We start from the raw sequence: 144,179 nt of genomic DNA, 5'->3' as shown, positions 1-144,179 counted from the left end.
ACTACAGTAGTAATAGTAGCAGTAGTAGTGACTACAGTAGTAGTAGTAGTAGTAGTAGTGACTGCAGTAGTAATAGTAGTAGTAGTAACTACAGTAGTAATAGTAGTAGTGACTACAGTAGTAATAGTAGTAGTAGTGACTACAGTAGTAATAGTAATGGTAGTGACTACAGTAGTAATAGTAATAGTTGTAACTACAGTAGTAATAGTAGTAGTAGTAGTGACTACAGTAGTAATAGTAGTAGTAGTAACTACAGTAGTAATATTAGTAGTAGTAGTAGTGACTACAGTAGTAATGGTAGTAGTAGTAGTGACTACATTAGTAATAGTAGTAGTAGTAACTACAGTAGTAATAGTAGTAGTGACTACAGTAGTAATATTGATGGTAGTGACTACAGTAGTAATATTGATGGTTGTGACTACAGTAGTAATAGTAGTGACTAAATTAGTAATAGTAATAGTAATAGTAGTAGTAGTAGTGACTACAGTAGTAATAGTAGTAGTAGAAACTACAGTAGTAATAGTAGTAGTGACTACAGTAGTAATATTGATGGTAGTGACTACAGTAGTAATAGTAGTGACTACATTATAGTAGTAGTAGTAGTAGTAGTAGTAGTGACTACAGTAGTAATAGTAGTAGTAGTGACATCAGTAGCGATAGTAGTAGTAGTAGTGACTACAGTATGATTGGTGGTAGTGACTACAGTAGTAATAGTAATAACTACATTAGTAATAGTAATAGTAGTAACTACAGTAGTAATTGTAGTAGTAGTGACTACAGTAGTAATATTGATGGTAGTGACTACAGTAGTAATAGTAATAGTATTGACTGCGGTAGTAATAGTAGTGACTACAGTAGTAATAGTAATAGTAGTGACCACAGTAGTAATAGTAGTAATAGTGACTACAGTAGTAATTGTGACTACAGTAGTAATAGTAATGATAGTGACTACAGTAGTAGTAGTAGTAGTAGTAGTAGTAGTAGTAGTGACTACAATAGTAATATTAGTGGCTACATTAGTAATAGTAGTAGCTACAGTAGTAATAGTAGTAGTATTGACTACAGTAGTAATAGTAGTAGTAGTAGTAGTAGTAGTAGTAGTAGTAGTGACTACAGTAGTAATAGTAGTAACTACAGTAGTAATAGTAGTAGTATTGACTACAGTAGTAATAGTAGTAGTAGTAGTAGTAGTAGTAGTAGTAGTAGTGACTACAGGATTATTAGTAATGGTAGTGACTACAGTAGTAGTAGTAGTAGTAGTAGTAGTGACTACAGTAGTAATAGTAGTAGTATTGACTACAGTAGTAGTAGTAGTAGTAGTAGTAGTAGTAGTAGTAGTGACTACAGTAGTAATAGTAGTAGTAGTGACTACAGTAGTAATAGTAGTAGTAGTAGTGACTACATTAGTAATAGTAGTAGTAGTAACTACAGTAGTAATAGTAGTAGTGACTACAGTAGTAATATTGATGGTAGTGACTACAGTAGTAATAGTAATAGTAGTGACTACATTAGTAATAGTAATAGTAGTAGTAGTGACTGCAATAGTAATAGTAGTAGTAGTGACTACAGTAGTAATAATAGTAGTAGTGACTACATTAGTAATAGTAGTAGTAGTAACTACAGCAGTAATAGTAGTAGTGACTACAGTAGTAATATTGATGGTAGTGACTACAGTAGTAATATTGATGGTAGTGACTACAATAGTAATAGTAATAGTAGCGACTACATTAGTAATAGTAATAGTAGTAATAGTAGTAGTAGTAGTAGTAGTAGTGACCACAGTAGTAATAGTAATAGTAGTGACTACAGTAGTAATAGTAATAGTAGTAGTAGTGACTACAGTAGTAATAGTAGTAGTAGTGACTACAGTAGTAATAGTAGTAGTAGTAGTGACTACATTAGTAGTAGTAGTAGTAACTACAGTAGTAATAGTAGTAGTGACTACAGTAGTAATATTGATGGTAGTGACTACAGTAGTAATAGTAGTGACTACATTAGTAATAGTAATAGTAGTAATAGTAATAGTAGTAGTAGTAGTAGTGACTACAGTGGTAATAGTAGTAGTAGAAACTACAGTAGTAATAGTAGTAGTGACTACAGTAGTAATATTGATGGTAGTGACTACAGTAGTAATAGTAATAGTAGTGACTACATTAGTAATAGTAGTAGTAGTAGTAGTGACTACAGTAGTAGTAGTAGTAGTAGTAGTAGTAGTAGTAGTGACTACAGTATGATTGGTGGTAGTGACTACAGTAGTAATAGTAATAACTACATTAGTAATAGTAATAGTAGTAACTACAGTAGTAATTGTAGTAGTAGTGACTACAGTAGTAATATTGATGGTAGTGACTACAGTAGTAATAGTAATAGTAGTGACTGCGGTAGTAGTAGTAGTGACTACAGTAGTAATAGTAATAGTAGTGACTACAGTAGTAATTGTTGTAGTAGTGACTACAGTAGTAATATTGATGGTAGTGACTACAGTAGTAATAGTAATAGTGGTGACTACGGTAGTAGTAGTAGTGACTACAGTAGTAATAGTAATAGTAGTGACTACAGTAGCAATAGTAGTAATAGTGACTACAGTAGTAATGGTGACTACAGTAGTAATAGTAATGGTAGTGACTACAGTAGTAGTGGTAGTAGTAGTAGTGACTACAATAGTAATAGTAGTGGCTACAGTAGTAATAGTAGTAGCTACAGTAGTAATAGTAGTAGTATTGACTACAGTAGTAATAGTAGTAGTAGTAGTAGTGACTACAGTAGTAATAGTAGTTACTACAGTAGTAATAGTAGTAGTATTGACTACAGTAGTAGTAGTAGTAGTAGTAGTAGTAGTAGTAGTAGTAGTAGTGACTACAGGAGTATTAGTAACGGTAGTGACTACAGTAGTAATAGTAGTAATAAGACTACAGTAGTAATAGTAGTAGTAGTAACTACAGTAGTAATAGTAGTAGTGACTACAGTAGTAATATTGATGGTAGTGACTACAGTAGTAATAGTAATAGTAGTGACTACATTAGTAATAGTAGTAGTAGTAGTGACTAAAGTAGTAATAGTAGTAGTAGTAGTGACTACAGTAGTAATAGTAGTAGTAGTGACTACATTAGTAATAGTAGTAGTAGTAACTACAGTAGTAATAGTAGTAGTGACTACAGTAGTAATATTGATGGTAGTGACTACAGTAGTAATAGTAATAGTAGTGACTACATTAGTAATAGTAATAGTAGTAGTAGTAGTAGCAGTAGTGACTACAATGGTAATAGTAGTAGTAGTGACTACAGTAGTAATAATAGTAGTAGTGACTACAATAGTAGTAGTAGTAACTACAGTAGTAATAGTAGTAGTGACTACAGTAGTAATATTGATGGTAGTGACTACAGTAGTAATATTGATGGTAGTGACTACAGTAGTAATAGTAATAGTAGTGACTACATTTGTAGTAGTAGTAGTAGTAGTAGTAGTGACTACAGTAGTAATAGTAGCAGTAGTAGTGACTACAGTAGTAGTAGTAGTAGTGACTGCAGTAGTAATAGTAGTAGTAGTAACTACAGTAGTAATAGTAGTAGTGACTACAGTAGTAATAGTAGTAGTAGTGACTACAGTAGTAATAGTAATGGTAGTGACTACAGTAGTAATAGTAATAGTTGTAACTACAGTAGTAATAGTAGTAGTAGTAGTGACTACAGTAGTAATAGTAGTAGTAGTAACTACAGTAGTAATAGTAGTAGTAGTAGTAGTAGTGACTACAGTAGTAATGGTAGTAGTAGTAGTGACTACATTAGTAATAGTAGTAGTAGTAACTACAGTAGTAATAGTAGTAGTGACTACAGTAGTAATATTGATGGTAGTGACTACAGTAGTAATATTGATGGTTGTGACTACAGTAGTAATAGTAGTGACTAAATTAGTAATAGTAATAGTAATAGTAGTAGTAGTAGTGACTACAGTAGTAATAGTAGTAGTAGAAACTACAGTAGTAATAGTAGTAGTGACTACAGTAGTAATATTGATGGTAGTGACTACAGTAGTAATAGTAGTGACTACATTAGTAGTAGTAGTAGTAGTAGTAGTGACTACAGTAGTAATAGTAGTAGTAGTGACATCAGTAGCGATAGTAGTAGTAGTAGTGACTACAGTATGATTGGTGGTAGTGACTACAGTAGTAATAGTAATAACTACATTAGTAATAGTAATAGTAGTAACTACAGTAGTAATTGTAGTAGTAGTGACTACAGTAGTAATATTGATGGTAGTGACTACAGTAGTAATAGTAATAGTATTGACTGCGGTAGTAATAGTAGTGACTACAGTAGTAATAGTAATAGTAGTGACCACAGTAGTAATAGTAGTAATAGTGACTACAGTAGTAATTGTGACTACAGTAGTAATAGTAATGATAGTGACTACAGTAGTAGTAGTAGTAGTAGTAGTAGTAGTAGTAGTAGTGACTACAATAGTAATAGTAGTGGCTACAGTAGTAATAGTAGTAGTTGTGACTACAGTAGTAATAGTAGTAGTAGTGACTACAGTAGTAGTAGTAGTAGTAGTAGTAGTAGTAGTAGTGACTACAGTAGTGATAGTAGTAGTGGTGACTACAGTAGTAATAGTAATGGTAGTGACTACAGTAGTAGTAGTAGTAGTAGTAGTAGTAGTGACTACAGTAGTAATAGTAGTATTAGTGACTACAGTAGTAATAGTAGTAGTAGTGATTACAGTAGTGACAGTAGTAATAGTAGTAGTAGTTGTGACTACAGTAGTAATAGTAGCAGTAGTGACTACAGTAGTAATAGTAGTAGTAGTAGTAGTGACAACAGTAGTAGTAGTAGTAGTAGTAGTAGTAGTTGTAGCAGTAGTGACTACAGTAGTAATAGTAATAGCAGTGACTACAGTAGTAATAGTAGTGACTACAGTAGTAATAGTAATAGTTGTGACTACAGTAGTAATAGTAGCAGTAGTGACTACAGTAGTGATAGTGACTACAGTAGTAGTAGTAATAGTAGTGACTACAGTAGTAATAGTAGTAGTGGTGACTACAGCAGTAATAGTAATGGTAGTGACTACAGTAGTAATAGTAGTAGTAGTGACTACATTGGTAGTAGTAATAGTGACTACAGTAGTAATATTGATGGTAGTGACTACTAGAGTAATAGTAGTAGTAGTAGTAGTAGTAGTAGTAGTAGTGACTACAGTAGTAATAGTATTAGTAGTAACTACAGTAGTAATAGTAATAGTGACTACAGTAGTAATAGGTGTAGTTGTATTAGTAACTACAGTAGTAATAGTGGTAGTGGTGATTCCAGTAGTAATAGTAATGGTAGTGACTACAGTAGTAGTAGTAGTAGTAGTAGTAGTAGTAGTAGTAGTAGTAGTGACTACAGTAGTAATAGTAGTAGTAGAGTAGTAGTAGTAGTAGTAGTAGTAGTAGTAGTAGTAGTAGTAGTGACTACAGTAGTAATAGTAATGGTAGTGACTACAGTAGTAATAGTAGTAGTTGTGACTACAGTAGTAATAGTAGTAGTAGTGACTACAGTAGTAGTAGTAGTAGTAGTAGTAGTAGTAGTAGTAGTAGTAGTAGTAGTGACTACAGTATTGATAGTAGTAGTGGTGACTACAGTAATAATAGTAGTAGTTGTGACTACAGTAGTGATAGTAGTAGTAGTAGTAGTAGTAGTAGTGACTACAGTAGCAATAGTAGTAGTAGTGACTACAGTAGTAATAGTAATAGTGACTACAGTAGTAATAGGTGTAGTTGTATTAGTAACTACAGTAGTAATGGTGGTAGTGGTGATTCCAGTAGTAATAGTAATGGTAGTGACTACAGTAGTAGTAGTAGTAGTAGTAGTAGTAGTAGTAGTAGTAGTAGTAGTGACTACAGTAGTAATAGTAGTAGTAGTATTAGTAGTAGTAGTAGTAGTAGTAGTAGTAGTGACTACAGTAGTAATAGTAATGGTAGTGACTACAGTAGTAATAGTAGTAGTTGTGACTACAGTAGTAATAGTAGTAGTAGTGACTACAGTAGTAGTAGTAGTAGTAGTAGTAGTAGTAGTAGTAGTAGTAGTAGTAGTGACTACAGTAGTGATAGTAGTAGTGGTGACTACAGTAGTAATAGTAATGGTAGTGACTACAGTAGTAGTAGTAGTGACTACAGTATTAATATTAGTAGTAGTGACTACTGTAGTAATAGTAGTAGTAGTGATTACAGTAGTGATAGTAGTAATAGTAGTAGTAGTTGTGACTACAGTAGTAATAGTAGTAGTTGTGACTACAGTAGTGATAGTAGTAGTAGTAGTAGTAGTGACTACAATAGTAATAGTAGTTGCTACAGTAGTAATAGTAGTAGCTACAGTAGTAATAGTAGTAGTATTGACTACAGTAGTAATAGTAGTAGTAGTAGTAGTAGTAGTGACTACAGTAGTAATAGTAGTAACTACAGTAGTAATAGTAGTAGTATTGACTACAGTAGTAATAGTAGTTGTAGTAGTAGTAGTAGTAGTAGTAGTAGTAGTAGTAGTAGTGACTACAGGAGTATTAGTAATGGTAGTGACTACAGTAGTAGTAGTAGTAGTAGTAGTAGTAGCAGTAGTGACTACAGTAGTAATAGTAGTAGTATTGACTACAGTAGTAGTAGTAGTAGTAGTAGTAGTAGTAGTAGTAGTGACTACAGTAGTAATAGTAGTAGTAGTGACTACAGTAGTAATAGTAGTAGTAGTAGTGACTACATTAGTAATAGTAGTAGTAGTAGTAACTACAGTAGTAATAGTAGTAGTGACTACAGTAGTAATATTGATGGTAGTGACTACAGTAGTAATAGTAATAGTAGTGACTACATTAGTAATAGTAATAGTAGTAGTAGTGACTACAATAGTAATAGTAGTAGTAGTGACTACAGTAGTAATAATAGTAGTAGTGACTACATTAGTAATAGTAGTAGTAGTAACTACAGCAGTAATAGTAGTAGTGACTACAGTAGTAATATTGATGGTAGTGACTACAGTAGTAATATTGATGGTAGTGACTACAATAGTAATAGTAATAGTAGCGACTACATTAGTAATAGTAATAGTAGTAATAGTAGTAGTAGTAGTAGTAGTAGTAGTGACCCAGTAGTAATAGCCAGTAGTAGCGACTACAGTAGTAATAGTAATAGTAGTAGTAGTGACTACAGTAGTAATAGTAGTAGTAGTGACTACAGTAGTAATAGTAGTAGTAGTGACTACAGTAGTAGTAGTAGTAGTAGTGACTACAGTAGTAATAGTAGTAGTGACTACAGTAGTAATATTGATGGTAGTGACTACAGTAGTAATATTGATGGTAGTGACTACAGTAGTAATAGTAGTGACTACATTAGTAATAGTAGTAGTAGTAATAGTAATAGTAGTAGTAGTAGTAGTGACTACAGTGGTAATAGTAGTAGTAGAAACTACAGTAGTAATAGTAGTAGTGACTACAGTAGTAATATTGATGGTAGTGACTACAGTTGTAATAGTAATAGTAGTGACTACATTAGTAATAGTAGTAGTAGTAGTAGTGACTACAGTAGTAGTAGTAGTAATAGTAGTAGTAGTAGTAGTAGTAGTGACTACAGTATGATTGGTGGTAGTGACTACAGTAGTAATAGTAATAACTACATTAGTAATAGTAATAGTAGTAACTACAGTAGTAATTGTAGTAGTAGTGACTACAGTAGTAATATTGATGGTAGTGACTACAGTAGTAATAGTAATAGTAGTGACTGCGGTAGTAGTAGTAGTGACTACAGTAGTAATAGTAATAGTAGTGACTACAGTAGTAATTGTAGTAGTAGTGACTACAGTAGTAATATTGATGGTAGTGACTACAGTAGTAATAGTAATAGTAGTGACTACGGTAGTAGTAGTAGTAGTGACTACAGTAGTAGTAGTAACAGTAGTGACTACAGTAGCAACAGTAGTAATAGTGACTACAGTAGTAATAGTGACTACAGTAGTAATAGTAATGGTAGTGACTACAGTAGTAGTAGTAGTAGTAGTAGTAGTGACTACAATAGTAATAGTAGTGGCTACAGTAGTAATAGTAGTAGCTACAGTAGTAATAGTAGTAGTATTGACTACAGTAGTAATAGTAGTAGTAGTAGTAGTGACTACAGTAGTAATAGTAGTTACTACAGTAGTAATAGTAGTAGTATTGACTACAGTAGTAGTAGTAGTAGTAGTAGTAGTGACTACAGGAGTATTAGTAACGGTAGTGACTACAGTAGTAGTAGTTGTAGTAGTGACTACAGTAGTAATAGTAGTAGTGGTGACTACAGCAGTAATAGTAATGGTAGTGACTACAGTAGTAATAGTAGTAGTAGTGACTACATTGGTAGTAGTAATAGTGACTACAGTAGTAATATTGATGGTAGTGACTACTAGAGTAATAGTAGTAGTAGTAGTAGTAGTAGTAGTGACTACAGTAGTAATAGTAGTAGTAGTAGTAGTGACTACAGTAGTAATAGTAATAGTGACTACAGTAGTAATAGGTGTAGTTGTATTAGTAACTACAGTAGTAATAGTGGTAGTGGTGATTCCAGTAGTAATAGTAATGGTAGTGACTACAGTAGTAGTAGTAGTAGTAGTAGTAGTAGTAGTAGTAGTAGTAGTAGTAGTAGTGACTACAGTAGTAAGTAGTAGTAGTAGTAGTAGTAGTAGTAGTAGTAGTAGTAGTGACTACAGTAGTAATAGTAATGGTAGTGACTACAGTAGTAATAGTAGTAGTTGTGACTACAGTAGTAATAGTAGTAGTAGTGACTACAGTAGTAGTAGTAGTAGTAGTAGTAGTAGTAGTAGTAGTAGTGACTACAGTAGTGATAGTAGTAGTGGTGACTACAGTAGTAATAGTAGTAGTAGTGACTACAGTAGTGATAGTAGTAGTAGTAGTAGTAGTGACTACAGTAGTAATAGTAGTAGTAGTGACTACAGTAGTAATAGTAATAGTGACTACAGTAGTAATAGGTGTAGTTGTATTAGTAACTACAGTAGTAATGGTGGTAGTGGTGATTCCAGTAGTAATAGTAATGGTAGTGACTACAGTAGTAGTAGTAGTAGTAGTAGTAGTAGTAGTAGTAGTAGTAGTAGTAGTAGTGACTACAGTAGTAGTAGTAGTAGTAGTAGTAGTAGTAGTAGTAGTAGTAGTAGTAGTGACTACAGTAGTAATAGTAATGGTTGTGACTACAGTAGTAGTAGTAGTAGTAGTGACTACAGTAGTAGTAGTAGTAGTAGTAGTAGTAGTAGTAGTAGTAGTAGTAGTAGTAGTAGTGACTACAGTAGTGATAGTAGTAGTGGTGACTACAGTAGTAATAGTAGTAGTAGTGACTACAGTAGTGATAGTAGTAGTAGTGACTACAGTAGTAATAGTAGTAGTAGTGACTACAGTAGTAATAGTAGTAGTGGTGACTACAGTAGTAATAGTAGCAGTAGTGACTACAGTAGTAATAGTAGTGGTAGTGACTACAGTAGTAATAGTAGTAGTAGTGACTACAGTAGTAATACTAATTGTAGTGTTGTAAATTGTTGTGTTTTGCACATATTGACCATTATTTGGGGCCTTGAGGAAAACGATGGGCCGGTGTGTTTGAGATGCCCAGGCCCATTTCATGTCCCAGTCACTACCTGACAGACATCATGATGACACACTGAAATTAAACCAAACACACATCTGTTTCTGTCTCATCCACCAGGTGTTGGCTAACCACATGGCTAACAGCGGTAACCCCATGAACCCTGGTGGTAACCCCATGGGTCAGGGGGGTATGTCTGGGAACAACCAGGGGATGAACTCCCCCCAGTACCCGGGTCAGCAGCAGCAGTTCCCCAACAAGGCCCAGCAGAACCAGGCCTACATGCAGCAGGGGATGTACGGACGCCAGGGTTACCCCGGGGGAGGAGGAGGCTTCGGGGGGAAGTGAGTGTGGTCCCGGGGGGAGGAGGAGGCTTTGGGGTGGGGGGTGAGTTGTGGGCGGCAGGTAGCTTAGTGGTTAAGAGCGTTGTGCCAGTAACCGAAAGGTCGCTGGTTCTAATCCCCGAGCCAACTAGGTGAAAAATCTGTCGATGTGCCCTTGAGCAAGGCACTTAACCCTAATTGCTTCTGTAAATCGCTCTGGATAAGAGCGTCTGCTAAATGACTAAAATGTAAATGTAAAATGTCCCCGGGGGAGGACGAGGCTTCGGGGGGAAGTGAGTGTGATCCTGTCAGGCCAAATAGTGTCCGTTGCTATATCAACAGTGTGATGACCTAAAGATGGAGATCATTACAGCCTAAATGACGTTATTTTCATCATCACTATGCAAACAAGGCTGATTTCGGCGACAATTTCGCTGTTTAAACAAGTTTTGTTTAGCTTATAAAATGAAAACATGACTTCGAACTGCTTTTGGGTACCTTGTTAACATTACAACATTAAATCCATGTCTTCAACGTTGCTACGTTTCGGAAATGGCGAAAAAACGTGTAATCAGCTTGACACGTTAAAGTTACTTACCTTAGAGATCACAAAGTCAGCTTATTTCCACTCCATTCATATGCAAATCCGTTTGAGTCATACACTGGCTTGTCTGGCTGTCACGTTTTTTATTTTAACCTGCCCTTCCCTCATCTACACTGAAATAATATAATTTCAGTAGTCCTCTATTATGATGAATTGTTTTTATATCTCGCATAGCTCATTAGCACCCCCTTGTGGTTTAATATATATGTATCTATTGTAGGTCCTAGTATATAACAATAATGTGGAACTAATAAATACCATTAAAGGATTCCTTACAACTTAAAATAATGAACACCTTGTGAAACAGCTGTGAAAACCAACCTGGCAAAATATTTAAGATTTCAATACATAAACTTTGATATTTTTTGTTACAGTTGTGTCATTAATATATTTACAGATTTTTTGTTGTACACTCACATGGCAATCACAGACTAAAATACTGAATTCTGGTGTGTGGAATAGAGAGAGGTGGTGGTTGCTGTGTGGGTGGGAGGTTCTGCCTGCCACTTGTTCTCAACAGGCAGCCAGTCTCGGAAGGGGGACTTATAATAATATATAATAATAATATGCCATTTAGCAGACGCTTTTATCCAAGCGCCATGCTCTACCAATTGAGCTACAGAGGACTTGAAGAGGGAGAAATCCAGGCACCGCTGCTCTCTTTGTTCTGAGTGTTTGCAGCGCTAGTGTTTTTAGTTCATCTGTGTATCTCACATATTATGTGGCCCAGTATGATAGAACAAGAACACTTTCTTAGCCGATAATGACAACATGACAACAACAGTAGCTGTAGATGATGTAATGAAAAGTTGGAAGGTGGTTGGTAATGGAGGACATCAGGTGGTTTCCACGTCTGGGTGTTGGGCAGAACCCCTAGGTCCTGGAGAACAGGAGCAGAGTTAAAGGGAACAGGTCCGGGTGTTGGGCAGAACCCCTAGGTCCTGGAGAACAGGAGCAGAGTTAAAGGGAGCAGGTCCGGGTGTTGGGCAGAACCCCTAGGTCCTGGAGAACAGGAGCAGAGTTAAAGGGAACAGGTCCGGGTGTTGGGCAGAACCCCTAGGTCCTGGAGAACAGGAGCAGAGTTAAAGGGAACAGGTCTGGGTGTTGGGCAGAACCCCTAGGTCCTGGAGAACAGGAGCAGAGTTAAAGGGAGCAGGTCTGGGTGTTGGGCAGAACCCCTAGGTCCTGGAGAACAGGAGCAGAGTTAAAGGGAGCAGGTCTGGGTGTTGGGCAGAACCCCTAGGTCCTGGAGAACAGGAGCAGAGTTAAAGGGAGCAGGTCTGGGTGTTGGGCAGAACCCCTAGGTCCTGGAGAACAGGAGCAGAGTTAAAGGAAGCAGGTCTGGGTGTTGGGCAGAACCCCTAGGTCCTGGAGAACAGGAGCAGAGTTAAAGGAAGCAGGTCTGGGTGTTGGGCAGAACCCTAGGTCCTGGAGAACAGGAGCAGAGTTAAAGGGAGCAGGTCCGGGTGTTGGGCAGAACCCCTAGGTCCTGGAGAACAGGAGCAGAGCTAAAGGGAACAGGTCCGGGTGTTGGGCAGAACCCTAGGTCCTGGAGAACAGGAGCAGAGTTAAAGGGAACAGGTCTGGGTGTTGGGCAGAACCCCTAGGTCCTGGAGAACAGGAGCAGAGTTAAAGGGAGCAGGTCTGGGTGTTAGGGCAGAACCCTAGGTCCTGGAGAACAGGAGCAGAGTTAAAGGGAGCAGGTCTGGGTGTTGGGCAGAACCCCTAGGTCCTGGAGAACAGGAGCAGAGTTAAAGGGAGCAGGTCTGGGTGTTGGGCAGAACCCCTAGGTCCTGGAGAACAGGAGCAGAGTTAAAGGAAGCAGGTCTGGGTGTTGGGCAGAACCCCTAGGTCCTGGAGAACAGGAGCAGAGTTAAAGGGAGCAGGTCTGGGTGTTGGGCAGAACCCCTAGGTCCTGGAGAACAGGAGCAGAGCTAAAGGGAGCAGGTCCGGGTGTTGGGCAGAACCATAGGTCCTGGAGAACAGGAGCAGAGCTAAAGGAAGCAGGTCCGGGTGTTGGGCAGAACCCCTAGGTCCTGGAGAACAGGAGCAGAGCTAAAGGAAGCAGGTCCGGGTGTTGGGCAGAACCCCTAGGTCCTGGAGAACAGGAGCAGAGCTAAAGGAAGCAGGTCCGGGTGTTGGGCAGAACCCCTAGGTCCTGGAGAACAGGAGCAGAGTTAAAGGGAACAGGGGAGGAGACAGAGACGTAAACAAGCAAACACACAGGTTACACATTACTGGGAGAAAATGTGATGGATTAGGGCAGTGTTATAAATGGGAGATGTGTAGTTTTCTACACGTTTGGAAGGTATAGCCTACCTCAAGCTGGTCCCCCTCCGACTCAGAGCACAGAGAATCAGATCCGAACTCACTGGTTCTGGTAGATGGGATACCCTCTGGGGGGCTCGGACAGTCGATGGTCCTAAAGTCATTTGGAGAGGTAAATCGAAGAGGTACATTTTTTATAAGATCAGCATAACTACCATTTCTTGCGTTCTCAAATGTCAACCAAAGCGTAACATACTTTGTCTATTGGGCTTCACAGAAGTGTAGGGCGTCAGGGCTTTCAGTGGTCGACCGTCCAACTGCTCCAACTGGAGAATATTGTTGGCTTCCACCGAGGAAACCCTAGCAAGACAAAAGAGAAAAAATATCGGTCTTAGGGAAACTAAAACTAGCTTCAGGTTATTTTGTGTGGAAATAGTTATTATCTGAGATGTTTTATATTCACCTTAACAGACGGTGACCCCAGCTCCGGTAGCTCTACTTCTGTTTGTCCTGCGCCTTACATTTCACATTTTAGTCATTTAGCAGACGCTCTTATCCAGAGCGACTTACAGGAGCAATTAGGGTTAAGTGCCTTGCTCAAGGGCACATCGACAGATTTTTAGAACCAGCCACCTTTCGGTTACTGGCACAACGCTCTTAACCACTAAGCCACCTGCCTTGTCCAAGTTCAGTCTCACCTTGATTGATAACAGGAATAAATGCAATTAAATTTCATATTACAAATCTCTTGGAGGGCCAGAAAATAAATTAACAGCGGACACTTTTTTTTTTTTTTTACCCTCCACATCCTTCTCAGCCTGTGCCTGAAGGTGATCCTCAAAGGCGTTGTGATCGGGTTCGACAACTTCCACCGCATAAAAAAAAAATAACATTTTACATTTTACATTTACATTTTAGTCATTTAGCAGACGCTCTTATCCAGAGCGACTTACAGGAGCAATTAGGGTTAAGTGCCTTGCTCAAGGGCACATTTACGTCATTTAGCAGACGCTCTTATCCAGAGCGACTCACCAATTGGTGTGTTCACCCTATAGCCAGTGGGATGACCACTTTACAATTTTTTTTGGGGGGTAGAAGGATTACTTTATCCTATCCCAGGTATTCCTTAAAGAGGTGGGGTTTCAAATGTCACCGGAAGGTGGTGAGCGACTCCGCTGTGTGTGTGGGTGGGGGGGGTAGAAGGATTACTTTATCCTATCCCAGGTATTCCTTAAAGAGGTGGGGTTTCAAATGTCTCCGGAAGGTGGTGAGTGACTCCGCTGTGGGGTGGGTGGGGGGGGTAGAAGGATTACTTTATCCTATCCCAGGTATTCCTTAAAGAGGTGGGGTTTCAAATGTCTCCGGAAGGTGGTGAGCGACTCCGCTGTGTGTGGGGGGGGTAGAAGGATTGCTTTATCCTATCCCAGGTATTCCTTAAAGAGGTGGGGTTTCAAATGTCTCCGGAAGGTGGTGAGTGACTCCGCTGTCCTGGCGTCGTGAGGGAGCTTGTTCCACCATTGGGGTGCCAGAGCAGCGAACAGTTTTGACTGGGCTGAGCGGGAACTATGCTTCCGCAGAGGAAGGGAGCCAGCAGGCCAGAGGTGGATGAACGCAATGTCCTCGTTTGGGTGTAGGGACTGATCAGAGCCCGAAGGTACAGAGGTGCCGTTCCCCTCGCTGCTCCTAAGGCAAGCACCATGGTCTTGTAACGGATGCGAGCTTCAACTGGAAGCCAGTGGAGTGTGCGGAGGAGGGGGTGACGTGAGAGAACTTGGGAAGGTTGAACACCAGACGGGCTGCGGCATTCTGGATGAGTTGTAGGGGTTTAATGGCACATGCAGGGAGGCCAGCCAACAGCGAGTTGCAGTAATCCAGACGGGAGATGACAAGTGCCTGGATTAGGACCTGTGCCGCTTCCTGTGTAAGGCAGGTCGTACTCTCCGAATGTTGTAGAGCATGAACCTGCAGGGAGCGGGTCACCGCCTTGATGTTAGCGGAGAACGACAGGGTGTTGTCCAGGGTCACGCCAAGGCTCTTCGCACTCTGGGAGGAGGACACAACGGAGTTGTCCACCGTGATGGCGAGATCATGGAACGGGCAGTCCTTCCCCGGGAGGAAGAGCAGCTCCGTCTTGCCAGGGTTCAGCTTGAGGTGGTGATCCGTCATCCATACTGATATGTCTGCCAGACATGCAGAGATGCGATTCGCCACCTGGTTATCAGAAGGGGGAAAGGAGAAGATTAGTTGTGTATCGTCAGCGTAGCAATGATAGGAGAGGCCGTGTGAGGATATGACAGAGCCAAGTGACTTGGTGTATAGGGAGAAAAGGAGAGGGCCTAGAACTGAGCCCTGGGGGACACCAGTGGTGAGAGCACGTGGTGCGGAGACAGCTTCTCGCCACGCCACTTGGTAGGAGCGACCGGTCAGGTAGGACGCAATCCAGGAGTGAGCCGCGCCGGAGATGCCCAGCTCGGAGAGGGTGGAGAGGAGGATCTGATGGTTCACAGTATCAAAGGCAGCAGACAGGTCTAGAAGGACAAGAGCAGAGGAGAGAGAGTTAGCTTTAGCAGTGCGGAGAGTCTCCGTGACACAGAGAAGAGCAGTCTCAGTTGAATGACCAGTCCTGAAACCTGATTGGTTTGGATCAAGAAGGTCATTCTGAGAGAGATAGCAAGAGAGTTGGCTAAAGACGGCACGCTCAATAGTTTTGGAAAGAAAAGAAAGAAGGGATACTGGTCTGTAGTTGTTGACATCAGTGGGGTCGAGTGTTGGTTTTTTTGAGAAGGGGAGCAACTCTCGCTCTCTTGAAGACGGAAGGGACATGGCCAGCGGTCAAGGATGAGTTGATCAGCGAGGTGAGGTAGGGGAGAAGGTCACCGGAGATGGTCTGGAGAAGGGAGGAGGGGATGGGGTCAAGCGGGCAGGTTGTTGGGCGGCCTGCAGTCACAAGTCGCAGGATTTTATCTGGAGAGAGAGGGGAGAAAGAAGTCAAAGCATAGGGTAGGGCAGTGTGAGCAGGACCAGCAGTGTCATTAGACTTAACAAACGAGGATCGGATGTCGTCAACCTTCTTTTCAAAGTGGTTGACGGTCATCCACAGAGAGAGAGGAGGGGGGGATTCAGGAGGGAGGAAAATGTGGCAAAGAGCCTCCTAGGGTTAGAGGCAGATGCTTGGAATTTAGAGTGGTAGAAGGTGGCCTTAGCAGCAGAAACAGATGAAGAAAATGTAGAGAGGAGGGAGTGAAAAGATGCCAGGTCGGCAGGGAGTTTAGTTTTCTTCCATTTCCGCTCCGCTGCCCGGAGCTCTGTTCTGTGAGCTCGCAATGAGTCATCAAGCCACGGAGCTGGAGGGGAGGACCGAGCCGGCCGGGAGGATAGGGGACACAGAGAGTCAAAGGATGCAGAAAGGGAGGAGAGGAGGGTTGAGGAGGCAGAATCAGGAGATTGGAGGGAGAAGGATTGAGCAGAGGGAAGAGATGATAGGATGGAAGAGGAGAGAGTAGTGGGAGAGAGAGAGCGAAGGTTGCGGCGGCGCATTACCATCTGTGTAGGGGCAGAGTGAGTAGTGTGGGAGGAGAGCGAGAGAGAAAAGGAAACAAAGTAGTGGTCGGAGACATGGAGGGGAGTTGCAGTGAGATTAGTAGAGGAGCAGCATCTAGTGAAGATGAGGTCAAGCGTGTTGCCTGCCTTGTGAGTAGGGGGACGGTGAGAGGGTGAGGTCAAAAGAGGAGAGGAGTGGAAAGAAGGAGGCAGAGAGAAATGAGTCAAATGTGGACATAGGGAGGTTGAAATCCCCCAAAACTGTGAGGGGTGAGCCATCCTCAGGAAAGGAACTTATCAAGGCGTCAAGCTCATTGATGAACTCTCCAAGGGAACCTGGAGGGCGATAGATGACAAGGATATTAAGCTTAAATGGGCTAGTGACTGTGACAGCATGAAATTCAAATGAGGAGATAGACAGGTGGGTTAGGGGAAAAATTGAGAATGTCCACTTGGGAGAGATGAGGATTCCTGTGCCACCACCCCTCTGACCAGATGCTCTCGGGGTATGCGAGAACACATGGTCAGACGAGGAGAGAGCAGTAGGAGTAGCAGTGTTTTCAGTGGTGATCCATGTTTCCGTCAGCGCCAGGAAGTCGAGGGACTGGAGGTTGGCATAGGCTGGGATGAAGTCAGCTTTGTTGGCAGCAGAACGGCAGTTCCAGAGGCTGCCTGCGACCTGGAACTCCAGGTGTGGGGTGCGTGCAGGGACCGCCAGGTTAGAGAGGCAGCAGCCACGCGGTGTGGTGCGTTTGTGTAGCCTGTGCAGAGAGGAGAGAACAGGGATAGGCAGAGGCATAGTTGACAGGCTGTAGCAAATGGCTACAAAAATGCAGAGGAGATCGGAATGAAATGAGCTAAGCATCTGAGAGAGGAGAGAGCAGGGCCTCCCTCACCAAAACTTCTACCTCAGAAACTAAAATTGTTTCACTGAACCACCCGAACAAAAACTCTCCCAACTTCCACCTTTAGAAATCAGAATTGTTGTGAACCACAGCGGTTCAATGTTTAAAGGAATAGACTCAACCCACTTTATTCAGCTAGCTAACTATGACACCATAGCTAACTAGCATGCTAGCATCCAATAACAATATAACACGCAGTTTAGCACCAACACTTGGTCACAACAAACCACCAATAGTGTGTTAACTAGCTAACTAGCATGCTAGCATCCAGTAACACACAGTTTAGCACCAATACTTGGTCACAACAAACCACCAATAGTGTGATAACACACTAAACAGATCATTCGTGTCTGTGTCAAGTTCCTTTCATGACGCAGCAATGATTAAACGTTGGCTAGCTAGGACAAGTATATTGTATTTAGCTACTACAGTACAGTTAGCTGGTCGTGTTGGGTAGCTAGCAGTGGCCACTGTGTTGACTTTGTTTGAAGAACGGCTAGCTAAATAACACAAACCATTGGTGACAGAATATAACCTATAACATCCGTACCTTGTTCCAGCGTTCATGACCTCTGACCTCAGGAGAACCCGTGGGTGTTGAAGATGTCCGTCATCACCTTGGAGGTGGCCTCGGACAGTCTCGTCCTTGATGGGTATCATACAAAAAAACGAAAATCTATTCCGAGCAACCCTTTTTAATGGATTCCAGAAGGGAATTGAGAGTTAAGCACGTTCTCTTACTTGACTGACCTTAATGGGTATTGCCTCCACCCACTTGGTAAAGTGATCGGTCGCCGTCAGACACCAGCTGTTGCCATTCCTGGATTTCGGGAAGGGTCCGATGAGGTCCACCCGCTAACATTTAAAGTGTTGGAGAGAAGATTACTTTATTCTTACCCGTATCTGTGTCATACAGTATGCACATTTTCATATGTATAAGGATACTGAAAAAACACATTCTATAATATTGAACTCTGCTGTGGTCAAATAAAGCAACCGTTACAAAACACCTTATCAGGGCAGAATTTGAATTGGGACACTTTTACCGATCGTGTGCCATCAGGTGAAACATCTTTGATGGGCTTCAACTCCGGCGCCACAGTCTTCACCCTCTCAAACCTCTGGCAGGCGAGACAGGGTACTGACCTTTTTAAGCACAAAGTGACAAATTGAAACATTGTGTGCTCTCTGATATGCCATTTATTGAAATCATAATAATTTCTGATTATAATAGAATGTGATTGATAAACAAAAGGTTATTCAACTTGCCCAGCTGTCCACCTCCTTGACAATTCCCCGTCAGAAGAAGCGTAGGTTGATTTTGGCAATCGTGCGCTTCACTCCGAAATGGCCAGCATGCATCTCAGTCAGCACGGCCTCCTTCACCTCCTTAGTAAAAATCCTCCTCCTGTGCGGCTGGCCATCCTCCCCCCCGTAGGTACATGTGATTGCCTAACAAGTTGGAAGAGAAGAGTTGTTGAAATACTCAAGTCTTAAGTACATTTGCACTGCTGTCTTTCACTCTCTGTTTCTCTCTCTCCCTCTCTCACTTTAATCTTTTCTTTCTCACTTTCCTCCTATCTTCTCTGAATGTTGCGCCTCTTGTTGAGATCAGTGGTGCCTTCGTAGCACTTCGCCTGGTTTGAAAGGTACAATAAAACCTCCTCGAGGGATGCCATTGAAGTGAAAGCTACATAGAAACAGAAAGCTACAATAACATTTACAGTAGCTAGCTAGCTAACGTTAGCTAAATAAAACTGGCTAGCTAGCTGACTAGGCAGGCTGAGGTAACGTTATATAAGTAACGTTTGTTAGAAATTGCGTAATTCAAATCTGGTATTGGAATAAGAGAAAACATAATCAAGAGATATTCAATCCAAGCTTAATTTATTATATGCAAAATGTATGTATGATAAGTATGACGGTTCGTATACGGGCTCACTGAAATACCACGCAGGGCAGACAGAGAACTAATCCATTGTTCTGAGTTCTTCTTCAAATACTCTGACAGAGATAGTTCCCACTCTCTGCTGGCCAATCAGAGTAGAGACTGAGCGTGGTTTAGACTTACTCAGCCAATCCGTTGGCGCACCGGCTGGTCCCAGACTCTTGGCGCTCCACCTGTTGCCAGGCATACGTTTTTATCATAACAACCTGTGGAGTTAGCACCCAAAAGACACCATTCCACTGTACTGTGAGTACCTAGTTCAAGGACGGTTCACAGACAACGGTTCACAGACAACAAAGAGGCAGTGTTCGTATCTGTAAGAAATACAAGTCTTATCTGTCCTTCCCCCTAACGTTCCTCACATGAATCACAGCCTGTTATGTGAAACAATTTATATCAGTATAGTACAAACCTATGCTTATCATTAATGCATTCCTTCTAAGCTATTCATCACATACAGATCCAATTATGAGAAAATAGAACCCCACACGTTACAGTAGCTAGCAACGTCAATCTAAAAACAGCTTAAATGATTTATTCCTATTTAACAATATTTTCTTATATAAAGACAAATATATGGTAACGAAAGAGTGTTCTCTTTTCCCGTCTTTTCGGTCCTCTGAAGCAGCAGGTATTCAGCAGGTTGTCACCGTCTAAAACACGGTCCTTGGAGAGCAATTCTGAGGTAATACTTTTTTTGCGGGGACTGAGCGAGCTTCTTACGAGGTGAAATAGAACTGCCCGTGTCCTCCTTCCTTCGCTACGAGGTAAAATAGAGCCAAGCAACCAGCATAGCAACGGACGCTTTGGTTCATTGCGTAATCCGGTCAGAATGTTGCAAATTCTAGCAACAGCCCCTAGCAACAGAAGCTAGAACTCATCGAATCCCATTGTGACGCAGGAGATAGACACTATTTGGCCGGGGGACACTATTTGGCCGGGGGACACTATTTGGCCGGGGGACACTATTTGGTATGACAGGCCCCCCGGGGGAGGAGGAGGCTTCGGGGGAAGTGAGTGTGGCACCATAAATGGCACCATTTACTCTATATAGTGCACTACTTTTGGTCAAAAGGACAGGTGAGTTTGGAGAGTCAACCTGGTAGACAGGTAGAGTGTTGAGAGTCAACCTGGTAGACTGGTAGAGTACGAGTTGAGAGTCGACCTGGTAGACAGGTAGAGTGTAGAGAGTCAACCTGGTAGACAGGTAGAGTGTAGAGAGTCAACCTGGTAGACAGGTAGAGTGTTGAGAGTCAACCTGGTAGACTGGTAGAGTACGAGTTGAGAGTCGACCTGGTAGACAGGTAGAGTGTAGAGAGTCAACCTGGTAGACAGGTAGAGTGTTGAGAGTCAACCTGGTAGACAGGTAGAGTGTTGAGAGTCAACCTGGTAGACAGGTAGAGTGTTGAGAGTCAACCTGGTAGACAGGTAGAGTGTAGAGAGTCAACCTGGTAGACAGGTAGAGTGTGGAGAGTCAACCTGGTAGACAGGTAGAGTGTAGAGAGTCAACCTGGTAGACAGGTAGAGTGTAGAGAGTCAACCTGGTAGGCAGGTAGAGTGTGGAGAGTCAACCTGGTAGACAGGTAGAGTGTTGAGAGTCAACCTGGTAGACAGGTAGAGTGTTGAGAGTCAACCTGGTAGACAGGTAGAGTGTTGAGAGTCAACCTGGTAGACAGGTAGAGTGTTGAGAGTCAACCTGGTAGACAGGTAGAGTGTTGAGAGTCAACCTGGTAGACAGGTAGAGTGTAGAGAGGCGACCTGGTAGACAGGTAGAGTGTTGAGAGTCAACCTGGTAGACAGGTAGAGTGTTGAGAGTCAACCTGGTAGACAGGTAGAGGACGTGTTGAGAGTCAACCTGGTAGACAGGTAGAGTGTGGAGAGTCGACCTGGTAGACAGGTAGAGTGTGGAGAGTCAACCTGGTAGACAGGTAGAGTGTGGAGAGTCAACCTGGTAGACAGGCAAAGGGTGGAGAGTCAACCTGGTAGACAGGTAGAGTGTTGAGAGTCAACCTGGTAGACAGGTAGAGTGTGGAGAGTCAACCTGGTAGACAGGTAGAGTGTGGAGAGTCAACCTGGTAGACAGGTAGAGTGTGGAGAGTCAACCTGGTAGACAGGTAGAGTGTAGAGAGTCAACCTGGTAGACAGGTAGAGTGTGGAGAGTCAACCTGGTAGACAGGTAGAGTGTGGAGAGTCAACCTGGTAGACAGGTAGAGTGTGGAGAGTCAACCTGGTAGACAGGTAGAGAGTGTGGAGAGTCAACCTGGTAGACAGGTAGAGTTTGGAGAGTCAACCTGGTAGACAGGTAGAGTGTGGAGAGTCAACCTGGTAGACAGGTAGAGGACGTGTTGAGAGTCAACCTGGTAGACAGGTAGAGTGTGGAGAGTCAACCTGGTAGACAGGTAGAGTGTGGAGAGTCAACCTGGTAGACAGGTAGAGTGTGGAGAGTCAACCTGGTAGACAGGTAGAGTGTGGAGAGTCAACCTGGTAGACAGGTAGAGTGTTGAGAGTCAACCTGGTAGACAGGTAGAGTGTTGAGAGTCAACCTGGTAGACAGGTAGAGTGTTGAGAGTCAACCTGGTAGACAGGTAGAGTGTTGAGAGTCAACCTGGTAGACAGGTAGAGTGTAGAGAGTCAACCTGGTAGACAGGTAGAGTGTGGAGAGTCAACCTGGTAGACAGGTAGAGTGTGGAGAGTCGACCTGGTAGACAGGTAGAGTGTGGAGAGTCAACCTGGTAGACAGGTAGAGTGTTGAGAGTCAACCTGGTAGACAGGTAGAGTGTTGAGAGTCAACCTGGTAGACAGGTAGAGTGTAGAGAGTCGACCTGGTAGACAGGTAGAGTGTGGAGAGTCAACCTGGTAGACAGGTAGAGTGTGGAGAGTCAACCTGGTAGACAGGTAGAGGTGTGGAGAGTCAACCTGGTAGACAGGTAGAGTGTGGAGAGTCAACCTGGTAGACAGGTAGAGTGTTGAGAGTCAACCTGGTAGACAGGTAGAGTGTGGAGAGTCAACCTGGTAGACAGGTAGAGTGTGGAGAGTCAACCTGGTAGACAGGTAGAGTGTGGAGAGTCAACCTGGTAGACAGGTAGAGTGTGGAGAGTCAACCTGGTAGACAGGCAAAGGGTCTGTGAAATATTGAATAGAAAAACCATGCCATCTTGTTGACTCCTAGTGAGTGTGTGTGGAGGGTTTATGATTAGTAACTGAAAGTGATGCCTGGTTGGTACCTAAGCAGGCAGGTGAAGATGCTGTGGAGAGAGGAATATTAGTCCATGTTGTCACCCATCTCAATCTCAAATTTGTTGGGTTTCAAAATCACTTCAAAACTTGAAGCTCTCAACCTGTTGTCTCTCAGCTGTATACCAAAACACGTGGGGCGCCATTTTGTTGTGTTTCAAATGCTTTAAGTAGGATAGAATAAATGTACTTGTATGCAGAAGCCTGTATTGTGTAATGCAGCATGGCTAACACAAATCACTTTGCACTCATTGACATCATGACCCTTCCATGACCTACCCTCTACTTCCTCGTGATTTGGTTGATGCTACCTTCTGTGTCCTGTCTCCTAGTTACCCCGGAGGTCTTAACTCCGGTCCCGGCGGCATGGGCATGCCCCCCCACTCCCGCCCCGCTGGTGACTTCACCCAACCCGCTGCCGCCGCTGCCGCCGCCGCTGTCGCCGCCGCTGCTGCCACGGCGACCGCCACTGCCACGGCAACCGTTGCTGCCATGCAGCAAGACACTCAAAACAAGGACATGAACCCGTATGGACCGGTACGTTGCAACGCCCATACACACGCCTTCATGATGACCCTCTGTTAATATAATATAATATAATATGCCATTTAGCAGACGCTTTTATCCAAAGCGACTTACAGTCATGCGTGCATACATTTTTTTTGTGTACGGGTGGTCCCCGGGGATCGAACCCACTACCTTGGCGTTACAAGCGCCGTGCTCTACCAGCTGAGCTAACACAATAGAGAGTTACAGCACACAAACCTACAGATAATTGACTACTTTTGTATAAAGATGTGACAAATTATACAGGGGGGGGGGATTTTCCCTGAAAGCTTCGTAGCGCCAAGATCATCTTTACTTTCATTGCCTGTCATCGTCTTAGTATTAGAAGCTTTAGAAAAAAAAAAAATTAATAATGTCTATTGTATTGGTCCCTGTTCTCCTCTTCCAGATGACTTCGTCCTTCCAGATGGGGCCCAACCAGGCGTACCAGAACCAGTTCATGAACCAGGGGCCAGGGAGGCCCAGGGGCCCTCCATCCCTCCCAGTGAACATGGGCCCCGGCCCTGGCATGAACCCCTCCAACATGGGCCCCTCCCACATGGGATTGAACCAGCCCCGGGCCCAGGGGATGGGGCCCTTTGGAGGCCACGGGGGCCAGAGGATACCCCAGCAGGGATACCCAGGACCCAGGCCCCAGGGTATGGGCATGCAGGGTATGAAGAGACCCTACCCTGGAGAGGTGAGTGGATCTGTGGGGGGGGGGTGAAACCACCATGACTCCTCTGTAGCTCAGTTGGTAGAGCGTGGTGCTTGCAATGCCAGGATAGTGGGTTTGATTCCCGGGACCACCCATACGTAAAACATTTATACACACGTGACTGTAACTCACTTTGGATAAAAGTGATGGCTAAATGGCATATTATTATTATTATATTATGACTAGCAATATGTCTCACTGTAGATGCTGACATTGATATACTTATTTGCTTTTATTAGGCTACCCTCGATTGATGTTACACTAAGGCAAAGTTTACTAATTTCCAATGAAACATGATCTAATATGATTCAGTTCTTATTGGATGGTAACTTCTTATTGGATGGTAACTTCCTGTATCAAATACTGTATAGTAATATTAGTATTTAGTACTTTATTTGTACCTTTTATTTATACGTTATTGTAATATTGTAATATATTCCTCCCTAGCCTGACTATTGATAACCTCATCATTATTGTCCAATCAAGCAACTACTTGATGAAATACTTAACTGTAATATCTTTCCTTCTTTTGTTCCTCCCTATAAAGCCTAACTACGGAGGACAGCAGTACGGTCCAGGACCAAACAGTCAGGGGTTCCCCCAGCAGCAGAGCCAGTACCCCACCCACACCCACAACCCCTCCAGGCCACTCCCGTCCCCCAACTACCCAGGCCAGAGGATGCCTGGTGGGCAGCAGATCCAGGGCCAGTACCCCCCTCCTGGAGGGGCCATGGGACAGTACTACAAGGTGAGCAGCCATAGACACTAGAGCATGCCTACGCCCCTCCCAACCCTGTTCCTGGAGAGATACCCTTTAACCCTGTTCCTGGAGAGATACCCTCCAACCCTGTTCCTGGAGAGATACCTTCCAACCCTGCTCCTGGAGAGATACCCTCCAACCCTGCTCCTGGAGAGATACCCTCCAACCCTGCTCCTGGAGAGATACCCTCCAACCCTGCTCCTGGAGAGATACCCTCCAACCCTGCTCCTGGAGAGATACCCTCCAACCCTGCTCCTGGAGAGATACCCTCCAACCCTGTTCCTGGAGAGATACCCTCCAACCCTGCTCCTGGAGAGATACCCTCCAACCCTGCTCCTGGAGAGATACCCTCCAACCCTGCTCCTGGAGAGATACCCTCCAACCCTGCTCCTGGAGAGATACCCTCCAATCCTGTTCCTGGAGAGATACCCTCCAACCCTGCTCCTGGAGAGATACCCTCCAACCCTGTTCCTGGAGAGATACCCTCCAACCCTGCTCCTGGAGAGATACCCTCCAACACTGAGATACCCTCCAACCCTGCTCCTGGAGAGATACCCTCCAACCCTGTTTATGGAGAGATACCCTCTAACCCTGCTCCTGGAGAGATACCCTCCAACCCTGCTCCTGGAGAGATACCCCCAACCCTGCTCCTGGAGAGATACCCTCCAACCCTGAGATACCCTCCAACCCTGCTCCTGGAGAGATACCCTCTAACCCTGCTCCTGGAGAGATACCCTCCAACCCTGTTTATGGAGAGATACCCTCTAACCCTGCTCCTGGAGAGATACCCTCCAACCCTGTTTATGGAGAGATACCCTCTAACCCTGTTCCTGGAGAGATACCCTCCAACCCTGTTTATGGAGAGATACCCTCTATCCCTGTTCCTGGAGAGATACCCTCCAACCCTGAGATACCCTCCAACCCTGTTTATGGAGAGATACCCTCCAACCCTGAGATACCCTCCAACCCTGTTTATGGAGCGATACCCTCCAACCCTGAGATACCCTCCAACCCTGCTCATGGAGAGATACCCTCTAACCCTGTTTATGGAGAGATACCCTCTATCCCTGTTCCTGGAGAGATACCCTCCAACCCTGAGATACCCTCCAACCCTGCTCATGGAGAGATACCCTCTAACCCTGCTCCTGGAGAGATACCCTCCAACCCTGCTCCTGGAGAGATACCCTCCAACCCTGTTTATGGAGAGATACCCTCCAACCCTGCTCCTGGAGAGATACCCTCTAACCCTGCTCCTGGAGAGATACCCTCCAACCCTGCTCCTGGAGAGATACCCTCCAACCCTGAGATACCCTCCAACCCTGCTCCTGGAGAAATACCCTCCAACCCTGAGATACCCTCCAACCCTGTTTATAGAGAGATACCCTCCAACCCTGAGATACCCTCCAACCCTGCTCCTGGAGAGATACCCTCCAACCCTGCTCCTGGAGAGATACCCTCCAACCCTGCTCCTGGAGAGATACCCTCCAACCCTGAGATACCCTCCAACCCTGCTCATGGAGAGATACCCTCTAACCCTGCTCCTGGAGAGATACCCTCCAACCCTGAGATACCCTCCAACCCTGTTTATAGAGAGATACCCTCCAACCCTGAGATACCCTCCAACCCTGCTCCTGGAGAGATACCCTCCAACCCTGCTCCTGGAGAGATACCCTCCAACCCTGTTTATGGAGAGATACCCTCTAACCCTGTTCCTGGAGAGATACCCTCCAACCCTGAGATACCCTCCAACCCTGCTCCTGGAGAGATACCCTCCAACCCTGAGATACCCTCCAACCCTGTTTATGGAGAGATACCCTCCAACCCTGAGATACCCAACCCTGCTCCTGGAGAGATACCCTCCAACCCTGCTCCTGGAGAGATACCCTCCAACCCTGCTCCTGGAGAGATACCCTCCAACCCTGCTCCTGGAGAGATACCCTCCAACCCTGCTCCTGGAGAGAACCTCCAACCCTGAGATACCCTCCAACCCTGTTTATGGAGAGATACCCTCTAACCCTGTTCCTGGAGAGATACCCTCCAACCCTGAGATACCCTCCAACCCTGTTCCTGGAGAGATACCCTCCAACCCTGAGATACCCTCCAACCCTGTTCCTGGAGAGATACCTTCCAACCCTGTTCCTGGAGAGATACCATCCAACCATGAGATACCCTCCAACCCTGTTCCTGGAGAGATACCCTCCAACCCTGAGATACCCTCCAACCCTGTTCCTGGAGAGATACCCTCCAACCCTGTTCCTGGAGAGATACCCTCCAACCCTGCTCCTGGAGAGATACAGTTGAAGTCGGAAGTTTACATACACCTTAGCCAAATACATTTAAACTCAGTTTTTCACAATTCCTGACATTTAATCCTAGTAAGAATTCCCTGTCTTAGGTCAGTTAGGATCACCACTTTATTTTAAGAATGTGAAATGTCAGAATAATAGTAGAGATAATAATTTATTTCAGCTTTTATTTCTTTCATCACATTCCCAGTGGGTCAGAAGTTTACATACACTCAATTAGTATTTGGTTGCATTGCCTTTAAATTGTTTAACTTGGGTCAAACGTTTCGGGTAGCCTTCCACAAGCTTCCCACAATTAGTTGGGTGAATTTTGGCCCATTCCTCCTGACAGAGCTGGTGTAACTGAGTCAGGTTTGTAGGCCTCCTTGCTCGCACACGCTTTTTCAGTTCTGCCCACAAATGTTCTATAGGATTGAGGTCAGGGCTTTGTGATGGCCACTCCAATACCTTGACTTTGTTGTCATTAAGCCATTTTGGCACAACTTTGGAAGTATGCTTGGGGTCATTGTCCATTTGGAAGACCCATTTGCGACCAAGCTTTAACTTCCTGACTGATGTCTTGAGATGTTGCTTCAATATATCCACATAATTTTCCTTCCTCATAATGCCATCTATTTTGTGAAGTGCACCAGTCTCTCCTGCAGCAAAGCACCCCCACAGCATAATGCTGCCACCCCCGTGCTTCACGGTTGGGATGGTGTTCTTCGGCTTGCAAGCCAACCCCTTTTTCCTCCAAACATAACGATGGTCATTATGGGCAAACAGTTCTATTTTTGTTTCATCAGACCAGAGGACATTTCTCCAAAAAGTACGATCTTTGTCCCCATGTGCAGTTGCAAACCGTAGTCTGGCTTTTTTATGGTGGTTTTGGAGCAGTGGCTTCTTCCTTGCTGAGCGGCCTTTCAGGTTATGTCGATATAGGACTTGTTTTACTGTGGATATAGATACTTTTGTACCTGTTTCCTTCGGCATCTTCACAAGGTCCTTTGCTGCTGTTCTGGGATTGATTTGCACTTTTCGCACTAAAGTACGTTCATCTCTAGGAGACAGAACGCGTCTCCTTCCTGAGCGGTATGACGGCTGCGTGGTCCCATGGTGTTTGTACTGATGAACGTGGTACCTTCAGGCGTTTGGAAATTGCTCCCAAGGATGAACCAGACTTGTGGAGGTCTAGAAAAAAAATGTCTGAGGTCTTGGCTGATTTCTTTTGATTTTCCCATGATGTCAAGCAAAGAGGCACTGAGTTTGAAGGTAGGCCTTGAAATACATCCACAGGTACACCTCCAATTGACTCAAATGATGTCAATTAGCCTATCAGAAGCTTCTAAAACCATGACATCATTTTCTGGAATTTTCCAAGCTGTTTAAAGGCACCGTCAACTTAGTGTATGTAAACTTCTGACCCACTGGAATTGTGACACAGTGAATTATAAGTGAAATAATCCGTCTGTAAACAATTGTTGGAAAAATTACTTGTGTCATGACTTGCCAAAACTATAAATTGTTAACAAGAAATTTGTGGAGTGGTTGAAAAACTAGTTTTAATGACTCCAACCTAAGTGTATGTAAACTTCCGACTTCAACTGTACCCTCCAACCCCACTCCTGGAGAGATAACCTCTAACCCTGTTATTGGAGAGCTACCCTCCTGTAGGTAAAACCTACAGGATGGTATCTCTCCAGGAACAGGGTTAGCGTTAAAACCTACATGATGGTATCTCTCCAGGAACAGGGTTAGCGTTAAAACCTACATGATGGTATCTCTCCAGGAACAGGGTTAGAGTTCAAACCTACAGGAGGGTATCTCTCCAGGAACAGGGTTAGAGTTCAAACCTACAGGAGGGTATCTCTCCAGGAACAGGATTAGAGTTAAAACCTACATGATAGTATCTCTCCAGGAACAGGGTTAGAGTTAAAACCTACATGAGGGTATCTCTCCAGGAACAGGGTTAGCGTTAAAACCTACATGATAGTATCTCTCCAGGAACAGGGTTAGAGTTCAAACCTACAGGAGGGTATCTCTCCAGGAACAGGGTTAGAGTTCAAACCTACAGGAGGGTATCTCTCCAGGAACAGGGTTAGAGTTAAAACCTACATGATAGTATCTCTCCAGGAACAGGGTTAGAGTTAAAACCTACATGAGGGTATCTCTCCAGGAACAGGGTTAGCGTTAAAACCTACATTATAGTATCTCTCCAGGAACAGGGTTAGAGTTCAAACCTACAGGAGGGTATCTCTCCAGGAACAGGGTTAGAGTTCAAACCTACAGGAGGGTATCTCTCCAGGAACAGGGTTGGAGTTCAAACCTACAGGAGGGTATCTCTCCAGGAACAGGGTTAGAGTTCAAACCTACAGGAGGGTATCTCTCCAGGAACAGGGTTAGAGTTCAAACCTACAGGAGGGTATCTCTCCAGGAACAGGGTTAGAGTTCAAACCTACAGGAGGGTATCTCTCCAGGAACAGGGTTGGAGTTCAAACCTACAGGAGGGTATCTCTCCAGGAACAGGGTTAGAGTTCAAACCTACAGGAGGGTATCTCTCCAGGAACAGGGTTAGAGTTCAAACCTACAGGAGGGTATCTCCAGGAACAGGGTTAGAGTTCAAACCTACAGGAGGGTATCTCTCCAGGAACAGGGTTGGATAAACCTGTACTAGAGTCCATAGTGAGTGACTGCTAACAGTACAGTGCCTGTGTACTGAGTTCTGCACCATTACAGCTATGTCATCTAATGTTTTGTTCTGTGTCTTTTTTCAGCAAGAGCCTTTCAACGGTCAAAGTAACACCTTTTCTGGGAGTGGATATCAGTACAGCCAAGGCAATATGAACGGGGTAAGCTTTACTGTCACCTTACTAGGATGACCTGCCCAGTGCCCACTCATATTAAAATGTAGGATACCTGATTAAATACTGTACATTTGATTTGATCTATGCACAATAGTTATATATTTATCGATATTTACATGTTGTGTATCTTCTTTTACACATGCAAATAAATACAATTATTTAAAATGATAATACAAAAATAATATTTATATTTTGTTATCTGTTATAGCCTCCTCGACCGGTGGGTAACTACCCCCATTCCCCGGTGCCTGGCAACCCGACCCCGCCCATGACCCCAGGAAGTAGTATCCCTCCCTACCTGTCTCCAAATCAGGACGTCAAGCCCCCTTTCCCTCCAGACATCAAAACAAATACCAGCGCTCTTCCTCCTCCACCTGGTCAGTCTGTCTCTCAATTCAATTCAATTCAAAGGGCTTTATTGGCATGAGAAACATATGAACAGTAAATATTACACTCACAAAAGTTCCAAAGGAATAGAGACATTTCAAATGTCATATTATGTCTATATACAGTGTCTCTCTCTCTCTCTCTCTCTCTCTCTCTCTCTCTCGTTCCCTCTCTCTCTCTCTCTCGTTCCCTCTCTCTCTCTCTCTCTCTCTCTCTCTCTCGTTCCCCCTCTCTCTCTCTCTCTCGTTCCCTCTCTCTCTCTCTCTCTCGTTCTCTCTCTCTCTCTCTCTCTCTCTCTCTCTCTCTCTCTCTCTCTCTCTCTCTCTCTCTCTCTCTCTCTCTCTCTCTCTCTCACACTTCCTCCACCTCCAGGTTAGTCTCTTTACATAGTGTCACAACAGAGGACTTCCCATCCCAACGGTCCTCATCGTATACCTATCTTACATGTCCTTTTGACATTAGCATTAGTTTGATACAAAATACACATTTTGACCTAAAATGTCACTTTATCTGCCCTTTATCACTGTTGTTGTTTTTATATAGTTCTTTGTTTGTTGTAATTTGTATCATTTTTATGTACTTTGAATTTGCTGCATTTTTGTGAAGCAGGGCTCCCTTGAAAAAGAGACTTTTGGTCTCAATGAGACTTCCATTCATAAAAAAAACGTTAAATAAATGAAAGTGCTTGAATGAAGATTCAGTATAATTGGTACAGTATCACCAACCAACCTTTATTTAAGGAAAACGTCTGACCGTCTCCTCTTCTCTCTCCCAGCCAATCCCAACGAGGAGCTGCGTCTGACCTTCCCGGTGAGGGACGGGGTGGTCCTAGAGCCCTTCAGGCTGGAGCACAACCTGGCCGTCAGTAACCATGTCTTCCACCTCCGCCCCTCCGTACACCAGACCCTCATGTGGAGGTAAGGCTTTCCCCTACAGCCCTCTGACTCAACTCTGGACCTGGAAGTCAGTTCCACTGCGTTTTCCCCCATAGTTCCCCTCTAATCAGGGACTGATTTAGACCTGGGACACCAGGTGGGTGATTCCTCTCTAATCAGGGACTGATTTAGACCTGGGACACCAGGTGGGTGATTCCTCTCTAATCAGGGACTGATTTAGACCTGGGACACCAGGTGGGTGATTCCTCTCTAATCAGGGACTGATTTAGACCTGGGACACCAGGTGGGTGATTCCTCTCTAATCAGGGACTGATTTAGACCTGGGACACCAGGTGGGTGATTCCTCTCTAATCAGGGACTGATTTAGACCTGGGACACCAGGTGGGTGATTCCTCTCTAATCAGGGACTGATTTAGACCTGGGACACCAGGTGGGTGATTCCTCTCTAATGATGGTGGTGCTGCCCCTATATCCTACCCCTACACCCTAACCCTGTACCCTACCCTACACCCTAACCTACACCCTACACCATAACCAATCCCCTAACCCTATACCCTACACCCTACCCCCTAACCTACACCCTTCCCCTACACCCTAACCCTACACCCTAACCCTATACCCTAACCTACACCCTAACCTACACCCTACACCATAACCAATCCCCTAACCCTATACCCTACACCCTTCCCCTACACCCTAACCTACACCTTAACCCTATACCCTAACCTACACCCTAACCTACACCCTAACCTACTTCCTACACCATAACCAATCCCCTAACCCTATACCCTACACCCTACCCCCTAACCTACACCCTACCCCTACACCCTAACCCTGTACCCTACCCCTACACCCTAACCTACACCCTACCCCTACAACATATACCCTAACCCTATACCCTAAACTATCCCCTACCCTAACCTACCCCTACACCCAAACCAATCCTCTAACCCTATACCCTAAACTATCCCCTACCCCTAACCTATCCCCTAACCCTATACCCCACACCCTACACCCTAACCCTGCACCCTTCCCCTACACCCTAACCCTATACCCTAACCTACACCCTAACCTACACCCTAACCCTATACCCTACCCTATACCCTAACCTACACCCTAACCTACACCCTAACCTACACCCTAACCCTATACCCTAACCTATACCCTAACCCTATACCCTAACCTACACCCTAACCTACACCCTACCCCTACACCCTAACCCTATACCCTAACCTACACCCTAACCTACACCCTAACCCTATACCCTACCCTATACCCTAACCTACACCCTAACCTACACCCTAACCCTAAACCCTAACCTACACCCTAACCTACACCCTAACCCTATACCCTAACCTACACCCTAACCTACACCCTAACCCTATACCCTAACCTACACCTTAACCCTACACCCTAACCCTATACCCTAACCTACACCCTAACCTACACCCTAACCCTATACCCTAACCTACACCTTAACCCTACACCCTAACCCTATACCCTAACCTACACCCTAACCTACACCCTAACCCTATACCCTAACCTACACCCTTCCCCTACACCCTAACCTACACCTTAACCCTACACCCTACCCCTATACCCTAACCTACACCCTAACCTACACCCTACCCCTACACCCTAACCTACACCCTAACCCTACCACCCTACACCCTAACCTACACCTTAACTCTACACCCCACCCCTATACCCTAACCTACACCCTAACCTACCCTACACCATAACCTACCCTATACCCTACACCCTAACCTACTTCCTACCCCTACACCCTACCCCTACACCCTAACTCTATATAACCTATACTCCCTGTTTAAATAAAGGTACCCTACACCCTAACCTACACCCTACCCCTACAACATATACCCTAACCCTATACCCTAAACTATCCCTTACCCTAACCCTCCACCCTAACCCTCCACCCTAACCCTCTACCCTACACCATACACCCTAACCCTCCACCCTAACCCTACACCATACACCCTAACCCTACACCCTAACCCTACACCCTAACCCTACACCCTAACCCTACACCTTAACCCTACACCATACACCCTAACCCTCCACCCTAACCCTCCACCCTAACCCTACACCATACACCCTAACCCTCCACCCTAACCCTACACCATACACCCTAACCCTACACCCTAACCCTACACCTTAACCCTACACCATACACCCTAACCCTACACCCTACACCCTAACCCTACACCCTAACCCTACACCCTAACCCTACACCCTAACCCTCTACCCTACACCCTAACCCTACACCATACACCCTAACCCTACACCCTAACCCTACACCCTAACCCTACACCATACACCCTAACCCTACACCCTAACCCTCTACCCTACACCATACACCCTAACCCTACACCCTAACCCTCCACCCTAACCCTCCACCATAACCCTCCACCCTAACCCTCTACCCTAACCCTACACCCTAACCCTACACCTTAACCCTCCCCTCTAAGGAAGGTGTTCCCCTGTGGGTCAGTGCTGGATGTAGGAGGGTCAGTGCTGTATGTAGGAGGGTCAGTGCTGTATGTAGGAGGGTCAGTGCTGTATGTAGGAGGGTCAGTGCTGTATGTAGGAGAGTCAGTGCTGTATGTAGGAGGGTCAGTGCTGTATGTAGGAGGGTCAGTGCTGTATGTAGGAGGGTCAGTGCTGTATGTAGGAGGGTCAGTGCTGTATGTAGGAGGGTCAGTGCTGTATGTAAAGGACAGCCCTAATCATGAACAAGGGTCCAGTAATGTCATACAGTAGTATGAAGTGAAAATAATCTGTACATTGTATATCCTATTGTTATCAGCCATTTTACAGATGCACTAGCTGAGGTCAATCCTTCTCCTAGAGCGAATGGGAGGTCTGGCCACGCTAGTTTATTGATTATCTGACAAGTTGTTCTGCTCTGTCCCCCTGCAGGTCAGATCTGGAGCTGCAGTTTAAATGCTACCATCACGAGGACCGACAGATGAACACCAACTGGCCCGCCTCGGTCCAGGTCAGTAAGAACACCACACACATACACATAGACAGACACACACACACACACACACACACACGCACACACACACTAACTGTCCCTTCCTCTGTGCAGGTCAGTGTTAATGCCACGCCCCTCACCATCGAGCGCGGTGACAACAAGACGTCCCACAAGCCCCTGCACCTGAAACAAGTCTGCCAGCCAGGAAGGAACACCATCCAGATCACAGTTACCGCCTGCTGCTGTGTGAGTACTGTCCTAACAACAACAACAACAACAACAACAACAACAACAACAACAACAACAACCACTACTACTGCTATTGATGATGATGGTGATTGTGGTGATGATGAGGATGGTGATGGTGATGGTAATGATAATGATGGTGGTGGTAATGATAGTGATGTTAATTATAATTATGTTGATGGTGATGATGTTGATGGTGATGATGGGGATTGATTGTGGTGATGATGGTGGTGATAATGGTGAGGATGAGGGTGGCGATAATGGTGATGGTAATGATGCTCCTCTCTTCTACAGTCACACCTGTTTGTACTGCAGCTGGTCCACAGACCCTCTGTACGCTCCGTCCTGCAAGGCTTACTGAAGAAGAGGCTACTGCCAGCAGAGCACTGCATCACCAAAGGTACTGAGTGTCTCTCTCTCTCTCTCTCTCTCTCTCTCTCTCTCTCTCTCTCCCCCCATCTCTCTCTCTCTCTCTCTCTCTCTCTCTCTCTCTCTCTCTCTCTCTCTCTCTCTCTCTCTCTCTCTCTCTCTCTCTCTCTCTCTCTCTCTCTCTCTCTCTCTCTTTTCTCTCTCTCTCTCTCTCTCTCTCTCTCTCTCCCCCCCATCTCTCTCTCTCTCTCTCTCTCTCCTCCCCCATCTCTCTCTCTCTCTCTCTCTCTCTCTCTCTCTCTCTCTCTCTCTCTCTCTCTCTCTCTCTCTCTCTCTCTCTCTCTCTCTCTCTCTCTCTCTCTCTCTCTCTCTCTCTCTCTCTCTCTCCCTCCATCTCTCTCTCTCTCTCTCTCTCTCTCTCTCTCTCTCTCTCTCTCTCTCTCTCTCTCTCTCTCTCTCTCTCTCTCTCTCTCTCCCCCATCTCTCTCTCTCTCTCTCTCTCTCTCTCTCTCTCTCTCTCTCTCTCCCCCCATCTCTCTCTCTCTCTCTCTCTCTCTCTCTCTCTCTCTCTCTCTCTCTCTCCCCCATCTCTCTCTCTCTCTCTCTCTCTCTCTCTCTCTCTCTCTCTCTCTCTCTCTCTCTCTCTCTCTCTCTCTCTCTCTCTCTCTCTCCCCCCATCTCTCTCTCTCTCTCTCTCTCTCTCTCTCTCTCTCTCTCTCTCTCTCTCTCTCTCTCTCTCTCTCCCCCTCTCTCTCTCTCTCTCTCTCTCTCTCTCTCTCTCTCTCTCTCTCTCTCTCTCTCTCTCTCTCTCTCTCTCTCTCTCTCTGATTGATTGATTGATCTTATTTGACCATTTAAACCGAACGTGTGGATACATAGCTTTTTTTTAAAATCATCATTTAAAGGACAACACAATAAAGTTGACAACTTATTTTCTATTGTGGTCCTCCTCCCATCTCCCCAGTTAAGAGAAACTTCAGCAGCGTAGCGGTGTCTTCTGGGAACACCACTCTGAACGGAGAGGACGCCGTTGAACAGACGGCCATCAGGGTCTCCCTCAAATGTCCAATCACCTTCCGGCGGATCCAGCTTCCAGCGAGAGGCCACGACTGCAAACATGTCCAGTGCTTTGATTTGGAATCGTACTTACAATTGAACTGTGAGCGGGGAACGTGGCGATGTCCAGTATGCAAGTAAGTTTGGGACTGCTGTTGAAAACTGAGTGGGTGACCCTAACCCGGCTGGGTGAAACTGGAACTTTTAAAGTAATGTTGATTAATGTGCACCGTCCCTGTAAAACTAAATTGAAGAAAGTTATTCATGCTATATCTGAAATACTCAGTTAGACAAAGAGTTGAAAAGAGCTGTCCTCTCCCTCCTCTTCAATGACCCTCTGATGGTTACCTTCTGAATTCAGTTAGTAATAATAATATGCCATTTAGCAGACGCTTTTATCCAAAGCGACTTACAGTCATGCGTGCATACATTTTTGTGTTTGGGTGGTCCCTGGGATCGAACCCACTACCTTGGCGTTACAAGCGCCATGCTCTACCAGCTGAGCTACAGTTAATGTCTCTCTCCTCCACAGTAAAACAGCGTTATTGGAGGGACTAGAAGTTGACCAGTACATGTGGGGGATCCTGAACGCCATCCAAAAGTAAGTCTGACGATGACTATCCGAATATCCTCACCATACTCATCAAAATCCCCTACTACACCCAATGACCATGAACGTTATCACTTGTCAACCTCCTTGAAAGATTTTTTTTTGAAAGATTGGATTAATAAAGATATTAGCACTATTTTGTTGACTCCCGTAAAGTCAAACCATTGTTTATTGGGATGCAGGAATAAAAGCAGCAATATTCAGCGTTTGCCTTTCCTTTATCTCACTCTCCCCCCCAGCTCGGAGTTTGAGGAAGTGACTATAGACCCTTCGTGTAGTTGGAGGCCGGTGGCCATCAAGTCTGATATCCACATCAAGGAGGACCCAGATGGACCCTTGGCCAAGAGGTTCAAGACCATGAGCCCCACCCAAATGACCATGCCCAACGTCATGGATATGATCGCCCTGCTCGGCCCCGGGCCCTCGCCCTACCCGCCCCAACAGGGGGGCAACAACAGCGAATACGGAAGCCAAGGTACATTATTTACTTAGCTACTTTCTTCCTAACTTAATCCTCTTAGTTACTGGAGGAACATAGGGCCAAGGTACAACAATGGGTTTTAGATTATATCTCTGTGTACAGTACTAATCAAAAGTTTGGACACACCTACTCATTCAAGGGTTATTCTTTATTGTATAATAATAGTGAAGACATCAAAACTATGAAATAACACATATGGAATCATGTAGTAACCAAAAAAAGTGTTAAACAAATCAAAATATATTTTATTTTTGAGATTCTTCAAATAGCCACCCTTTGCCTTGATGACAGCTTTGCACACTCTTGGCATTCTCTCAAGCAGCTTCATGAGGTAGTCACCTGGAATGCATTTCAATTAACAGGTGTGCCTTGTTAAAAGTTAATATGTGGAATTTATTTCCTTCTTAATGCGTTTGAGCCTATCAGTTGTGTTGTGGCAAGGTGGGGTTGGTATACAGAAGATAGCCCTATTTGGTAAAAGACCAAGTCCATATTATGGCAAGAACAGCTCAAATAAGCAAAGAGAAACGACAGTCCATAATAAAAAAATAATATTTGAATGAGTAGGTGTGTCCAAACTTTTGACTGGTACTGTACATAAAAGCATAGAACAAAAGTCAAGGTCTATTTATATCTGTACTGTCATATCATAGTGATTATGTGATTTGTAAAAAAAAAAAAAAAAAAAAAAAAGAATATTAAGTGACTTGATTGTTTTAATTTTTGTTGTGTTACTAGGTAACAGTTACCAGGGCCACGGCGGGGGCTTTGACTTCCCCCATGGGAACCCCGGCGGTACGACCATGAACGACTTCATGCACGGCCCCGCTCTGTCCCACCCGCCAGACATGGCGCAGGACAAAGCCCTGTCACACGGCATGCCGGACTCTGTAAGTTCAAGTTTACACGTTTTCCAGTTTATTGCCATGAGTACATTGGCAATCTTACTCACTGTAAGAGTCACTCAGTGTACAGGTTATATGCAAGCAACTGCAGTAGGTTTTAGCACTGTAGACATGCTCTGGAAGTGATTTCCTATTACCACCAAACCTGTTTTAATTTACGTGTCCCAACGTACATAACTCAACTCACACTAATAATCTCAATGCTTCTCTTTCCCTCTTTCTCTCTCTCTCTCTCTCTCTCTCTCTCTCTCGCTCTCTCTCTCTCTCTCTCTCTCTTTCTTTCTCTCTCTCTCTCTCTCTCTCTCTCTCTCTCTCTCTCTCTCTCTCTCTCTCTCTCTCTCTCTCTCTCTCTCTCTCTCCTCCTCTCTCTCTCTCTCTCTCTCTCTCTCTCTCTGCTCTCTCTCTCTCTCTCTCTGCTCTCTCTCTCTCTCTCTCTCTCTCTCTCTCTCTCTCTCTCTCTCTCTCTCTCTCTCTCTCTCTCTCTCTCTCTCTCTCTCTCTTTCTCTCTCTACCTCTTCCTCCCTTCTCAGATACCTCATCCTGCCAACTCTGACCAGTCCCACAACTTGTTACAGCAGAGCTTACACGCCCCCTCTCACCCCGGCAGCCAATCGGGACAGCCGTTGCATCACAGTGGGCCTCCTCAGCCGTCACGACAACAGGCTCCGCCCCCTCAGCAACAACAGCCCGGCCCTAACAGTCATCCGCAGCACAGCGACCCCTTAGAGGGACTGGGTGGAGGGCTTCCAGAACCTTCCTTGGATGTAAGTTAGACACGTCCCAAATGGCAACCTATTCCCTACATAGTGCGCTACTTACAGTTGAAGTCGGAAGTTTACATACACTTAGGTTGGAGTCATTAAAACTCGTTTTTCAACCACTCCACAAATTTCTTGTTAGCAAACTATAGTTTTGGCAAGTAATTATTCCAACAATTGTTTACAGACAGATTATTTCACTTATAATTCACTGTATCACAATTGTATCACTGTATCACAATTCCAGTGGGTCAGAAGTTTACATACACTAAGTTGACTGTGCCTTTAAACAGCTTGGAAAATTCTTAGAAAATGATGTCATGGCTTTAGAAGCTTCTGATAGAATAATTGACATAATTTGAGTCAATTGGAGGTGTACCTGTGGATGTATTTCAAGGCCTACCTTCAAACTCAGTGCCTCTTTGCTTGACATCATGGGAAAATCAAAAGAAATCAGCCAAGACCTCAGAAAAAAAATGGTAGACCTCCACAAGTCTGGTTCATCCTTGGGAGCAATTTGCAAACGCCTGAAGGTACCACGTTCATCTGTACAAACAATAGTATGCAAGTATAAACACCATGGGACAACGCAGCCGTCATACCGCTCAGGAAGGAGACGCGTTCTGTTTGGCCATAATGACCATCGTTATGTTTGGAGGAAAAAGGGGGTTGCTTGCAAGCCGAAGAACACCATCCCAGCCGTGAAGCACGGGGGTGGCAGCATCATGCTGTGGGGGTGCTTTGCTGCAGGAGGGACTGGTGCACTTCACAAAATAAATGGCATTATAAGGAAGGAAAATTATGTGGATATATTGAAGCAACATCTCAAGACATCAGTCAGGAAGTTAAAGCTTGGTCGCAAATGGGTCTTCCAAATGGACAATGACCCCAAGCATACTTCCAAAGTTGTGGGAAAGTGGCTTAAGGACAACAAAGTCAAGGTATTGGAGTGGCCATCACAAAGCCCTGACCTCAATCCTATAGAAAATGTGTGGGCAGAACTGAAAAAGCATGTGCGAGCAAGGAGGCCTACAAACCTGACTCAGTTACACCAGCTCTGTCAGGAGGAATGGGCCAAAATTCACCCAACTAATTGTGGGAAGCTTGTGGATGGCCAACCGAAACGTTTGACTCAAGTTAAACAATTTAAAGGCAATGCTACCAAATACTAATTGAGTGTGTGTAAACTTCTGACCCACTGGGAATGTGATGAAAGAAAGAAAAGCTGAAATAAATCATTCTCTCTACTATTATTCTGACATTTCACATTCTTAAAATAGAGTGGTGATCCTAACTGACCTAAGACAGGGAATTTTTACTAGGATAAAATTTCAGGAATTGTGAAAAACTGAGTTTAAAGGTATTTGGCTAAGGTGTATGTAAACTTCCGACTTCAGCTGTATATACTATACTTATAGTGCCATTTGAGATGTATACATTAGTGATGCGTGGGTTGATACAGTCCCTGCGGATATATCCAGGGGGCAGGGCGGGCGGGTTTACGGTAAGGAAATATTCTGTGGATGAATGTCGGGTGGGTGGCGGGCGGGTTGAATAAAGAGAAAACAGTGCTTTAAAAATCCATAAATGTATCATTCTTGTGCAATTTATATCTATAGGCTACATTGAGGGTTTTTCTTTGATTGTTTTTATCTGCCGTTAGTGCTTAAGCCTAAGCTTTAGGAACTAACGTCTCGGTCACACGGACGGTGTTACTGCGCAACATGGTACGCAGCATCATCTGGATATGTGTGCAACAAAAGTTCAACATTCACCATTTCTGTCGAACAGTCCACGCACACAGTGTGATGCTTACGTTTCGATAAATCCACCGTGTGCACCACACAGAACGCACTGCGACTGACTGGGCTCTGCAACGCAATGCTGCAAGGAAAAACGCAGTGTTCCATTGGGAAGTGAATGTACTTCTGGTGCACCAAAACACAATGACGCTGTCGGATGTGATCGAGGCATAACTGCATGCGCGCCAAATACACAGCAATTGCCAAACGCTTTTGGGTACTTGGGCAGAAAAAGTTAACGTCAATTCACTGAGGCAAAAAAAGGGACTATGTCGGGAGTTTAATTCAATAAGAGAAAAGCTGCGAAATGGAGAGTTGAAGATAAATAAAAGGGAGGGTCGGAACAGTAGTCTAATGTTATAGAAGGGAGGGTCAGAACAGTAGTCTAATGTTATAGAAGGGAGGGTCAGAACAGTAGTCTAATGTTATAGAAGGGAGGGTCAGAACAGTAGTCTAATGTTATAGAAGGGAGGGTCAGAACAGTAGTCTAATGTTATAGAAGGGAGGGTCAGAACAGTAGTCTAATGTTATAGAAGGGAGGGTCAGAACAGTAGTCTAATGTTATAGAAGGGAGGGTCAGAACAGTAGTCTAATGTTATAGAAGGGAGGGTCAGAAAAGTAGTCTAATGTTATAGAAGGGAGGGTCAGAACAGTAGTCTAATGTTATAGAAGGGAGGGTCAGAACAGTAGTCTAATGTTATAGAAGGGAGGGTCAGAACAGTAGTCTAATGTTATAGAAGGGGGGTCAGAACAGTAGTCTAATGTTATAGAAGGGAGGGTCAGAACAGTAGTCTAATGTTATAGAAGGGGGGGGTCAGAACAGTAGTCTAATGTTATAGAAGGGAGGGTCAGAACAGTAGTCTAATGTTATAGAAGGGGAGGGTCAGAACAGTAGTCTAATGTTATAGAAGGGAGGGTCAGAACAGTAGTCTAATGTTATAGAAGGGGAGGGTCAGAACAGTAGTCTAATGTTATAGAAGGGAGGGTCAGAACAGTAGTCTAATGTTATAGAAGGGGAGGGTCAGAACAGTAGTCTAATGTTATAGAAGGGAGGGTCAGAACAGTAGTCTAATGTTATAGAAGGGAGGGTCAGAACAGTAGTCTAATGTTATAGAAGGGGGGGTCAGAACAGTAGTCTAATGTTATAGAAGGGGGGGTCAGAACAGTAGTCTAATGTTATAGAAGGGAAGGTCGGAACAGTAGTCTAATGTTATAGAAGGGAGGGTCGGAACAGTAGTCTAATGTTATAGAAGGGAAGGTCAGAACAGTAGTCTAATGTTATAGAAGGGAGGGTCAGAACAGTAGTCTAATGTTATAGAAGGGAGGGTCAGAACAGTAGTCTAATGTTATAGAAGGGAGGGTCAGAACAGTAGTCTAATGTTATAGAAGGGAGGGTCAGAACAGTAGTCTAATGTTATAGAAGGGAGGGTCAGAACAGTAGTCTAATGTTATAGAAGGGAGGGTCAGAACAGTAGTCTAATGTTATAGAAGGGAGGGTCAGAACAGTAGTCTAATGTTATAGAAGGGAGGGTCAGAACAGTAGTCTAATGTTATAGAAGGGGGGGTCAGAACAGCAGTCTAATGTTATAGAAGGGAGGGTCAGAACAGTAGTCTAATGTTATAGAAGGGAGGGTCGGAACAGTAGTCTAATGTTATAGAAGGGAGGGTCAGAACAGTAGTCTAATGTTATAGAAGGGAGGGTCAGAACAGTAGTCTAATGTTATAGAAGGGAGGGTCAGAACAGTAGTCTAATGTTATAGAAGGGAGGGTCAGAACAGTAGTCTAATGTTATAGAAGGGAGGGTCAGAACAGTAGTCTAATGTTATAGAAGGGAGGGTCAGAACAGTAGTCTAATGTTATAGAAGGGAGGGTCAGAACAGTAGTCTAATGTTATAGAAGGGAGGGTCAGAACAGTAGTCTAATGTTATAGAAGGGAGGGTCAGAACAGTAGTCTAATGTTATAGAAGGGAGGGTCAGAACAGTAGTCTAATGTTATAGAAGGCAGGGTCAGAACAGTAGTCTAATGTTATAGAAGGGAGGGTCAGAACAGTAGTCTAATGTTATAGAAGGGAGGGTCAGAACAGTAGTCTAATGTCTGACTGTACAGTGCCTTTTCTATATTGGGTGTGGGTGAACAAACTAACCCAGATGACTTGTTAACCCTGGCTAACCCAGATGACTTGTTATCTTCTCCCCTCCCTCTGTAGCTCCTTCCAGAGCTGGCTAACCCAGATGACTTGTTATCTTCTCCCCTCCCTCTGTAGCTCCTTCCAGAGCTGGCTAACCCAGATGACTTGTTGTCTTCTCCCCTCCCTCTGTAGCTCCTTCCAGACCTGGCTAACCCAGATGACTTGTTATCTTCTCCCCTCCCTCTGTAGCTCCTTCCAGAGCTGGCTAACCCAGATGACTTGTTATCTTCTCCCCTCCCTCTGTAGCTCCTTCCAGAGCTGGCTAACCCAGATGACTTGTTATCTTCTCCCCTCCCTCTGTAGCTCCTTCCAGAGCTGGCTAACCCAGATGACTTGTTATCTTCTCCCCTCCCTCTGTAGCTCCTTCCAGAGCTGGCTAACCCAGATGACTTGTTATCTTCTCCCCTCCCTCTGTAGCTCCTTCCAGAGCTGGCTAACCCAGATGACTTGTTATCTTCTCCCCTCCCTCTGTAGCTCCTTCCAGAGCTGGCTAACCCAGATGACTTGTTGTCTTCTCCCCTCCCTCTGTAGCTCCTTCCAGACCTGGCTAACCCAGATGACTTGTTGTCTTCTCCCCTCCCTCTGTAGCTCCTTCCAGAGCTGGCTAACCCAGATGACTTGTTATCTTCTCCCCTCCCTATGTAGCTCCTTCCAGAGCTGGCTAACCCAGATGACTTGTTGTCTTACCTGGATCCTCCAGACCTCCCGAGCAGTAGCAATGATGACCTTCTCTCGCTCTTCGAAAACAACTGACTCTGATTCCGGATCAGTTCATAAAAAAACAGACACTTATAGGACTGCCTGGTGTTGACCTATAACCTCTGACCTGAGACTGAAACAGTGACCTTGGCTCCAGTACCTGACAAACACAAAGATGCACTCCTTTTCTCCTCTTCCTCTTGTACAGTTTTCATTGGTTCTCCAGCAGACTGACTGGCTGGCTGACCGACAGACTGACTGGCTGACTGACCGACAGACTGACTGACTGACAGACTGACAGACTGACCGGCTGACAGGCTAACTGAAAGATGTTTTAAAACTCAGAGACATGGCAGGACAGGGTAGGGCAGTGAGTGGTGCCTGCCTCCCTGCTTGTCTGCCTCCCGCTGCAGCGCCCCCATGTGGCCATCGATGATACCAGCGATTTGAAATTCAGTTAATTTTGTATACCACCAGTGTCTGTGTACACATTTAGGAAAGTGTTGATGCATTTTTTTATTCATTTTTTTTTTTTTCTTTTAAAGAAGAAAAATGTTGTGATTTTTTTTATTTTTATTCTGCCCTGTCTGGCCAGTGTGTGTAATATCCACCTTGTTATTTCAACCTATAAGGGTAGTCTCAGCTTCCTGTCTCAGCTTCCTGTTGTCCCAAACGTTGTCACAGTTACTGTTCCTGACTGGTTACTAAGTAGCACTGTTCGTCTGTCTGTCAGCCCACTGCACATCATGTAAAAGCACAAGAGATTATGGAAATGCAAAATAACAACACATACATCTCAAAGGGAACAAAACACATTAGTGACATGACCAACAGAACAGGAGGACACAGCTTTTTCTAACACTAGTACCAAATGTTTCCGAGAAATTTGAGATTTTTGGAATGTTCAACAGCTCCCACATAGTTCAACAAAAAAAAAATGTTTCGTTCAATTTGTTTTTGTTTGAGAAATGCATTTTTGTACTGTTACGTAGTTACTGTATCTAGTTTCTATATTATCCTGGACAGAGTAGAGTCATCAATTTATTGATTAATTGATAGAGTCATCAATGGTAAAGGAAAGTAGACGTGATAGAATGATGTGTGTTACCAGTTCGAACTGAAGGCAGTCAACTCAGGAAGTAAACTAGAATTCCAATTAAAATCATTTAAAAAGGGCATGCTATTTTCAATGACTTCTCAATAAGCTGAAAAAGGAGAAGCTATGTCAACAACAACAACAACAAAAAATCTGTTTTGGGGGGAATTTGGAATTCATATCACTTCCTGAATTGACTGACTTCAATTTGAATTGTCCCCAACCCTGTGGGGTTTTTACTACATGGCTGTCCTGTCAGGCCGGCATCAAGCTAGCTAGATCTCCAATCTATCATTCTCACTTATCTTCTTCCCATTTCACAGAGCTGTGTCTCTAGCGCTCCTTGTTGAATCCTGTTATAAGTGGTGAACAAAGTGTTAGGTGCCAAGCCCTTGTCTGGGGGTGGGGGTGGGGGGGGTGTTCTCCAAGTAGTATAGACAGTGTGTGGCTGAAATAGCACACTATTCCCTGTATAGTGCGCTACTTTTGAGAGTACTAGGGTACCATTGCTGACGAATATGTGTTGTGCTTTTTAAAGTTGCTGTTACCACAGCTTTCTGTCTTTCTGTTTGTCAAATTTGTATTTAACACTAATATTTGAAGGGATAGAGCTGTTATTGCGATACACTGATATTATGGGTTGAGTTTTGGGTTGAGTTTTGTTTCTATGATCTTTTTGTTGCTGCAAATTGTGACTATTCATCAAACGTTGGGAAAATGCTTTAACATCACCAAAGTCAGAGGGATTGGGATGAGAGAGAGAGAGAGAGAGAGAGAGAGAGAGAGAGAGAGAGAGAGAGAGAGAGAGAGAGAGAGAGAGAGAGAGAGAGAGAGAGAGAGAGAGAGAGAGAGAGAGAGAGAGAGAGAGAGAGAGAGAGAGAGAGAGAGAGAGAGAGAGAGAGAGAGAGAGAGAGAGAGAGAGAGAGAGAGAGAGAGAGAGAGAGAGAGAGAGAGAGAGAGAGAGAGAGAGAGAGAGAGAGAGAGAGAGAGAGTGTGTTTTTGTGTGTGTGTGTTTATGCTGGTTGTTAATCTTCATTTCAAAGATATGGAGGAAAACTAGCAGGGATCATCCGTCAGTCACTACTGTTTAAAGTTGTCAGTCTGGTTTTTAACCAACGCAGTACTGGAGCTGAAATTATGCCACATTTGTTTTCAAGTTCATTTTATGACAAGAGTGCTGTTGAGTATGCAAATGTGTTATTTTTTTAAGAAAAGCTATTGTAAATATCATTGTGAATATTTTTGTATCATCTTGATAATTCTTTGTCCTTTTTTTACATAATTAGTTAAAGTCCAACTGATCTGCAACGCGTCCTCCCAAACAAAACCCAACACTGACTGTGGACTGTGTCCCAAATTGCACCCTATTCCCTATATAGTGATGTTGTCATGATACCAGTATCGCGATACTACGAAACCAGATTTTCCTTGGCAAAAAAAGAAAACACGAAGCAGACTCAACTCTTTATGGTCCTTTAAAACCTACTTTTGGAAAATATTGTGAGCTATAGCTTGGAAAATAAACAAATGTGACTCTGGGTGAAAACATAAGGCTGTTTTTTTTTTTCCAACGTTAGGACTGTTTTCCTCAAGAAATCATGTTCTGTTTCCTTTTTGTTTCCTTGCTTCCTAGTGTCCCGACACCGTTGTCACGACAACACCACTATAAACATAGTGCATTACTTTTGACCAGGGCCCATAGGGAAGCTCATAGGGCTCTATTCAAAAGTAGTGCACTACATAGGGAATAGGGTGCCATTCTCTGGTCTAAAGTAGTGCACTACATAGGGAATAGGGTGCCATTTGGATCTCTGTAACAGTATGTTCGCTCCTCTCATAGGTGAACCTATCAATCCAAATGTCTCATTGTCAGCTATATACTGCAGATCTCTCTGTGTTGTGTCCCATCCACTTTAACAGATCTCTCTGTGTTGTGGTCCATCCACTGTAACAGATCTCTCTGTGTTGTGTCCCATCCATTTTAACAGATCTCTCTGTGTTGAGGTCCATCCATTTTAACAGATCTCTCTGTGTTGAGGTCCATCCACTTTAACAGATCTCTCTGTGTTGTGGTCCATCCACTTTAACAGATCTCTGTGTTGTGGTCCATCCACTTTAACAGATCTCTCTGTGTTGTGGTCCATCCACTGTAACAGATCTCTCTCTCTGTTGTGATCCATCATAACTAACCCAGTGCACCCAGTTAGAATCCACTATGTTCCTAGACAGGTACTGTACTCTAGCTTGTCTTTCTGTCACATTCTGTGTCCCAAATGGCTCCCTTTTCCCTGTGTAGTGCACTCCCTTTGACCAGGCTGCTTAGGTCTCTGGTTAAAACTAGGGCACTGTGTAGGGAACAGGTTGCCATTTTTGGACGCAGATTCTCTCTACTCTCCCAAGTTCTTCAACCCTGGTGTCGTTCAAGATCGACTAGTCAGGGCTTTTTTTTTTTTTTTTTTAGATAAAGATTAAATTAAAAATGACATTTCAAGTGTGATAAAAAGCAATATTCACAGATCTTCTTTTGTGCTCAAAGGTTGTAGAGTAAGATTCATATAGATGTCGTCTATTCGAGAACTAACGTTCACATTTTTAGGTAAGAATGGACAATAATGATTTCAAAAGCTGTGGGAGCTATCCGCTGTCTTTCGATGTTATTAGAGAACTATGTGAATATCATAATTGTTGCTAATTATTGTCAATATACAAGTGGTATTTTAAAGATACCACAGCCTTATGTTAAAGAAATGTATGATATTGTTTTTATTTTTGTTATGGAAAATATGGCTTTTTTTTTTAAAAGCTTAAGACCATTTACATTTTCTTTCCCATTTTAAATGCTGTTTATTTCTTTTTTTTTGGTAAATTATTTTGTATTGGTTATTCTTATTTTAAAATGTAAAGTCAGACAAATAATTTCATTTAACTGTAGCAATGTACTGATTAAAACATCCTGATTATTGTAAGCCTAACATTTTAAACTTCATTATGCTCTAGAAATAGTACAAAAGAGACATATTATTGATGTTGACAGAATAGCTGATATCAATGTAAGCCTGTGACTTAAAAATCATGAAATCAATTGATCAATCTTTTGACAAAGCACTGCCACATCACCCTTTCTTTTTAATTGATATCTGAATTGAAACCTAAACTTTATCAATCCCATGGAGATACCTAGCTCTGGTCCAGGGTGTTACGTCACGTGTAACACCCTGGACCAGAGCTAGGAGATGCATAGCTATCATTTCACATTTCGCCGTTCATAATTACATAGGAACAGGTTTGATGTAGTAGGTAACCCAAATCTGTAACAATCATCTTAAAGTATAGTATAGAATATATAGAAAATACCATTTCAAAAAGGAAAAAAAATAATAAAAAAACAGAGGCGGGGCAGCACCCATTTAGGCTTAGCAAGGATCTGCAGGGGAGGCAATGCCATAGTGGTTATCTGTTGGCCCTAAGATAGGTCTGTACATAATGTAAATGAGTAGAGACACTTGTGAACAGAAATGTATTCGTTTTCCCTGGGAATGTGCATCGTTTTATTCCGAAATATTAAAAAGCTTGCAACCTCTTCAAACGGAAGAAGGGCTGACTATGGAAAATGAAAAACTTGTTAGTTAGGCTGGTCTGTGGAAAAATCTCTTCTTGGCATTTTTGGTGACACTTCTCTGTAATATTCTTTGACCTCTTTTGTTACTTAGGGGGACTGGGACAGCTATGTTTGACCTACATGTTAATATTTAGCCTACGTGTGCTAGTCTATCACCTGAGGTGCTACAGTTGTTGGAAGAAAAAAAACACACAAAAAAATGAAGAAAATACCGTGGGGTGGGGGGGTCCAATAGGGGATCCAAACCCAAACAGATTGTAACCAAATCCATAGTTTGGACAATTTTTTTAAAAATGAAATCTAAATGGTACAATCTAAGGTGAAAATGTGGACATTTGTCTCTATGTCTGTACATTGTATGTACAATCATTTCATATTCTAAAAACCGGTCAAAATAAAAGGAACTAATTGTGTTTTTTTTTTTTTTTTTGTCTTGCAGAATTATTGTATGTAGCTAGATGGTGTGACAAGCTAATATTTATCTAATAAATATGTATTCACATGATATCTGTATACCATTGTTTTCTTGTTGTATGTTATTGATCTGGATTCTAAACCAAGTTGAGGCTGAGTCCCACTCTATCTCGATACACATTATGTGAGTAGGTACACGTAACTGCCAAAATAAAGGAAACGCCAACATCAAGTGGATGGGGGCATAGCCAAAATAATGGCCTGCCCAGCATTTTTATACATGACCCTAAGCATTAACTCAGGAACCACACCTGTGTGGAAGCACCTGCTTTCAATATACTTTGTATCCCTCATTTACTAAAGTTGTTCCATTATTTTGGCAGTTACCTGTATGTCTATTTCATTTTTTATTATTATTATAGCTAATGTAATGTTAATTATTTGTAAAATATTGTTTGTTTGGTAAAAAAAATATTTTGCATAAACCTTTATGCGCAATATGTCCTCATACACGTCATGCATGCACCCCAATATGCAGAAAAGCACAACGCGGATTCCTAGAGAACATCAATGCGCAGCTCAGCACTTCCCAATCAAAAGCCCTGGATTAACACCGACGTTGGCGCTAAATTAAAGGACAGGGCTACTGCAACCAACCCCGACGCTATGGCTGAGGAAAGAAACAAGTACAAGAAGTCCTGCTACGACCTCCGCGGAGCCATCAAACAAGCAAAAGGACAATATAGGAACAAGGTGGAATCCTATTACACAGGCTCTGACGCCCACCGCATGTCCATTACGGATTACAAAGGAAGAACCCGGCTGTGACCTGCCCAACTATGCCTCTCTATCAGACGAACTCAAAGCATTTTATGCACGCTTCGACTAAAACAACACGAGCCATGCATGAGGGCCCCCGCTGTCCCAGAGGACTGGGGGATCTTGCTCGCTGAGGCCGACGTGAGTAAGGTTTTTAATCAGGTCAAGACTCACAAGGCCGCAGGGCTGGACGGTATTCCAGGGCGCGTACTCAGAGTATGTGCAGAACAGACAGCAGGCATATTCATGGTCATTTTCAACCTCTCCTTGTTCCAGTCTGTAATCCCCACGTCTCAAGCTGACCACCATCATTGCTGTTCCCAAGAAATTTAAGGCTACCTGCAATAATGACTACCGCCCTGTAGCACTCACATCTGTAATCATGAAAGGCTGGTTATGGCACACATCAACTCCATCATCCGAGACACTCTAGACCCATTCCAATTTGCATACCACCCCAACAGATCCATAGAAGACGCAATCTCAATTACATTCCACACTGCCCTCACCCATAAGAGGAATACATATGTGAGAATGATGTTCATTGTCTACAGGTCAGCATTCAACACCACTCCAAGCTCGTCACCAAGCTTGGGGCCCTGGGACTGAACACCTCCCTCTGCAACTGGATCCTGGACTTCCTGACGGGCCGACCCCAGATCCACGCTGACCCTCAGCACCCCACAGGAGTGTGTGCTTAGTCCCCTCCTGTCACCCACGACTGTGTGGCCACGCACAACTCCAACAACATAAAAGTTTGCTAACGAAACGACGGTGGTAGGCCTGATCACCAGCGAAGATGAGCCTACAGGGAGGAGGTCAGTGACCTGGCAGTGTGATGCCAGGACAACAACCTCTCCATCAACGTCAGTAAGACCAAGGAGCTGATCATGGACTACAGGAACTAAGCGCTGCAGTGGAGCGGGTCGAGAGGTTCAAGTTCCTCAGAGTCCAAGTCACTAAGCACCTTAAAATGGTCCACACAGTCGCGAAGAAGGGGCGACAGCGCCTCTTCCCCCTCAGGAGGTTGGAAAGGTTTGGCATGGGACCTCAAATCCTCAAAAAGTTATACGGCTGCACCATTGAGCGCATCTTGACTGGCTGCATCACTTCTTGGTATGGCAACTGCACCGCCCTCGATCGCATGGCGCTAAAAAGGGTGGTCCAGTATATCACTGGGGCCGAGCTCCCTGCCATCCAGGACCTGATAGAACCCCAGCCACCCAAGCCATAGACTGTTCTCTCTGCTTCCACACGGCAAGTGGGACCGGAGAAACAAGTCTGACACCAACAGGCTCCTGAACAGCTTCTATCCCCAAACCATAAGACTGCTAAATAGCAACAAAAAAAAAATGGCTACACGGACTATCTGCATTGACCTTTTATTTATTTTTTGCACTGACTCTACGCACACTCACTCACTCACTCACTCAAACTGACACTCCAACACACGCACACGCACACATACTTCATTGGCTCACAAACACATAACGTGCACACACATTCATACTGACTCTACACACACGCACACACTCGCATGCAATCATCATATACGCTGCTGCTACTCCGTTTAACGTTTATCATATATCCTGGTGCCTATACATATCTACTCCTACCACTCCAGTATTACTGTACTAACTTTTTAGTTTGGATCCCGCGACACACAGTTGGCATCAGTTGCTGGGATTGCTAGTCTCTGTCCAGTGATCCTGCCGACCAAGGTCGGTCTGAGGAGCTATTTGGCGTAGCAGCTAGCCTAGCTGCTAGCTAGCTAGCAGCATATCAAGCTAGCAGGGTTTTCTTGAGGGCTTGAACGCAGCCCGCGACGCGGTTAGCCATTGTGGCAGGGACCGTGGATTGTCCCGGGTTTGTGGATGTCTAGATCCCTGCTGTTTGTTGTTGTTTTCAATCTTCCCTTTGACCTGTCCTGTCTGGAACTGCGAGGAGTAACAGTGTAACCTACATTGCTAGCTACCATGACAAAGATCAAAGCCGGCGGGAGTACCGTTGTCGAGGACAGTGGTGTCTCTCTGTCACACGTTAAGGATCTTTTAAATGAACAAAAATAGTTCTACAAGCAGTGGTTACAACAACAAGAAAATAGCTTCAAGTACTTTGTCCAAATACTGGTGGATTCGACTAATAAAAGAATGGACGACCTGACCAGAGAGGTCCAGGACCTAAAGAACAGTTTGCAGTTCTCCCAGGATCAGCTCGATGAGTTGAAACAGGAGAACGGCAAGATTACAGCAATCTGTAAGTCATTGAGAGAGGACATAAATTCTGTATGTGATAACTATCTCGAGGGACAATCAAGGCGTAACAACATGGTTGTGGACGGAATTGCAGAATCTCCACATGAGACCTGGACGGAGTTTGAGGACAAAGTGAGGGAAATGATCTCAGAGAAACTGAAGATGGACCACAGGATGATTGAGGTGGAGAGGGCACACAGGACTGGAAAACCCACCACCGGCCCAGGTGACAGGCCCAGGCCGATAGTGATCAAGTTCCTGAGGTTCAAGGACAAGGTAGCTGTTCTGGAAAGAGCCAAGAACTTGAGAGGAACGTATATCTTTCTCAACAAGGACTATTGTTTTGAGAATTTCTATCCCAATGTTTCAAAAATGAACTTATTACTCAGTCTGTATCCCAGAGGTTGTAAATCTCTAATAATCAGACCAAGCAGTCCAGCAAACAATCATCAGGGTTTATTCATGAGAACGTTCTGAAACAAAATGGTCGTACAATATTTTTATATGCACACGTCAGAGGAAAGATCCCACCCCTCTTTAGGCGGGCTGTAGTTTTCCACTGGAAAACTGCTCTCCTGACCATCAGGTCACACACACACACACACACACACACACACACACACACACACACACACACACACACATGCACTCTTCCAAGCCTAACAGTTTCTCTCCTCCCTAAATTGGGAGGCCTCTTTATCTTGGTTTCTCAGTTGTCTGTAGCCAGTTCTCCTTGTCCTTTGTTGTCTTGTCTAACTCCTACTCCCATTGCTAAATGGTAACACAATGTCATACTCTTAACTTGCCCTACGCTCACACACTCTAACACATTTCACACAGTTTCAGGGTGTAATAATTAGTCATTAATAATTAGTTTAACTGAGGGTGTGACATTTTAGTCATATCTCACTCACACATTTCTTTATCAATCCACCCTTTAACTAAATTTCACACACACATTTAAAATACATTCTTATAAAATGAAACACACAACAAGGCATATAACTTGTTTTGCATATTACATGTATCACTAGTACAAAACACACTATAAAATACAATTTGTCTTGCATTGCTAACAAATTTTACTTTCAATCATAACTCACTCTCCTTGTTAGGATTTTCACTATAACTTTCATTGAAAATATAGTATACTAAACATCAAAAATTGTCTCATTTTATACAGTTTCATCAGGGTTACCCCATGATTAAAAGTGTAACGTTACTCTTTAGCAATGGTACCTAACCTGTTTACCCACTATCTGGAAACAACAGTCTAAGCCCATATTGAAGAACATTTGCTTCATCACATCCTGCAATATTGATTAATTAGTACATCACACTTAAAACAAGACTTTAATACACAAAAATCATTACAATAACTTTTCAACTAGAGATTTGTAGTTCTAGGTAAACATCCAGTCACAGTTCTTCGTTAGATTTTCACTGCAACCTTCACACATTAGAACTAAGAAAAGTTTCATCCAGTCTCAAACTATCTGAATCGTCGTCATCCTCCACCAAGCCTGGTGGGTCATATTCTTCATTCCTTAGGTCCGAGTCCGGGATTGGGCCGTATCTCACCATCTGTTGGGAAACTGCATTCTCCAACGCCTTGCTCACCAACCCTCAGACACAGGGAATAAGACAACATCCACAAAGAACAAGCATACCCATAGAAGCTATAGCTGCACCCAGAATAGTTGCAACAATAGCTTTCCATTTTCCAAACATGTTATCAAAACAACCAGTAATTGATGTATTCACCCCCCAGTTCTCAGCCCATTCTTTACTTAATGCAGTGAGACCTGCCAGTGCTCTAGTTACTGTACCATCTGGGGCTGTATTGTTGGGGATAAACATACAACAATGACCTCCCACCATCTTGTAAATCCGCCCTTCTCTGCTAAAAGCATATCGAGAGCCAAACTATTCTGTCAGGTCATGAGTGAGGTGGCGGATAGTTGGTCTGAAATTCCCTTAATGTTATGATTTAACTGGATAGAACCCAAATGCAGACAAGTACACCAAGCCAGAGAAGTTTTAACAGGTTTATTATAATGTTCAATAGTCCAGGTTTCCAATAAATGGGGAAGAGCAAGTCCAGGTTACAGGGAGGGTACAGATCCAGGTCAGGGCAGGTGTGGTACCGTAATGTCCTAGTGTCCGTGGTGAGTCCAAAGGAGAGGCCCGATAGTGGAGAGCAGGATGGTGGTGGCAGGAGTGAAGCGGAGGCAGGAGTCAGGTTCCAAATATCTGTGGCACAGGAGAAAAAGTAAATAAACAGTCCAAAAAACACAAGAGCGAAAACAGACAGGTTGAGTCGGCAGCGAGACTAACATGGTTGTCTTGACTATGATCTGACGATGAGTGGAAAGTTTGACCGGGTCTTAAAGGCTGAGGTGATTATGGTGAATGAGCTGCAGCTGGAACCCTGACTCCCGCACACCAGACTTCACTCCTGCAATCAAGGACAGACAGAGGGGGAGGGAGAGAGCAGAGAGAGAGCTACCTAGCAGCAGTAGGCCTAACAGTACCCCCCTCTACGGACGCCACCTGGCGGCCGACAGGGTTTATCAGGATGTAACCTATGAAACTCACGAACCAGAGCAGGATCCACAATGAAGCTCCTGGGCACCCAGGAACGTTCCTCAGGACCATAACCCTCCCAATCCACCAGGTACTGGAAACCACGACCCCGGCGGCGAACATCCAGAAGTCGCCGGACAGTGTAGACCGGACCCCCACCCACGATCTTGGGCGGAGGAGGGGGACGAGAGGGCGGGCACAAAGGGCTAACCGACACAGGCTTAATCTGGGAAACATGAAAGGTGGAATGAACCCGTAGGGAGGCAGGAAGCTGTAGCTTAACCGCGCAGGGGTTAACAATAGACAGTATCTTGAACGGTCCTATAAAACGAGGCGCCATCTTCTTCGACTCCACCTTCAATGGAAGGTCCCGTGACTTCAGCCATACCTCTTGACCAGGAGAGTAACCGGGAGCCTGGGACCGGTGACGGTTGGCTTGCCTCTGCATGTACGCCGAAGCTCGGGACAGAGCTACCCTGGCCTTCCTCCAGACCTTGCAGCAGCGGCGCATGTGGGACTGCACCGAGGGTACCGCAAGTTCCCTCTCTTGGGAAGGGAACAGGGGAGGTTGATAACCCAGAGCACACAGAAAAGGAGACAAACCAGAGGAAGCGTTAGTCAAGGTGTTATGAGCATATTCCACCCAGGGGAGCATGGAGCTCCATGACCCAGGGTTAGACCCAGTGACACAGCGAAGTGCGGTCTCCATCTCCTGGTTCGCTCTCTCGGCTTGCCCGTTGGTCTGGGGGTGATATCCAGAGGACAGGCTGGATGTAATGCCCAAAGCTTTACAGAAAGCTTTCCACACCTGGGAGACAAACTGGGGACCCCTGTCAGAGACAATATCCGTGGGTAGACCATGAGAGCGGAACACATGTTCAACCAAAATATCAGCCGTCTCTCTGGCAGTGGGCAGTTTAGGTAGGGCCAAAAAATGAGCGAACTTAGAAAAACGATCAATCACCGTAAGAATGACAGTCTTACCAGACGAGGGGGGGAAGTCCAGTGACAAAATCCATAGCGATATGCGACCAGGGCCGGCTGGGTATAGGTAGAGGTCGTAGATGACCAGCGCTGGCCTGGGTGGAGTTTTTACTTCGTGCACATACCGTACAAGCAGCAATGAAGGCTCGAGTGTCCGCCTCCATCGTGGCCCACCAGAACTTCCGTCGCACAAAGTCAAGGGTCCGCGAAACTCCAGGGTGACAGGTAAGGGGAGACGAGTGAGCCCACTGAAGTACCTGGGAGCGAGCAGACTCAGGGACAAACATCCGGTTAGGAGGACCCCTCCCAGGGTCAGCTTGATGATGTTGAGCCTGTCTAACAATCCCCTCGATGTCACATGTGATGACTGCAATACTGCAGGTAGGAGGCAAAATGGGTTCAGGGTTACTACCAGTATCAACAGCCGAATGAACACGAGACAGGGCGTCAGGCTTGACGTTGCGTGACCCAGGACGGTAAGACAGAGAAAAATTGAATCTCCCAAAAAATAGTGCCCACCTGGCTTGACGGGGGTTGAGCTGCTTCGCTGACTGGAGGTAAGCCAGATTCTTATGATCCGTCCAAACGATGAAGGGTTGTTCCGCCCCCTCCAACCAATGTCGCCACTCCTCGAGAGCCAGCTTAACGGCGAGCAGTTCACGATTTCCAACATCATAATTCCTCTCTGCCTGAGAAAGTTTCCTTGAGAGAAAAGCACAGGGATGCAGTTTGTTATCTTCAGGAGAACGTTGTGACAACACTGCACCTACCCCAGTGTCGGATGCATCCACCTCCACGACAAACTGGCGGTCGGGGTCCGGCTGCATCAGAATGGGAGCCGAGGCGAAGCGATGTTTCAGTTCCTCGAACGCTGATTCGGCCCCCTTCATTCCAAGCGAACGGTCGTGAGATGGAGGTGAGAGCGGTGAGTGGCGCCGCAATGCGGCTGTAGTCCTTGATGAACCTCCTATAGAAGTTCGCAAACCCCAGGAATCGTTGAAGTTGTTTGCGGGTAGAGGGAGCTGGCCAGTCCGTGACAGCAGAGATCTTAGCTGGGTCCATCCGCAGCTCCCCCTGAGCTATGATGTAACCCAAAAAGAGGTCTCAGACACATGAAATTCACATTTCTCCATCTTCACAAACAGTTTGTTCTCCAACAACCTTTGCAACACCTGGCGCACATGCAGTTCATGTTCCTGGGAGGACTCTGAGAAAATCAAGATATCATCCAGATAGACAAAAACAAACCGATTCAACATGTCCCGAAGGACATCATTGACTAGTGCCTGAAAAACAGCAGGGGCATTAGACAACCCAAAAGGCATAACCCGATACTCAAAATGTCCCAAGGGTGTGTTGAAGGCAGTCTTCCATTCATCACCCTTACGAATGCGCACCAGGTGATACGCATTTCGTAGATCCAGTTTCGTAAAGATGGTAGCACCATGAAGGAGGGGAAAAGCAGAATTAATCAAAGGCAGAGAATACTTGTTCTTAATGGTGATGTTGTTAAGTCCACGGTAATCAATACAGGGTCTGAGGGTCTTATCCTTCTTAGCAACAAAAAAGAATCCCGCTCCTACAGGTGACGAGGAAGGACGCATAATACCTGCCGCCAAGGAGTCCCGAATGTAGTTCTCCATAGCCTCCGTCTCCGGCCGGGAGAGATTGTACAGGCGACTGCTGGGGGAGCGGGGCTCCTGGCTGGAGGTCAATGGCGCAGTCGTAAGGCCGGTGAGGAGGAAGAGAAGTAGCTCTGTGTTTGCAGAAAACGGATGCCAGGTCATGATACACGTCAGGAACAGCAGAAAGATCCATGGACTCCAGTGGAGGTTGAGGCACAGTACTGGCAGGAGTCTGAGCAGAACACAAACAATTCACATGACAAAATGTGCTCCATGAAACAATGCTACCTGTCACCCAATCAATGTGTGGATTGTGTTTTATGAGCCAGGGGATACCAAGGACCAGGGGAGTCTGTGGGCAGTCGATAATATGGAATTGAATGTTCTCCTGATGATTTCCCGACACTCTAAGACAAACAGGAACAGTCTGATGGGTAATGCGGGTCAACAATTGTCCATTTAGACCCTTAGCCTGCAGCGGACAGTCCATAGGAACAGTCTCCAAATCCATTTGTTGAGCCCACTCTCTATCCAAAAAGCTTTCGTCGGCACCAGAGTCAATCAGCGCACTAACAGAGAAATTCTGGGACTGCCACTGGAGGGATGCCTGGAGCAGAATGCGGGGAGAAGAGGAAGAATCCGCTGCTCGGCTCACCAAAACTTCTCCCATAAATGATGAGCCGGCCCTTTTCCCCGGACGAACTGGGCAGGAAGGAACGAAATGACCAGCTTCTCCACAATACAGGCAGACCCGAGCCTGAATACGACGTGCACGCTCCTCTGAGGACAACCGTGCACCGACCCACCTCCATGGCTTCGGGTTCAGTGCTCCTCGTATCGACTCGGGAAGACACGGCTCTCTCCGTAGGGACAATGCAGGGAGGAGTTTGTTGATGACAGACAGGTTGCTTGGAACTAACACTCCTCTCCCGGCGGCGCTCCCGAATCCGATTATCCAACCTGATAGTGAGTGAAATAAGATTATCCAGCGTAGGCGATTCATCATATGACACCAATTCATCTTTTAAAGTCTCAGACAAAGCATTGATGAACACTCCTTGTAATGCCTCGTCATTCCAACCACTCACTGCTGCTAAAGTCCGAAACTCCACTGCCATCTCCGCCACACTACGAGCCCCCTGCCGAAGAGAAAACAACCGTTTCGCAGCCTCCTTGCCTCGTACGGGGTGGTCAAAAACCTTCCTCATCTCCGTGGTGAAGGCCACGTAAGCGTTGCAAATGTCCGACTGACTCTCCCAGACCGCGGATCCCCAGGCACGAGCGGAACCGCTAGTAGAGTTGATAAGGTAGGCAATACGGGCTCTTTCTGAGGCGTAGGTGAGGGGCTGTTGTTCAAACACTAACGAGCATTGAGTCAAAAATCGCCACAGGTTCCCATGTTCCCGTCATAGCGCTCTGGAGCAGGAACAAAAGGCTCTCTGATCTGGGCTGAAGGGGTAGTAAGAGCAGACACTTGATTGGTGAGTAATTGAACCTGATTAAGCAGCACCTGACTGTCCTCAGCAATCGTCTTAAACAGGGTATCATGTTGGCCAAGTAGAATGCCCTGATTGGCTATGGCAGTCCAAATTTGAGTGCACTCTGGGGTGGTATCCGAGCTACTGTCTGCTGGGTTCATGTTGGTCAGATCATACTGTTATGATTTAACTGGATAGAACCCAAATGCAGACAAGTACACCAAGCCAGAGAAGTTTTAACAGGTTTATTATAATGTTCAATAGTCCAGGTTTCCAATAAATGGGGAAGAGCAAGTCCAGGTTACAGGGAGGGTACAGATCCAGGTCAGGGCAGGTGTGGTACCGTAATGTCCTAGTGTCCGTGGTGAGTCCAAAGGAGAGGCCCGATAGTGGAGAGCAGGATGGTGGTGGCAGGAGTGAAGCGGAGGCAGGAGTCAGGTTCCAAATATCTGTGGCACAGGAGAAAAAGTAAATAAACAGTCCAAAAAACACAAGAGCGAAAACAGACAGGTTGAGTCGGCAGCGAGACTAACATGGTTGTCTTGACTATGATCTGACGATGAGTGGAAAGTTTGACCGGGTCTTAAAGGCTGAGGTGATTATGGTGAATGAGCTGCAGCTGGAACCCTGACTCCCGCACACCAGACTTCACTCCTGCAATCAAGGACAGACAGAGGGGAGGGAGAGAGCAGAGAGAGAGCTACCTAGCAGCAGTAGGCCTAACACTTAACTGCATCACTTGTCTAATTAACAAACCTTTGTAGATGTAACTAATCCAGTCAACATTTTTATTAATTGTAACCCACCAGAAAAACATTGTTGTAAACCCTTCTCCAATTTGATCTGTGATTCGCATTACTTTGGTGTCTATAACATTGATAATCTCCGGGGGTCATGGTGAATTGGGGTGCCTTAGTATTATCCTTTTTAAGATTGGTTATTTTAATATCAGAACAATTAGGTGAGGTTTGGTTTGATCCCAAATCTATCACACAAGAGAACTGAGGCATAGGTGCAGTTAGAAGGGTGTGCCTGCCTGTTGAACAGGCATAATAATTCGTTTTACCCAACGCCCTAGCTGTGTAGTTCATCCACCTTACCCAGAAATTCTCATTTGAAATTCCTTCTACCTGCAAGAGGAAATATTCTACCCTTGGTGGTTTAGTGCTATTTAGGATTCCTTCTGAGGGCCTTCCAAGGGGTATTAGACTAGTTTTTGATACCTCTGGTGATAACATTGGATCTACCTGCTGATCTGTCTCGGGGCTGGAAGATTCATTTCTCTCCTGAAAAATGAGCCTCAAACATATATCTGCCCGACATCATCAACACAGACCCAATAGTTCCTTGCTATGTCATCTTGCATAATTGACTTTACCGTTATCACCAGTTCCGTTTTACATTTATCATGGGTTTGTTTAATTCCCCATCGGTGTGCTGCGTCCATTCCATTCTCATAGTATGTTCCCCAGGTATGTTTAAACACCCTAGCGCAAGGACATGAGCATTCCCCAGTGCAAATGTATTTACCATACCTTCTAGGACCTAACTTTCTTGTACACGCCCCCTTCTTACCAAAGCCCCAAAACCTCCTATCTCTTCATGGGAGAAGTCGAATGGTATCTTGAATCCCCCATCTTGTCCTAAACTGACTTTAACTATAAAATAATCATTCCCCCAATAGTCTTTCTTGGTTTCAGTATTTCTACGAGATCGAATCAGTGCCTTGGTATTATTTTGTTCATCATTTCCCTGTTTAGGTTGACCTGGATTAATCCATAATATGGTTAACACGATGATGCAGCCCAGAGTCCCCCAAAATCCCCAAAACAGCCATCCCAATCCTGTCCCTGACCCACCTGCCTGGTACTTCCCCATACCCACACCTCTATAAACACCCCACAGTGATGAAAGGTCGGGGTAGGGTTTCTTCGTTAACAGAGTTTACCCCCGAACCCTAGTGGTGCAGTTCTTCTCTTTAACTCTGTGTGTGTTCAACGGTGTTGCTATGTGGTCCTACCTTTTTGCAGTGGGTAACGTGGACCCAAGTGGCTCTCTCAGCTATTCTTATAGCGAAGGCAGTTACCAATAGGACTTGGTAGGGTCCCAGCGTGACTGCTTTCAATCATTTTTCCTCAACGATTGGATCCACACCCAGTCTCCAGGTTATATACTATTAGTCACCTTCTCCTTTAATTCTCCTGTAATAATTCTCCTTTAATATCACGTAAGCAGTGATATTTTATTTTATATTCGAGGTATCTATTTATTTATTTTTTATGATACGTTGTCTCCTACTGACCCTTAACATATACTGTAGGGGATTTTCCTCAGTCCTGGGAAATAAAGAAAAAAACAAAAAAACTCCCTCCCATTGGATAACTCCATGTTTCATTAAATTCACTAAACCTATAAATAACAAGCCCATAACCACCTTCCGGTAATCTACTGATTTAAACCTGTTGCATTAATTTATCCCATCCCCGGGAACCCAGTTTCCCCTTACTGCCGCCCAGTCCTTCAACACTATCTGTCTGACTGCCCTCTCTAGTTCCCCTGTATTCAGCTTAAAGCTGGCGGTCAGCCCTTCCATATCTCTTCTGAACTGGTGTACCCCCGTCTTAGGGTGGGGTATCTCTTCCACTGCTCTCACAACATCTCTCTGCTTCGTTTACTAAATCCTGGCATTAGTCAATTCTATCCACACACCACCAAAAACGAATAACATATTTGCATACACATAACTAGAAAGCATGAATTTAATACCATTCTTGCTTAAACAATGCAATTCAACATTTCTCATCACCCAATTTCTATTACTTTTTTTCACACAGGAAACCCTGTACAATCTCTATCCTCTATTGCTGACTTTCCATCTAACATTACTTTTCAACATTTCTCAAATCTAATTACCTCTGTTATCAACTAAAATTATAGCCACCTCTTATGAAACCCCCAATCTGTTATTGTTTAGAATACAGCAGATACAGTGGGGGAAAAAAGTATTTAGTCAGCCACCAATTGTGCAAGTTCTCCCACTTAAAAAGATGAGAGAGGCCTGTAATTTTCATCATAGGTACACGTCAACTATGACAGACAAAATGAGGAAAAAAAATCCAGAAAATCACATTGTAGGATTGTTAATGAATTTTTTTGCAAATTATGGTGGAAAATAAGTATTTGGTCAATAACAAAAGTTTCTCAATACTTTGTTTTATACCCTTTGTTGGCAATGACACAGGTCAAACTTTTTCTGTAAGTCTTCACAAGGTTTTCACACACTGTTGCTGGTATTTTGGCCCATTCCTCCATGCAGATCTCCTCTAGAGCAGTGATGTTTTGGGGCTGTCGCTGGGCAACACGGACTTTCAACTCCCTCCAAAGATGTTCTATGGGGTTGAGATCTGGAGACTGGCTAGGCCACTCCAGGACCTTGAAATGCTTCTTACGAAGCCACTCCTTCGTTGCCCGGGCGGTGTGTTTGGGATCATTGTCATGCTGAAAGACCCAGCCACGTTTCATCTTCAATGCCCTTGCTGATGGAAGGAGGTTTTCACTCAAAATCTCACGATACATGGCCCCATTCATTCTTTCCTTTACACGGATCAGTCGTCCTGGTCCCGTTGCAGAAAAACAGCCCCAAAGCATGAATTTTCCACCCCCATGCTTCACAGTAGGTATGGTGTTCTTTGGATGCAACTCAGCATTCTTTGTCCTCTAAACACGACGAGTTGAGTTTTTACCAAAAAGTTCTATTTTGGTTTCATCTGACCATATGACATTCTCCCAATCCTCTTCTGGATCATCTAAATGCACTCTAGCAAACTTCAGACGGGCCTGGACATGTACTGGCTTAAGCAGGGGGACACGTCTGGCACTGCAGGATTTGAGTCCCTGGCGGCGTAGTGTGTTACTGATGGTAGGCTTTGTTACTTTGGTCCCAGCTCTCTGCAGGTCATTCACTAGGTCCCCCCGTGTGGTTCTGGGATTTTTGCTCACCGTTCTTGTGATCATTTTGACCCCACGGGGGGTGAGATTTTGCGTAGAGCCCCAGATCGAGGGAGATTATCAGTGGTCTTGTATGTCTTCCATTTCCTAATAATTGCTACCACAGTTGATTTCTTCAAACCAAGCTGCTTACCTATTGCAGATTCAGTCTTCCCAGCCTGGTGCAGGTCTACAATTTTGTTTCTGGTGTCCTTTGACAGCTCTTTGGTCTTGGCCACCATAATTTGCAAATCAATTCATAAAAAATCCTACAATGTGATTTTCTGGATATTTTTTTCTCAATTTGTCTGTCATAGTTGACGTGTACCTATGATGAGAATTACAGGCCTCTCTCATCTTTTTAAGTGGGAAAACTTGCACAATTGGTGGCTGACTAAATACTTTTTTCCCCCACTGTAACTACTACCTTACACCCCAGATATAACTACTACCTTACACCCCAGATATAACTACTACCTTACACCCCAGATATAACTACTACCTTACACCCCAGATATAACTACTACCTTACACCCCAGATATAACTACTACCTTACAACCCAGATAGACATTACACCCCAGCTATACCTACTTAATTAATTTACATTTATGTGACCGTGTACACAAAGTAACACACCCCATTAGCAAATATCTGCTCTGAAGTAATGTCAACATTGTGCATGCTCTCTCTCTCTTTCTCTCTCTCTCTCTCTCTCTCCCCCCTCTCTCTCTCTCTCTCTCTCTCTCTCTATCCCTCTCTCTCTCTCTATTTCTCTCTCCCTCTCTCTCTTTCTCCCTTTCTATCTCTCTCTCTCTCTCTTTCTCTCTCTCTCTTTCTCTCTCTGTCTCTCTCTCTCTCTCTCTCGGTCTGTGTCTCTCTGGAGGATTTTGTAGGGGTGTGGGGCATCAGGGGGGTTCTATGTACAGTGGACGAGGAGGGGGGCTTGGTTCTAACTTTCTAGGTCTGTTAAAATGAAGTAAAGTTTGTGCTGTATAGGTACAGTAGGCTACAAATAACACCAAACACATGCCGTAGTTGACCAGCATATATTGAATTTATCTCCATAGTATTAATATCCAATGTAGTGATTGACGTTCCTTAATGGAAACCCTAAATTGGCTTTGTACAATATTATATTAATTATGTCTCACCCATGACGTATGTCTACGTTTGGGTGAGCAAGTTAATACATAATTATTATTCCAAATATTATTTTATGAAGCCTCTCATTCAACACAAATCCCCATCATCAAATATACTCCCAACAGAACTGAAAAAAACAAAAAACAGACTGTGATTTCCAGGACACTGCCCCTTTGTTTCTGGCCTCACTATCTCCCCAAGAGTTGGCACTCCCCCTTACTCATCTTTTCTCTCCCAATCTTCTCTTTCTCCTTTACTTCCTTTTTCTGTCTCTCACCCTCTTCTCTCCTCCGTGCTTCGGAGAGCCACATCTTGGCTGTGTCTAGCCCTTCCACTCGCTCTCTCTCTACTCTCCCTTTACACACCTTATGTATCTGTTTAAGCATGGATTCGAGTTTATCTGCGTCCAGACGTCCCTCGAAACCATACCTCTCCCTCCACCTGGTTACATAATGGAGATTTCTTCTATCCCTGGATTCCATAAATCTCTCATCTCCGGTTGACCCCGGGACCTCCTTGGAGGGTTTGCTTCCCATATTGGCAGGACTCTTTGATTGTCCTATACCCAAAACTTTGAACAATTACTTTATGGCTTTTACCAAATTCCTGAATCTCACCTTTATTTGAATTTAGATTTCTTCCAACTCTCTAATAATTGTTTTTGTCACTTTAACTGAGTTGTTAGGTATTAAATAATTTTACAATTTTGCTTTTAATGATTTATTCGATCTTTAATTAATTTCTTATATGTTTCTTCCTCAAAATAGTCAATTATAATTACTTACTTCCTCACACGACCTATTTTGGTCCCTGTCTTTGGAATGTATTCTTAGATGTGACTTTTGAGCAAATATTAAGTCTCACACAAGATTATTGGTTAACACTATCGGCAACTTGGAGTTTGTACTAAGACAAATTACGGCTCCAGTTTCATGGAACGGATAGAGTTACTGCTAATCTACAGTTGTTTATGACTTATAATATTCTAGTTCTCACACATACTATTTTAAATTCCCTTTACTTGATATTTATTGACGATCCCAGACCATCTCACTATCACACTTTCTTCCTTTGAAGTTTCACCCCCATTTTCCTATTTATCTAGAATACTCACGCTTGGTTTTCTCTAGATAAACGTCTAAAAAAACGCAAAAGTTTACTCCCTTCTTGTATACTTTTGACAATCCTTGATTGTCTCAACACAAGGCTAGTTTATGTATGGTAATGGCCTCTCTACCCGGAGTCTATTTCGGACTACTGACCTTATTCTTGTAGCTGGGACTTAATTTGGTTGGATCTCGTCACCGTTCCTGTCGTGAACCAGTTCACCGCCGGCCTGGATTAACCCTCAATCTTAGAGGTCAGGACTTTGTCCCACGGATCCTAGATCCGCCCGTGCACGGTTTCGGGGTTCCCTGGGACGACAGACAACGGGTGTTGAGATCCCGCTCGAAAGGACCAAGCTGTTATGAGAATTTCTATCCCAATGTTTCAAAAATGAACTTATTACTCAGTCTGTATCCCAGAGGTTGTAAATATCTAATAATCAGACCAAGCAGCCCAGCATACAATCATCAGGGTTTATTCATGAGAACGTTCTGAAACAAAATGGTCAGAGGAAAAATCCCACCCCTCTTTAGGCGGGCTGTAGTTTTCCACTGGAAAACTGCTCTCCTGACCATCAGGTCACACACACACACACACACACACACACACACACACACACACACACACACACACACACACACACACACACATATGCACTCTTCCAAGCCTAACAGTTTCTCTCCTCCCCTTTATCTTGGTTTCTCAGTTGTCTGTAGACAGTTCTCCTTGTCCTTTGTTGTCTGGTCTAACTCCTACTCCCATTGCTAAATGGTAACACAATGTCATACTCTTAACTTGCCCTACGCTCACACACTCTAACACGTTTCACACAGTTTCAGGGTGTAATAATTAGTCATTGGTAATTAGTTTAACTGAGGGTGTGACATTTTAGTCATATCTCACTCACACATTTCTTTATCAATCCACCCTTTGACTAAATTTCACACACACATTTAAAATACATTCTTATAAAATGAAACACACAACAAGGCATATAACTTGTTTTGCATATTAAATGTATCACTAGTACTAAATTTCACACGTTTCTTTATCAACTATCCTGAAGCTGTGCGCCAGAAGAGGAAAGAACTTATCCCAGCCATGAAAGCTGCCAGACTGCGTGGGGACGTTGCTTACATCTGCTATGACAGGCTCATTGTCCACCCTCCCTCGCAGAAACCTGGAAGGGATGAGAGAGCCAAGCCTATGTGTTCGTAGCGTTAACCTCGCAGCACACACACACACACACACACACACACACACACACACACACCAACTGACTAATGGACTGCTGAATGTATATTTTCTTATCTCGCTTTGTTTGCTCTTTCCAGTATTATGTCTATCTCTGATAAGCTACTCAGGAAAGGGCTGAAAATAGCCCATATTAATATATGTAGCCTTAGAAATAAGGTCAATGAAATCAATAACTTGCTAACATCAGTAACATTCATATATTAGCCATTTCTGAGACACTTAGATAATTCATTTGATGATACAGCAGTAGCAATACAAGAATATAACATCTCTAGAAGAGACAGAAATGCTTATGGGGGAGGTGTTGCTGTATATATTCAGAGCCATATCCCTGTAATGCTTAGAGAAGATCTTATCTCAAGTGTTATTGAAGTGTTGTGGTTGCAGGTTCACCTGCCTCATCTAAAGCCTATTCTTTTGGGGTGTTGCTATAGGCCACCAAGTGCGAACAGTCAGTATTTAAATAATATGTGTGAAATGCTTGATAGTGTATCTGATGTAAACAGAGAGGTCTACTTTCTTGGGGACCTGAATATTGACTGGTTTTCATCAAACTGTCAGCTCAAGAGGAAGATTCTTACTGTAACCAGTGCCTGTAATCTGGTTCAGGTTATTCATCAACCTACCATGGTGTTTACAAACACTACAGGAACAAGATCATCCACATGTATCGATCACATTTTTACTAATACTGTAAACTTTGTTCTAAAGCTGTATCCGTACCCATTGGATGCAGTGATCAAAATATAGTGGCAATATCCAGGAAAGCCAAAGTTCCAACAGCTGGGCCTAAAATAGTGTATAAGAGATCATACAAAGGATTTTGCTGTGACTCATATGTGGATGATGTAAAACATATTTGTTGGTCTGATGTGATTAATAAGGAGCATCCAGATGCTGCACTTGATGAATTTATGAAATTGCTTCTTCCAATTATTGATAAACATGCACCTGTTAAGAAACTGATTGTTAAAACTTTTAAGGCTCCATGGATTGATGAGGAATTGAAAAATTGTATGGTTGAAAGAGACGGGGCAAAAGGAGTGGCTAATAAGTCTGGCTGCACATCTGACTGGCTGACTACTGCAAATTGAGAAATGATGTGACTAAACTCAACAAAAAGAAGAAGAAACTGTATTATGAAACCAAGATCAATGATATAAAGAATGATGGAAAAAAACTTTGGAGTACTTTAAATGAAAGTATGGGTAGAAAGACAAATTCAACTCCACCTTTCATCGAATCAGATGGCTTATTCATCACAAAACCATTTGATGTTGCCAATTATTTTAATGATTACTTCATTGGCAAAGTGGGCAAACTTGATGAACAGTGAGCCATCGTATTCATGCATAAAAAAACAAATAATGAAAGATAAGCATTGCAAGTTTTAATTTTGTAAAGTTAGTGTGGGAGAGGTGGACAAATTATTGTTATCGATCAATAATGACAAACCTCCTGGCATTGACAACTTAGATGGAAAGCTACTGAGGATGGTAGCTGACTCTATAGCCACTCCTATCTGTCATATCTTTAATCTGAGCCTAGAGGAAAGTCTTTGTCCTCAGGCCTGGAGGGAAGCCAAAGTAATTCCGCTATCCAAGAATGGTAAACCGGCCTTTCCTGGTTCTAACAGTAGACCTATAAGCTTGCTGCCACCTCTTAGCAAACTGTTGGAAAAAATTGTGTTTGACCAAATACAATGCTATTTCTCTGTTAGCAAATTAACAACAGACTTTTAACATGCTTATAGGGAAAAGCACTCAACGTGTACTGCACTGACACAAATGACTGATGATTGGTTGAAAGAAACTGATAATAAGAATATTGTGGGAGCTGTACTGTTAGATTTCAGTGCAGCCTTTGATATTATTGGCCATAACCTGTTGTTGAAAAAACATATGTGTTATGGCTTTTCAACCTCTGCCATATCGTGGATTCAGAGCTATCTATCTAATAGAACTCAAAGAGTTTTCTTTAATGGAAGCTTCTCTAATGTCAAACATGTAAAGTGCGGTGTACCGCTGGGCAGCTCTCTAGGCCCTCTACTCTTTTTGCTATTTTTACTAATGACCTGCCACTGGCATTAAACAAAGCCTGTGTGTCCATGTATGCTGATGATTCAACCATATACGCATCAGCAACCACAGCTAATGAAGTCACCGAAACCCTTAACAAAGAGTTGCAGTCTGATTTGGAATGGGGTGGCCACTAATAAACTGGTCATGAACATCTCTAAAACTAAGAGCATTGTATTTGGTACAAATCATTCCCTAAGTTCTAGACCTCAGCTGAATCTGGTAATGAATGTGGTTGGTTGGTGTGGCTATTGAACAAGTTGAGGAGACTAAATTACTTGGCGTTACCTTAGATTGTAAACTATCATGGTCAAAACATATAGATTCAATGGTTGTAAAGATGGGGAGAGGTCTGTCCGTAATAAAGAGATGCTCTACTTGTTTGACACCACACTCCAAAAAGCAAGTTCTGCAGGCTCTAGTTTTGTCTAATCTTGATTATTGTCCAGTCGCGTGGTCCAGTGCTGCAAGGAAAGACCTAGTTAAGCTGCAGCTGGCCCAGAACAGAGCGGCACGTCTTACTCTTCATTGTAATCAGAGGGCTGATATAAATACTATGCATGCCAGTCTCTCTTGGCTAAGAGTTGAGGAGAGACTGACTGCATCACTTCTTATTTTTAATAAGAAACATTAATGTGTTGAAAATCCCAAATTGTTTGCATAGTCAACTTACACACAGCTCTGACACACACACTTACCCCACCAGACATGCCACCAGGGGTCTTTTCACAGTCCCCAAATCCAGAACAAATTCAAGAAAACGTACAGTATTATATAGAGCCATTATTGCATGGAACTCCCGAGTGGCGCAGCGGTCTAAGGCACTGCATCTCAGTGCTTGAGGCGTCAATACAGACCCCCTGGTTCGATTCCAGGCTGTATCACAACCGGCCGGGATTGGGAGTCCCATTTGGCGGCGCACAATTGGCCCAGCATCGTCTGGGTTTGGCCGGTGTAGGCCGTCATCGTAAATAAGAATTTGTTCTTAACTGACTTGCCTAGTTAAATAAAGGTAAAATAAAAATGAAAAATCTCATATTGCTCAAATAAACAGCAAACCTGGTTTCAAAAAACAGATAAAGCAACACCTCACGGCACAACGCCTCTCCCCTATTTGACCTAGATAGTTTGTGTGTATGTATTGATATGTAGGCTACGTGTGCCTTTAAAAAAATTTTTATGTAGTGTCCTTGAGCTGTTCTTGTCTATTATTGTTCTGTATTTACCAAATACATTGTAAATATGGTATTGGCACTGACCCTGGAACTGACCCTGTATATACACTATACTGTTTATACAAAAGTATGTGGACACCCCTTCAAATTAGTGGATTTGGCTATTTCAGCCACACCCGTTGCTGACAGGTGTATAAAATCGAGCACACAGCCATGCAATCTCCATAGACAAACATTGGCAGTAGAATGGCCTTACTGAAGAGCCCAGTAATTTCAATGTGGCACCGTCATAGGATGCCACCTTTTCAAAAAGTCAGTTTGTGAAATTTCTGCCCTGCAATAGCTGCCCTGATCAACTGGAAGTGCTGTTATTGTGAAGTGGAAACGTCTAGGAGCAACAACGGCTCAGCCTCGAAGTGGTAGGCCACACAGAACGGGACCGCCGAGTACTGAAGTGCATAGCTCGGGAAAAATCATCTGTCCTTGGTTGCAACACTCACTACCGAGTTCCAAACTGCCTCTGGAAGCAACATCAGCACAATAACTGTTCGTCGGGAGCTTCATGAAATGGGTTTCCATGGCCGAGCAGCCGCACACAAGCCTAAGATGACCATGCGCAATGCCGGATGGAGTGGTGTAAAGCTCACCGCCATTGGACTCTAGAGCAGTGGAAACGTTCTCTGGAGTGATTAATCACGCTTCACCATCTGGCAGTCCGACGGACAAATCTGGATATATATATATATGTTTTTTTATTTTATTAAAAAAACATTTCACCTTTATTTAACCAGGTAAGCCAGTTGAGAACAAGTTCTCATTTACAGCTGCGACCTGGCCAAGATAAAGCAAAGCAGTGCGATAAAAACAACAACACAGAGTTACATATGGGGTAAAACAAAAACATAAAGTCAAATTAGGACCACTCCCTTTAAGAGTTTGCTCCTAATCTCAGCTCGTTACCTGTATAAAAGACACATGGGAGCCAGAAATCTTTCTGATTGAGACGGGGTCAAATACTTATTTCCCTCATTAAAATGCAAATCAATTTATAACATTTTTGACATGCGTTTTTCTGAATTTTTGTTGTTGTTATTGTGTCTCTCACTGTTCAAATAAACCTACCATTAAAATTATAGACTGATCATGTCTTTGTCAGTGGGCAAACGTACAAAATCAGCAGGGGATCAAATACTTTTTTCCCTCACTGTAGCTCACTTGCTTTCTCCTGTTCTTCTCATTTCCATTGTTTGTGTGTTTTTGTTCTACTTTATTTGATGTATTTTACTACGGATATTGATTAATGCATTGTTGGGAAAGAGCTTGCAAGAAAGGCATTTCACTGTATTTGTGCACGTGACAATGAACTTTAATACGCAGCACAGCGCAAGAGTCATGGGTAACTGCATACATGGAGTGTGTCTGAAAGTGAGCGTGTCAACAGAAGTGGGCGGATCAGCAGAAGTGGGTGTATGGAAAGCAAATCAGCTAATTGGGCAGATTTGTTGCCACTCAAGACCGTTTTGCGTGGCTGATTGGGCTGCACGATGAGTCAAGTGTTGACAACTAGCATTTTAGCTAAGCCTAACCCTTTTCATAACCTTAACCTCATTCTCCTAACCTGCCACGTTAATTCTCCTAACCTGCCACGTTAATTCTCCTAACCTGCTACGTTAATTCTCCTAACCTGCTACGTTAATTATCCTAACCTACTACGCTAATTCTCCTAACCTGCTACGCTAATTCTCCTAACCTGCTACGTTAATTCACCTAACCTGCCACGTTAGTTCTCTTAACCTGCTACGTTAGTTCTCTTAACCTGCCACGTTAATTCTCCTAACCTGCCGCGTTAATTCTCCTAACCTGCTACGTTAATTCTCCTAACCTGCTACGCTAATTCTCCTAACCTGCTACGTTAATTATCCTAACCTACTACGCTAATTCTCCTAACCTGCTACGCTAATTCTCCTAACCTGCTACGCTAATTATCCTAACCTGCCACGTTAGTTCTCTTAACCTGCTACGTTAGTTCTCTTAACCTACTACGCTAATTCTCCTAACCTGCTGCGTTAATTCTCCTAACCTGCTTCGTTAATTCTCCTAACCTGCCACGTTAATTATCCAAACCTGCCACGTTAATTCTCCCAACCTGCCATGTTAATTCTCCTAACCTGCCGCATTAACTCTCCTAACCTGCCACGTTAATTCTCCTAACCTGCTACGTTAATTCTCCTAACCTGCCACGTTAATTCTCCTAACATGCTACGTTAGTTCTCCTAACCTGCCACGTTAATTCTCCTAACCTGCTACGTTAATTCTCCTAACCTGCTACGTTAATTCTCCTAACCTGCTACGTTAATTCTCCTAACGTGCTACATTAATTATCCTAACTTGCCACGTTAATTCTCCTAACCTGCCATGTTAATTCTCCTAACCTGCTACGTTAATTCTCCTAACCTGCTACGATTATTATCCTAACCTGCCACGTTAATTCTCCAAACCTGCTACGTTAGTTCTCCTAACCTGCTATGTAAACGTTAAGCTGACCCGCAGTGCACCTGGCTATGCCAGGTCTAACCAATCATGGAGCTTTTATGTTACACCCATTTCTGTTGATCCACCCACTGATGTTACACCCATCGCTGTTGATCCACCCACTTCTTTTGCAACGGCCACTTTCAGACACACTCCAAGTATGCAGTTACCTATACCTGCAGCACAGCGCTAATTCCCAGTCAACATAAATGCGCAGCACAGCTCAATGCTGATTCCCAGATAACATTAATGCGCAGCACATCGCAACTCTGATTGCCCTAAACACCACACTGCCCTTGATATTCTTCTGAAACTTCCTCCTTGCGGTCCGCTATATATGTAAGCACCTAGCGTGATAGTTCACTCTTTATCTCAAGTTCATATTGAGTTAACACGTGGCGTTAAAATGCTACTTACCGCTTTATCGAGTCGGGTCAAGCTCATTTCGGGATGTTCGTTGGCGTTTACCGCCGCTCGGATGTATTCTACTGCCCCGGCAGCCACTAACCCTGTTGTCTACTTTGACATTGCTGCAGACAACCAGTCTCTCGGAAGAGTAACCTTCGAGGTGAGTTCAGTTGTCTTGACTAGGAACTTGATCCGAGGGTTACGTAGCTATACAAATGTGCATTCTGATTGTTTTTTTGCCTCACCTTTTGAGATAACGAGTAGTCTAGCCATCGGTATCACCAGTAGGCAACTTTACAACATGCTGCAACTTGTGACCAAAACTCAGTTGGAGTTAATGTTACAACAACACAATGAATTAACATGCTGCAGGCATGCAACTGACTAGGCTATATTTTACATTTTCGTCATTTAGCAGACGCTCTTATCCAGAGCGACTTACAGGAACAATTAGGGTTAAGTGCCTTGCTCAAGGGCACAACGACAGATTTTTTACCTTGTCGGCTCGGGCACAACGCTCTTAACCACTAAGCTACCTGCCGCCCCTATATCATAACAAATAATGTTTCAACTGACTAGGCTATATCATAACCAATGCTATTTTTTTATTTTGCAGCTGAATGCTGATGTGGTGCCAAAAACTGCAGGTATAGGGAAAACAACGATTCAAAATGCAATAATGTTACATCATACTTTGTATTCATAGACTACATCCTGTTGTGATGGGTAAACGAAACCTTTTTTTGTCCCTCTCAGAGAACTTCAGAGCCCTGTGCACAGGAGAACATGGCTTTGGCTACAAGGGATCCGTCTTCCACAGGGTCATCCCTCAGTTTATGTGCCAGGTAGGTGTGCTTAATGACGGTTTAGGGTTATATCATTGAATGGCTTTTCTTTTGGTTTTTAATTTAGGAAATTATACATCCCAATGATATTTTTACCATTATTGGGTTAAAGCATGACATTTCTTTTCTCACACACGCACGCCTGTCCCGACCCCACCTAAATGTGTGTCTATTGAACTCTATAGGGGGGAGACTTTACTAATCACAATGGAACAGGAGGGAAGTCTATCTATGGAACCAAATTCGAAGACGAGAACTTCAAGCTGAAGCACACAGGACCTGGTAATTATTCATTCTGTCTGCTTAGATGTCTTTGCAAAAAAAATATTTGAAGTGGTCATATTTCCTCTGAACCTTAAGGTGGCAGCATTTTACTGCCAATAATTAAATGAGAGCCTAAAAGCATAACGAACCCAATGTGGTCTAGGAGGATGATTACCTATTTCATGGAGAGTCCATGGAGAGCCACTTCTGGTGTTTTAGATCAGGGCTGTCCAATCCTGGTCCTGGAGGGCCACTTCTGGTATTTTAGATCAGGGCTGTCCAATCCTGGTCCTGGAGGGCCACTTCTGGTATTTTAGATCAGGGCTGTCCAATCCTGGTCCTGGAGGGCCACTTCTGGTGTTTTAGATCAGGGCTGTCCAATCCTGGTCCTGGAGGCCCACTTCTGGTTTTCATCCTCTCCTTCTAATCAGGGGCTGATTCAGACCTGGGACCCCAGGTGAGTGCAATTAACTACCAGGTAGAAACAAAAACCAGAAGTGTTTCGGCCCTCCAGGACCGGAATTGAACAGCGCTGTTTTAGATGGATAACTAACTTAATATTGTCATAGTAACCCTCCTTAAACTCGGCTTGTCTTCAGCTGTGCAGTACCTCCGCTAACTTGCCTGGCATCACTTAGGGTCTAGGTACGTAATGGAATGCCTGGCATCACTTAGGGTCTAGGTACGTAATGGAATGCCTGGCATCACTTAGGGTCTAGGTACGTAATGGAATGCCTGGCATCACTTAGGGTCTAGGTACGTAATGGAATGCCTGGCATCACTTAGGGTCTAGGTACGTAATGGAATGCCTGGCATCACTTAGGGTCTAGGTACGTAATGGAATGCCTGGCATCACTTAGGGTCTAGGTACGTAATGTAATGCCTGGCATCACTTAGGGTCTAGGTACGTAATGTAATGCCTGGCATCACTTCGGGTCTAGGTACGTAATGGAATGCCTGGCATCACTTAGGGTCTAGGTACGTAATGGAATGCCTGGCATCACTTAGGGTCTAGGTACGTAATGGAAAGCCTGGCATCACTTAGGGTCTAGGTACGTAATGGAATGCCTGGCATCACTTAGGGTCTAGGTACGTAATGGAATTCCTGGCATCACTTAGGGTCTAGGTACGTAATGGAAAGCCCGGCATCACTTAGGGTCTAGGTACGTAATGGAAAGCCTGGCATCACTTAGGGTCTAGGTACGTAATGGAATTCCTGGCATCACTTAGGGTCTAGGTACGTAATGGAATGCCTGGCATCACTTAGGGTCTAGGTACGTAATGGAATGCCTGGCATCACTTAGGGTCTAGGTACGTAATGGAATGCCTGGCATCACTTAGGGTCGAGGTACGTAATGTAATGTGCTGTTTCTTTGTCCATTTAGGCATTTTGTCAATGGCCAACGCTGGGCCCAACACCAATGGCTCTCAGTTCTTCATCTGCACCGACAAGACAGAGTGGTACGTACAGACAGACAGACAGACCTTTCAAGACAGTGTGGTACGTACAGACAGACAGACCTTTCAAGACAGTCTGGTACGTACAGACAGACAGACCTTTCAAGACAGTCTGGTACGTACAGACAGACCTTTCAAAACAGTGTGGTATGTACAGACAGACAGACCTTTCAAGACAGTGTGGTACGTACAGACATACCTTTCAAGACAGTGTGGTACGTACAGACACAGACCTTTCAAGACAGTGTGGTACGTACAGACACAGACCTTTCAAGACAGTGTGGTACGTACAGACAGACAGACCTTTCAAGACAGTGTGGTACGTACAGACAGACAGACCTTTCAAGACAGTCTGGTACGTACAGACAGACAGACAGACCTTTCAAGACAGTCTGGTACGTACAGACAGACCTTTCAAGACAGTGTGGTATGTACAGACAGACAGACCTTTCAAGACAGTGTGGTACGTACAGACATACCTTTCAAGACAGTGTGGTACGTACAGACACAGACCTTTCAAGACAGTGTGGTACGTACAGACACAGACCTTTCAAGACAGTGTGGTACGTACAGACAGACACCTTTCAAGACAGTGTGGTATGTACAGACAGACAGACCTTTCAAGACAGTGTGGTACGTACAGACAGACAGACCTTTCAAGACAGTGTGGTACGTACAGACAGACAGACAGACCTTTCAAGACAGTGTGGTACGTACAGACAGACAGACAGACCTTTCAAGACAGTGTGGTACGTACAGACAGACATACCTTTCAAGACAGTGTGGTACGTACAGACAGACATACCTTTCAAGACAGTGTGGTACGTACAGACACAGACCTTTCAAGACAGTGTGGTACGTACAGACACAGACCTTTCAAGACAGTGTGGTACGTACAGACACAGACCTTTCAAGACAGTGTGGTACGTACAGACAGACACCTTTCAAGACAGTGTGGTATGTACAGACAGACAGACCTTTCAAGACAGTGTGGTACGTACAGACAGACAGACCTTTCAAGACAGTGTGGTACGTACAGACAGACAGACAGACCTTTCAAGACAGTGTGATACGTACAGACAGACATACCTTTCAAGACAGTGTGGTACGTACAGACAGACATACCTTTCAAGACAGTGTGGTACGTACAGACAGACATACCTTTCAAGACAGTGTGGTACGTACAGACACAGACCTTTCAAGACAGTGTGGTACGTACAGACACAGACCTTTCAAGACAGTGTGGTACGTACAGACAGACACCTTTCAAGACAGTGTGGTATGTACAGACAGACAGACCTTTCAAGACAGTGTGGTACGTACAGACAGACATACCTTTCAAGACAGTGTGGTACGTACAGACACAGACCTTTCAAGACAGTGTGGTACGTACAGACACAGACCTTTCAAGACAGTGTGGTACGTACAGACAGACACCTTTCAAGACAGTGTGGTATGTACAGACAGACAGACCTTTCAAGACAGTGTGGTATGTACATACAGACAGACCTTTCAAGACAGTGTGGTACGTATAGACAGACCTTTCAAAACCGTGTGGTACGTACAGACAGACAGACCTTTTCAAGACAGTGTGGTACGTACAGACAGACAGACCTTTCAAGACAGTGTGGTACGTACAGACAGACATACCTTTCAAGACAGTGTGGTACGTACAGACACAGACCTTTCAAGACAGTGTGGTACGTATAGACAGACCTTTCAAGACCGTGTGGTACGTACAGACAGACAGACCTTTCAAGACAGTGTGGTACGTACAGACAGACAGACCTTTCAAGACAGTGTGGTACGTACAGACAGACATACCTTTCAAGACAGTGTGGTACGTACAGACACAGACCTTTCAAGACAGTGTGGTACGTACAGACACAGACCTTTCAAGACAGTGTGGTACGTACAGACAGACACCTTTCAAGACAGTGTGGTATGTACAGACAGACAGACCTTTCAAGACAGTGTGGTATGTACAGACAGACAGACCTTTCAAGACAGTGTGGTATGTACAGACAGACAGACCTTTCAAGACAGTGTGGTACGTACAGACAGACAGACCTTTCAAGACAGTGTGGTACGTACAGACATACCTTTTCAAGACGGTGTGGTACGTACAGACAGACAGACCTTTCAAGACAGTGTGGTACGTACAGACAGACCTTTTCAAGACAGTGTGGTACGTACACACAGACAGACCTTTCAAGACAGTGTGGTACGTACAGACAGACAGACCTTTCAAGACAGTGTGGTACATACAGACAAACAGACAGATCTTTCAAGACAGTGTGGTACGTACAGACAGACCTTTCAAGACAGTGTGGTACGTACAGACAGACAGACACCTTTCAAGACAGTGTGGTACGTATAGACAGACACCTTTCAAGACAGTGTGGTATGAACAGACAGACAGCTTTCAAGACAGTGTGGTACGTACAGACAGACAGACACCTTTCAAGACAGTGTGGTACGTACAGACAGACCTTTTCAAGACAGTGTCGTACGTACAGACAGACAGACCTTTTCAAGACAGTGTGGTACGTACAGACAGACAGACCTTTTCAAGACAGTGTGGTACGTACAGACAGACAGACCTTTTTAAGACAGTGTGGTACGTACAGACAGACAGACCTTTTCAAGACAGTGTGGTACGTACAGACAGACCTTTCAAGATGGTGTGGTACGTACAGACAGACCTTTTTCAAGACAGTGTGGTACGTACAGACAGACCTTTTCAAGACAGTGTGGTACGTACAGACAGACCTTTCAAGATGGTGTGGTAGGTACAGACAGACCTTTTCAAGACAGTGTGGTACGTACAGACAGACAGACCTTTCAAGACAGTGTGGTACGTACAGACAGACAGACACCTTTCAAGACAGTGTGGTACGTACAGACAGACAGACAGACCTTTCAAGACAGTGTGGTACGTACAGACAGACAGACAGACCTTTCAAGACAGTGTGGTACGTACAGACAGACAGACACCTTTCAAGACAGTGTGGTACGTACAGACAGACAGACAGACCTTTCAAGATAGTGTGGTACGTACAGACAGACAGACAGACCTTTCAAGACAGTGTGGTACGTACAGACAGACCTTTCAAGACAGTGTGGTACGTACAGACAGACAGACCTTTCAAGACAGTGTGGTACGTACAGACAGACAGACCTTTCAAGACAGTGTGGTACGTACAGACAGACAGACAGACCTTTCAAGACAGTGTGGTACGTACAGACAGACAGACAGACCTTTCAAGACAGTGTGGTACGTACGTACAGACAGACCTTTCAAGATGGTGTGGTACGTACGTACAGACAGACAGACCTTTCAAGATAGTGTGGTACGTACGTACAGACAGACCTTTCAAGACAGTGTGGTACGTACAGACAGACAGACAGACCTTTCAAGATAGTGTGGTACGTACAGACAGACAGACAGACCTTTCAAGACAGTGTGGTACGTACAGACAGACCTTTCAAGACAGTGTGGTACGTACAGACAGACAGACAGACCTTTCAAGACAGTGTGGTACGTACAGACAGACAGACAGACAGACCTTTCAAGACAGTGTGGTACGTACAGACAGACCTTTCAAGACAGTGTGGTACGTACAGACAGACCTTTCAAGACAGTGTGGTACGTACAGACATACAGACAGACAGACCTTTCAAGACAGTGTGGTACGTACAGACAGACAGACAGACAGACCTTTCAAGACAGTGTGGTACGTACAGACAGACCTTTCAAGACAGTGTGGTACGTACAGACAGACCTTTCAAGACAGTGTGGTACGTACAGACAGACCTTTCAAGACAGTGTGGTACGTACAGACAGACCTTTCAAGACAGTGTGGTACGTACAGACAGACCTTTCAAGACAGTGTGGTACGTACAGACAGACAGACAGACCTTTCAAGACAGTGTGGTACGTACAGACAGACAGACAGACCTTTCAAGACAGTGTGGTACGTACAGACAGACAGACAGACCTTTCAAGACAGTGTGGTACGTACAGACAGACAGACACCTTTCAAGACAGTGTGGTACGTATAGACAGACCTTTCAAAACCGTGTGGTACGTACAGACAGACAGACCTTTTCAAGACAGTGTGGTACGTACAGACAGACAGACCTTTCAAGACAGTGTGGTACGTATAGACAGACCTTTCAAAACCGTGTGGTACGTACAGACAGACAGACCTTTCAAGACAGTGTGGTACGTACAGACAGACAGACAGACAGACCTTTCAAGACAGTGTGGTACGTACAGACAGACAGACCTTTCAAGACAGTGTGGTACGTACAGACAGACCTTTTCAAGACAGTGTGGTACGTACAGACAGACAGACCTTTTCAAGACAGTGTGGTACGTACAGACAGACAGACAGACCTTTCAAGACCGTGTGGTACGTACAGACAGACCTTTCAAGACAGTGTGGTACGTACGTACAGACAGACCTTTCAAGATAGTGTGGTACGTACGTACAGACAGACCTTTCAAGACAGTGTGGTACGTACAGACAGACAGACAGACAGACCTTTCAAGATAGTGTGGTACGTACAGACAGACAGACAGACCTTTCAAGACAGTGTGGTACGTACAGACAGACCTTTCAAGACAGTGTGGTACGTACAGACAGACCTTTCAAGACAGTGTGGTACGTACAGACAGACAGACAGACCTTTCAAGACCGTGTGGTACGTACAGACAGACCTTTCAAGACAGTGTGGTACGTACAGACAGACAGACAGACCTTTCAAGACAGTGTGGTACGTACAGACAGACAGACAGACAGACCTTTCAAGACAGTGTGGTACGTACAGACAGACAGACAGACCTTTCAAGACAGTGTGGTACGTACAGACAGACAGACAGACCTTTCAAGACAGTGTGGTACGTACAGACAGACCTTTCAAGACAGTGTGGTACGTACAGACAGACCTTTCAAGACAGTGTGGTACGTACAGACAGACCTTTCAAGACAGTGTGGTACGTACAGACAGACATACCTTTCAAGACAGTGTGGTACGTACAGACACAGACCTTTCAAGACAGTGTGGTACGTATAGACAGACCTTTCAAGACCGTGTGGTACGTACAGACAGACAGACCTTTCAAGACAGTGTGGTACGTACAGACAGACATACCTTTCAAGACAGTGTGGTACGTACAGACAGACATACCTTTCAAGACAGTGTGGTACGTACAGACACAGACCTTTCAAGACAGTGTGGTACGTACAGACACAGACCTTTCAAGACAGTGTGGTACGTACAGACAGACACCTTTCAAGACAGTGTGGTATGTACAGACAGACAGACCTTTCAAGACAGTGTGGTATGTACAGACAGACAGACCTTTCAAGACAGTGTGGTATGTACAGACAGACAGACCTTTCAAGACAGTGTGGTACGTACAGACAGACAGACCTTTCAAGACAGTGTGGTACGTACAGACAGACAGACCTTTGAAGACAGTGTGGTACGTACAGACAGACACCTTTCAAGACAGTGTGGTACGTACAGACAGACACACCTTTCAAGACAGTGTGGTACGTACAGACAGACAGACACCTTTCAAGACAGTGTGGTACGTACAGACAGACAGACACCTTTCAAGACAGTGTGGTACGTACAGACAGACAGACAGACACCTTTCAAGACAGTGTGGTACGTATAGACAGACCTTTCAAAACCGTGTGGTACGTACAGACAGACAGACCTTTTCAAGACAGTGTGGTACGTACAGACAGACAGACCTTTCAAGACAGTGTGGTACGTACAGACAGACCTTTCAAGACAGTGTGGTACGTACGTACAGACAGACCTTTCAAGATAGTGTGGTACGTACGTACAGACAGACAGACCTTTCAAGATAGTGTGGTACGTACGTACAGACAGACCTTTCAAGACAGTGTGGTACGTACAGACAGACAGACAGACAGACAGACCTTTCAAGATAGTGTGGTACGTACAGACAGACAGACAGACCTTTCAAGACAGTGTGGTACGTACAGACAGACCTTTCAAGACAGTGTGGTACGTACAGACAGACCTTTCAAGACAGTGTGGTACGTACAGACAGACCTTTCAAGACAGTGTGGTACGTACAGACAGACATACCTTTCAAGACAGTGTGGTACGTACAGACAGACAGACCTTTCAAGACAGTGTGGTACGTACAGACAGACAGACCTTTCAAGACCGTGTGGTACGTACAGACAGACAGACCTTTCAAGACAGTGTGGTACGTACAGACAGACAGACCTTTCAAGACCGTGTGGTACGTACAGACAGACAGACACCTTTCAAGACAGTGTGGTACGTACAGACAGACAGACACCTTTCAAGACAGTGTGGTACGTATAGACAGACCTTTCAAAACCGTGTGGTACGTACAGACAGACAGACCTTTTCAAGACAGTGTGGTATGTACAGACAGACAGACCTTTCAAGACAGTGTGGTACGTACAGACAGACATACCTTTCAAGACAGTGTGGTACGTACAGACAGACACCTTTCAAGACAGTGTGGTACGTACAGACAGACACCTTTCAAGACAGTGTGGTATGTACAGACAGACAGACACCTTTCAAGACAGTGTGGTACGTACAGACAGACAGACCTTTCAAGACCGTGTAGTGCGTACAGACAGACAGACCTTTGAAGACTGTGTGGTACGTACAGACAGACAGACACCTTTCAAGACAGTGTGGTACGTACAGACAGACAGACACCTTTCAAGACAGTGTGGTACGTACAGACAGACAGACACCTTTCAAGACAGTGTGGTACGTATAGACAGACCTTTCAAAACCGTGTGGTACGTACAGACAGACAGACCTTTTCAAGACAGAGTGGTACGTATAGACAGACAGACAGACCTTTCAAGACAGTGTGGTACGTACAGACAGACAGACAGACCTTTCAAGACAGTGTGGTACGTACAGACAGACAGACCTTTCAAGACAGTGTGGTACGTGCAGACAGACAGACCTTTCAAGACAGTGTGGTACGTACAGACAGACACCTTTCAAGACAGTGTGGTACGTACAGACAGACACCTTTCAAGACAGTGTGGTATGTACAGACAGACAGACACCTTTCAAGACAGTGTGGTACGTACAGACAGACAGACCTTTCAAGACCGTGTGGTACGTACAGACAGACAGACCTTTGAAGACTGTGTGGTACGTACAGACAGACAGACACCTTTCAAGACAGTGTGGTACGTACAGACAGACAGACACCTTTCAAGACAGTGTGGTACGTACAGACAGACAGACACCTTTCAAGACAGTGTGGTACGTATAGACAGACCTTTCAAAACCGTGTGGTACGTACAGACAGACAGACCTTTTCAAGACAGAGTGGTACGTACAGACAGACAGACAGACCTTTCAAGACAGTGTGGTACGTACAGACAGACAGACAGACCTTTCAAGACAGTGTGGTACGTACAGACAGACAGACCTTTCAAGACAGTGTGGTACGTGCAGACAGACAGACCTTTCAAGACAGTGTGGTACGTACAGACAGACATACCTTTCAAGACAGTGTGGTACGTACAGACAGACACCTTTCAAGACAGTGTGGTATGTACAGACAGACAGACCTTTCAAGACAGTGTGGTACGTACAGACAGACAGACCTTTCAAGACAGTGTGGTACGTACAGACAGACAGACCTTTCAAGACCGTGTGGTACGTACAGACAGACAGACCTTTCAAGACCGTGTGGTACGTACAGACAGACCTTTGAAGACTGTGTGGTACGTACAGACAGACAGACCTTTGAAGACAGTGTGGTACGTACAGACAGACCTTTCAAGACAGTGTGGTACGTACAGACAGACAGACACCTTTCAAGACAGTGTGGTACGTACAGACAGACCTTTCAAGACAGTGTGGTACGTACAGACAGACAGACACCTTTCAAGACAGTGTGGTATGTACAGACAGACAGACACCTTTCAAGACAGTGTGGTACGTATAGACAGACCTTTCAAAACCGTGTGGTACGTACAGACAGACAGACCTTTTCAAGACAGTGTGGTACGTACAGACAGACAGACCTTTCAAGACAGTGTGGTACGTACAAACAGACCTTTCAAGACAGTGTGGTACGTACAGACAGACAGACCTTTCAAGACAGTGTGGTACGTACAGACAGACCTTTCAAAACCGTGTGGTACGTACAGACAGACCTTTTCAAGACAGTGTGGTACGTACAGACAGACAGACCTTTCAAGACAGTGTGGTACGTACAAACAGACCTTTCAAGACAGTGTGGTACGTACAGACATACCTTTTCAAGACGGTATGGTACGTACAGACAGACAGACCTTTCAAGACAGTGTGGTACGTACAGACAGACCTTTCAAGACAGTGTGGTACGTACAGACAGACCTTTCAAGACAGAGTGGTACGTACAGACAGACAGACCTTTCAAGACAGTGTGGTACGTACAGACAGACAGACCTTTCAAGACAGTGTGGTACGTACAGACAGACCTTTCAAGACAGTGTGGTACGTACAGACAGACAGACCTTTTCAAGACAGTGTGGTATGTACAGACAGACCTTTTCAAGACAGTGTGGTACGTACACACAGACAGACCTTTCAAGACAGTGTGGTACGTACAGACAGACAGACCTTTCAAGACAGTGTGGTACATACAGACAAACAGACAGATCTTTCAAGACAGTGTGGTACGTACAGACAGACCTTTCAAGACAGTGTGGTACGTACAGACAGACAGACACCTTTCAAGACAGTGTGGTACGTACAGACAGACAGACAGACCTTTCAAGATAGTGTGGTACGTACAGACAGACAGACAGACCTTTCAAGACAGTGTGGTACGTACAGACAGACAGACCTTTCAAGACAGTGTTGTACGTACAGACAGACAGACCTTTCAAGACAGTGTGGTACGTACAGACAGACAGACCTTTCAAGACAGTGTGGTACGTACAGACAGACAGACAGACCTTTCAAGACAGTGTGGTACGTACAGACAGACAGACAGACCTTTCAAGACAGTGTGGTACGTACGTACAGACAGACCTTTCAAGATGGTGTGGTACGTACGTACAGACAGACAGACCTTTCAAGATAGTGTGGTACGTACGTACAGACAGACCTTTCAAGACAGTGTGGTACGTACAGACAGACAGACAGACCTTTCAAGATAGTGTGGTACGTACAGACAGACAGACAGACCTTTCAAGACAGTGTAGTACGTACAGACAGACCTTTCAAGACAGTGTGGTACGTACAGACAGACCTTTCAAGACAGTGTGGTACGTACAGACAGACAGACAGACCTTTCAAGACCGTGTGGTACGTACAGACAGACCTTTCAAGACAGTGTGGTACGTACAGACAGACAGACAGACCTTTCAAGACAGTGTGGTACGTACAGACAGACAGACAGACAGACCTTTCAAGACAGTGTGGTACGTACAGACAGACAGACAGACAGACCTTTCAAGACAGTGTGGTACGTACAGACAGACAGACAGACCTTTCAAGACAGTGTGGTACGTACAGACATACAGACAGACAGACCTTTCAAGACAGTGTGGTACGTACAGACAGACAGACAGACCTTTCAAGACAGTGTGGTACGTACAGACAGACCTTTCAAGACAGTGTGGTACGTACAGACAGACCTTTCAAGACAGTGTGGTACGTACAGACAGACCTTTCAAGACAGTGTGGTACGTACAGACAGACAGACCTTTCAAGACAGTGTGGTACGTACAGACAGACAGACGGACCTTTCAAGACAGTGTGGTACGTACAGACAGACAGACAGACCTTTCAAGACAGTGTGGTATGTACAGACAGACAGACAGACCTTTCAAGACAGTGTAGTACGTACAGACAGACCTTTCAAGACAGTGTGGTACGTACAGACAGACCTTTCAAGACAGTGTGGTACGTACAGACAGACAGACAGACCTTTCAAGACCGTGTGGTACGTACAGACAGACCTTTCAAGACAGTGTGGTACGTACAGACAGACAGACAGACCTTTCAAGACCGTGTGGTACGTACAGACAGACCTTTCAAGACAGTGTGGTACGTACAGACAGACAGACAGACCTTTCAAGACAGTGTGGTACGTACAGACAGACAGACAGACAGACCTTTCAAGACAGTGTGGTACGTACAGACAGACAGACAGACAGACCTTTCAAGACAGTGTGGTACGTACAGACAGACAGACAGACCTTTCAAGACAGTGTGGTACGTACAGACATACAGACAGACAGACCTTTCAAGACAGTGTGGTACGTACAGACAGACAGACAGACAGACCTTTCAAGACAGTGTGGTACGTACAGACAGACCTTTCAAGACAGTGTGGTACGTACAGACAGACCTTTCAAGACAGTGTGGTACGTACAGACAGACCTTTCAAGACAGTGTGGTACGTACAGACAGACAGACCTTTCAAGACAGTGTGGTACGTACAGACAGACAGACGGACCTTTCAAGACAGTGTGGTACGTACAGACAGACAGACAGACCTTTCAAGACAGTGTGGTACGTACAGACAGACAGACAGACCTTTCAAGACAGTGTGGTACGTACAGACAGACAGACCTTTCAAGACAGTGTGGTACGTACAGACAGACAGACAGACAGACCTTTCAAGACAGTGTGGTACGTACAGACAGACAGACCTTTCAAGACAGTGTGGTACGTACAGACAGACCTTTCAAGACAGTGTGGTACGTACAGACAGACAGACCTTTTCAAGACAGTGTGGTACGTACAGACAGACAGACAGACCTTTCAAGACCGTGTGGTACGTACAGACAGACCTTTCAAGACAGTGTGGTACGTACATACAGACAGACCTTTCAAGATAGTGTGGTACGTACGTACAGACAGACAGACCTTTCAAGATAGTGTGGTACGTACGTACAGACAGACCTTTCAAGACAGTGTGGTACGTACAGACAGACAGACAGACCTTTCAAGACAGTGTGGTACGTACAGACAGACCTTTCAAGACAGTGTGGTACGTACAGACAGACCTTTCAAGACAGTGTGGTACGTACAGACAGACAGACAGACCTTTCAAGACCGTGTGGTACGTACAGACAGACCTTTCAAGACAGTGTGGTACGTACAGACAGACAGACAGACCTTTCAAGACAGTGTGGTACGTACAGACAGACAGACAGACAGACCTTTCAAGACAATGTGGTACGTACAGACAGACAGACAGACAGACCTTTCAAGACAGTGTGGTACGTACAGACAGACCTTTCAAGACAGTGTGGTACGTACAGACAGACCTTTCAAGACAGTGTGGTACGTACAGACAGACCTTTCAAGACAGTGTGGTACGTACAGACAGACCTTTCAAGACAGTGTGGTACGTACACACAGACAGACCTTTCAAGACAGTGTGGTACGTACAGACAGACAGACCTTTCAAGACAGTGTGGTACATACAGACAAACAGACAGATCTTTCAAGACAGTGTGGTACGTACAGACAGACCTTTCAAGACAGTGTGGTACGTACAGACAGACAGACACCTTTCAAGACAGTGTGGTACGTATAGACAGACACCTTTCAAGACAGTGTGGTATGAACAGACAGACAGCTTTCAAGACAGTGTGGTACGTACAGACAGACAGACACCTTTCAAGACAGTGTGGTACGTACAGACAGACCTTTTCAAGACAGTGTCGCACGTACAGACAGACAGACCTTTTCAAGACAGTGTGGTACGTACAGACAGACAGACCTTTTCAAGACAGTGTGGTACGTACAGACAGACAGACCTTTTCAAGACAGTGTGGTACGTACAGACAGACAGACCTTTTCAAGACAGTGTGGTACGTACAGACAGACCTTTCAAGATGGTGTGGTACGTACAGACAGACCTTTTCAAGACAGTGTGGTACGTACAGACAGACCTTTTCAAGACAGTGTGGTACGTACAGACAGACCTTTCAAGATGGTGTGGTATGTACAGACAGACCTTTTCAAGACAGTGTGGTACGTACAGACAGACAGACCTTTCAAGACAGTGTGGTACGTACAGACAGACAGACACCTTTCAAGACAGTGTGGTACGTACAGACAGACAGACAGACCTTTCAAGATAGTGTGGTACGTACAGACAGACAGACAGACCTTTCAAGACTGTGGTACGTACAGACAGACCTTTCAAGACAGTGTGGTACGTACAGACAGACAGACCTTTCAAGACAGTGTGGTACGTACAGACAGACAGACCTTTCAAGACAGTGTGGTACGTACAGACAGACAGACAGACCTTTCAAGACAGTGTGGTACGTACAGACAGACAGACAGACCTTTCAAGACAGTGTGGTACGTACAGACAGACAGACACCTTTCAAGACAGTGTGGTACGTACAGACAGACAGACAGACCTTTCAAGATAGTGTGGTACGTACAGACAGACAGACAGACATTTCAAGACAGTGTGGTACGTACAGACAGACCTTTCAAGACAGTGTAGTGCGTACAGACAGACAGACCTTTCAAGACAGTGTGGTACGTACAGACAGACAGACCTTTCAAGACAGTGTGGTACGTACAGACAGACCTTTCAAGACAGTGTGGTACGTACAGACAGACCTTTCAAGACAGTGTGGTACGTACAGACAGACAGACAGACCTTTCAAGACCGTGTGGTACGTACAGACAGACCTTTCAAGACAGTGTGGTACGTACAGACAGACAGACAGACCTTTCAAGACAGTGTGGTACGTACAGACAGACAGACAGACAGACCTTTCAAGACAATGTGGTACGTACAGACAGACAGACAGACCTTTCAAGACAGTGTGGTACGTACAGACAGACCTTTCAAGACAGTGTGGTACGTACAGACAGACAGACACCTTTCAAGACAGTGTGGTACGTATAGACAGACACCTTTCAAGACAGTGTGGTATGAACAGACAAACAGACAGATCTTTCAAGACAGTGTGGTACGTACAGACAGACCTTTCAAGACAGTGTGGTACGTACAGACAGACAGACACCTTTCAAGACAGTGTGGTACGTATAGACAGACACCTTTCAAGACAGTGTGGTATGAACAGACAGACAGCTTTCAAGACAGTGTGGTACGTACAGACAGACAGACACCTTTCAAGACAGTGTGGTACGTACAGACAGACCTTTTCAAGACAGTGTCGTACGTACAGACAGACAGACCTTTTCAAGACAGTGTGGTACGTACAGACAGACAGACCTTTCAAGACAGTGTGGTACGTACAGACAGACAGACAGACACCTTTCAAGACAGTGTGGTACGTACAGACAGACCTTTCAAGACAGTGTGGTACGTACAGACAGACAGACCTTTCAAGACAGTGTGGTACGTACAGACAGACAGACAGACCTTTCAAGACAGTGTGGTACGTACAGACAGACAGACGGACCTTTCAAGACAGTGTGGTACGTACAGACAGACAGACAGACCTTTCAAGACAGTGTGGTACGTACAGACAGACAGACAGACCTTTCAAGACAGTGTGGTACGTACAGACAGACAGACCTTTCAAGACAGTGTGGTACGTACAGACAGACAGACAGACAGACCTTTCAAGACAGTGTGGTACGTACAGACAGACAGACCTTTCAAGACAGTGTGGTACGTACAGACAGACCTTTCAAGACAGTGTGGTACGTACAGACAGACAGACCTTTTCAAGACAGTGTGGTACGTACAGACAGACAGACAGACCTTTCAAGACCGTGTGGTACGTACAGACAGACCTTTCAAGACAGTGTGGTACGTACATACAGACAGACCTTTCAAGATAGTGTGGTACGTACGTACAGACAGACAGACCTTTCAAGATAGTGTGGTACGTACGTACAGACAGACCTTTCAAGACAGTGTGGTACGTACAGACAGACAGACAGACCTTTCAAGATAGTGTGGTACGTACAGACAGACAGACAGACCTTTCAAGACAGTGTGGTACGTACAGACAGACCTTTCAAGACAGTGTGGTACGTACAGACAGACCTTTCAAGACAGTGTGGTACGTACAGACAGACAGACAGACCTTTCAAGACCGTGTGGTACGTACAGACAGACCTTTCAAGACAGTGTGGTACGTTACAGACAGACAGACAGACCTTTCAAGACAGTGTGGTACGTACAGACAGACAGACAGACAGACCTTTCAAGACAATGTGGTACGTACAGACAGACAGACAGACAGACCTTTCAAGACAGTGTGGTACGTACAGACAGACCTTTCAAGACAGTGTGGTACGTACAGACAGACCTTTCAAGACAGTGTGGTACGTACAGACAGACCTTTCAAGACAGTGTGGTACGTACAGACAGACCTTTCAAGACAGTGTGGTACGTACAGACAGACCTTTCAAGACAGTGTGGTACGTACACACAGACAGACCTTTCAAGACAGTGTGGTACGTACAGACAGACAGACCTTTCAAGACAGTGTGGTACATACAGACAAACAGACAGATCTTTCAAGACAGTGTGGTACGTACAGACAGACCTTTCAAGACAGTGTGGTACGTACAGACAGACAGACACCTTTCAAGACAGTGTGGTACGTATAGACAGACACCTTTCAAGACAGTGTGGTATGAACAGACAGACAGCTTTCAAGACAGTGTGGTACGTACAGACAGACAGACACCTTTCAAGACAGTGTGGTACGTACAGACAGACCTTTTCAAGACAGTGTCGTACGTACAGACAGACAGACCTTTTCAAGACAGTGTGGTACGTACAGACAGAACAGACCTTTTCAAGACAGTGTGGTACGTACAGACAGACAGACCTTTTCAAGACAGTGTGGTACGTACAGACAGACAGACCTTTTCAAGACAGTGTGGTACGTACAGACAGACCTTTCAAGATGGTGTGGTACGTACAGACAGACCTTTTCAAGACAGTGTGGTACGTACAGACAGACCTTTTCAAGACAGTGTGGTACGTACAGACAGACCTTTCAAGATGGTGTGGTATGTACAGACAGACCTTTTCAAGACAGTGTGGTACGTACAGACAGACAGACCTTTCAAGACAGTGTGGTACGTACAGACAGACAGACACCTTTCAAGACAGTATGGTACGTACAGACAGACAGACCTTTCAAGATAGTGTGGTACGTACAGACAGACAGACAGACCTTTCAAGACAGTGTGGTACGTACAGACAGACCTTTCAAGACAGTGTGGTACGTACAGACAGACAGACCTTTCAAGACAGTGTGGTACGTACAGACAGACAGACCTTTCAAGACAGTGTGGTACGTACAGACAGACAGACAGACCTTTCAAGACAGTGTGGTACGTACAGACAGACAGACAGACCTTTCAAGACAGTGTGGTACGTACAGACAGACAGACACCTTTCAAGACAGTGTGGTACGTACAGACAGACAGACAGACCTTTCAAGATAGTGTGGTACGTACAGACAGACAGACAGACATTTCAAGACAGTGTGGTACGTACAGACAGACCTTTCAAGACAGTGTGGTACGTACAGACAGACAGACCTTTCAAGACAGTGTGGTACGTACAGACAGACAGACCTTTCAAGACAGTGTGGTACGTACAGACAGACCTTTCAAGACAGTGTGGTACGTACAGACAGACCTTTCAAGACAGTGTGGTACGTACAGACAGACAGACAGACCTTTCAAGACCGTGTGGTACGTACAGACAGACCTTTCAAGACAGTGTGGTACGTACAGACAGACAGACAGACCTTTCAAGACAGTGTGGTACGTACAGACAGACAGACAGACAGACCTTTCAAGACAATGTGGTACGTACAGACAGACAGACAGACAGACCTTTCAAGACAGTGTGGTACGTACAGACAGACCTTTCAAGACAGTGTGGTACGTACAGACAGACCTTTCAAGACAGTGTGAGTACGTGACAGACAGACCTTTCAAGACAGTGTGAGTACGTACAGACAGACCTTTCAAGACAGTGTGGTACGTACACACAGACAGACCTTTCAAGACAGTGTGGTACGTACAGACAGACAGACCTTTCAAGACAGTGTGGTACATACAGACAAACAGACAGATCTTTCAAGACAGTGTGGTACGTACAGACAGACCTTTCAAGACAGTGTGGTACGTACAGACAGACAGACACCTTTCAAGACAGTGTGGTACGTATAGACAGACACCTTTCAAGACAGTGTGGTATGAACAGACAGACAGCTTTCAAGACAGTGTGGTACGTACAGACAGACAGACACCTTTCAAGACAGTGTGGTACGTACAGACAGACCTTTTCAAGACAGTGTCGTACGTACAGACAGACAGACCTTTTCAAGACAGTGTGGTACGTACAGACAGACAGACCTTTTCAAGACAGTGTGGTACGTACAGACAGACAGACCTTTTCAAGACAGTGTGGTACGTACAGACAGACAGACCTTTTCAAGACAGTGTGGTACGTACAGACAGACCTTTCAAGATGGTGTGGTACGTACAGACAGACCTTTTCAAGACAGTGTGGTACGTACAGACAGACCTTTTCAAGACAGTGTGGTAACGTACAGACAGACCTTTCAAGATGGTGTGGTATGTACAGACAGACCTTTTCAAGACAGTGTGGTACGTACAGACAGACAGACCTTTCAAGACAGTGTGGTACGTACAGACAGACAGACACCTTTCAAGACAGTGTGGTACGTACAGACAGACAGACAGACCTTTCAAGATAGTGTGGTACGTACAGACAGACAGACAGACCTTTTCAAGACAGTGTGGTACGTACAGACAGACCTTTTCAAGACAGTGTGGTACGTACAGACAGACAGACCTTTCAAGACAGTGTGGTACGTACAGACAGACAGACCTTTCAAGACAGTGTGGTACGTACAGACAGACAGACAGACCTTTCAAGACAGTGTGGTACGTACAGACAGACACAGACCTTTCAAGACAGTGTGGTACGTACAGACAGACAGACACCTTTCAAGACAGTGTGGTACGTACAGACAGACAGACAGACCTTTCAAGATAGTGTGGTACGTACAGACAGACAGACAGACATTTCAAGACAGTGTGGTACGTACAGACAGACCTTTCAAGACAGTGTGGTACGTACAGACAGACAGACCTTTCAAGACAGTGTGGTACGTACAGACAGACAGACCTTTCAAGACAGTGTGGTACGTACAGACAGACAGACCTTTCAAGACAGTGTGGTACGTACGTACAGACAGACCTTTCAAGATGGTGTGGTACGTACGTACAGACAGACAGACCTTTCAAGATAGTGTGGTACGTACGTACAGACAGACCTTTCAAGACAGTGTGGTACGTACAGACAGACAGACAGACCTTTCAAGATAGTGTGGTACGTACAGACAGACAGACCTTTCAAGACAGTGTGGTACGTACAGACAGACCTTTCAAGACAGTGTGGTACGTACAGACAGACAGACAGACCTTTCAAGACAGTGTGGTACGTACAGACAGACAGACAGACAGACCTTTCAAGACAGTGTGGTACGTACAGACAGACAGACAGACCTTTCAAGACAGTGTGGTACGTACAGACAGACCTTTCAAGACAGTGTGGTACGTACAGACAGACCTTTCAAGACAGTGTGGTACGTACAGACATACAGACAGACAGACCTTTCAAGACAGTGTGGGTACGTACAGACAGACAGACAGACAGACCTTTCAAGACAGTGTGAGTACGTACAGACAGACCTTTCAAGACAGTGTGGTACGTACAGACAGACCTTTCAAGACAGTGTGGTACGTACAGACAGACCTTTCAAGACAGTGTGGTACGTACAGACAGACCTTTCAAGACAGTGTGGTACGTACAGACAGACAGACAGACCTTTCAAGACAGTGTGGTACGTACAGACAGACAGACAGACCTTTCAAGACAGTGTGGTACGTACAGACAGACAGACGGACCTTTCAAGACAGTGTGGTACGTACAGACAGACAGACAGACCTTTCAAGACAGTGTGGTACGTACAGACAGACAGACAGACCTTTCAAGACACTGTGGTACGTACAGACAGACAGACAGACCTTTCAAGACAGTGTGGTACGTACAGACAGACAGACAGACAGACCTTTCAAGACAGTGTGGTACGTACAGACAGACAGACCTTTCAAGACAGTGTGGTACGTACAGACAGACCTTTCAAGACAGTGTGGTACGTACAGACAGACAGACCTTTTCAAGACAGTGTGGTACGTACAGACAGACAGACAGACCTTTCAAGACCGTGTGGTACGTACAGACAGACCTTTCAAGACAGTGTGGTACGTACGTACAGACAGACCTTTCAAGATAGTGTGGTACGTACGTACAGACAGACAGACCTTTCAAGATAGTGTGGTACGTACGTACAGACAGACCTTTCAAGACAGTGTGGTACGTACAGACAGACAGACAGACAGACCTTTCAAGATAGTGTGGTATGTACAGACAGACAGACAGACCTTTCAAGACAGTGTGGTACGTACAGACAGACCTTTCAAGACAGTGTGGTACGTACAGACAGACCTTTCAAGACAGTGTGGTACGTACAGACAGACAGACCTTTCAAGACTGTGTGGTACGTACAGACAGACCTTTCAAGACAGTGTGGTACGTACAGACAGACAGACAGACCTTTCAAGACAGTGTGGTACGTACAGACAGACAGACAGACAGACCTTTCAAGACAGTGTGGTACGTACAGACAGACAGACAGACCTTTCAAGACAGTGTGGTACGTACAGACAGACAGACAGACCTTTCAAGACAGTGTGGTACGTACAGACAGACAGACAGACAGACCTTTCAAGACAATGTGGTACGTACAGACAGACAGACAGACAGACCTTTCAAGACAGTGTGGTACGTACAGACAGACCTTTCAAGACAGTGTGGTACGTACAGACAGACCTTTCAAGACAGTGTGGTACGTACAGACAGACCTTTCAAGACAGTGTGGTACGTACAGACAGACAGACAGACCTTTCAAGACAGTGTGGTACGTACAGACAGACAGACAGACCTTTCAAGACAGTGTGGTACGTACAGACAGACAGACAGACCTTTCAAGACAGTGTGGTACGTACAGACAGACAGACAGACCTTTCAAGACAGTGTGGTACGTACAGACAGACAGACAGACCTTTCAAGACAGTGTGGTACGTACAGACAGACCTTTCAAGACAGTGTGGTACGTACAGACAGACAGACCTTTTCAAGACCGTGTGGTACGTACAGACAGACAGACAGACCTTTCAAGACAGTGTGGTACGTACAGACAGACAGACAGACCTTTCAAGACAGTGTGGTACGTACAGACAGACAGACAGACCTTTTCAAGACAGTGTGGTACGTACAGACAGACAGACAGACCTTTCAAGACAAACCATGGCCCATAGTAGAACTGCAACGATAAACTGAAAATGATGGACACCGACCACTTATCGAAGGCATTTTACTGATATCGTTAACTATAGGATAGAAATGTGAAGTTTTGAAATAAGTCTGTTAGTTTGGACAATTTTAACAGCTGCAACATTCAAAGTAGCAGTTCAGTACCTAAGTAACTGAGGTGCACATTAAACAGATGTCTCGTTCCATTCATCACCGTGTTAAATCAGTCAACTTATCGTGCTGTGGATTCTCTTCCTTATTGCCCAGCTCTAGCCCATAGTCATAAAGTGTCTCGAGAGGGGGGAAGAGGGGGAGGAGGGGGAGGGTGAGGGGGCTGATGTTAGATCAGCAGTCCTAGTCTGAGACGGTTTTATGAACACCGTTCTTACCCAGACCGTTTTATGATAATAAACCTCTTCATTTCTTCTTCCTCTCAGGCTGGATGGCAAGCATGTTGTGTTTGGCAGTGTGACCGAGGGACTGGACGTGATCAGGAAAGTGGAGTCGTTCGGATCCCGTTCTGGGCGCACCTCCAAGAGGATCACCGTCGCAGACTGTGGAGAGCTTAAGTAGCCTTTTCGAGCGTCCCAAATGGCACCCTATTCCCTATATATGGGGCTCTGGTCGAAAGTAGTGCACTATATATATATATAGGGAACTGGGATGCAGGTATGGAGCGGGCGTGATGGTTTCTAACCCCCTACTGTGATTTCAATGTGTTTAAAATGGTCTACAGTGGATCTACTGTTCAGAATCCAGATTGTAGCACAGGCAGCCCAATTATTGGCAAAATATCTGATTGATCAGAATAGGGCTGCCTCTTTAAACACGGCCGTCGTGTCTGTGCTGAGTGTTGACAATAGTGTATTGTTTTTCAGGGATATTGTGTCAAACACTGTTTGGGGGGGAGGGGAGTGGGTGGAGGCTGGGGTGGAGAATGTTATGCTTATTCTGTGGTTGATCTTTTTCGATAAAGGATTTCCACCACACATTTACTGGGCCAGTGCTAAGCTTAACTCATCCAATGTGAACGTATCCGATTTAAACAGGTTGATGTCTGTGTGTACGCATCAGCCAACCAGTTTGTTTGTAAAAAGACGATGATTCTGGAAAGCAACAAAAAATTTGCAACGGGGACCGGCAGTAACATCTGGAATAAAAGTCATACGTTTTACATAACGTCAGACGGTTTTGGCTTGTGTGTGTTTTCTTCACCTTCTCACTTTTCTTGCACATTTTCACAACGGACATGCCGCAAGTAAGAGAGATGGACAAGTTCTAGAAAAAGTATACCACATCAAAGTTAAGCTCATTGACATAAAATGAATAATGAAGCCGGTAGTTACTTGTTGCATTCACAAAAGCAACCAGTCAAAGACATAATCCAAGTTATTGTACAGATCAATGTTTTGAATTTCCTCTTGTTGAGGAACATTACACCAATGATCTTGTCAGTGTAACCGTATTGCTTCTGTCCCTGTCCTTGGCATGAACCAGGGATCCTCTGAACACATTGCCAGTAGTCGCCCATGAAGCATCGTTACCTATCGCTCCACAAGAAAGGAAAGAGACTACTTCAAGCAATGTCTCAGCACGAGTGACGTCACTGATTGAAACACCGCTGGCTAGCTATCAATTTCACACCGGTTACATCAGGAAGAACCATTTTGTTTTGGGCTGGTTTTGATTAATACAAGTACGATGAGAAGATTCAGTTGCTTGAATGGATCAATTCTTTGTTACTTTGTAGTGGGAAAGACACCTTGTCTAGCATGTTTTGTCGACATTTGGCAAGTTTAGCCTACCAACACATTAGCTGTTTCCATCAGGCCTGTCTGACATTTTGTTATCCGACAGGTACTGTTCTCACTTAGAAAGTTTGGATGGAAACCTGGTTAATGACAGATATTCAATCTGTGTTATAAACTGGAAGAAAACTAAATTATACAACCAAGTTGATCTGTTTAAACATTTGAATACAAATATCCCTCAAAGTACAACAGAAACCATTTTTCAGAACGAAGAAGAGCAAATATGCCACATTGTGCTGTTGGTTGGAAGAGTTGTATTTCCCTTCACAGTCCCATTAGAACACTTTCACAGTTCCATTAGAACACCTTCACAGTTCCATTAGAACACCTTCACAGTTCCATTAGAACACTTTCACAGTTCCATTAGAACACTTTCACAGTTCCATTAGAACACTTTCACAGTTCCATTAGACACCTTCACAGTTCCATTAGAACACCTTCAAAGTTCCATTAGAACACCTTCACAGTTCCATTAGAACACCTTCACAGTTCCATTAGAACACCTTCACAGTTCCATTAGAACACCTTCACAGTTCCATTTGAACATTTTCACAGCTCCATTAGAACACCTTCACAGTTCCATTTGAACATCTTCACAGTACCATTAGAACACTTTCACAGTTCCATTTGAACACTTTCACAGTTCCATTAGAACACTTTCACAGTTCCATTAGAACATCTTCATAGTCCCAGATCTGCTGTCTCCTACATTTACATTTTAGTCATTTAGCAGACGCTCTTATCCAGAGCGACTTACAGTTAGTGAGTGCATACATTATATTTTTTCATACTGGCCCCCCGTGGGAATCGAACCCACAACCCTGCCGTTGCAAACGCCGTACTCTACCAACATCCCTGCCGGCCATTCCCTCCCCTACCCTGGACGACGCTGGGCCAATTGTGCGCCGCCCCATGGGTCTCCCGGTCGCGGCCGGCTACGACAGAGCCTGGATTCGAACCAGGATCTCTAGTGGCACAGCTAGCACTGCAATGGACAGTGCCTTAGACCACTGCGCCACTCGGGAGGTCCTACTATAGCTTGGTCCCAGATCTGTTTGTGCTCTTGCCAACTCCATTGTTGTCATTGTCAAGCCATGGATTTGGCATGATGGCACAAACAACAGACTGGCACAAACAGACTGGCTATATACAGTTGAAGTCGGAATCTTACATACACTTAGGTTGGAGTCATTAAAACTTGTTTTTCAACCACTCCACACATTTCTTGTTAACAAACTATAGTTTTGGCAAGTCGGTTAGGACATCTACTTTGTGCATGACACAAGTAATATTTCCAACAATTGTTTACAGACAAATTATTTCACTTATAATTCACTGTATCACAATTCCAGTGGGTCAGAAGTTTACATACACTAAGTTGACTGTGCCTTTAAACAGCTTGGAAAATTCCAGAAAATGATGTCATGGCTTTAGAAGCTTCTGATAGGCTAATTGACATCATTTGAGTCAATTGGAGGTGTACCTGTGGATATATTTCAAGGCCTACCTTCAAACACAGTGCCTCTTTGCTTGACATCATGGGAAAATCAAAAGAAATCAGCCAAGACCTCAGATTTTTTTTGTAGACCTCCACAAGTCTGGTTCATCCTTGGGAGCAATTTCCAAACGCCTGAAGGTACCACATTCATCTGTACAAACAATAGTACGCAAGTATAAACACTATGGGATCATGCAGCTGTCATACCGCTCAGGAAGGAGACGCGTTCTGTCTCCTAGAGATGAACGTACTTTGGTGCGAAAAGTGCAAATCAGTCCCAGAACAACAGCAAAGAACCTTGTGAAGATGCTGGAGGAAACAGGTACAAAAGTATCTATATCCACAGTAAAACGAGTCCTATATCAACATAACCTGAAAGGCTGCTCAGCAAGGAAGAAGCCACTGCTCCAAAACCGCCATAAAAAAAGCCAGACTACGGTTTACAACTGCACTTTTTGGAGAAATGTCCTCTGGTCTGATGAAACAAAAATAGAACTGTTTGGCCAAAATGACCATCGTTATGTTTGGAGGAAAAAGGGGGTCGCTTGCAAGCCGAAGAACACCATCCCAACCGTGAAGCACGGGGGTGGCAGCATCATGCTGTGGGGGTGCTTTGCTGCAGGAGGGACTGGTGCACTTCACAAAATAGATGGCATCATGAGGAAGGAAAATGATGTGGATATATTGAAGCAACATCTCAAGACATCAGTCAGGAACTTAAAGCTTGGTCGCAAATGGGTCTTCCAAATGGACAATGACCCCAAGCATAATGGCTTGAGGACAACAAAGTCAAGGTATTGGAGTGGCCATCACAAAGCCCTGACCTCAATCCTATAGAAAATGTGTGGGCAGAACTGAAAAAGCGTGTGCGAGCAAGGAGGCCTACAAACCTGACTCAGTTACACCAGCTCTGTCAGGAGGAATGGGCCAAAATTCACCCAACTTATTGTGGGATGCTTGTGGAAGGCTACACAAAACGTTTGACCCAAGTTAAACAATTTAAAGGCAATGCTACCAAATACTAATTGAGTATATGTAAACTTCTGACCTACTGGGAATGTGATTAAATAAATAAAAGCTTAAATAAATCATTCTCTCTTCTGACATTTCACATTCTTAAAATAAAGTGGTGATCCTAACTGACCTAAGACAGGGCATTTTTACTAGGATTAAAGTCAGGAATTGTGAAAAACTGACTTTAAATGTATTTGGCTAAGGTGTATGTAAACTTCCGACTTCAACTATATGATCACTTATCCCTAGTTAAACTTCCTTCCAAACCAAACATTCAGGAAGTAATGCATACACATGTAACTTATCCTATAATTGTAGGTACATTCAGGAAGTAATGCATGCACATGTAACCTATCCTTTAACTAGGTACATTCAGGAAGTAATATATGCACATGTGACATATTCTATAACTGTAGATACATTCAGGAAGTAATATATGCACATGTAACGTATTCTATAACTGTAGGTACATTCAGGAAGTAATATATAATAATATATAAATAATAATATGCCATTTAACAGACGCTTTTATCCAAAGCGACTTACAGTCGTGCGTGCATACATTTTTGTGTATGGGTGGTCCCGGGGATCGAACCCACTACCTTGGCGTTACAAGCGCCGTGCTCTACCAGCTGAGCTACAGAGGACCACCTGCTACAGAGGACCATATGTACATGTAACGTATTCTATAACTGTAAGTACATTCAGGAAGTAATATATGCACATGTAACGTATTCTATAACTATAGATATATTCAGGAAGTAATATATGCACATGTAACGTATTCTATAACTGTAGATACATTCAGGAAGTAATATATGCACATGTAACGTATTCTATAACTATAGATATATTCAGGAAGTAATATATGCACATGTAACGTATTCTATAACTGTAGATACATTCAGGAAGTAATATATGCACATGTAACGTATTCTATAACTGTAGATACATTCAGGAAGTAATATATGCACATGTAACGTATTCTATAACTGTAGGTACATTCAGGAAGTAATATATGCACATGTAACGTATTCTATAACTGTAAGTACATTCAGGAAGTAATATATGCACATGTAACGTATTCTATAACTGTAAGTACATTCAGGAAGTAATATATGCACATGTAACGTATTCTATAACTATAGATATATTCAGGAAGTAATATATGCACATGTAACGTATTCTATAACTGTAGACACATTCAGGAAGTAATATATGCACATGTAACGTATTCTATAACTGTAGACACATTCAGGAAGTAATATATGCACATGTAACGTTTCTATAACTGTAGGTACATTCAGGAAGTAATATATGCACATGTAACGTTTCTATAACTGTAAGTACATTCAGGAAGTAATATATGCACATGTAACGTTTCTATAACTGTAGATACATTCAGGAAGTAATATATGCACATGTAACGTATTCTATAACTGTAGGTACGTTCAGGAAGTAATATATGCACATGTGACATATTCTATAACTGTAGATATATTCAGGAAGTAATATATGCACATGTAACGTATTCTATAACTGTAAGTACATTCAGGAAGTAATATATGCACATGTAACGTATTCTATAACTATAGATACATTCAGGAAGTAATATATGCACATGTAACGTTTCTATAACTGTAAGTACATTCAGGAAGTAATATATGCACATGTAACGTATTCTATAACTATAGATATATTCAGGAAGTAATATATGCACATGTAACGTATTCTATAACTGTAGGTACATTCAGGAAGTAATATATGTACATGTAACGTATTCTATAAATGTAGATACATTCAGGAAGTAATATATGCACATGTAACATATTCTATAACTGTAGGTACATTCAGGAAGTAATATATGCACATGTAACGTTTCTATAACTGTAAGTACATTCAGGAAGTAATATATGCACATGTAACGTATTCTATAACTGTAGGTACATTCAGGAAGTAATATATGCACATGTGACATATTCTATAACTGTAGGTACATTCAGGAAGTAATATATGCACATGTAACGTATTCTATAACTGTAGATACATTCAGGAAGTAATATATGCACATGTAACATATTCTATAACTGTAGGTACATTCAGGAAGTAATATATGCACATGTAACGTTTCTATAACTGTAAGTACATTCAGGAAGTAATATATGCACATGTAACGTATTCTATAACTGTAGGTACATTCAGGAAGTAATATATGCACATGTGACATATTCTATAACTGTAGGTACATTCAGGAAGTAATATATGCACATGTAACGTATTCTATAACTGTAGGTACATTCAGGAAGTAATATATGCACATGTGACATATTCTATAACTGTAGGTACATTCAGGAAGTAATATATGCACATGTAACGTATTCTATAACTGTAAGTACATTCAGGAAGTAATGCATGCACATGTAACGTATTCTATAACTGTAGGTACATTCAGGAAGTAATATATGCACATGTAACTTATCCTATAACTAGGTACATTCAGGAAGTAATATATGCACATGTAACATATTCTATAACTGTAGGTACATTCAGGAAGTAATATAATAATATGCCATTTAGCAGACGCTTTTATCCAAAGCGACTTACAGTCATGCGTGCATAAATTTTTTTTTGTGTATGGGTGGTCCCGGGGATCGAACCCACTACCTTAGCGTTACAAGCGCCGTGCTCTACCAGCTGAGCTACATGTAACATATTCTATAACTGTAGGTACATTCAGGAAGTAATATATGCACATGTAACGTATTCTATAACTGTAAGTACATTCAGGAAGTAATATATGCACATGTGACATATTCTATAACTGTAGATACATTCAGGAAGTAATATATGCACATGTAACGTATTCTATAACTGTAGATACATTCAGGAAGTAATATATGCACATGTAACTTATTCTATAACTGTAGATACATTCAGGAAGTAATATATGCACATGTAACGTATTCTATAACTGTAGATACATTCAGGAAGTAATATATGCACATGTAACTTATTCTATAACTGTAGATACATTCAGGAAGTAATATATGCACATGTAACGTATTCTATAACTGTAGGTACATTCAGGAAGTAATATATGTACATGTAACGTATTCTATAACTGTAGATACATTCAGGAAGTAATATATGCACATGTAACATATTCTATAACTGTAGGTACATTCAGGAAGTAATATATGCACATGTAACGTTTCTATAACTGTAGGTACATTCAGGAAGTAATATATGCACATGTAACGTTTCTATAACTGTAAGTACATTCAGGAAGTAATATATGCACATGTAACGTATTCTATAACTGTAGGTACATTCAGGAAGTAATATATGCACATGTGACATATTCTATAACTGTAGGTACATTCAGGAAGTAATATATGCACATGTAACATATTATATAACTGTAGGTACATTCAGGAAGTAATATATGCACATGTGACATATTCTATAACTGTAGGTACATTCAGGAAGTAATATATGCACATGTAACGTATTCTATAACTGTAAGTACATTCAGGAAGTAATATATGCACATGTAACGTATTCTATAACTGTAAGTACATTCAGGAAGTAATGCATGCACATGTAACCTATCCTATAACTAGGTACATTCAGGAAGTAATATATGCACATGTAACGTATTCTATAACTGTAGGTACATTCAGGAAGTAATATAATAATATGCCATTTAGCAGACGCTTTTATCCAAAGCGACTTACAGTCATGCGTGCATACATTTTTTTTTGTGTATGGGTGGTCCCGGGGATCGAACCCACTACCTTAGCGTTACAAGCGACGTGCTCTACCAGCTGAGCTACATGTAACATATTCTATAACTGTAGGTACATTCAGGAAGTAATATATGCACATGTAACGTATTCTATAACTGTAAGTACATTCAGGAAGTAATATATGCACATGTGACATATTCTATAACTGTAGATACATTCAGGAAGTAATATATGCACATGTAACGTATTCTATAACTGTAGATACATTCAGGAAGTAATATATGCACATGTAACGTATTCTATAACTGTAGATACATTCAGGAAGTAATATATGCACATGTAACTTATTCTATAACTGTAGATACATTCAGGAAGTAATATATGCACATGTAACGTATTCTATAACTGTAGATACATTCAGGAAGTAATATATGCACATGTAACTTATTCTATAACTGTAGGTACATTCAGGAAGTAATATATGCACATGTAACATATTCTATAACTATAGATATATTCAGGAAGTAATATATGCACATGTAACTTATCCTATAACTGTAGGTACATTCAGGAAGTAATATATACACATGTAACGTATTCTGTAACTGTAAGTACATTCAGGAAGTAATATATGCACATGTAACGTATTCTATAACTGTAGATACATTCAGGAAGTAATATATGCACATGTAACGTATTCTATAACTGTAGGTACATTCAGGAAGTAATATATGCACATGTAACGTATTCTATAACTGTAAGTACATTATTTTTACTAGGAGGGAGGCAACATTTTATTTCATTCAAAGCACACAATTATCTTGTCAACAATGCCGCAAAGTGAATAGACACTGCAGCATTAAAAATAGTTTTATTTCAAATAGCACTGTGGTGAATTACTATCTAGTTTTGGTACAAAAGAGTATTGCTATAATTTCTGCTCCATATAATGACAATTTGCATTCATAATAGCATTAGTGCTTCAATATTACATTTGGTTTAACAAAAACTCTTGTCAAATACATCTTTGGAATGGTAACAAGTTCCCTTCGGAAAGTTTTCTGACCCCTTGACCCGTTCAACATTTTGTTACGTTACAGCCTTATTCAAAATTTGACTACATATTTCTTTTCTTCAGCAATCTACACACAATACCCCATAATGATGAAGCGAAAACAGGTTTTTATAAATTTTGGCACATCTATTAAAAATAAAAAACAGAAATACCTTATTTACGTAAGTATTCTGACCCTTCACTATGATACTCGAAATTGAGCTCAGGTGCATCCTGTTTCCATTGCTCATCCTTGAGATGTTTCTACAACTTGATTCAATTGATTGGACATGATTTGGAAAGGCACACACCTGTCTATATAAGGTCCCACAGTTGACAGTGCAAGCCATGAGGTCGAAGGAATTGTCCATAGAGCTCCGAGAAAGGATTGTTTTGGCACAGATCTGGGGAAGGGTAGCAAAACATTTGTGCAGCATTGAAGGTCCCCAAGAACACAGTGGCCTCCATCATTCTTAAATGGAAGAAGTTTGGAACCACCAAGACTCTTGCAAGAGCTGGCCGCCCGGCCAAACTGAGCAATCGGGGGAGAAGGGCCTTGGTCAGGGAGGTGACCAAGAACCCAATGGTCACTCTGACAGAGCTCTAGAGTTTATCTGTGGAGATGGGAGAACCTTCCAGAAGGACAACCATCTCTGCAGCACAACCACTCTCAGACCATGAGAAACAAGAATTTCTGGTCTGATGAAACCAAGATTGAACTCTTTGGCCTGAATGCCAAGCGTCACGTCTGGAGGAAACCTGGCACCATTCCTACGGTGAAGCATGGTGGTGGCAGCATCATGCTGTGGGGATGTTTTTCAGCGGCAGGGACTGGGAGACTAGTCAGGATCGAGGGAAAGATTAACGGAGCGAAGTACAGAGAGATCCTTGATGAAAACCTGCTCCAGAGCGCTCAGGATCTCAGACTGGGGTGAAGATTCACCTTCCAACAGGACAACGACCCTAAGCACACAGCCAAGACAACGCAGGAGTGGCTTCGGGATAAGTCTCTGAATGTCCTTGAGTGGCCCAGCCAGAGCCCAGACTTGAACCCGATCTAACATCTCTGGAGAGACCTGAAAATAGCTGTGTAGCAACGCTCCCCATCCAACCTGACAGAGCTTGAGAGGATCTGCAGAGAAGAATGGGAGAAACTCCCCAAATACAGGTGTGCCAAGCTTGTAGCGTCATACCCAAGAAGACTCGAGGCTGTAATCGCTGCCAAAGGTGCTTCAACAAAGTACTGAGTAAAGCGTCTGAATACTTATGTTCATGTGATATTTCAGTTTTTATTTTTTAATAAATTAGCAAAAAATTCTAAACCTGTTTTTGCTTTATCATTGTGGGGTATTGTGTGTACGTTGATGAGGAAAAAAAACAATTTAATCGATTTTAGAATAAGGCTGTAACGTAACAAAATGAGGGAAAGGTCAAGGGGTCTGAATACTTTCTGAAGGCACTGTACATACCCTCCACACTGTACATACCCTCCACACTGTACATACCCTCCACACTGTACATACCCTCCACAATAATATTTTCACAGATTACAATATAAGGCACTTACTTGTTAATGCAAAAATATATTCCTCCACAAAATAATCAACAAAACAGTTATAATGGCTTTTCAAAGATTTTCTAAAACGTATTTACCGTCCTTTAATACAGATAATAATTATACAGATTATAGTAATTATACACGACAATTTCCTTCTTACTAGATATTTGTTGCGTATTTTATACAAACAAAATCACAGTTCAGAAAACCTATATTTTCCATGAATTATTTCTGTAAAATACATCAAACATAACAGAAAGCATATCCCAGACTTATCAAATAAACCCATTTAAATGTATAGAAAAAAAGATCTAGAACGAAATTGTCCAATAAGAAATGCAGGAAACGTTTAAAATAGAAATATTAACCGTATGATTGACAGGATCTAAAATAAAAGATCTGAGTCAACCTTGAATGAATCAATGAATGAATTGAGACAAATAATCATTTAATTGATTCAAATGAATCATCTGCAGTTGTTTGGTTCTGTTTCCATAAAGGTATTGCACAGAAACTTTTATGTCAGACAACACCCAGAATGGATACTATATATGTACAGTGCATATACGATACTGTACTATATTTAAATGTAAACTATTAGCCTTGCTTTCAACAGCTACTGATATTGATCCAATATTTTCACCCACAGCAGTCTCGGAAGATATGGTTTTGACCCACAGCAGTCTCGGAAGATATGGTTTTGACCCACAGCAGTCTCGGAAGATATGGTTTTGACCCACAGCAGTCTCGGAAGATATGGTTTTGACCCACAGCAGTCTCGGAAGATATGGTTTTGACCCACAGCAGTCTTGGAAGTTATGGTTTCGACCCATAGCAGTCTCGGAAGATATGGTTTGGACCCACAGCAGTCTCGGAAGATATGGTTTTGACCCACAGCAGTCTCGAAAGATATGGTTTTGACCAACAGCAGTCTCGGAAGAAATGGTTTTGACCCACAGTAGTCTTGGAAGATATGATTTTGACCCACAGTAGTCTTGGAAGATATGGTTTTGACCCACAGAAGTCTCGGAAGATATGGTTTTGACCAACAGCAGTCTCTGAAGATATGGTTTGGACCCACAGCAGTCTCATTCGATATGATTTTGACCCACAGCAGTCTCGGAAGATATGGTTACACAATATGTAATCCTAGTTTGAATTGATAAAAACATACTGTAGTCAATGTTGTATATTTCCAATGAAACATGTTAGATGTAAAATAATAAATACATAAACAGGTAACGTGAAATCCAGGGCTGACATCATCACAATCCCTCTTTTAGTTAATTCACAGTTGATAAGATGTGCTGTTGACCTCAACAACAACATAATCCACTTCACTTGAGCCAGGATTCAATCAAATGTGCGTTGTCGGCAAGTGCATTGCACTGTTGACAAGGCACCTTTTATTAAAGGCCATTTTCCCCGACATTCACGGAGATCTCATTCATGGTAAACGGTGCGGATGAAGACTCAAGCTCTATGCGTTTGTCGACAACACGCCTTTGATGGAATCCCGGCCTTGGTTATTTTAAGACGTTAAATGAATGAACACATCCACATAAAGTAAAACCTAAAGCATTACTAAAGTACTAGTACAGGCAATAACAAATTACTAGATGAATTAATCCTGTAAACACAGAGGCTGCGTTTAGACAGGCAGCCCAATTCTGATTTTTTTTTCTCTCACTAATTGGTCTATTGACCGATCAGATCACCTCTGAAAAAAAATCAGATGTGAAAAGATCTGATGTGATTGGTCAAAAGGACCTGTCTAAACCCGGCCTAACAGATGTCACTTAAGCCCCGTTTATACCTGGTTCTAACATGCATCCTTTGTCCTGATCTTGCCAACATTTTCAGACAGGTGTAGACGATTAAAAGACGCATTGTGATCTGATTGGGATCAGATCTTCCTGGACAGTGAAACCATTTAAATCATCAGTATCCCACCTTCTACAAATCATTCACAGGTGGCACCATTGACTTATGGCATCAATTTGTGTCTTAAAATAAATAAATACTCCTTTGAAAGAATGGCTGTCAAATAATTAGCATACAGGGAGGGACTAGGAAATCTGGTCACAGTGCGGACACAGTGGACGGTTAGGACACATCTCAATACCGTGTGTAGACATGTTTCTGAAAATGTGGACACAATCAAAAAAGGACGCATGTTAGCGGCAGGTATAAAACGAGGCATTAGAGGTACAGTTTGACATTGAAAATGGGTAGGTAGGTAGGGGCTACTGTACTGACAGCGATATCGTCATAAAACACACGACACACACCAGGGTTGGGGTCAATTCCACTTCAATTCAGGAAGTAAACTGAAATTTGAATTTCAGTTTATTTCCTGAATTGACATGGTATTGTCTGCAATTCACACATGTAGGGAAATGTTTTCTAGTACAACAGAGTAGGACAGTTGATCAGGCCTATTTTACTGAGATATACAGTACATAACACATTAGATGAGCGTCATCTCTTCATTAACCACTGGAGGGTTAAGTGAACTTAAAACCAAGGAAGTTAACTTAAGGCCAGGGAAGTAAACTTAAGGCCAGGGAAGTGAACTTAAGGCCAGGGAAGTGAACTTGACTCTGGGGTGAAGTTTACCCTAGGTAGATATCTAGGATCAGCTTCCCCTCCCCCCAGACCTAACCTTTAACATGAGTGCGGAAAGTGCTAAACTGACCCAAGATCAGGGTCTAGGGGGCAACTCCATGAACAGGTAACGGCAGGTTATTATTGATCTGTCTAGGGGGCAACTCCATGAACAGGTAACGGCAGGTTCTTATTGATCTGTCTAGGGGGCAACTCCATGAACAGGTAACGGCAGGTTCTTATTGATCTGTCTAGGGGGCAACTCCATGAACAGGTAACGGCAGGTTCTTATTGATCTGTCTAGGGGGCAACTCCATGAACAGGTAACGGCAGGTTCTTATTGATCTGTCTAGGGGGCAACTCCATGAACAGGTAACGGCAGGTTATTATTGATCTGTCTAGGGGGCAACTCCATGAACAGGTAACGGCAGGTTCTTATTGATCTGTCTAGGGGGCAACTCCATGAACAGGTAACGGCAGGTTCTTATTGATCTGTCTAGGGGGCAACTCCATGAACAGGTAACGGCGGTTATTATTGATCTGTCTAGGGGGCAACTCCATGAACAGGTAACGGCAGGTTCTTATTGATCTGTCTAGGGGGCAACTCCATGAACAGGTAACGGCAGGTATTATTGATCTGTCTAGGGGGCAACTCCATGAACAGGTAACGGCAGGTTATTATTGATCTGTCTGGGGGCAACTCCATGAACAGGTAACGGCAGGTTCTTATTGATCTGTCTAGGGGGCAACTCCATGAACAGGTAACGGCAGGTTCTTATTGATCTGTCTAGGGGGCAACTCCATGAACAGGTAACGGCAGGTTATTATTGATCTGTGTCTAGGGGGCAACTCCATGAACAGGTAACGGCAGGTTATTATTGATCTGTCTAGGGGGCAACTCCATGAACAGGTAACGGCAGGTTATTATTGATCTGTCTAGGGGGCAACTCCATGAACAGGTAACGGCAGGTTATTATTGATCTGTCTAGGGGGCAACTCCATGAACAGGTAACGGCAGGTTATTATTGATCTGTCTAGGGGGAAACTCCATGAACAGGTAACGGCAGGTTATTATTGATCTGTCTAGGGGGCAACTCCATGAACAGGTAACGGCAGGTTATTATTGATCTGTCTAGGGGGCAACTCCATGAACAGGTAACGGCAGGTTATTATTGATCTGTCTAGGGGGCAACTCCATGAACAGGTAACGGCAGGTTCTTATTGATCTGTCTAGGGGGCAACTCCATGAACAGGTAACGGCAGGTTATTATTGATCTGTCTAGGGGGCAACTCCATGAACAGGTAACGGCAGGTTCTTATTGATCTGTCTAGGGGGCAACTCCATGAACAGGTAACGGCAGGTTATTATTGATCAGTGTCTAGGGGGCAACTCCATGAACAGGTAACGGCAGGTTATTATTGATCTGTCTAGGGGGCAACTCCATGAACAGGTAACGGCAGGTTATTATTGATCTGTCTAGGGGGCAACTCCATGAACAGGTAACGGCAGGTTCTTATTGATCTGTCTAGGGGCAACTCCATGAACAGGTAACGGCAGGTTCTTATTGATCTGTCTAGGGGGCAACTCCATGAACAGGTAACGGCAGGTTATTATTGATCTGTCTAGGGGGCAACTCCATGAACAGGTAACGGCAGGTTATTATTGATCTGTCTAGGGGGCAACTCCATGAACAGGTAACGGCAGGTTATTATTGATCTGTCTAGGGGGGCAACTCCATGAACAGGTAACGGCAGGTTATTATTGATCTGTCTAGGGGGCAACTCCATGAACAGGTAACGGCAGGTTCTTATTGATCTGTCTAGGGGGCAACTCCATGAACAGGTAACGGCAGGTTCTTATTGATCTGTCTAGGGGGCAACTCCATGAACAGGTAACGGCAGGTTATTATTGATCTGTCTAGGGGCAACTCCATGAACAGGTAACGGCAGGTTATTATTGATCTGTCTAGGGGGCAACTCCATGAACAGGTAACGGCAGGTTCTTATTGATCTGTCTAGGGGGCAACTCCATGAACAGGTAACGGCAGGTTATTATTGATCTGTCTAGGGGGCAACTCCATGAACAGGTAACGGCGGTTCTTATTGATCTGTCTAGGGGGCAACTCCATGAACAGGTAACGGCAGGTTATTATTGATCTGTCTAGGGGGCAACTCCATGAACAGGTAACGGCAGGTTCTTATTGATCTGTCTAGGGGGCAACTCCATGAACAGGTAACGGCAGGTTATTATTGATCTGTCTAGGGGGCAACTCCATGAACAGGTAACGGCAGGTTATTATTGATCTGTCTAGGGGGCAACTCCATGAACAGGTAACGGCAGGTTATTATTGATCTGTCTAGGGGGCAACTCCATGAACAGGTAACGGCAGGTTATTATTGCACGCGACGACAGTAGTAGCCGAGCACTTTGCATTTTTCACACAGATGCTGTGGATGTTCCTTGCTCTGGTCTGAAACGTCTAACCCATCAGGCTTCTCCAGAGGTCTCTACACAGAGAAACACAGGTAACACACTTTACATTAAAGCTATTTAAAAACACAATGTATTCAACCTTTTATTTATCCAGGTCCCATTGAGGTCAGAGGGCCTCTTTTACATGGGAGTCCTGGCCACAGATATTTATAGGATTTATAAGTAGTTTATAAACGGTTCATTATTAGTTCATAGATAGTTTATAAATCAGTAATAAACACGTCAAAGTTACACAATCAGTTGAAATAATGTCCTTGAGCCAATAGAACAATTGGATGGAGGTATGTCAAGATAGCCTGGTCTCATATGTAGGCCTATATGCAAGACAGCACAGACAGATCTGGGACCAGGCTAACATCATGGATAAGAAACAAAATTGGAAGTATTTACCTGCTTGTGAGGGTAAACGTTGATGTGGCACTTGATACATTCTTGTCCCATGTTGGCCCAGGAGTTCCCGCTCATCCACTTCCTCTTGCATTTAGGGCACTTGTATTCCCCGAAACACCTCTTCTTGCCCTGATATGGGGTCAGGCCTTCCCCTTTAGGCCGAGCCTGGAGACAAAGCAAATGGAAGCAAAGAATTGACAGATAAAACACCAACATGGTGATATCGTATTTCATTGTAGTATATTGAGTGAATACAAAGAGACGTCCCTGTGCACAGCAGGTCCTCTACATCCAGGTGCTGCTTTTGGCAGATATAACTGGTCCCCAGAAAAAAACAGTGTAAAAACTGCACACTAGAAAAGACAGGCGACCAACCTTGACTTCCGTTTTTTGAAAAGGTTTGGGCACCCCTGACAATCTCCATGATTTCCATTTATAAATAATTGGGTGTTTGGATCAGCAATTTCATTTTGATCTATCAAATAAGTGATGGACACAGTAATATTTCAGTAGTGAAATTAGGTTTATTGGATTAACAGAAAATTTGCAATATGCATCAAAATGAAATTAGACAGGTGCATAAATTTGGGCACCCCAACAGAAAAATCACATCAATATTTAGTAGAGCCTCCTTTTGCTGAAATAACAGCCTCTAGACGCTTCCTATAGCCTCTAATGAGTGTCTGGATTCTGGATGAAGGTATTTTGGACCATTCCTCCTTACAAAACATCTCCAGTTCAGTTAGGTTTGATGGTTGCCGAGCATGGACAGCCTGCTTCAAATCATCCCACAGATTCTCAATGATATTCAGGTCTGGGGACTAGGATGGCCATTCCAGAACATTGTACTTGTTCCTCTGCATAAATGCCCGGGTAGATTTTGAGCAGTGTTTTGGGTCGTTGTCTTGTTGAAATATCCAGCCCCGGCGTAACATCAACTTTGTGACTGATTCGTCAACATTATTCCCAAGAATCTGCTGATATTGAGTGGAATCCATGCGACCCTCAACTTTAACAAGATTCCCAGTACCGGCACTGGCCACACAGCCCCACAGCATGATGGAACCCCCACCAAATGTTACTGTGGGGTAGCAAGTGTTTTTCTTGGAACGCTGTGTTCCTTTGCCGCCATGCATAACGCCCCTTGTTATGACCAAATAACTCAATCTTTGTTTCATCAGTCCACAGCACCTTATTCCAAAATGAAGCTGGCTTGTCCAAATGTGCGTTTGCATACCTAAAGCGACTCTGTTTGTGGCGTGTTTAGCAGAAAAGGCTTCTTCCGCATCACTCTCCCGTACAGCTTCTCCTTGTGCAAAGTGCGCTGAATTGTTGAACGATGCACAGTGACACCATCTGCAGCAATATTGACGTTGTAGGTCTTTGCAGGTGGTCTGTGGGCTGTTTTTGACCGTTCTCACCATCCTTCGCTTTTGCCTCTCCGATATTTAACTTGGCCTGCCACTTCTGGCCTTAACAAGAACTGTGCCTGGGGTCTTCCATTTCCTCACTATGTTCCTCACGGTGGACACTGACAGCTTACATCTCTGCGATAGCTTTTTGTAGCCTTCCCCTAAACCATAATGTTGAACAATCTTTGTTTTCAGGTCATTTGAGAGTTGCTTTGAGGCCCCCATGTTGCCACTCTTCAGAGGAGAGTCAAAGAGAACAACAACTTGCAATTGGCCACCTTAAATACATTTTCTCATGATTGGATGCACTTGTCTATGAAGTTCAAGGCTTAAAGAGCTCACCAAACCATTTGTGTGTTCCAATTAATCAGTGCTAAGTAGTTACAGGTATTCAAATCAACAGAATGACAAGGGTGCCCAAATTTTTGCATTGTCTATTTTTCACATCTGATTTATTTTCATACAACTTAATATTGCTACACTAAAAATCTTTGTCTGGACAATACCCCAGTACTCAGCTTTTATTAGAAAAGGAATGGCATGCCACTGTGATCATTTTCTGGTGACGACAGAGTCAATTATTATGCAGCCTCAGAGGGGTGCCCAAACTTTTTCATACAACTGTGTATATTTATTTTTCATTTGCAGTGAATCAACGAACAATGTGTTTCACATACGACTTCTTCAGTGTCACTGAATGACAGTGACGTTACAACCACTGACCGTGGTCTTGACTCTTGTTCCACAATACTGTATATTGAGAAATACATTACTTGGCCAAATGCACATGCAGTAACGTTTATCAACTCTCACCTCTCATCACATTAGCAGGGGGGATGACATATTGGGTTTCTAAACTTTAGCAGGGGGGATGACATATTGGGTTTCTAAACTTTAGCAGGGGGGATGACATATTGGGTTTCTAAACTTTAGCAGGGGGGATGACATATTGGGTTTCTAAACTTTAGCAGGGGGGATGACATATTGGGTTTCTAAACTTTAGCAGGGGGGATGACATATTGGGTTTCTTTGGAGGATTGCCAGCTCAAAGCGCTGAAGCAGAATGATGAAGAGATGACGGAAAGGGTTTGTAAAGCAGTCTATGAGCACACATGGAATGTTGGTTTATGGTTTCTGTCAAACTGCATGTTGAGAAACAGGTCTGCGTGCCAAACGGCACACTATATCCTTTACAGTGCACTACTTTTGACCAGAGCCCTATGGAAATATACTGTATATAGGGAATAGGGTGCCATTTAAATGGGATGTACCACAAGCCTGCTGCCATGATGTTGCAAAATTCATGACTGAGAATTTCATCACTTACTGTAATGCCCACCCAGCCACAGGCCCTCTCTATCCCCTACCCACCCAGCCACAGGCCCTCTCTATCCCCTACCCACCCAGCCACAGGCCCTCTCTGTCCCCTACCCACCCAGCCACAGGCCCTCTCTGTCCCCTACCCACCCAGCCACAGGCCCTCTCTGTCCCCTACCCACCCAGCCACAGGCCCTCTCTATCCCCTACCCACCCAGCCACAGGCCCTCTCTGTCCCCTACCCCTACCCAGCCACCGGCCCTCTCTACCCCCTACCCCCCAGCCACAGGCCCTCTCTATCCCCTACCCACCCAGCCACAGGCCCTCTCTGTCCCCTACCCCTACCCAGCCACAGGCCCTCTCTACCCCCTACCCCCCCAGCCACAGGCCCTCTCTATCCCCTACCCACCCAGCCACAGGCCCTCTCTACCCTCTACCCACCCAGCCACAGGCCCTCTCTGTCCCCTACCCACCCAGCCACAGGCCCTCTCTGTCCCCTACCCACCCAGCCACAGGCCCTCTCTGTCCCCTACCCACCCAGCCACAGGCCCTCTCTACCCTCTACCCACCCAGCCACAGGCCCTCTCTGTCCCCTACCCACCCAGCCACAGCCCCTCTCTATCCCCTACCCACCCAGCCACAGGCCCTCTCTACCCCCTACCCACCCTGCCACAGGCCCTCTCTACCCCCTACCCACCCTGCCACAGGCCCTCTCTACCCCCTACCCACCCAGCCACAGCCCCTCTCTATCCCCTACCCCACCCAGCCACAGGCCCTCTCTACCCCCTACCCACCCTGCCACAGGCCCTCTCTACCCCCTACCCACCCTGCCACAGGCCCTCTCTACCCCCTACCCACCCAGCCACAGGCCCTCTCTACCCCCTACCCACCCTGCCACAGGCCCTCTCTATCCCCTACCCCTACCCACCCAGCCACAGGCCCTCTCCACCCCCTACCCACCCTGCCACAGGCCCTCTCTATCCCCTACCCCTACCCACCCAGCCACAGGCCCTCTCTACCCTCTACCCACCCAGCCACAGGCCCTCTCTACCCCCTACCCACCCTGCCACAGGCCCTCTCTACCCCCTACCCACCCAGCCACATGCCCTCTCTATCCCCTACCCACCCAGCCACATGCCCTCTCTACCCCCTACCCACCCACCCACAGCCCCTCTCTCCAGTCTCTCTCCACCCCCCTACCCACCCTGCCACAGCCTCTCTCTCCAGTCTCTCTCCACCCCCCTACCCACCCACCCACAGCCCCTCTCTCCAGTCTCTCTCCACCCCCTACCCACCCACCCACAGCCCCTCTCTCCAGTCTCTCTCCACCCCCTACCCACCCTGCCACAGCCTCTCTCTCCAGTCTCTCTCCACCCCCTACCCACCCTGCCACAGCCCCTCTCTCCAGTCCTTCTCTACCCCCTACCCACCCTGCCACAGCCTCTCTCTCCAGTCTCTCTCCACCCCCTACCCACCCACCCACAGCCCCTCTCTCCAGTCTCTCTCCACCCCCTACCCACCCACCCACAGCCCCTCTCTCCAGTCTCTCTCCACCCCCTACCCACCCTGCCACAGCCCCTCTCTCCAGTCTCTCTCCACCCCCTACCCACCCACCCACAGCCCCTCTCTCCAGTCTCTCTCCACCCCCTACCCACCCTGCCACAGCCTCTCTCTCCAGTCTCTCTCTACCCCCTACCCACCCTGCCACAGCCCCTCTCTCCAGTCTCTCTCCACCCCCTACCCACCCAGCCACAGCCCCTCTCTCCAGTCTCTCTCTACCCCCTACCCACCCTGCCACAGCCCCTCTCTCCAGTCTCTCTCTACCCCCTACCCACCCTGCCACAGCCCCTCTCTCCAGTCTCTCTCTACCCCCTACCCACCCTGCCACAGCCCCTCTCTCCAGTCTCTCTCCACCCCCTACCCACCCACCCACAGCCCCTCTCTCCAGTCTCTCTCTACCCCCTACCCACCCTGCCACAGCCCCTCTCTCCAGTCTCTCTCTACCCCCTACCCACCCACCCACAGCCTTTATCTCTAGTCTCTTTCCACACAACAAATAACCATTTTTAATGGGTGACAGGTTAAACCGTTGTAATTGTTGGAGTTGTTGGAGTGCTAACTGTAAATCTAATTATTTGTAAGTGGGAGAAAAGGTTCAAAGTCTCTATAGTAAAAGTTTTCCAATAGAACACAAAGTGAGTTCTATGGTTCCAATAGAACATGAAGTGAGTTCCTATAGAACATGAAGTGAGTTCCAATAGAACATGAAGTGAGTTCCAATAGAACATGAAGTGAGTTCCAATAGAACATGAAGTGAGTTCCTATGGAACATGAAGTGAGTTCCTATGGAACATGAAGTGAGTTCCTATGGAACATGAAGTGAGTTCCTATAGAACATGAAGTGAGTTCCAATAGAACATGAAGTGAGTTCCTATAGAACATGAAGTGAGTTCCTATAGAACATGAAGTGAGTTCCTATAGAACATGAAGTGAGTTCCAATAGAATATGAAGTGAGTTCCTATAGAACATGAAGTGAGTTCCTATAGAACATGAAGTGAGTTCCTATAGAACATGAAGTGAGTTCCTATAGAACATGAAGTGAGTTCCTATAGAACATGAAGTGAGTTCCAATAGAACATGAAGTGAGTTCCAATAGAACATGAAGTGAGTTCCAATAGAACATGAAGTGAGTTCCTATAGAACATGAAGTGAGTTCCAATAGAACATGAAGTGAGTTCCTATAGAACATGAAGTGAGTTCCAATAGAACATGAAGTGAGTTCCAATAGAACATGAAGTGAGTTCCAATAGAACATGAAGTGAGTTCCAATAGAACATGAAGTGAGTTCGTATAGAACATGGAGTTCGTATAGAACATGAAGTGAGTTCCAATAGAACATGAAGTGAGTTCCTATAGAACATGAAGTGAGTTCCTATGGAACATGAAGTGAGTTCCTATAGAACATGAAGTGAGTTCCTATAGAACATGAAGTGAGTTCCTATAGAACATGAAGTGAGTTCCTATAGAACATGAAGTGAGTTCCTATAGAACATGAAGTGAGTTCCTATAGAACATGAAATTAGTTCCTATAGAACATGAAGTGAGTTCCTATAGAACATGAAGTGAGTTCCAATAGAACATGAAGTGAGTTCCAATAGAACATGAAGTGAGTTCCTATAGAACATGAAGTGAGTTCCTATGGAACATGAAGTGAGTTCCTATAGAACATGAAGTGAGTTCCTATAGAACATGAAGTGAGTTCCTATGGAACATGAAGTGAGTTCCTATAGAACATGAAGTGAGTTCCTATAGAACATGAAGTGAGTTCCTATAGAACATGAAGTGAGTTCCTATAGAACATGAAGTGAGTTCCTATAGAACATGAAGTGAGTTCCTATAGAACATGAAATTAGTTCCTATAGAACATGAAGTGAGTTCCTATAGAACATGAAGTGAGTTCCTATAGAACATGAAGTGAGTTCCTATAGAACATGAAGTGAGTTCCTATAGAACATGAAGTGAGTTCCTATAGAACATGAAGTGAGTTCCTATAGAACATGAAGTGAGTTCCAATAGAACATGAAGTGAGTTCCAATAGAACATGAAGTGAGTTCCAATAGAACATGAAGTGAGTTCCTATAGAACATAAAGTGAGTTCCAATAGAACATGAAGTGAGTTCCTATAGAACATGAAGTGAGTTCCAATAGAACATGAAGTGAGTTCCAATAGAACATGAAGTGAGTTCCTATAGAACATGAAGTGAGTTCCAATAGAACATGAAGTGAGTTCCTATAGAACATGAAGTGAGTTCCAATAGAACATGAAGTGAGTTCCTATAGGACATGAAGTGAGTTCCTATGGAACATGAAGTGAGTTCCAATAGAACATGAAGTGAGTTCCTATAGGACATGAAGTGAGTTCCTATGGAACATGAAGTGAGTTCCAATAGAACATGAAGTGAGTTCCTATAGGACATGAAGTGAGTTCCTATGGAACATGAAGTGAGTTCCTATAGAACATGAAGTGAGTTCCTATAGAACATGAAGTGAGTTCCAATAGAACATGAAGTGAGTTCCTATAGAACATGAAGTGAGTTCCTATAGAACATGAAGTGAGTTCCTATAGAACATGAAGTGAGTTCCTATAGAACATGAAGTGAGTTCCTATAGAACATGAAGTGAGTTCCTATAGAACATGAAGTGAGTTCCAATAACACATGAAGTGAGTTCCTATAGAACATGAAGTGAGTTCCTATAGAACATGAAGTGAGTTCCAATAGAACATGAAGTGAGTTCCAATAGAACATGAAGTGAGTTCCAATAGAACATGAAGTGAGTTCCAATAGAACATGAAGTGAGTTCCAATAGAACATGAAGTGAGTTCCTATAGAACATGAAGTGAGTTCCTATAGAACATGAAGTGAGTTCCTATAGAACATGAAGTGAGTTCCAATAGAATATGAAGTGAGTTCCTATAGAACATGAAGTGAGTTCCAATAGAATATGAAGTGAGTTCCTATAGAACATGAAGTGAGTTCCTATAGAACATGAAGTGAGTTCCTATAGAACATGAAGTGAGTTCCAATAGAATATGAAGTGAGTTCTCTAGTTCTATGGAGTGGTCCAGCTATGTTCCCTGAGGAGCGTAGCAAAGGCCCAGCCCAGTGATGGACCAATCACAGCCCTCCTCCTCTACAGGACACATACCTCAGCCACTCTGTCATCCTTCCCTCCCAGCTGGCCTCTGTCGACCAATCAGGAGGGGGAGGGGGGGGAAAATCAACCCCAGATGAGCTTCACTCCACTTGTATAACACAAGAAAATTCTAAGCCCAACATAAAAAAATATTATTTCAACATCGACTGGTTTGAATTAACAGCACCCCTCCGGAGGGTAAAAGAGCCGGGGCAACCAGCCAAATGACATTGATTCTGTATAAGCTGTCTTGTCCTTAGGACTCCCTCAGAGTATAGAGGCACACCTTTCTAGGGTTGAATATGAGTGTTGACTTTTCTGCAGCCATGTATTACAGTAACAGTCAACATATTTCAAAATGTGATTCAATATATTGTACCCAACTATTTCAGTAAAATGTCAATACATTTTTCCATCCAACACTTTGCATTCCATATCCAAAGTCCCGGAAGCATCCCAGTGTTGTTCTGATGAGAGGCGCACTGTCTGTAGTTAGTGATGATGGCCTGTATCCTTTCTGACCACTCTCTCATCAGCACAGTTACGGTTTGCGTCCCAAATGGGCCCTTATTCCCTATATAGTGCACTGCTTTTGACAGACAGAGAGAGAACAGGGTGCCATTTGAGGCGGGCCTTGACAGCGGGACAGCCGGAGAAAGAGCCGTGCTCTTCCTGCTTGAGGAAAAAAAAATCAGTGTGTGACGGCGTTGTGCACATAAAATGTCATTTTTGCTTAAGTTTTCATGTACCGAATAATAATCTAAAATTCAATGTGTTTCCATTGCATTTTCAACTCTACTGATAGTTTTGTCACAAAAACTGTTGCATTAAATAGCAAATGTGCCCACTCTGGTCTTGGCACGGGCGTTCCAGCCAAAAGCTGGCAGATACAGTGTGGGTAGACTGTGTGGGTAGACTAGTCTACATGATGACATTATTATGGATAAAAGCAAGAATATTTTTACATGTCAAACGGCAGACAAGCATCGATCATCATGTCACCAGAATAAGACCCTCGATATTTATTGAAAAGGAGCATCAAGCTCATCACCGTGCACTTTCACCACCCTGTGAAGTTCATCATCATTTCTTTAATCTGTAGCTTAATAAACTGCATGGTTTCCCCAGTCCTAGTGGGAGGACCACACAACATGTCATCGCGTGACTCCAAGTTTACTTCGATGTGATGGTTATTATATCAATATTTGCGTGTAACCGGTGTGAAATTGCTAGCTAGTTAGCGGTGCGTGCTAGTAGTGTTTCAATCGGTGACGTCACTCGCTCTGAGACCTTGAAGTACGGTAGTTGTTTCCCTTTGCTCTGCAAGGGCCGTGGCTTTTGTGGAGCGACGGGTAACGGTGCTTCGAGGGTGACTGTTGTCGATGTGTGTAGCAGGGTCCCTGGTTCAAGCCCAGGTAGGGGCGAGGAGAGGGACGGAAGCAAAATTGTTACATGCGCATAAAGGTGTTTCCACCGCCATTTCTCATATAATACACTGCTCAAAAAAATAAAGGGAACACTTAAACAACACATCCTAGATCTGAATGAATGAAATAATCTTATTAAATACTTTTTTCTTTACATAGTTGAATGTGCTGACAACAAAATCACACAAATATTTTCAATGGAAATCAAATTTATCAACCCATGGAGGTCTGGATTTGGAGTCACCCTCAAAATTAAAGTGGAAAACCACCCTACAGGCTGATCCAACTTTGATGTAATGTCCTTAAAACAAGTCAAAATGAGGCTCAGTAGTGTGTGTGGCCTCCACGTGCCTGTATGACCTCCCTACAACGCCTGGGCATGCTCCTGATGAGGTGCCGGATGGTCTCCTGAGGGATCTCCTCCCAGACCTGGACTAAAGCATCCGCCAACTCCTGGACAGTCTGTGGTGCAACGTGGCGTTGGTGGATGGAGCGAGACATGATGTCCCAGATGTGCTCAATTGGATTCAGGTCTGGGGGAACGGGCGGGCCAGTCCATAGCATCAATGCCTTCCTCTTGCAGGAACTGCTGACACACTCCAGCCACATGAGGTCTAGCATTGTCTTGCATTAGGAGGAACCCAGGGCCAACTGCACCAGCATATGGTCTCACAAGGGGGTCTGAGGATCTCATCTCGGTACCTAATGGCAGTCAGGCTACCTCTGGCGAGCACATGGAGGGCTGTGCGGCCCCCAAAGAAATGCCACCCCACACCATGACTGACCCACCGCCAAACCGGTCATGCTGGAGGATGTTGCAGGCAGCAGAACGTTCTCCACGGCGTCTCCAGACTCTGTCACGTCTGTCACATGTGCTCAGTGTGAACCTGCTTTCATCTGTGAAGAGCACAGGGCGCCAGTGGCGAATTTGCCAATCTTGGTGTTCTCTGGCAAATGCCAAACATCCTGCACGGTGTTGGGCTGTAAGCACAACCCCCACCGTTTGAGCAGACACATGCACATTTGTGGCCTGCTGGAAGTCATTTTGCAGGGCTCTGGCAGTGCTCCTCCTGCTCCTCCTTGCACAAAGGCGGAGGTAGCGGTCCTGCTGCTGGGTTGTTGCCCTCCTACAGCCTGCTCCACGTCTCCTGATGTACTGGCCTGTCTCCTGGTAGCGCCTCCATGCTCTGGACACTACGCTGACAGACACAGCAAACCTTCTTGCCACAGCTCGCATTGATGTGCCATCCTGGATGAGCTGCACTACCTGAGCCACTTGTGTGGGTTGTAGACTCCGTCTCATGCTACCACTAGAGTGAAAGCACCGCCAGCATTCAAAAGTGACCAAAACATCAGCCAGGAAGCATAGGAACTGAGAAGTGGTCTGTGGTCACCACCTGCAGAACCATTCCTTTATTGGGGGTGTCTTGCTAATTGCCTATAATTTCCACCTGTTGTCTATTCCATTTGCACAACAGCATGTGAAATTTATTGTCAATCAAAGTGTTGCTTCCTAAGTGGACAGTTTGATTTCACAGAAGTGTGATTGACTTGGAGTTACATTGTGTTGTTTAAGTGTTCCCTTTATTTTTTTGAGCAGTGTACATTTTACCAACACAAAAAGATCCCACCATGTCGAATGATCAAATTATCTGTCGCCATTTATAAAATTGTACCGAAATGTCCTGTTTCCATCACATCTGTCGTGATTTTTTAAATACACTACAGTGGCTTGCGAAAGTATTCACCCCCCTTGGCATTTTTCCTATTTTGTTGCCTTTACAACCTGGAATTAAAATGGATTTTTGGGGAGTTTGTATCATTTGATTTACTCAACATGCCTACCACTTTGAAGATGCAAAATACTTTTTATTGTGGAACAAATAAGACAAAAAAACAGAAAACTTGAGCGTGCATAACTATTCACCCCCCAAAGTCAATACTTTGTAGAGCCACCTTTTGCAGCAATTACAGCTGCAAGTCTCTTGGGGTTTGTCTCTATAAGCTCGGCACATCTAGCCACTGGGACTTTTGCCCATTCTTCAAGGCAAAACTGCTCCAGCTCCTTCAAGTTGGATGGGTTCCGCTGGTGTACAGCTATCTTTAAGTCATACCACAGATTCTCAATTGCATTGAGGTCTGGGCTTTGACTAGGCCATTTCAAGACATTTAAATGTTTTCCCTTAAACCATTCAAGTGTTGCTTTAGCAGTATGCTTAGGGTCATTGTCCTGCTGGAAGGGGAACCTCTGTCCCAGTCTCAAACCTCTGGAAGACTGAAACAGGTTTCCCTCAAGAATTTCCCTGTATTTAGCGCCATCCATCATTCCTTCAATTCTGACCAGTTTCTCAGTCCCTGCCGATGAAAAACATCCCCACATTATGATGCTGCCACCACCATGCTTCACTGTGGGGATGGTGTTCTCAGGGTGATGAGAGGTGTTGGGTTTGCGCCAGACATAGTGTTTTCCTTGATGGCCAAAAAGCTCAATTTTAGTCTCATCTGACCAGTGTACCTTCTTCCATACAGTGGGGGAAAAAAGTATTTAGTCAGCCACCAATTGTGCAAGTTCTCCCACTTAAAAAGATGAGAGGCCTGTAATTTTCATCATAGGTACACGTCAACTATGACAGACAAAATGAGAATTTTTTTCTCCAGAAAATCACATTGTAGGATTTTTTATTAATTTATTTGCAAATTATGGTGGAAAATAAGTATTTGGTCAATAACAAAAGTTTCTCAATACTTTGTTATATACCCTTTGTTGGCAATGACACAGGTCAAACGTTTTCTGTAAGTGTTTACAAGGTTTTCACACACTGTTGCTGGTATTTTGGCCCATTCCTCCATGCAGATCTCCTCTAGAGCAGTGATGTTTTGGGGCTGTCGCTGGGCAACACAGACTTTCAACTCCCTCCAAAGATTTTCTATGGGGTTTAGATCTGGAGACTGGCTAGGCCACTCCAGGACCTTGAAATGCTTCTTACGAAGCCACTCCTTCATTGCCCGGGCGGTGTGTTTGGGATCATTGTCATGCTGAAAGACCCAGCCACGTTTCATCTTCAATGCCCTTGCTGATGGAAGGAGGTTTTCACTCAAAATCTCACGATACATGGCCCCATTCATTCTTTCCTTTACACGGATCAGTCGTCCTGGTCCATTTGCAGAAAAACAGCCCCAAAGCATGATGTTTCCACCCCCATGCTTCACAGTAGGTATGGTGTTCTTTGGATGCAACTCAGCATTCTTTGTCCTCCAAACACGACGAGTTGAGTTTTTACCAAAAAGTTATATTTTGGTTTCATCTGACCATATGACATTCTCCCAATCATCTTCTGGATCATCCAAATGCACTCTAGCAAACTTCAGATGGGCCTGGACATGTACTGGCTTAAGCAGGGGGACACGTCTGGCACTGCAGGATTTGAGTCCCTGGTAGCGTAGTGTGTTACTGATGGTAGGCTTTGTTACTTTGGTCCCAGCTCTCTGCAGGTCATTCACTAGGTCCCCCCGTGTGGTTCTGGGATTTTTGCTCACCGTTCTTGTGATCATTTTGACCCCACGGGGTGAGATCTTGCGTGGAGCCCCAGATCGAGGGAGATAATCAGTGGTCTTGTATGTCTTCCATTTCCTAATAATTGCACCCACAGTTGATTTCTTCAAACCAAGCTGCTTACCTATTGCAGATTCAGTCTTCCCAGCCTGGTGCAGGTCTACAATTTTGTTTCTGGTGTCCTTTGACAGCTCTTTGGTCTTGGCCATAGTGGAGTTTGGAGTGTGACTGTTTGAGGTTGTGGAATGGTGTCTTTTATACTGATAACAAGTTCAAACAGGTGCCATTAATACAGGTAACGAGTGGAGGACAGAGGAGCCTCTTAAAGAAGAAGTTACAGGTCTGTGAGAGCCAGAAATCTTGCTTGTTTGTAGGTGACCAAATACTTATTTTCCACCATAATTTGCAAATAAATTCATTAAAAATCCTACAATGTGATTTTCTGGATTTTTTTTCCCTCAATTTGTCTGTCATAGTTGATGTGTACCTATGATGAAAATTACAGGCCTCTCTCGTCTTTTTAAGTGGGAGAACTTGCACAATTGGTGGCTGACTAAATACTGGATTTAATGGTGCTCCGTGGGATGTTAAAAGTTTAGGATTTTTTTTAAATAACCCAACCCTGATCCGTAATTCTCCACAACTTTGTCCCTGACCTGTTTGGAGAGCTCCTTGGTCTTCATGGTGCCGCTTGCTTGGTGGTGCCCCTTGCTTAGTGGCGTTGCAGACTCTGGGGCCTTTCAGAACAGGTGTATATATGCTGAGATCATGTGACAGATCATGTGACACTTAGATTGCACACAGGTGGACTTTATTTAACTAATTATGTGACTTCAGAAGGTAATTGGTTGCACCAGATCTTATTTAGGGGCTTCATTGCAAAGGGGGTGAATACATATGCACGCACCACTTTTCCGTTATTTATTTTTTAGAATGTTTTGAAACAAGTAATTATTTTCATTTCACTTCACCAATTTGGACTATTTTGTGTATGTCCATTACATGAAATCCAAAAAAAAAATCCATTTAAATTACAGGTTGTAATGCAACAAAATAGGAAAAACGCCAAGGGAGATGAATACTTTTGCAAGGCACTGTACATTATTTGTCTTCAGGAAGGCAGTGAGTTGCTGCACAACAGCTTTTTCATAATTTTTTTTGAGGAAAGGGAGATTCGATATAGGCCGATAGTTCTTTTACATTTTCTGGGTCAAGATTTGGCTTTTTCAAGAGAGGCTGCTTTATTACTGCCACTTTTAGTGAATTTGGTTCACATCCAGTGGATAGGGAGCCATTTATTATGTTCAACATAGGAGTGCCAAGCACAGGAAGTAGCTCTTTCAGTAGTGTAGTTGGAATAGGGTGCAGTATGCAGCTTGAAGGTTTAGAGGCCATGACTATTTTCATGAATGTGTCAAGAGATATAGGATAAAAAAACTTGAGTGTCTCCATTGATCCTTGGTCCTGGCAGTTCTGTGCAGACTCAGGACAGGTGAGCTTTGGAAAAATATGCAGATTCAAAGAGGAGTCCGTAATTTGCTTTCTAACGATCATGATCTTTTCGTCGAAGAAGAAGTTAATGAATTCATCACTGCTGAAGTGAAAGTCATCCTCTCTTGGGGAATGCTGCTTTTTAGTTAGCTTTGCGACATAATCAAATAGACATTTTGGATTGTTCAAGTTTGACAGATTCTACAGGTAAAGGTACTTTTAATCCCTGTCTGCATATTTCAAGACATGGCATTTGAGCGTGCAGTGAGATACCCGATGGGTTGGACGATACTCTTCTCGTCAATTATCTTGGAAAAACTGGAAATCAAACAGTCCTCCATCGTTAAGACCATCCAAGAATCATATGCTTCATTATCTAAATATTGAAAGAGCGTGGGCGACGGAGAGGAACAAAATGGTGCAATGTGAGGACGTGGCGGAGAGTAGTGCAGGCACTGGAGATAGGAGTGAGAACAGGGGTCTGGGTAGGAGTGAGAACAGGGGTCTGGGTAGGAGGGAGAACAGGGGTCTGGGTAGGAGTGAGAACAGGGGTCTGGGTAGGAGGGAGAACAGGGGTCTGGGTAGGAGTGAGAACAGGGGTCTGGGTAGGAGTGAGAACAGGGGTCTGGGTAGGAGGGAGAACAGGGGTCTGAGTAGAAGGGAGAATAGGGGTCTGGGTAGGAGGAAGAACAGGGGTCTGGGTAGGGGTGAGAACAGGGGTCTGGGTAGGAGGGAGAACAGGGGTCTGGGTAGGAGGGAGAACAGGGGTCTGGGTAGGGGTGAGAACAGGGGTCTGAGTAGAAGGGAGAATAGGGGTCTGGGTAGGAGGAAGAACAGGGGTCTGGGTAGGAGGGAGAACAGGGGTCTGGGTAGGAGTGAGAACAGGGGTCTGGGTAGGAGTGATGTTGTTGATGTTTGTGTCTGTATGTTGTCTTTTGTATAGAACCTCATGATGTTCTAGATCTCATCAGAAACATCATATCATCGTGAGTGTTTTGATCCAATGTCATTTTGAGTCTTGGAACATCAGGGAAATACTGCTTAGTTATGTAACAGCTAACGATCTTTCCTCAACACTTTATCATTACTACAACCGCTAACGATCTTTCCTCAACACTTTATCATTACTACAACCACTAACGATCTTTCCTCAACACTTTATCATTACTACAACCGCTAACGATCTTTCCTCAACATTTCATTATTACTACAACAGCTAACGATCTTTCCTCAACACTTCATCATTACTACAACAGCTAACGATCTTTCCTCAACAGTTCACCATTACTACAACAGCTAACGATCTTTCCTCAACAGTTCACCATTACTACAACAGCTAACGATCTTTCCTCAACAGTTCACCATTACTACAACAGCTAACGATCTTTCCTCAACACTTCACCATTACTAAAACCGTTAACGATCTTTCCTCAACAGTTCACCATTACTTCGATAGTGATACATATGACAAAATACAGAAGGCATCTGTTTCCCAAGGTGGCTGTACTGTTCTGTATAGGCCTAGTCCTACGTCGGACTGTAGTTCTGCCAAAATGAGACGGGAAGCTGCTTGGCTTCAGAGGGGACCAGGCCTGGCTCACCTGGGGTCAGTGTGTGTGTGTGTGTGTGTGTGTGCGTGCGCGTGTGTGTGTATGGGCCATGCTCTGCTCACCTGCGGGCAGTCTTTGATGTAGTGTCCTTTGTTGAAGCAGAGATGGCACAGGTAGTTGGGGGGCGGTCGCTTGCCGGGTTTGCGTGGCTCAGAGGAGAGGGAGAGGTCAGAGAAGTGGTCGGTCAGAGAACTCAGGCCGTCTACGATGTTGTTGAGTGAGCCGTAGGGAGAGGAGCTTCTATACACGTTGTTGTTTAAGGCCTGTGGACAGAAAACAATGAGGGTTCTATTCAATCCCTAGCGCTGAACATCCACTTTATAGCGCGATTGACAATTAAAGGTAATGTGCCCATGATCAAGGAGACTGCATTCCCGGTAAAGGCAGCAATCGGAAATTACCTTTACATTTTAACACGGATCTTCCGCGATACTTCGGCGATACGGATTGAATAGAGCCCTGAGTGAAATATGGGCTTGGAATTTAGTTGATAACATATTTTTTTTAAATATATATATATGTAATTAAAGTAATGGAAAATAATGTAATATTGCTGAAAATGTCAGTTACAGATGAGCCTGTCTCTAAGACTGCATTAAGAGTGAATAACACTTGGTTTAGAGCATGTTAAAAGGCACAATCTGGGATATTAGGCCTAAACAGGATTGTGCCAATTAGCTGATAGATACATGGTAGGACTCTTTGCTTCTGTGACATTACAGTACTGCCTATCTATCTGTCTGTGACATTACAGTACTGCCTCTCTATCTGTCTGTGACATTACAGTACTGCCTCTCTATCTGTCTGTGACATTACAGTACTGCCTATCTATCTGTCTGTGGCATTACAGTACTGCCTATCTATCTGTCTGTGACATTACAGTACTGCCTATCTATCTGTCTGTGACATTACAGTACTGCCTATCTATCTGTCTGTGACATTACAGTACTGCCTCTCTATCTGTCTGTGACATTACAGTACTGCCTATCTATCTGTCTGTGACATTACAGTACTGCCTCTCTATCTGTCTGTGACATTACAGTACTGCCTATCTATCTGTCTGTGACATTACAGTACTGCCTATCTATCTGTCTGTGACATTACAGTACTGCCTCTCTATATGTCTGTGACATTACAGTACTGCCTATCTATCTGTCTGTGACATTACAGTACTGCCTCTCTATCTGTCTGTGGCATTACAGTACTGCCTATCTATCTGTCTGTGGCATTACAGTACTGCCTATCTATCTGTCTGTGACATTACAGTACTGCCTATCTATCTGTCTGTGACATTACAGTACTGCCTATCTATCTGTCTGTGACATTACAGTACTGCCTCTCTATCTGTCTGTGACATTACAGTACTGCCTCTCTATCTGTCTGTGACATTACAGTACTGCCTATCTATCTGTCTGTGACATTACAGTACTGCCTATCTATCTGTCTGTGACATTACAGTACTGCCTCTCTGTCTGTCTGTGACATTACAGTACTGCCTCTCTATCTGTCTGTGACATTACAGTACTGCCTCTCTATATGTCTGTGACATTACAGTACTGCCTCTCTGTCTGTCTGTGACACAACACCACAACTTGATTTGTTTTCCTGTTTGCTAGTCTCCTCACTCCGTACCAACAGACGTGGACATCATTTTATGCTTCCAGATGTGCAGAAAGAGTTCCATTTCCTGGGAGGAACAGAATGCCTCTGTCAGGGATCGTTTTCTGATTCCCCCTGTTGGGTTGGCACACAATCAGTACCATCGTATCTATGGTCAGGATATTAACACTGACTATGGTACCAGTGACACAGAACAAGTGTGAAGAAGCAACAGGCTGTTGTGCTGTTTATTCAATAAAAGTCCTGACGCACTACGTGTTATGGAATGGAACTGGATTAGGATGCAAGCCATGTAATTTCCAGTGCACTGGGCGATGTTATGAAGCCACAAACCGCCGCTACGTAACACAACCATGTTATGTTGTGTGTGTATATATGAGTAATCAACTCCCTGTACCACATGGCAGTGTGCGTATGACTGTTAACCCTTCACTTTGAAAAATTAAACCAACCACCTCTACATCAGTAATGATGGCGATGACTGAGGTGTTAAACACAGAAATATACTTATATAGATTATGGGTGAAACCCTAACCATGGGTGATACACTAGCCATGGGTTATACACTAACCATGGGTGATACACTAGCCATGGGTGATACACTAGCCATGGGTCATACACTAGCCATGGGTCATACACTAACCATGGGTCATACACTAACCATGGGTCATACACTAACCATGGGTGATACACTAACCATGGGTGATACACTAGCCATGGGTGATACACTAGCCATGGGTCATACACTAACCATGGGTCATACACTAACCATGGGTCATATACTAACCATGGGTCATACACTAACCATGGGTCATACACTAACCATGGGTGATACACTAGCCATGGGTGATACACTAGCCATGGGTCATCATAGCACCTACAACTTCTAATAGCATATAAAATCATTACAAGTATTTAATTAACGCTACCATGGATATCTTCATAACTCCACTTTCGTAATTTGTGATAGCTACTAGAAGACATGCAGGCATTTAAGGATGGGCAATTACACGGTAACAGGGTGACGCTGACACTCGCTTTTTAACTTTAAAATGTACGCCAAGCTAAATCTATTGATTGCAAAGTTTAACACACCATACACCCATATACAGAAGTCTACTTTGCCACTGAACATTTTACTAAAACACATTTACTTGAGGAACAGTGCAGATGCAACGTTTGGTAACAGAATGGTAACAGAACAGTAAAAAAGTAAAAAAAATTATGTGGCCACATTTTCCAAAAACTCTACTCCGAGTACAGAGTACAGTACAGTACAGTACAGTAGAGTAGAGTAGAGTAGAGTAGAGTAGAGTAGAGTAGAGTAGAGTAGAGTAGAGTAGAGTACAGTAGAGTAGAGTAGAGTAGAGTAGAGTAGGGTAGAGTACAGTACAGTACAGTAGAGTAGGGTAGAGTAGAGTAGAGTAGAGTAGAGTAGAGTAGAGTAGAGTAGAGTACAGTAGAGTAGAGTACAGTAGAGTACAGTAGAGTACAGTAGAGTAGAGTAGAGTACAGTAGAGTAGAGTACAGTAGAGTACAGTAGAGTAGAGTAGAGTACAGTACAGTAGAGTACAGTAGAGTACAGTAGAGTAGAGTACAGTAGAGTACAGTAGAGTACAGTACAGTAGAGTACAGTAGAGTACAGTACAGTAGAGTAGAGTAGAGTAGAGTAGAGTACAGTAGAGTACAGTAGATTAGAGTAGAGTACAGTAGAGTACAGTAGAGTACAGTAGAGTAGAGTAGAGTACAGTAGAGTACAGTACAGTAGAGTAGAGTAGAGTAGAGTACAGTAGAGTAGAGTACAGTAGAGTACAGTAGAGTACAGTAGAGTAGAGTACAGCACAGGCCAGTACAGTAGAGTACAGTAGAGTACAGTACAGTAGAGTAGAGTAGAGTAGAGTACAGTAGAGTAGAGTAGAGCACAGTAGAGTACAGTAGAGTAGAGTAGAGTACAGCACAGGCCAGTACAGTAAAGTATATCACATTATACTGTACTATACTCATGTGTGCTCTACTGTACTGTTTTGAACTCTACTGTACTGAACCATACTCTACTGTACTCTACTGTACTGAACTATACTCTACTCTACTCTACTCTACTGAACTCTACTGTACTGAACCATACTCTACTGAACTCTACTCTACTCTACTGAACTCTACTGTACTGAACCATACTCTACTGTACTCTACTGAACTCTACTGTACTGAACCATACTCTACTGAACTATACTCTACTGAACTATACTCATGTGTGCTATACTGTACTGAACTCTACTGTACTCTACTGTACTCTACTGAACTATACTCTACTCTACTGAACTATACTCTACTGTACTGTTTTGAACTCTACTGTACTGAACCATACTCTACTGAACTATACTCTACTCTACTGAACTCTACTGTACTGAACCATACTCTACTGAACTATACTGTACTGAACTATACGGTACTGAACCATACTCTACTGAACTATACTGTACTGAACTATACGGTACTGAACCATACTCTACTGAACTCTACTGTACTGAACTATACTGTACTGAACTCTACTGTACTCTACTGTACTGAACCATACTCTACTGAACTATACTGTACTGAACTATACTCATGTGTGCTATACTGTACTGAACTCTACTGTACTCTACTGTACTCTACTGAACTATACTCTACTCTACTGAACTATACTCTACTGAACTATACTCTACTCTACTGTACTGTAATGTGTTCTACTGCAACTGTGGTTTGTGATTACTAGGATGTCCCACTGTGGCCAATTCAATTGCAGTCATTATGTAACAGATGTTTCGTCACTCTGTTCCCGTTTTACTAAACAGAGTGAAGGTTTTTAATCACTTAATAATTCATAACAAACTTGATATCAGTAAAAACACTATAACTAATTGGTAGGTCTACCTTTACTTGTTACTTTAATATTTCTTAAACTTACAGAACTCTAATAATTTCAGCAAAACTAAATATATATGTTGATATTAGTTGGCAGGGGCCTTTACTTCAAAAGTATTGTGTTTTGATGTATTTCTAATACCTTTTAAGACTTTTTCTAGTAGATGTTTTTCAAGACTCCTTTTCCATCTGTGTCACCAGAAATCAGCCATTGCTTATTTTAGGTTGGAAAATGGTTGAACGATGCCTTCATTTTTTGCTTTCATTTGACACCAAATTTGATACGCTCCTATAAAAACGTCACGTTGTTTTCGACCCAAACGGCACACTATTCCTCTATTAGCATATCTTCCTGTAGCATAATCTCACAAGCCAAATAAATCCTAGTTTCTTCTTCGTCTGATGAATGTGCTATTCTATTTCACATACTGCACTGGTCTATATTTCAGACTTGTCCTGAGAGGGATGGTAATCGGATTGAGCACCACCAACCCAGCAGGCCCCCATGCAGTAAAGGAACATCGCATAGGCCACGTCCCAAATGGCACCCTATTCCCTATATAGTGCACTACTTTTGACCAGAGCCCTATAGGTCCCCTGGTCAAAAGTAGTGCACTACTTAGGGAATAGGGGTGCCATTTGGGATGCCAACTTTTTCAACCTGCCCTACCTCCCCTGGCAGCCCACTGACATCAGAACAGTCTCAACACACACCAGGCACTATGTACTGTGGAAGAGGGGCTCATTCATAGTATAGCATATATATATATATATACATACACATACAGCTAATCACCGGTCACCACACTGTTGCGGCCCAATGGAGGCATGTGTGTCAGAGCTAGGGATTTACTGTATGTTTACTGTCCGTCCAACTAAGATAATATGGTAAGTGGGTCATACATTAAAATGTGAAAATATGTAGGACGGCACACTGGATTGGTACATGGCAGGGCTCTTTGCTTGATTCTTCAAATGGGACCTTAAGATGTGTATCCCTATTGGATGAGTAGAATTATTATTATAATCAAAACCAAATTACATAAGAACATGTATGTATGTGTGTGGGTGGGTGGTCCTCTGTAGCTCAGCTGGTAGAGCACGGCGCTTGTAACGCCAACGTAGTGGGTTCGATCCCCGGGATCACCCATACACAAAAAAAGATGTATGCACGCATGACTGTAAGTCGCTTTGGATAAAAGCGTCTGCTAAATGGCATACTATTATATATTATAACATATTTGTGGGTGCTTCAAGGGGTACAGCTTCTATGTTCAACTTGTGACAAAAATATGGTTAATAGTGTTTAATTGCAACGACAATATTATAATTGTTCTATGAATGACAGAATACAATATTGGATGAAGTTCAATCAAAGTTGTTTGGCATTATACAGTTTGTGCAAATCACATATTTTCAAGTAGTTTTATAAACGTTTCACAACTTTACCTCATTCCTCTGGAGTTGCAAGAAGTTGTTGAGATAGTTGGAGTTGAGCGCAGAGCTCAGGTCGACAGCAGCAGCGCACGGCTGTTTGTAGTTGTTCAGGTCCGTTGGAGAACTCTCTGATTCCGGTCTGAACGCATCGAAGTCATTCGTCTGGTGGGAGTCTTGCAGAGACATATAGATCCAGTTCAGTAGTTGTGCTGGTTGGTACACAGAGGTACCCGTATCTGTGGCAGACATCATGTTGATCTTTGGAAGAGGAACGCACAGCGCGTCTTAGAGTCAAGGCGCCACCGGGATTATTGCTGCAGAATTAGGCTACCCAAACCAAATCACCAAAAGGTTTTTTTTTATCATTTGACCTGTTCTACCTGATACAAAAAAAAATAATCATTTCGACCTCTTTAACCTGATTTTAACAAAAATTTATCCTTGCATTCACCTCAAAGAGCCCTCTGGGACTCCAATCCCTGGGTTATGGTCACGGGAGAACCGTGTTGAAGGCATGACATGGCAAAAAGTTTGTGCCAGTCAAAATATCTGTGGACTCCACTCTGTAGCCTATCTCCACTCACAGTAGACCACAGCCGAGATGAGCTCAGCTCATTGCACATTCTGTCTCGGTCATTGGAGTGCTTCATTATGAATAGGAAGGAGGTCCGATAGAGCCCCACGGCGGAGGTGTCATAATACCCATAAAACCTAGCGGTCAAACAGGAAAACGGTTCCAATCATTTTTCCCATAGAGGATTTTAGAAACACTTAAAATAAGGGCTGTGTTTCGTGTAGGCATATCCTGGCGTGGCGTTTTGATAACCGTGTAAAGCTCTCTCGGACAAAGTGACTTTTGTTAATATATTTCGCTCTATTTTTCGGCTCAATTTAGTGCTAATTAGCATCAAAGTAAACATGATGCAAAACTACAAATCCCTGCAAGCTCCTGCACATTATCTCTAGCTGACAACTGTTGCTAACAGGTATTGTGTCAATTTAAAACTTGCACAAGACAATTCACAGAATTGTCCATTTAAAGAAATGTAGCCAATTTATTATTTACTAAAATTTAGCTAACATTAGATGGTTAATCCAGAGATTCTTACCTTTGTGTCACGGTTCCCTAAGACAGAACCCAGAAGCAGACCAGGACAAGGAGAGTTGAACGAAGGTGAGGGTATATTACAGATTCAAAAGGTGCAGAATAATCCAGGAGACGGAGCGGGTGGCGGAGATGAGTAGGTGGAGGTGAAGTGGCAGATTAAACGATGGCACGGCAGGGGTTGGGTGAAGGTTCCGGGAGAATGATGTTAATGGCTAACGATCCGGCAGGGAATGGATGTTAGACCAGAGCCTAAGAAGGGTGATGATCAGGACCAGGTGTGCAGATTGCTGATGGGATGCAGGTGCGGAAATCAAGAGAGCTCCCCGGAGCGTTCCAGCACCCTCGGGAAACTGGAGATCACGAGCAGAACAACTAGACCACAGACAGGACCCGACTCAGACTGCCGGGATCGTTACAGTACCCCCCTCCGACGAACGCCACCGGGCGGACTCCCCGGAGCGCCAGGATGGAGGCGGTAGAAGTCACTGATGAGGTCAGCATCTAGGATCTGTCGCCGCGGAATCCAACTCCTCTCTTCAGGACCATACCCCTCCCAGTCCACGAGATACTGGAAACCCCGGCCCCGCCGTCTGGAATCCATGATGCGTCGCACCGTGTAGGCAGGACCACCTCCGATCATCCGAGGAGGAGGAGGAGGAGGCGGAGGAGGCAACAGAGGACTGAGGAAAACAGGCTTGAGGCAGGAGACATGAAAGGTGGGATGGACTCTGAGCGTCCTCGGGAGTTTGAGTCGAACTGCCACCGGATTGATCACCTTCTCCACCACAAACGGACCAATGAACTTCGGTAACAACTTCCTAGACTCAGTCCGTAAAGGAAGATCCCGTGTGGCCAACCAGACCCTATCTCCGATGGTGTAGGTGGGAGCGGGGATCCGGCGACGATTCGCCTGGAGCTGATACCGGTCCGAAACTCTAAGGAGTGCCTTTCTGGCCCGATGCCAGGTCCGGTGGCAACGACGAATATGGGCCTGAACAGAAGGCACTGAGAGCTCCCTCTCCTGAGAAGGGAACAAGGGAGGTTGGTAGCCATACAGGCACTGGAAGGGAGACATCCCAGTGGCAGATGTAGGGAGAGTATTGTGGGCATACTCAACCCAAGGCAACTGAGAGACCCAGGAGGTGGGGTTGGAAGAGGCCAGGCAGCGTAGCGTGGATTCCATCTTCTGGTTGGCTCTCTCCGCCTGACCATTAGATTGGGGGTGAAACCCAGATGTGAGACTGACTGTAGCTCCAATGGCCAAACAGAAGGACTTCCAGACAGCAGAGGTAAACTGAGGGCCACGGTCGGAAACGATATCACTGGGCAAACCGTGGACCCTGAAAACCTCCCTAACCAGGATCTCGGACGTCTCCGAGGCAGAGGGAAGCTTGGCAATTGGCACAAAGTGGGCGAACTTGCTGAATCTGTCCACGATAGTCAGAACGACCGTGTTCCCCTCAGAAGCGGGCAACCCAGTGACAAAGTCCAGGGGCCAGATGCGACCATGGTCGCCGGGGAATAGGAAGGGGGGTGAAGTAGTCCAGAGCTGGGCCGATTGGTACTCTTATTCTGCGCACACACTGGACAGGCAGCAACATAACCCCGAGTATCCTCGGCCATGGCAGGCCACCAAAAAGCGTCTGCGAAGAAACGCCATCGTCCGAGCCACGCCAGGGTGACAAGCCATCTTGCTGGCGTGGGACCATTTGAGGACCGCAGGGACGAACCGACTCAGGCACAAACAACCGACCGGGTGGACCGTTACCGGGACCGGGCTGCGTCCGAAGGGCCGCCATCACCTCCTCCTCAATCTTCCACCTAACAGCTCCCACGACGCAGTTCCGGGGAGAATTGTCTCGGTCTTGGACCCACTCTCCTCCGTCTTGGAGAACATCCGAGACAAGGCGTCCGCCTTGCCGTTCTTAGATCCAGGTCGGAACGTCAGGGAAAAATTGAATCGTCCGAAAAACAACGACCACCTGGCCTGACGGGAGTTGAGACGTCTAGCCGATTGCACGTAAGCAAGATTCTTGTGGTCAGTCCAGACAATAAACGGTTGCTCCGCCCCCTCCAACCAGTGGCGCCACTCCTCCAAGGCAAGTTTCACCGCGAGAAGCTCCCGGTTACCCACATCGTAATTCCTCTCCGCAGGCGAAAGGCGACGAGAGTAGTAGGCGCAGGGATGGAGTTTACTGTCCGTGGAGCATCGCTGCGACAGGATGGCGCCAACTCCCACATCAGACGCGTCCACTTCAACGACGAACTGACGGGCCGTGTCCGGTTGAGAGAGAATCGGTGCGTTGGTGAATCGCCTCTTCAAATCCAGAAACGCTCGATCCGCCTCCGGATTCCACTTGAAGCTCCTGATACTGGAAGTCAAGGCAGTTAACGGAGCGGCCACACGGCTGTAATCCCGGATGAATCTGCGGTAGAAATTCGCAAACCCCCAAAAATCTCTGGAGCTGCAATCTCGTACCGGGCTGGGCCCATTCCAGAACCGCTCTAACCTTCTCCTGGTCCATCCTAATCTCTCCCCTGGAGATGATGTACCCGAGAAAGGATGTTGTGTGGGCGTGAAACTCGCACTTCTCGGCCTTCACGAACAGGCGATTCTCCAACAATCGCTGCAGAACCTGCCGGACATGCTGGACGTGGTCGGAAGGTTCCTTCGAGAAGATCAGAATGTCATCCAGATAAACAAACACAAAGAGACCGATCATATCTCTCAGGACGTCGTTCACCATACTCTGGAATACCGCTGGAGCATTGGTCAGTCCAAACGGCATCACCTGATACTCAAGTGACCCATCGGTGTATTGAAACCCGTCAACCACTCGTCTCCCTCTCTGATCCGGACCATGTGATACGCATTGCGTAGGTCTAGCTTGGTGAACACCGTAGCACCCTGTAAGGAGTCGAAGGCAGAACTCATCAAGGGCAGGGGATACTTGTTCTTGACCGTGATGTCATTCAACCCCCGATAATCAATACACGGTCGAAGAGAGCCATCCTTCTTACCCACAAAGAAGAATCCTGCCCCCAGGGGTGATGACGAGGGACGAACGAGACCAGCCGCTAGGGACTCCTTGATGTAGGTCTCCAAAGCCTCACGTTCAGGTCGGGAGATACTGTATAACCTTCCCTTGGGGTAGACAGCTCCAGGGAACAGGTTGATGGCACAATCATATGGTCGGTGGGGAGGGAGTGACAGAGCCTTCTGCTTACTGAACACTTCCCCCAAATCGTGATATGTCTCGGGAACCAGGGACAAATCTGGGGGTTTAGCCTCAACCACCTGACTGGGAACCGAATGGGGACAGGCAGTCTTGAGACAGTTAGCATGACAATCAAGGCTCCAACTCGTTACCTTGCCCGTCACCCAATCGAACGTAGGATTGTGTTCCTTCAGCCAGGGGTATCCAAGGACCAGAGGAACATGGGAAGACGGCAGAATGAAGAATGAAATCATCTCCGAATGATTCCCCGACAACAGCATCTTAACCGGTTCAGTCCTCATCGTGATACGTGCCAGACTACTGCCGTTCAGAGTGGTCGCTTCAATGGCTTCCGGCAATTGCTCCTTGGAAAGCCCCAGCTGTTCCACCAACTCGGCATCAAGAAAGCTTCCATCGGCACCTGAATCGACAAAAGCGTTAATCGCTAAGCTCTGATTCCTGTTCACAAGGGTAGCCGGGAAACGGGGTCTGACAGAGGTACTGAGAGGTTGAAACTGGCTCGCTAAAAGTCCTCCCAACTTTAGCGAGCCGGGCAGTTTGACGACCGCCGGGAACAAGTGGAGATGTAATGTCCCGAGCTACCACAGTAGAGGCAACAGTTGGTCTTACGTCTATGTTGACGCTCCTCCTTGGTTAACCCGTGCCGCCCCACTTGCATGGGTTCAGAATCGGGAGAGAGAACCTCTCCACTAATCCTTTGTGGTGGAGAATGATCGACGTGTTCTGGTCCACCACCCGACCCGACTGGGAACTGAGAAGCTGATCGATTGGACGGACCCCATTGCTTCTCCCTCCTTCGCTCTCGGACTCGATTATCCACCCGAATAGACAAGGCTACCAAGCTGTCCAGGTCACTAGGCTCCGGATAGGAGATCAACTCATCCTTGAGCTGCTCCGACAGACCCTGGTAAAAGGCCGCTTGCAGAGACTCCTCATTCCACCCACTCTCCACAGCCAACGTCTTGAACTCGATCACGAAGTCGGCCACGCTGCGAGTTCCTTGGCGAAGCGAAAACAGGCGCCTAGCTGCGTCCCTCCCTCGGACGGAATGGTCGAAGAGCTTCCTCATCTCGGCCGTGAACCCCTGGTATGAAGCCATGCAGGGATCCTGTCGTTCCCAAACAGCTGAAGCCCACTCCAGCGCTCGACCACGCAGCAACTCAATCACAAAGGCTATCCTAGCCTTGTCTGTGGCATAAGAGTAGGGCTGTAGATCGAACACTAATCCACACTGCATAAGGAAGGAACGGCATCTTCCCAGCTCCCCCTCATATTTATCCGGCGTCGGAACCTTGGGCTCATGGAAGGACACAGCTCCAGAAGCGGCAGGCGAGATGGGTGAAACCGGTAGTGGATCCTCCACCGGAAACTCGCGTTGGTTCTGGACCTCCGTCAGACCGGTAGAAAGGTTCCGAACTGACAACGCGATCTCCTGTAGTGCCGTGCTATGTTGTCCCAACATCTTCTCCTGATGGGAAATGGCATGGCGAACAGAGTCCAGATCCGCTGGGTTCATTAATGGCCGGATCGTTCTGTCACGGTTCCCTAAGACAGAACCCAGAAGCAGACCAGGACAAGGAGAGTTGAACGAAGGTGAGGGTATATTACAGATTCAAAAGGTGCAGAATAATCCAGGAGACGGAGCGGGTGGCGGAGATGAGTAGGTGGAGGTGAAGTGGCAGATTAAACGATGGCACGGCAGGGGTTGGGTGAAGGTTCCGGGAGAATGATGTTAATGGCTAACGATCCGGCAGGGAATGGATGTTAGACCAGAGCCTAAGAAGGGTGATGATCAGGACCAGGTGTGCAGATTGCTGATGGGATGCAGGTGCGGAAATCAAGAGAGCTCCCCGGAGCGTTCCAGCACCCTCGGGAAACTGGAGATCACGAGCAGAACAACTAGACCACAGACAGGACCCGACTCAGACTGCCGGGATCGTTACACTTTGCCTCGATTCGGCAGTCTCATCCAGATCATCATGGCATTTGTAGTTCTTTATGATAGCCACATTAGCAGCTAATTAGCATTTCATTTTGATGGGGGGGTAAATACAGACAAATATATTGATAAAGGTCAACTTGTCCGAGAGAGATTTACATGGTTGTCAAAACGTCACGCCAGGGTAAGCCTACACAAAACACAGCCCTTATTTTAAGTGTTTCTAAAATCCCCTATTGGAAAAAATGAATGGTGGAAAAAACGATTGGAACCATTTCCCTGTTTGACCTCTAGGTTTTATGGGTATTATGACGCATACAGTTGTGATATATGCTGGAGTAGTCTCGAAAACCCATAGCTAGGGTCAGGTTTTCCAGACTAATGCTGGAGCGCTGTAGTGGTTTAACGTAGGCTACTTAACAAAAAATACTTTGAAGTACTACTTAAGTAGTTTTTTGGGGATATCTGTACTTTACTATTTATATTTTTGACAACTTTTACTTTTACTTCACCACATTCCTAAAGAAAATAATGTACTTTTTACTCCATACATTTTCCCTGACACCCAAAAGTACTCGTTACATTTTGAATGAATGCTTAGCAGGACAGGAAAATGATCAAATTTACACACTTATCAAGAGAACATCCCTGGTCATCCCTACTGCCTCTGATCTGGCGGACTCACTAAACACAAATGCTTCGTGTTGGGAGTGTGCCCCTGGCTATCCATACATTTAAAAAACACGAAAATTGTGCCGTCTGCTTTCCTTAATATAAGGAATTTGAAATGATTTATATTTTTTCTTTTGATACTTTAGTATATTTTAGCAATTACATTTACTTTTGATACTTAAAGCCACAAAATCCATATAGAAATGTGCGTTACAGATCTTTCATTCTACATTGAAAGCAAGTCTAAGAAGCAGTAGATCTGTTCTATGTGCATTATTTCTATGCTTTCCGTTCTTACGTTTCGTTATTATGCCCTTTACGTTCGGTTTTGTACACCGGTTTCAAACAGCTGAAAATACAATATTTGTGGTTATGGAAAATATATTTCACAGCGGTTTAGATGGTATAAAGATTCTCAACACTATACTTGCTCGTTTTGTTACATAAACTGAAATTAAACGAACTATTCGAATTTTTCCAAACAGGAAATAGCAGAAGTGATTTCTGCATAATGCATCTTTAAGTATATTTAAAACCAAATACTTTTAGACTTTAACTCAAGTAGTAGTTTACTGGGAGACGTTCACAATAACTTGAGTCATTTTTTTCTATTAAGGTATCTTTACTTTTACTCAAGTATGACAATTGGGTACTTTTTCCATCACTGTGTAGTGGGTTTCGAAGGATATGGATGGAATTGGCCGATTTATAACCCGTTTTCCATCCAACCTTTTTAGGAGAGTAAAGTAGACCCACATGTCGAATACAACATGCCACGACAGGCCTGATGGGAACAGCACATTTGTCGGTAAACTTTCAAAATGTACTCCAAACCAAAATATGTATTTTCTGTTCCTAAAATTAATTATGCGAGAAATTGTGGTGGAAACGCTTTTATGCATGAATATTGATATAATAACCATCATATCGAAGTAAACTTGGAGTCACACGATGACATGTTGTGTGGTCCTCCCACTACGACTCGTCGGGAAAAGCATACAGTTTATCAGGCTACAGATGAAATAAGTAATGATGAACTTCACAGGGTGGTGAAAGGTGATGAGCTCGATGCTCCTTTCCAATAAATATCGAGGGTCTTCTTCTGGTGACATGATGATCGATGCTTGGCTGCCGTTTGACAAATTAAAATAATCCCGCTCTTTTGTCCATAATAATCTCGTCACGTAGACTATAGCCGCACTATAGCCGTGCCAATACCAGAGTGGGAACATTCACTCTATCATGGATTGTTTTGTTGTTGTTGACAAAACCATCAGTAGAGTTGAAAATTACATGGAAACCCATTTAACTTGTATTTTTTTATTCAGTACATGGGAATTTAACCGCAAAATGTATTTTTTATGCGCACTACGTCATCATTTATCCGCACCGAGTCATTTTGATGGAAACACATCTCTGGTGGGAAAATGTGCATATTATATTTATGCATATTTAAGAATATTCGTATGAAAATCTGTCGGAAACCTAGCTAGTGACTGACGTAACAAGAGAAAAACTGCCGATGCGAAACCAAATTAGCTACTGATAGGAAAACAGTCATACAACAATAAACCAAAATAGTAATACAAGTAAGTAAATGAATTTGTTTTAAATGTGTTAGACTAATTTAGAATTTCATATTTTACACCGCTGGAAATTATCATTCAAGGTTTGTCTCTTGAGTAGCACAGTAAGTTAGACTGTGTTATATTAACATTAAATTGTAAAAGAGAGCTTTGCAAATTAGAAAAAAATAGAAATATCTTTCGGCAAAATGCATTGAGTGACTAAACACCTGTGATGCCGAAGCCATTTGCACAGAGAGGGGCAAACACATTTAACCTCTACAATTTACAATTAAATAACAAATGACTCACCATACAATAAAATATTTTCATTATAACTCAAAAAAGTTGCATTTCAATTCTTGACTCAAGTTGCAGAAGCCTAAAGACACCCCTCTCTCAATCATGAAAGGACTGCCATCTACTGTTCATGTGAAGTATGTGCATAATGGCATGGGAAAGTTAAGTCATCGATTCTGCTGGCAACGGAACAATGTTGGAACTGTGTTTGAAAAGGTTGGCATTGCATTTCTCCTAAAATGTGACTTTGAACTAAATTCAATTCCCCTTAAATTAGCCAATTTCCATAAGCAAGCGTTACTATCCTGGTTAATTGTATATAAACATGATTTATCACCTCATAGGTATTTGATTTGGAATAACAAAGACAAAATATAAGAATACATCTTTATTTTTCCAAATATGGTTCAAGAACGGTATTTTGTTAGTGACAGTTATTTAATGAAAATTGACATTTGTATGAGAGGAATGAGAATTTGAGTTTTAGCATCCTATTAGATGATATGTTCATCAGGGATAAAAAAGAAGAAATAAAGTGCACTAATTATTATATTAGGAAGATACACTATATATTCAAACGTACGTAGACACCACTTCAAATTAGTGTATTCGGCTATTTCAGCCACACCTGTTGCTGACAGGTGTATAAAATCGAGCACACAGCCATGCAATCTCCATAGGGAAACATTGGCAGTAGAATGGCCTTACTGAAGAGCTCAGTGACTTTCAACATGGCACCCAAGAGAGCGTGCATACGGGGTCGGGATGGGCACAGCGCTACGATAAGAGGAACATGCCACCTTGCCAACAAGTCAGTTCGTCAAATTTCTGCTCTGCTAGAGCTGCCTCGGTAAGTGTTGTTATTGTGAAGTGGAAACGTCTAGGAGCAACAACGGCTCAGCTGCGAAGTGGTAGGCCTCACAAGCTCACAGAACGGGATCGCTGAGTGCTGAAGCGCATAGTGTGTAAAAATCGTCTGTCCTCAGTTGCAACACTCACTACCGAGTTCCAAACTGCCTCTGGAAGCAATGTCAGCACAATAACTGTTCGTCAGGAGCTTCATGAAATGGGTTTCCATGGCCGAGCAGCCGCACACAAGCCTAAGATCACCATGCGCAATGCCAAGCATCGGCTGGAATGCTGTAAAGCTTGCCGCCGTTGGACTCTTGAGCAGTGGAAACACGTTCTCTGGAGTGATGAATCACGCTTCACCATCTGACAGTCCAACGGACAAATCTGGGTTTGATGGATGCCAGGAGAACGCTACCTGCCCCAATGCGTAGTGCCAACTGTCAAGTTTGGTGGAGGAGGAATAATGGTCTGGGGCTGTTTTTCATGGTTCGGGCTAGGCCCCTTAGTTCCAGTGAAAGGAAATCTTAATGCTACATCATATAATGACATTCTAGACAATTCTGAGCTTCCAACTTTGTGGCAACAGTTTGCGGAAGGCCCTTTCCTGTTTCAGCATAACAATGCAGGGGCATTGCACAAAGCGAGGTCCATACAGAAATGGTTTGTCGAGATCGGCGTGGAAGAACTTGACTGGCCTGCACAGAGCCTCCTGCAAAAGTATACTGGAATTCTAAATGTAATATTAATTGGAAAGCGGTATGGAATTTAAATAAAAAGTATTGTGTCACTAACAAAGTCAGTGAAGTGTCTTTTAAAATGAGTCACTTAATTTATCCAGATAACTAGGTACTGTCAAGATAAAGGTATTTGTAATGCTTTTCAATAACGGAAAATTAGGAATACTTTCTGAATTGACTAGAATTTAAATGGAAATGACCTCAACGTTGGTTAGCATGCAACCGCACCTGGGATTTGACCTCACAACCTCTTGGATGCCAGCAACCTGAATTTCCTGCTTCGCCACCAGGTCTGGCCATGACAGAGATAGGCCACAGATTTATTGGCAAGAATACATTTCTGTACTTTGCTAAAAGTTGCCCGGGATCAAGTCAACAATGTGTGATTATCTGTCACCAACTAAAAAGTAGCAGTGCTCAGGGACACTAGACATTAAGGCCAAGGATTCAATCAGATGGATACATTGCTCAATTGGTGTCACGACTTCCTTCAAAGCTACCTCCTCTCCTTGTTCGGGCAGGCTTCGGCGTTCGTCATCACCGGCCTTCTAGCCACTGCCGCTCCATATCTCATCATTCCATTTGTTTTGTCTTGTTTATTACACACACCTGGTTCATATCCCCTCATCAGTACCTGTAAGTGTTCCCTCTGCCCCCCTTGTCTTTGTGTGTGATTGTTTATTGTGGAGGTTAGTTTGGCTCGGTGGAACTCCTTGTTTTTAGTTTTGCCGGGATATATTTCACCCGTGTGCCTTGTTGTTTCCCAGTGCGCCTGATTTACGCACTGGAGTGTTTGACGCATCGCTGCGTACCACTGTGTTTTGGGAACAAACCCTTTTATTCTGTGATTTACCCTCCAGCGCCTGACTCCTTCTAAATCACTCGCCACAGAATCACACACCAAGACATGGAGTCAGCAGGAGAGGAGGATATGCCTGGAGTCGTGGCACGGGTCCGGGAGCTTTTTACGATGCTAGCCAGCTTGGGAGAAGCAATGGATCGGGTTCTCCAGGTCGTCCTACGCCTGGAGAGGAGAGGACCCGATCCTTCGGGACCTGATGAGCGACCGGATCCAGCCATCCACACCCCAGCACCCAGAGGGATTCATCTATCCCGACCGAGGGATTATGGTGGGACAGCTGCCCGCTGCCAGGGATTCCTCCTGCAACTAGACCTTTACTTCTCCACCATCAGCCCGGTACAATCGGAGCAGGAGAAGGTGTCCGCCCTCATCACCTGCCTCTCGGGGAAAGCCCTGGAGTGGACCAAAGCGGTCTGGAGTGAAGGAGGAGCCGCATTGGACAACTACGGGAAGTTCGCTCGCCTCTTTCCGGGCCGTCTTCGATCACCCGCCCAAAGGTAGAGAGGCGGGCGAGCGGCTGGTCCACCTGAGGCAGGACACGAGGACCGAGCGGGACTTTGACCTGGAGTTTCGTACTCTAGCGGCTGGGTCCGGGTGGAACGAGCGGGCCCTTATCGACCACTTCCGGTGCAGCCTGTGAGAGGACGTCTGAAGGGAGCTAGCCTGCCGGGATACCATGTTGACTTTCGACCAGCTGGTGGACACGGCCATCCGGTTGGACAACCTGCTAGCTGCAAGAGGACATCCTGGAAGCAGCCCCGGTACTGGCCCATCCCGATCCATCATTACCGTTCGTAGTGGAGGTGGATGCGTCTGAGGTTGGGATAGGCACTGTCCTATCTCAACGCTCGGGCACGCCACCCAAGATCCGCCCCTGTGCCTTCTTCTCCAAGAAGCTCAGCCCGGCGGAGCAGAACTACGACGTTGGTGATCGGGAGTTGTTGGCGGTTGTCCGAGCCCTAACCGTGTGGAGGCACTGGGTCAGTCTGGACTGACCACCATAACCTGGAGTACATCCGGGCAGCAAGGAGGCTGAACCCTCACCAGGCCAGGTGGGCCCTGTTCTTCACCCGGTTTATTTGACCCTTTCCTACATACCGGGTACAAAGAACATGAAGGCAGACGCACTGTCACGGATGTCCGACACAAAGGAGAGGCCCATAGACAACACCCACATACTCCCGGCCTCCTGTATTGTGGCGCCGGTAGTGTGGGCGATGGACGCGGACATAGAGCGGGCGTTACTCACAGAGCCATCTCCACCTCAGTGCCCAGCTGGGCTGCGGTACGTGCCGTCTCTTGTCCGTGACCGTCTGATCTATTGGGCACACAAGTCCCCCTCCTCTGGTCACCCAGGTATCGGTCGCACAGTGTGCTGCCTGACCGGAAAGTACTGGTGGCCTACCTTGGCTAAGGACGTGAGGGTGTATGTCTCCTCCTGCTCGGTGTGCGCCCAGAATAAGGCACCTTGGCACCTCCCAGCGGGTAAGTTACAGCCCTTACCAGTTCCACAACGGCCACGGTCCCACCTGTGTATTGACTTTCTCACTGATCTTCCCCTCTCTCAGGGTAACACCACCATCCTGGTCGTTGTGGACCGCTTTTTCTAAAGCCTGCCGCCTCCTTCCTCTGCCCGGTCTCCCCACGGCCCTGCAGACTGCGGAGGCCCTGTTTAGTCACGTCTTCCGGCACTACGGGGTGCCAGAGGACATAGTGT

At 44.3% G+C, this 144,179-nt stretch overlaps 3 protein-coding genes across 4 annotated transcripts in view; 2 read left to right on the top strand and 1 right to left on the bottom strand.

Moving 5' to 3' along the window:
* LOC121580391 (zinc finger MIZ domain-containing protein 1) overlaps positions 1-44,482 on the top strand; it is a 301,135-nt gene extending 256,653 nt beyond the window's left edge. Inside the window, exons 7-22 of one of the 2 annotated variants that reach the window (XM_045224684.1) lie at positions 9,701-9,924; positions 22,735-22,939; positions 23,358-23,648; positions 24,214-24,414; positions 29,486-29,560; positions 29,784-29,952; positions 30,738-30,879; positions 33,799-33,877; positions 33,974-34,105; positions 34,400-34,505; positions 35,439-35,667; positions 36,063-36,131; positions 36,380-36,615; positions 37,360-37,511; positions 38,057-38,290; positions 42,921-44,482. In XM_045224684.1, coding sequence (XP_045080619.1) covers positions 9,701-9,924; positions 22,735-22,939; positions 23,358-23,648; positions 24,214-24,414; positions 29,486-29,560; positions 29,784-29,952; positions 30,738-30,879; positions 33,799-33,877; positions 33,974-34,105; positions 34,400-34,505; positions 35,439-35,667; positions 36,063-36,131; positions 36,380-36,615; positions 37,360-37,511; positions 38,057-38,290; positions 42,921-43,028 — 2,652 coding nt within the window. In that variant the 3' untranslated portion in view covers positions 43,029-44,482. Of the gene's footprint in view, positions 1-9,700; positions 9,925-22,734; positions 22,940-23,357; positions 23,649-24,213; positions 24,415-29,485; positions 29,561-29,783; positions 29,953-30,737; positions 30,880-33,798; positions 33,878-33,973; positions 34,106-34,399; positions 34,506-35,438; positions 35,668-36,062; positions 36,132-36,379; positions 36,616-37,359; positions 37,512-38,056; positions 38,291-42,293 lie in introns of both variants that reach the window. The other variant, XM_045224717.1, reaches the window with a different exon arrangement.
* A 26,908-nt stretch (positions 44,483-71,390) lies between these two features.
* LOC121580809 (peptidyl-prolyl cis-trans isomerase A) lies at positions 71,391-94,735 on the top strand. The gene is made up of 6 exons (XM_045224663.1): positions 71,391-71,698; positions 72,155-72,185; positions 72,295-72,383; positions 72,569-72,665; positions 74,033-74,108; positions 93,984-94,735. The coding sequence occupies exons 1-6, from the start codon at positions 71,537-71,539 to the stop codon at positions 94,117-94,119; spliced, it is 591 nt and encodes a 196-aa protein (XP_045080598.1). The 5' UTR covers positions 71,391-71,536; the 3' UTR covers positions 94,120-94,735.
* A 12,800-nt stretch (positions 94,736-107,535) lies between these two features.
* Positions 107,536-131,580, bottom strand: LOC121580729 (zinc finger CCHC domain-containing protein 24-like). The gene is made up of 4 exons (XM_041895778.2): positions 131,201-131,580; positions 125,290-125,490; positions 109,722-109,886; positions 107,536-109,345 (listed from the first exon to the last, which is right to left on the bottom strand). Exons 1-4 carry the CDS (start codon positions 131,438-131,440, stop codon positions 109,232-109,234), a joined length of 720 nt encoding a protein of 239 aa, XP_041751712.1. The 5' UTR covers positions 131,441-131,580; the 3' UTR covers positions 107,536-109,231.
* Positions 131,581-144,179: the final 12,599 nt, after the last annotated feature.

The sequence above is a fragment of the Coregonus clupeaformis genome, chromosome 1, assembly GCF_020615455.1.
Source record: "Coregonus clupeaformis isolate EN_2021a chromosome 1, ASM2061545v1, whole genome shotgun sequence".
Lineage (NCBI taxonomy): Eukaryota > Metazoa > Chordata > Actinopteri > Salmoniformes > Salmonidae > Coregonus > Coregonus clupeaformis.
Note: the sequence above shows the minus strand (reverse complement) of the source record. Positions and strands in the feature narration are given on the sequence as shown.

Coding starts and splice junctions, on each gene's coding strand:
- LOC121580809 (XM_045224663.1), top strand. CDS start 71,537: ATGCTACTTACCGCTTTATCGAGTCGGGTCAAGCTCATTTCGGGATGT. Junction 72,186..72,294: donor TGTGGTGCCAAAAACTGCAG/GTATAGGGAAAA, acceptor TGTCCCTCTCAG/AGAACTTCAGAGCCCTGTGC. Junction 72,384..72,568: donor TCCCTCAGTTTATGTGCCAG/GTAGGTGTGCTT, acceptor TGAACTCTATAG/GGGGGAGACTTTACTAATCA.
- LOC121580729 (XM_041895778.2), bottom strand. CDS start 131,440: ATGATGTCTGCCACAGATACGGGTACCTCTGTGTACCAACCAGCACAA. Junction 125,491..131,200: donor TGCAACTCCAGAGGAATGAG/GTAAAGTTGTGA, acceptor TTCTGTCCACAG/GCCTTAAACAACAACGTGTA. Junction 109,887..125,289: donor ACATCAAAGACTGCCCGCAG/GTGAGCAGAGCA, acceptor CTTTGTCTCCAG/GCTCGGCCTAAAGGGGAAGG.